The 144,179-nt window shown below is 36.5% G+C and overlaps 1 protein-coding gene across 2 annotated transcripts; it reads right to left on the reverse strand.

Annotated features, from left to right (window-relative positions):
- Nucleotides 1-14,775: 14,775 nt before the first annotated feature.
- Nucleotides 14,776-62,373, reverse strand: LOC131067989 (uncharacterized). 2 transcript variants are annotated; one of them, XM_058003173.1, is made up of 13 exons: nt 58,320-62,372; nt 48,478-48,655; nt 21,927-22,039; nt 21,627-21,731; nt 20,445-20,514; nt 19,814-19,869; nt 19,089-19,139; nt 18,830-18,934; nt 18,588-18,632; nt 18,099-18,207; nt 15,417-15,625; nt 15,263-15,343; nt 14,776-15,173 (listed from the first exon to the last, which is right to left on the reverse strand). In XM_058003173.1, the coding sequence occupies exons 1-13, from the start codon at nt 61,860-61,862 to the stop codon at nt 14,994-14,996; spliced, it is 4,845 nt and encodes a 1,614-aa protein (XP_057859156.1). In that variant the 5' UTR covers nt 61,863-62,372; the 3' UTR covers nt 14,776-14,993. The 2 variants fall into 2 exon arrangements, with proteins under 2 accessions (XP_057859156.1, XP_059063451.1); XM_059207468.1 differs by lacking the exons at nt 14,776-15,173; nt 15,263-15,343; nt 15,417-15,625; ... (1 more) ...; nt 18,588-18,632; nt 19,814-19,869 and having other exon boundaries at nt 58,320-62,373.
- Nucleotides 62,374-144,179: the final 81,806 nt, after the last annotated feature.

The raw sequence follows: 144,179 nt of genomic DNA on the forward strand, positions 1-144,179 counted from the left end.
TGACCAAAAATATTGCAAACTTCTTTATATATTTTGAGTAGACATTTGAGTGTTAAGGCAAATCTTGCAGATATTTGGAGCAACCATTTAAGGCAAATATGTAGCAAATTTAAGGTAGTTATGAAAGAGCTTTATTTTTAAGAAGATCTATTTTTTGTTATGAGAGGTTGGTACCTCTCATTAAAAAAGATTGGTGTCTCTTGTTAGGTTGGTGCTCTATTGTGGGGATTGGTGTCTCTAGCGGGTTGATGTCTATGAATTACCTAAAAGGGATTGGTATCCCCTGTGGATTGGTGCCTACGAAAATTACAAGGAGCTTCTAATACAAAAACAACATTTTGTCATGGTTTTCTCCAGCAAGGGTTCCCACATAAATCATCTATTCTTCTTGTGTTCTTAATTGCTTGATATTGCATTTATGTTACTACTAAGGATAATTAGATGTTGAAATATTGCAATTATGATTCATTCACCTACAAAGTAAAAGGTTGTTATACTAATTCACCTACAAGTTGTTAACAAGTTTCATCTACAAGTTGTGTGTAGAAAAAGAAGAAGATCAATATATGAGCATTTTATGTTATTTTGCATTTTTAGTTTGATGAGGTTGTTGGTGCTTTACTCTTAGAATAAATGCAAAAAAAATAATAAGAGCATATCTAAATCTTCTAGAAGATTTTATGTCCCTAAGTAAAAATTTCAAGGCAAAATGATGAAACTATAGAATGATAGGTCATTGCAAAAGATACTACAAGGAGTACAATAAGAACAAAGATACAAGTGAACTTATTGATGGTTTTGACAAAGTTCAAGAAAATGTCAATGCTTTTGTTGCAACCTTGGGCACACATCTATGTTAGAATACATTGTTGATCAAATGTAGAGCATCTTTCCACAGCTACCTTTTGGAAGTCATTCTCAAGATATAAGACTTTTATGGTGGGAATGTGTATATCAACAATAATTCTACTATCAATATTATTGGCTATGGGGGTGTCTAAGATTTGATTATCTACTAGGAGGATCAAGGATATTTCTAAAGTTCCACACATCCTTGGTTTGACATGAAAACTTATTTGTCAACAAAATGAAGGGTGTGAGAGTGCAAGTTGTCTTTGGTAATGAAGGGTGTTAGATGATTTGTATGGCTAGATTTGATCTTTTTTCTACCTTGATGTGAGCATGTATGCATAATGTAATAATTCTAAAGTTTAGGAGAATCTTTTGTAATAAGATCTATAGCATATATTACCACTTCTACAACCACTTTTGTTGTACCTAGACATGTATGGTTATCTAAGCTAACTCTTTACCTCAAAAAGCAAGTTACATACTAAGAATACAATGTTATGTCATGTGTGCATCGACCATATATAAGGACCCTGAAAAGTGAAGATCATGTATAAGGACTTGTTCATTATTCTCTTAAATTTTATGTTTGTGAACATTACATAATAGAAAGAAAAACTTGTAATTTTACTTTTTTTCATAAGCCCTTTGGAATTCTGCTTCTCACTCATTCTGATATATGTGACCCCATATATAAGGTAGTTAAAGTAGCAAGACAAAATCGTGATAATCATGAGGGGCATTCTACAAATAACTTCCTTGTGCCAAGACCTCCCTTGTTGTGGTTTGTGGCCAAGATGTGGTAGAAAATGTTGCTTTCTACCAACGTTGTGGGATGGTGTGCATATTTATTGGGATTTGGCCTTCTCTCCCTAATCTACATCGTTCGGTGACTGATTCTTAAAAGCCTTTGGTTGTTAGTAACATTGAGCTTTTCCCTTGTGCTAAGGGTTTTTTCATTGCTTCATTTGCTTCTTTTGATGATTGTGACTTGGTGTTGGGCAAGTTGTGGGCTTGGGGAGTTAAATCTCTCTCAATCAAACCCTGGACGGCTTCTTTTAACCCTCTTACTGAACCACACAATGTGCATCCCATGTGTGTTCACCTTCTCAATCATCCTCTTCATTTTTGGGAGCATTCTTGTTACAAGACCATTGACAACTCTATCAGCCAATTCTTGAAGGTTGATCATTCCATGTCCTTCATGGATCATTCTACTTTTTCTCACATTTTAATCAACGTCAGCATCTTTGTGCTTCTCCCTAGGGATGTGGTTCTTATGGTTGGAGATAGGCCATGAACACAATCGTTGGATTATGAAGGCCTCCCCTTTCACTATCGTAGATGCTTCTCAATTGGTCACTTAGCTTTGAATTGTTCTCACTCACGCCATAAATGTGGTGCTACTTGGTGGAAAGACACTAATGCTAATCATTTGACTACCAAGGCTCTTGATTCTAATGACTCTTCACATGCTAATGGTGACTCCTCTCGTAATGAGGTTGTGCCTCTTACTGCTATTGTGGCCTCAGCTGCCCTCTAGATCCTACTAATGTGGCCACCTTAGGCCTTGAGGTTTTTTATCTTGTGGCTCTTGTTCTACAGCAACAGTCTGCTCCTGGTGAGTCTGCCCCAGGTGTTGTTCTGCAACAACAGTCTACTCCAGGTGCTAACACACTCTGAGGGGATTTCCATGCTTGATCCCCCTTGCAATGATGTTCCTAATAATAATAGTATTGTCTAGACTAATGTTTTTTGTTGGCAAAAAAAGTAAGCTTCTACCCCCCCAACTCTTCCATGTTGAGTTATGGGTGATTCTTCCCACTCTTGAGTTGGGATCCTAGCTTTCTATTATTGTGTTGTTGATGGTTTGGTAGGCCTTTTAATAGTGGTCTTCTGACTTCTTGTTAATGGTTTGTTTGAACTGAGCTTGTATAGAGTCGACACCCTTGTTTTTTTGCCTTTCTTTTATGTTGCCTACCGGTTGCTTGTATACATTGTCAACACCCTTGTTTTGTTGCTTTTAATAATAAAAAAAAATTTTAAAAATCAAAAAAAATTACAAGAGAAACACACTCACAAACAGAAAAACGATATAACCATGACATGATAATTTGTATGGGAAAAAAAAACTTTCAAAAAGAAAAACCACTCAAAAATATGCACAACATATTTTCAAGAGTATTTCACCAACTTCCAAATAAAGAAATTTCAACAGTACTCCAACAACACAAGTATCTCTAAATTCATTTATACAACTTACCCCTTAGGTGCCAATTTATGATCTTTTTACACCCTAGAAACTATATGTAGTTTTCAAAACCATGAGCAAATGCCCCAGAGGCATGGTGCCCAATTTGAGCTTGTAAGAGAATCTGCCACACCAAATAAAAATAGCATATTCCCTTCCTCTTAAAACTATTATGACTTACTAACTTATGCACCCAACATGGGCATCTAGGTTTGGCATGATTCCAAGACCAAAATGAGCAGTTATTAAATTTACATCATGCATGGTCAAGATTTTAATTTACCTCATTATTCATCTCTTATGTGTCATCTATATCTATCATAAGGTTGTAAACTTCCACTAAGATAAGAAGCCCAAAATAGCCAAAATGAATCCTCTTACAGCACCTTACAATACACCAACACATGGCAAATAATGTGCACAAAATTCTACACCACATTTCCAACTCCGATTGGTTTAAGTATTATAAAACATCAAAATACAACTAACTTCCAAAAAACTTAAATGATAACTAATTAATCTGGGCAATAGAGTCGACAAGATGGAACTAATCGTGAAGGGGATAGCTGAACAAAATTTCCAAATTCTTAAAGCCTCTATGGACAATATGAACATTCTGATTAACAGATTTGATAACATTAAAGACAAAGAAGGCGACAAGGACCAGATGGAGAAAAGAGGTCATGAAAAGAGAACTAGAGCCAACACCAGGAATCAGGGTGACATCAAGGAACGAGAGTTGAATGATTTGAAGACCTCTGCGGACAACATGAAGCAGATGGTGGTTCATGCATAAAATATTATGAAAAATATCTAGTTGTCTCGATCTCTGTCTTTGACTTTGTGCTGTCCTTTTGCTATCTTTTAATTGTCTTAGTGCGGCCCTTTGTGTTTTGAGATCCCTTTTTGGTTTGGATGGGATCTGTTTTTTTGTTGGGGTGATCAAGCACGGATCTTTCCTGCTTTAATGCTTCATCTATTTCCTGTTATGTAAAAGGTTCAAGTTCCTTTCAAAAACCTGTTTTTATTTAATCAAAACATTCTCCCACTTGTTGAAAACATTGCAAGAGTAAAAGGGAAAGACCAACACTAAAATTTAATTGTTAGGGGCCAAGAGGTCCATACTCTAAACACCATCTCATCTTCTTTATACTCGCAAACTTGGTAAATGCATTTGCAACATTCGTCAAAGTTTGTACCTTCCATACTTCTACCATTGCATCTTCGCCCATGTCTCTCAAAATGACACTACACATTTATGTGTTTGGTCCTCACATAAAATGTTGGGTTGAGAGAACATAACTGATGTTCTTGGTATGGGCTTCTAAATTTATAAAGATGTCATAATGAGCTGCATCATTTGGAGATAAATTGTCCACATTTATTTCTTAAATGTACATTTAGAAGTCCAACTCCAAAATGGTATTTTTATGTACCATTTGGAATTAATTACAACAGATGGAACCAATGCACCAAAGTGGGTGGAGCAGTAGAGATTGTTTGTTGCGCAAAATATATACAAGTTCAATTTGCAGCAAATCTGAGATTCCTTTAACTAAGTGGGAATAAGAGAAGTAGATCTCCTAACACATTAAAACAGTATATTGACAAAAGGCTAACACCTTTCCATGGTACACCATACATGCCAAACATTCCCCAATTCTATTTAATAAATCAATTTAACCAAAAATAAGCTCAAGGCTAAGCCCATGGTTGAAAACAAGCTATTTTAAAAAGAATTAAGTGTTGATTAAACAAATTTGAAGTAAACTTTACTGTTCATTAAACAGTGTCTAGAATTGGACACCTTTCAAATGATATTCTACAGATTGAGGTAACCATAAGATCTAAATGGTCATCATATGTGTCTACAACACCCCCTTGATGACCTATTATCTACCCGTGGATAATCCTCATTGTTGAAATCTAACAAAGTACATACAGCTTTGAATAAATCTTTTCCAAAACGTTTTATGAATATGGAGTATCATTATACTTTCTACAATTTTGTCTTGTGGTCTATAAGATATGGATTAAATCTTGCCAATTCTGTGATTTATTTTACAATCATATAAGTCTAGCCATTTGATCTTATTGTTTGAACTTCAAGAAAAACTGAAAACATATACAAATTTCATGTACATACTTTCCCAATTGTTACTTGCAACTGGAGTTGAGACACGTTGGATTTTATTCACTTCTAGCTCTTGAAATCATACACCTGCAAGGCCCTTTTCCATATTTTTTTAGTACATGTTGTGGTAACCTTCATTGTAAAATTAATCTGGCCCATATAATTGGAAAATGGGCTATCATGCAAGTCATGCAGATCTGTAGAGTCCAAGGTAGTTATAACAGGAATAAGAGTGCTATCACTATACTGCTCAATATATTTTCCTGTATGGAACTCAATTTAGAGATTATCTGTCTATGTTCAGTCAGTGGAGCCTACTGAGCAAAAACATAGGGATTCAAATGATGTCGAACTGTAATCCGTTGAACTTGTACAATTGCCCTAAAGCATTGCTAGAATAATGAGATGAAGAAAACTAAGATCTTCACTCAATTCTTTCTTAATTGTTTAATTGAAATGAAGATATGTAACATTTCTATACAATATTTTAGATTCTATGAGCAAGCTTCTTTTATGTACTAATCATAAATTAAGAAATGAGGTGTCAATGATTCTCTTCACTTTTGAATTCTTAACAATTTGTTTTGATCCCTATTGTTAGGTTTTATCGATAGTTGTGTTGTCTTTTCTTTGCACCTGAATCCATAGTTTGACCTGAAAGCTATTCAAATTATAAGCAAAAACTCTAATTTAAAGACACATTGTACGATGATTGAGCGCCTTTGAACAAACAAATTTGTAACTTCCAAGAAAAATCTTGTTACACCTCAGTTTTAGCTGGTGACATCCTATAAAATTCAAAACCAGTGAATTTATTTTCATGTCTTCTAAAATCCTTTGATTCTATTTTTGGAAACATCCATATCCTTTAAATAACTATAAATTTGAGTAATATTGTTAACCAATAAGATTTGAAGCCTATATTTCAGTCAAATGAATATCCCTTACAACCTAGCTCCAAATTATACAAAACATATCAAAACTTGAAAATCTGTAACATGTAGAATAGTTTCTCTCCGCAAATCTCATGTAGGTCAACATCCTAATCGTTTTATATGCTCTATCTCCACGTTAAAAATTGATAAGGTGTAAAATTATTTGAACCTTCTGTTCCTAATGGAGCTAGTACCTAACATTTCCCTATGTTATGCAGTAAATTATCACAATTATCATGACTTCCATACTTTTTTGTTCTTCATTAGAGGAATTTCAACTCAGTTGAATCATGAATGATGAACTTCAAAACACTGTTTACAAGGTACTGCTGCTACAGTTCTGTGGGATCATTTCCTTCAGTTGCACAATAACTCCATCATCTTTAGATCACAGAGTAGATGTATAACCTGAAATCTAATTGAAAGATTTTGGTAATGGGTATGAAGATTTTAAAATAAACAAAATGCAGCCAGTAAATGATCCCAAATTGATGCCCTGCAACAAAATTGCTGCAGGAAAAAAAGACAAAAACAGAGAAGATTAAAGCAAAAAAGAAGAAATACTTGGAATCCAAAGCATGATTGAGATCCTCCGAGAATGAAAAGTCAAAGAATATGCGAAATTCAAGTTGTGACAGTGGAAAACCCCCAAAAGTGTGCAAATGATAGCCTTGGTGTATTTGTCCATGACATCAGTCTGCTCCTGAATCTCCAGCACAAATCATTGCAGAGTCTTGACACTCATCAGCCCGTTCTTGGAATACGCCACAAATAAATTCTCAACATCATCCACTATTTTTACAAGCAGAGATTGGGCTAACTACTGGTGTGCAATTTTCAGCTTCCCACAATGTAAAACACCTGCCACCGCTATAGCACCCACAACTTTACCGGCAACGGTATCTTTTCCAGCATCAGAAACAATTGCCCAGCATAAGAATTGTGGAATCTGGCGGGGAGTTCCCCACCCGAAATAGCATATTGGCTAAAAAGGCATCGTCTCAATTAACCCAAAAAAAAGTAATTTAATCTTCAATTTCCAGAATGTGTATAACAAAATTCTTTCCAAGTTATAAGGCCCATATTGTTTAATGGCTTGTAATAATGATTTCCGTTTTTTTGTCCTATCTAATCAAAGGCAAAATGTATATGAAATTAGTGTAAGGCTATTTTACATGAATGTTTAATATTTTGAGTATACAGTACAGTTACCAAATCCATCTCACACCCAGGCATAGGTAGTGCTTACATCACCATATATGGCAGCCTCATACTAGATCATATCATTTTCTTTGAGCAATGCCTAAAAATTAAATTCATACATTTTAATTTTCAATGAATGAGATTCTCATTTCAATCATGTATGATTGAAGCATTTTGTTTTTAATTGTATATTTGAAGTTTCTATTCGTAAACAAATCCCATTTTTCTACATTTAAGTACCACATTGTTCCTGATATGGCTCCAGATAAAACCTCAGGTTTACCAATTACTAAGCTGTTATTCTCGATTCCTATATCCGAAAAAACATTACAAAACAAATTCCTGATCTCGACATTTAAGTAACATAACCAACCTGCATCTACTCTTCCTATAGACTCAGCTATAAATACCAGTGTGCTTTCTGAAGAACACAAATAGACACTGAAAGGGGGAGTGCATCAGTGTATTTTAAAACTTTTAACTATAAATATCAGTCTGCTTTCTGAAGAACACAAATGGACACTAAAAGGGGGGTGAATCAGTGTATTTTAAAACTTTTAACTAAGTGTGCAAGTACTGAAACTGCAAATTAATTAAGAACACATACACACACAAATCAAACCACAACACAGAATATACAAAGAAAACCCAATGTGGGAAAAACCTCGGTGAGAATATCTGCTGGAGTCTACTCCTCCAATCCAACCTCACAGTTAATAACAGTTTACAATGTTTAGGGCACCAACCCAAGAAGCACCTACCCTGCTCTAAGCACCCACTCAGAGATTTACAATGAAATGATAAAGCCTTGTTACAAATGAGTTTTGTAACACTTACAAATTTCTCATAACTTGAGAATGAATTTCTCTGTCTGTAGAAGTTCTTCCTCTGTTTTCTTCCTCTTCCTCTATCTAGTTGTCTTCTTCTCTCTGCTACAGCTTCACCTTGCAGTATACTCTCTTCTTGCTCTGTACTCACTCTCTCCACTTCTAAAGATTTTTCCCACAACAGCGAGACCACACAATTCAACACTTACCCTTCACAGTCGACTAGTTGAGATATTTCTATTTCCACCTCTATCTCTGTCTCAACAGCCACACCTACTCATGTCAAATCTCATCAAATCTTCTACTTGATTCAATCAACTCTATACACATCAGAAATTACCTCTACTGCAAACTTGAATATTTTATTCAAGTCAACCGTCTTGGAGATCTGCAACTCTAAAGATTTTATTCTTTGTCCTGAATATGATCTCATATTTGCCGCCTGTAGTAAATGCATCCTATCTTTTCTTCAAATCATTCTCTATACTTAGATTACTAAGTTAGCTTAGTAATCTTTCTCTACCCAAAGAGATCAGGAATTCTTCCTCGAGCCACACAACCAGCTTGCATCTCAGTCGCCATTTGTGCATTCTACATCTTTTGTCGACCTACCCTAAAAAGATCGATAACTACCTCCATCGTCACCGACTTCTGCATATCTAATTTGTTCTTTGTCCATCAAGGAGCCTTATATCTTCATATTCTTCGTCCAAATCACACGGTCAAGGTTTGTTAGCCTCCACGTAAACCTTGTGTCTATCGGCATGCATAGATGTCATCAAAAGTCTTCTTTATTGACATCCAAGTCACCTAGTCAACCATGGTCAACTGCCATGTGGACTATCGGCTCCAACCGGGCTACCTCTTCTTTCCCTTTATTATCATCCCACGTCATTATTTACAAGCCCTCTTTACCCATGCTGGCTGGCAAGACAATTATTCAATTTCTCTTGCCCCGCGAGAGTTCTAACTTGTGGTCTTTTGACATCGCGGGACAGCGGGGGACATGTCTCCCTTCACCTTTTGTTAGCCCGCACAACATTCGGCATGACCTCTTAACCCATGCGGGATAAGAGACTTCGATATTCTCTTCGTTCTCTTTTACCTCGCAGGGTCCTCTTTTCATCCCTTTGCATTTTGCGAGATAGCGGGATCCTTCTCTCACTTCACTATCTTGTCCCGCAGGAACATCGCACACCCATCTTGAATGGTGCAGGATAGCGGGAACTAATTATCGTTATCTACATGTTGCCCCGCACGACCATCATCTCATCCTTCTTAGCACTGCGGAATAGCGAGATGCATCTCTCGCTTCTTTTTGTGTTACCCCGCACAACCATCGCTTCTCTCATTTTGATGATGCAGGATAGTGTTGTGACCTTTTTCACACATCGCCCCATTGCAAATGGGGACCCTCTCTTTTCCTGCTTTCTAGGGTTTTGTTAGTGTCCCATGGCCTTCCGCCTCAGTTTTGCCAAGCCTTGCTCAGTTTTGAACGATTCGAGTCCTAGAGATTGAAAGCTAGTTTTTGCAAGCCAAGTGATAACAGAGCCTGGATACCGTCAAAATGCCTAGAAAGGCCAAAGGACGAAGATCACAATTGATTTGGACGAATTTGAACAACTTTCTATTTTTAGAAAGTTTGCTTTTTTGTTTTTTCCTATTTTTTAGGAAGTTTTGTTTTTGGCATCATTAGCCCAATCCGCGATATGGCTATTTTTAGAAAGTTTTCCCTATTTTTTAGGGATGTCTGCTTTTTGCTTTTTCAGAGTGGGGACCTAGGGTTTGCACTGAAACCACAGACCTGCTTCGATCGCAATCCAAAATTTTCAAGTTTTGACCCAAAAAGCTAAGTCCTATATTTTAGGGGGTCATGGCGCATTCAAGGGGTAATCAGCTCGAAAAATCATCTAAGTTTGGAATGTCATCCTGATCCTGAAATTTGACTAAGTATGGAAAATTGAAGAATCCTCCAAAAACTAGATTTTGCATTATAACTCCTGGAGGTCCGAAACCACTCTCAAACATCCTGACAATATATATGAAATATAACTTAAAAGTATAGGAAAGAGAAAAGACATATTTCATATATAGTCCGCCCTCTTGGTGGCCTTCCAAAAGTCCGCCCTGGCAAAGAGTCATGATGTCTATGAAATACCGCCCTATCCAAGCAAGATGATGGTGATCTCCCAAAAGTCTGCCATGAAGTTGGAGGCTCAAAAGTTTGCCCTCATGAGAAGTGAAGAAAGTCCACCATGTTGGAGGGAACACCAAAGTCCGCCATGCATGAGGAAGTAGTCAAAAGTCCGCATTGAAGAGGGAGCACAAAACTCCGCCTTCCTTGATGCTCTAAAACTCCGCCATGTTGGAGAGGTGTCTAAAGTCCGCCATGGAGAGGTGCTCAAAGTCTGCCATGTTTGAAGAGGTCTTCCAAAAGTCCGCCCTAGGAGTGATCTCTAAACTCTGCCATCCTTGTTGGAGGGATGTTAAAAGTCCGCCCATGATGGTGTGCATGCCCCTCAAAGCCTCTCTAAACTCCGCCCATGGAGAGAGCCTTCAAAAGTCCACCCCCTTGGTGATGTCTTTAAACTCCGCCTAGCCAAGGTATGAAGATAGCCATGTCATCTAAAACTCCGCCCTATGATGGAGAGTCCCCAAAGTCTGCCTTGGTTGAGGTTCACCCAAAAGTCCGCCATATTGAGAGGTGCCTAGAGTCCGCCATGTTGGAGAGGTATCTAAAGTCCGCCTTGAGAAGGTAGCCTCAAACTCCGCCCTCCAAACAAGTGATGATGCCTTCAAAAGCCCGCCCTAGAAAGAAGGCATATGAAATGAACCCCAAAGTCCGCCTTGAAGCCTAAGCTAAAAAGTTTGCCTTCATGTGCAAAAGGTATCAAGTTGAACAAGGTCCGCCCTATGAGATGATGGTTGAGTGGTGTGCAAGCCTCTCAAAAGTCCGCCTAAGGTGATGAAGGAAGAAGCATATCTATCAAACTCTACCTTTAAGGTGTTAAGGGTAGCAAGAGGTAAGTCTAAGGCAAGCAAAGTCCGCCTTCGAAGACATGAAAGATGGTTTCAAAATGAGTGAAGTCCACCCAAGACGAAAGATGATGCCTATGTTGAAAAAGTCCTCAATAGGTGAGCTCAAAAGTCCGCCCTCCTAACATCATGTCCAACTAGAAGTCCGCCCTATGCTGGGATATAGTTCCAATACTTGTGCCAACACTCCAAATAAGTCCGCCATGTGATTAAGGAGTCAAGCAAAGTCAACAACAAGTTCGAAAATAAGTTTAAAATGCAAGTGATGTCATCAAATCCATGAAAGAATTCGAATTGCTAACTGAATTAGAAAGTTTTTGGAATGGAAATCATAAAGAATCTTGCAGACTTGAGAAACAATTCGAACTTAAAATCCAAAATAGAAAGTTTTCAAAGAGGAAATATTGGAAGATTGACAAAGAATTCAAACTTGTAGCCAATATAGAAAGTTTTTTAAGGATGTAATCTTGAGGATTCAGTTCGAATCAGAACTCAGAATCAATTTAGAAACTTGCACAAGAAGAAGATTTTTGAACTTAAAGAGATGACAAGCCAACTAAAGTCTAAAATAGAAACTTCCTCCATGAATATTCAGGACTGAAGCTGATTTAGAAACATGAATTGGAAGGATATTTGCGTGTTTCTAATTGTGAAAACCAACTCTAATACAAATAAGACATTCCTCCTTTCAATATTACACAACAAAGTTCGAACTTTCTGAGCAAGTTGAGAGCAAATTTCAGAGTTATCTTGCATGTTGGAGAAAACGAAATAAAATCTCCAAACACTTAGCCAGTCACAGCCTCGATTTTCTTTAATCCAAGATAGATTTTTTTTAACTTAATTTCCTTTGGTTTTGCAGGTCGCAGATGGAAATAGAAGCGGGATCATCATAGAGATCGTAGCTGGAGTTCCAAGCCAAAAGAAGGATTGAGGACAAGTTCACGGGCAAGGTTCATCCGAGAGTGAAGATAGCCAAAATTTGGCTAAGTATGGGAAATGTTTCACAAAGAAAATTCCAATTTCCTCAATTATGATGAAGGCATGGAGAAATTCTTCTCCAAATTTCAGGGTATCAAGAAGGAGGGCATGATCACAGCAAATGTCTGAACAGCTTGATCCTATCATTTCATATTTGCAAGGGGTTATCTAGAGCTTTTACCCTCCTCCCACGCAACATAAATTGGCAGTTGAAGGTAGGATCATCATAGAAAACACAAATGGAGTTTCAAGCCAAATTTAGAATTGAAGAAAGGACCACGAGCAAGGTTCGTCCAAGCATAGAGAGGGCCAAAATTTGGCTAAGTATGAGAAATACTTCACGAAGGGATTTCTTCTCCAAATTCGAGGCACTTGAAAGAATCTCATGGCATCAAGAAAGAAAAGTTCTCAAACTTGGTGAAAATATGGAAAAGTTAAATAAATTTCCAACCTCTTGAAGGGTTTCATCTCCTGAAGAAATTAAAAAAGACAACCTCCCAAGCAGAATCAAATGGTGACAAGAAGGAATCAAATTTCCATAATTAGACAATTTCTTGACACAAATTGGAGAATTCAAGGAAGACATCCAACACGTTGAGGTGGCACCTCGTCATCTTCCAACCAATCAGATTGTTCCAAGTCAGCATGTCCAGGTTCGACGAACCTAACTTATCCAGAAGCTTCTAGGAGGGCACACTTCACAATGCAACAACCTTCTATTTTCATTGATGGTTCATATTTAGCAAGAAGGACAAGTGTCCCAAATGTAATTTTCTCATTGGTCGAGGGTAGTTAGTTTTGGGAAACCCTAATTAGGGTTTGTAGCTTTCAATTTGGGCCCTTGATCACTGTTTGATCTCGGTTGTTCATTGATTTCTGAAAAACTATATAAGGCTACCTCCTCTCATTTGGAGAGTGGGAGGTTTTTGATGTATTGTTGCGTAAGGTCATTTCCAGATAATATATTGCATGTCTGCTTTCTCTTAAGGCTTTGCAATCCCTATTGTTTAAATGATTTGCATGGTTTCAATTTCCTCAACACTTAGTTAAAGTTAATTTAGATTTGCTTTCATTGTTGTTAATTTGAATGAAGGATTTGATACGTGTTACTTGATTGTGTATCTCCACTCATACTTTTGGTGAATGGATGATTTCCATTTTACCGTGCAAAGTTAGTATGAGCCCATCCTCTATGCATCCCAAAATCTTAATCATAAGCACAATCCATCGAAGATTGCACCGGCTTTGTGTAGTTGTCCCTAGTGTGGCGAAGCAAGGTTTGGTTTCTCGAGAGCACCCAATTGAATACCGTCTCCAGAGTTCGTAGGATTAGGTTAGCCTTCTCAAACCCTGTCTCTTTTCTCCTTTTTGAAAGTCTAAAACCCAGAAAATCCCAAAAAAAGAGAGCCTAAAATTGCTAAATCTGTCTAAGTCCAGCAGTTCAATAGATAGTTGTTAACGAAAGTCCCCCTTGAGATTTTCAGCATACACTACCCAAGAAGCTATTTCACTAAAGTCGCTTGTTCGCATATAAAGACCTTGGAATCGGTAGTGATTTTTCAGGAGAGGATAGAATACCTTCGGGTATCCTATTCTAATGTTTGGTAGATGATAAAACAGACACCAACAGATAGCAAGGAGCCCCTATCCTTTCATCTATTTCATATCCCGCAGGACCAATTTTCTATGGTCATCAGTGGTGTGGGATGGCGGGGAATACATTTCCCTTAACTCTTTCTTGTCCAGCACGGTCACAAAACTCTTGTTCATCACGTCGTGAGACCCACCGACAAACGTAAACCAAGCAACTGCTGCCACGTGGAAATCACGGCTCACCATACCCAACTCGAGACTCAGTCAAACACTGAAGACTTCCTAGCCGAGCGTCGAGTGCAACAACTGACGCACCAAAGAGGCCTCACATGTACAAATCACAAACACGTAAATCCAGACCGCTGCCGACACGTGGAGTCAATGAGCTCGGCCGAAACCCCTGTAGCATAACACTACATGCTATGTGCAATTTCATGCATGACTGCATAACCTGCTTGTTATGTGCTTCACATGTCTTCTCCTGTCTTCGTATTATGCACAGCTGCTGCCTGCTTCTCTGCAACCTCTTGACTTCCCTTGACATCAATGACAATAATACCAACACTTTCCTTCTAGGTTCCTATATTGGAGAAAACATTACATAACTTCATATCCAGATCTCTTTAATTCATACCATTACTCCATGCGATTCAAAATGATTTCCCACATCAAAGCTCATTCAGTTACATGAATTATGAAACAGGTTTCTCTATTTCATTAAAACATTGGATTTTTTCTAATTTGTGTAGCAGTTTCTAAATTAGTGTCCTACAAATACTTCTAAAACACTTTAGCAATATATCGACAAGATTTATAGCAAGTGAAATTAACATCTAACAGAACAGCAGTTATGGAATCAGAAAATTGGTATGTTTTGCTGTTTCCAACATCGCCAATTTCATCGCTATCATTTACAAACATAAATTTCAAAAAATGTCAAAATATTGATTAGAGAGTGGACCAATATCACAGAAATTCCAGCTGATATCAAGGAAGTAAAATTTCATACAAAATTAAAATATGTTACCCTTCTAGAACTGGCACTTGAGTCATAAAACCCTGCATCTCCACTAAGTGAAATGCAAATAATTGGTTTATAAGAAAGCAAATCAACCACATTTAACAATGATATTAAAGCATAACATTACACAAACACATAAAAGTGTCAATACATCAATTGAATGTTACTCATCATCCTCATCCACTACAGCAATGCGGTGACGTCTTCTATCAAATACAGCTCGGAATGTCTCTTGCTCAGCACGAAGCTGTTCCAAAATTTTTGTGTTTCTCTTAGATTGACCTCCAGTACTGCTACCATACTCTAGATCATTCTTCTCTTCATCTGGTAATGGATTTGATGCCTATATAATCAAGTTATAAACATCTTAGAGAGCTGCAAACCATACCTGCAACAGAAAACCAGAAGAACAGACCAAAGACAAAATATTACCTCATTGTATCCCACACCAGGCCCAATAATCAGAGAGCACTTATTCTGCGGAACACGCCCTATTGAGAACCCACTACTAGCCTGCAATTTGGAAACAATCTTAGAATGCTAAATAACCACAAAGAGTAATCGGTTACACATCTATCCTACGCACCTGGTCAGCCCAATGGACACGTCTGTCTCCTTTGCCATAAGCTTGCATTAGACCAGATAGTGCATTACCATCAACATTTTCGACTTCCTTGGCATTTGTGTTGCAGGTGTCTTCATGATCATCAGACCACTTACTTCTTGTCAAATCCTTACCTTCATTTCTAGCATTCAATTTTTCCAATCCCCATCTGTCTCCAGGACTAATTACTCCTAAAAGGAGGCCAAACCATAAAAGATATCAGTCTCTGAAGCCCCAGCTTAATAAATATATTATAATTCAGTCGAAATAAATGTTCGAAATTAGTGTTCGCATGGTTATTTAAATTGGTATTATATGTGTAATAAATATTAAGTTGATGAGAAACAACTTAATATTATTGTTAGTATGGTTGGTTAGAATATTATCTGTAGGATAATTTATGAGAGATTGTAGGGATATGAGTTGTTAGAACAACTCATATTATTAGGGAGTGCTTCCTAAAATGTAGGAAATCAAACTCCTATATAAATGTGTAATGTGTTGAATGGATGTGGCATAAAAGAATATTATTTTGTGTATAATATCTGCTATCATATCTCTGGCCATATTTTTCTTATATGGTATCAGAGCGGGGAGAATATCGTGATATTTATTTCTTCTTTTATAGTTGAAATTGCTATTATCAAAGCATGCTGACTCGTACCTTCTACAGCAGCGCACCTTGAGTGGAGTTGTGCAAACATGCTTATCAGGGCAGAGAAGACAACTAAAATTCATCTTCACTGGTTGAGTCGTACTAGCCAGTATTGGAGCATTTGAAGGCTTGGACTTTTTCTTTAAAGCAGCAGGTTTTATTACCAATTTGAAGTTACTTTGATTCTACTGGCCTGCGTTGGAACCTTCAATCCCAGCATCTGTGACATCTGTAGGAGGCGGTTTGCACAAATGTGAAAACAGTGTTTGTTCCATTGAAGGACGATGCATAATCAAATGCCTAGCGCCTCACACTAAAATAACATTGACCGCAATTTAGCATTCTGTTATTTGCTGAGTTATTTGTCTTGATCTGATATCTTGATTGGCGAGTTCGTTTCCTATTTTTGAAGGTGATTCATCCTCTTTGGTCAGTTTTATTACTCTCTGGCCTGCAATTTTAGCTTTGCCAACATGTGCCATTAACACTGGCACCTTCTCAGCACATATTGCCTTGGTCTGAGGATGAAAGGACTGGCAATTTCTTGTAAGACACATTATTGATCTTCATTGGCTTATGTGGAGAGTTTATTTTGTTGATAGATTGAGAAAATAGGAGAGAGAGAGTGTGCATGCTAAAGAAAGTAATTAAACAAGCAACTTCTCAGCATAGAAAGTTCAAGAGAATCAAACGTCATGTGTTGATGATTTGTGAATGCGGAGGACGATCTGAGTTATTTCAAGGGCGCGTTGTTTGCTATGGATCTTAAATCTGTGTGTCAAAGGGCCAATTTCATGTAGAGAATCTCTAAAAATCTAGCCTTGGGACAAATCTGCTGGTGACCATTCTCTGGACAAATCTTGCAGATCATGCACTGATGATCAGAGAAAATCTCAGGTGTCTCAAAATATTTTATTGGTTTTGCATACAAATATTTGTGTTATAATCTAGAAGGTCAAGTCATTATTAGTTAGTATTTTTAGTGTCTCCAATTGTTATCGAGTCAATTAATTCAGTAATTTAGTTTTATTTAGTTAAGTTTTCTAAAATTATTTGTTTCTTGTATGTATTCACTGGAAGTGAAACTGAGATAAGTTCTCGTATGTAGATGATCATGTGCAGCAAGATCCAGATAGCAGTATGTAGACCTAAAAGTATGCATAGACATACGATTCTGTTTCCAAATTGTGTGGTATTCTTTCTCCCCATGTTCGCACTAAGAGGGGGTGTTAGAAATTAGTGTTCACATGGTTATTTAAATTGGCATTATAAGTGTAATAAATATTAAGTTGTTGAGAAACAACTTAATATTATTATTAGTATGGTTGGTTAGAATATTATGTGTAGCATAATTTACAAAAGATTGTACATATATGAGTTGTTACAAAAACTCATCTTATTAGGGAGTGGTTCCTAAAATGTAGGAAATCAAACTCCTATATAAATGTGTAATATATGTGTTGAATGGATGTGGAATAAAAGAATATCATTTTGTGTATAATATCTGCTATCATATCTCTGGCCATATGTTTCTTATAATAAAAACAGAGGTACAATATAACAAAAAGGCAATTGTTTTTGGGAGTGTGCCAAGAACCAAATCAAAGGCCAACGAGCTATGATTTTATTTTACAGTAATGACTCCAACCATTCTAAATAAAACCCAACTATGAATTCACATGCAACTTTACTAAATGAACAAAACACTTGCAAGTATCATGGGACATGTCTACCCTGCAAGCATTTATTGTTTTATACGAATGGAGTCATGGGTAAACACAATGCTGATATTAGTTATATTTCCCAAAGCACTTTGTAATTGTATATTCAACCAAAGAAGCTACAAGAATAGAAAGGTGAGATTCCATGTAGCATGTAATCATGTCAACCTGTATGCTATAGTATTTGATAAAATGATATAGACTGTGGAAGAGTGGAAATAAAGTAGTGTGAAATACATACATATAAAAGAGCATGTTTAAAATTTAAAAATCACATCTAGCACTGACCATTTTGCTGTGAAAACTCAGAAGGTGAATCTGTCTTCCCTGATTCTGTTCTGGTTAGTCCATCTTGATCTTCCGCATCATGTCCTGTATCATCTGTATCCATCTCCACCTAATAGTATCGGGGATATTAGCAATTCACAAACAAAGCAAATACAATGAGGTACGCCATAGCTCAAAGGTTAGAAACAAGTTAATAGACTCTAAAGTTTAATCTTCAGAATACTAAATCAGATTCCAAACATAACACTAAGGCCAATGTCAGTAGAGCTGTCTTATAAATCTCAGAACAAATAAGTAATAAAAAAAATTGAATGGATTGAAAGTTAAACCATCATCTTTACAACTTAGACAACACATGATTAAGATATTGCACAACAATATTTCAGATCTGAGAATTCTCGATAATTCACTCATGAAAAATGTATTATAAATTTATAAGCATACACAATTGAAAAAAATACATTGTAGTTTTGAACTAACTAAATTTACCTCAGTGATATTTTGTGCATTTAAATCATCGCCATGGAATAAAGCCTGCAAATGAACAAGTTGAAATTGTAAAAATTTACAGAAAGCATTAAAAAATGATAGAAAACAAATAAAAATAGATCCTTGCCCCTATAGTACTGCCAAAATTTTCATACAATCACGTGCCAAGTTTCAGAAAAATCAGCCTCTCAAGCCATTTATCAACACAATAGTCAGTTCAGACATAATGAAACAGAACAAACCGATATATCAAGCTGTAAGTATAGAGGAGGGGCGGGTTCCCAACACTTTGCCATTTCTTGCACTTTATCAGCAGTAAAGTTGTGCACATTCCGAGCTGCACATCCCTAGTTTCATCACAAAAATATATATATATAATTGTGTGTAAAGAGTAAACACTGACTTTATTGTCCATCAAACATTTTTAACTCAAAAGACTTCTTCAATAAAATATAATTTTCAAATAGTGACATAAGGCAAAGATGAAAGATGTCTACATACTGCAGGATCTTTGTAAGGAGCATCCAACAGGTAAACTTCATAGCCCGATCTCTGTTTGCAATTAAAACATATTCATCAGAACAGCTATAAACATCATTGGTCAAGGAATTCGTTATTCCACATGTAGAGCATTTAGATTTCCTTTTCCAACAAACAAATGATACAACAACCTTTTCCTAGCGCATCCAACAGACCATGCTAAATCAAGAAGTATTCTGAAATCTACAATCGTACTTAAAATAATTCCCCAACCAAAAATTATACAAAGAAAATAAATTAAAGAAAGCAGCTGATTCTATTAATAACAAAAACTAAATCCCACAAAACATTTTTTTAACTATAATAAAATCAGTTTGTTTAGAACTTAAATGAAACTCACATTGTCTGGCTAGAAAATTTAAAAATTAATTCTGTTTCTGAATATTCTAAAACATTCTTCAAAATCATTCTAAACAGATATAAACAAAAATATAGACAATGTTACAACCTAACATACAAAAATACAATCAATCACAATCTCCAGAACCTATGAATCATGTTCCATTGAAGTACACATCAAACTACCAAATGATTAAAAAGATGCAATCAGTATAGATATTATAAGAATTTGGGAAAAATTATTTAAGGTTTAAATTCGCAGATAAATCTTATGTCAACAAATCCAGTTATGAACAAGCAAGCAGTAATTACTCAGCTAGATTCTAAAATCAGAGAAGAGGGTATACCTTTGCAACTGCCCAAAATTGAGTAAAATCAGCTACCCGCAGATTGCGGTCATCCACTAAGATGAGGCACACATGCCAGCAACAAAAAGGTTAATTGTCCGAGCAGCACTGCATCTGTGGTTAGCGAAAATGAAAGTAGTGCATAGGCACTAGATCCTTCTAACACTAATCACAATATTAAACTAACACACTTGAACTCAGGCTCACTAAAAAATTGGGGACCTCTACCTAGCCATTTTACAGCGCTCTTTTCTCAAACAATACTCATGTTTGCCACATGAAGCATGCACAAAAATTATTTCCCTTCCCTCGTCATAAATATATTCAAAATAAAAGCAAACAAAAAGCATACAGCAGGGAGAACAAGGATATTAACAAAACATAACAAAAGCAACATCGCAATTCATTTTTATCAATCAGGTAGGAAGAATCATACCACCTAAAAGGGATGTTAAGATGATTGGAAGGTTTAAGTTGTATGACTGATATTCTGAAATTAAGGCTTTAGGTTATTGGCATGCATCAATGATTCTCAATTTGAGTAGATCACTTCTGTACTTGAGCATTTAAAGTTCAATACTAGTTTAAACCCTAGATAGCTAGAGAAAACAATTCATATATAGATCCCTACCAATGATAAAGGTGAAAACGCCTTCTTCTAGAGTCTTCTTGAATGCTTTCAACATGCTTGCTCTGTACGCCTGACATACAAAGTATAACCCCATTATTCATTCATTAATTGATGAATCCAAAATTTTCTACTTCAATCAAATATTTCAAACAGGAAAAATCCAAATAGCTCACTAATATTAGATCTCATTTAGAGAGAAAAAGATCTAGATCTAGGCCTATAAAGAAAGAAAAAATCATCAAACATTAATAAACTTGTAGAAGATCGGTTCTTGGCCAAAATTACACCACTTCACCATATGAATTACCTAAATATGAATAATGTTGAGTGAAAGCACAGTGAGTTTCTGCATTTTAACTTTGACCCCTGTAAAGCCACACCGTGTTAAACACAGCAAAATGGTGGTGACAGTTTCAAGAGCTTTAAACTTTAGGTAAATTCGTGGAAATGGTCCTGTAGATTCTGTTTTAGGATTTCTCCATGGGCACAATCCAAAAAATTTCTGAAACATCAGGATATTACAAGGAGTTCAGAAACTTCCGGACTTCCTTCAAAAATATCCTGCCATTTCCAGTATTCTTTGGAGATATTACAGGACCCCTCCTTGTCCTCAAAAGGAAAAGAAAAAACAAAATAAAACCTACATGGTACTACTAACTTTAACAAGGGCGTCCCTGGAAATTAACATAATTTAGGATGATGCAAAAAACAAAATCCTCATTCACAGAGTGATTGAATTCTCAATAAATGTAATCATATATTTATAAAGTACAAAAACTAATTATTATATCAAATCATATCAAAATGGCATGACTTCCCAAGATCTCAGAAAGCATTTCAGAAGACTGCTAAAAATACAAGACATGGCATGGCATTTTATAGGTTTCAGTTCATATATCAGTAGCAAAGGCCTCTACAGCTTGATATGATGGCAATTGTCTATGATTTTCTTTTGTAAGAAATCATTTTTCTTATTATCATATTAATTAGTAAACTTTCTCAAATGTTTGTTTCAATATATGGAAGCAAATCATTTCCTTTGTAAAAAAGGATGTAAATGTGCTATGTTAACAGTTATTTTTTGACAGAAAAGGAATAAATACTTTAAACACTGAGCAGAATGGGCATACATAATAACCGTCAACAAAGAAATTAATTCAAAAAACAGCAAAGGTCTCTCACCTCCTCCATTTCAGGTTCATAACAGTATTCCATCACCTTTTTGGTCACTCGCTTCTTATTTCTTAACAATGAACTTGTTGCACAGCCATTATCATTGTCGTCATCCTTCATGCAAAATATCTATTATATAACATATTGAATCTGATCTAAACTTTCGTTTGCTAAAATATGTCTTTTATAGTTTGTGCATGCTGGTCATCAAATATTCAGTGGAAAGCTGCTTTGAAATGGTAAAATGGATAAAATATGCATCCAAAAAAATGAGAAAAAGTTAGAACTGAATATGATGCTCTATCAAACCTTCTCCACTTCTGTCATAAAGTAGTCATCCATTGAATGAATTCTAGGAGCACTGCCACCATTCATGACCTCAAGATCACGCAATGCCTTAGCCAGATAGCTCTTTCCACTTCCTACAAAAATCAATAAAGGATGATGACAGCATGGACATCCATTTTCATTGCAACAACAAAAACAAGATAATTATGACACCCACATCTATAACACAGTCATTCCCTAATTTGATTTCTGCATTCAATATGTTCACACTAATGTTGAGCTGGATAAAACAGTGTAGTCGATAATAGATAGAGCTTATCTTCAACCATTAATTACCTTGGATCAGGTCCCTCTCATATATGTTATTAATCTAAAGCATCTCTCAATATTCTACTCAAGTCAAAATTGTAGCAAAGACACTGTACATGATAGCAAAATTGAGCAACAATAATACTTCCAATTTTTTGAGATATAACATTAATATCCAAGAGACCAAATGGGACAGACTCAAGTGGTACATAACCGGAACTTTCATAGTGGAGATTCATGTTAAAATACCCAGGAGACACATTACATGCGTAAATGTACAAATGTTAAATGATCATTTCACTAAACTGCCTCATCCAATTGTGGGTGTAGCATGTATCAAGTTTCAACAGATGAGGCCAAGTGCACGAGTCGTAGGAGAATTTGAGTAAAGAGATAATCAACGGGTCATGGCATCTAGGCTAAACAACATCCCACAAGAGGAATTGACCAATCAAAATAAAAAACATTAATGTCCAAGAATGAGCAAATTAGATCAAAAGGTACTCAAGAGAATGGAAAGATAGAATCAATAATCAGAGGTGCTAAAAAGAATTCCCAACAATAAAATATGAAGTATATAAATCCAGAAAGAATGATACCAAATAGAGAGAAACCCAAACAGAGAAGGTACTCAAGAATGGAAAGATAGGATCAATAACCAGAGGTGGTAAACAGAATTCTCGACAATAAAATATGAAGTATATAAATCTAGAAAGAATGATACCAAATAGAGAGAAACCCAAACACGGAAACCTTAGATAAATCACCATAAATAAGATAATTTGGAGATGGAAAACTCTAGTCTCTAGTCTACAACAGACCATATTTTGACAAAAAAAAATTACTCAAGCTGACTATAATTAATGTTCGAATGATCAAATTACATATAAGTCTAGCAAGTTCCAGTTGATAACAAGAGAGGCTTAAAACAACTCCAACAATTTTAGAGTTCCAGGATACGCCTCCTCACTCCACCACATATACATATTACCGTACTAGTATGGGTAAAAGTAGGATATAGGTCAAGTGCTGCACCTGCACGTACCCAAAACCGAGGTTTACATACTCACCTGTGGGTTCTTCAATTGATGAGAGAGCACACAAGGTTTGCAACTAATTTTCTAAATTTTGCAAAGCATTACTAGTTTATTGACTCCCTTAAAGTAGATGTTTGAGAGTCAAAGGCTGATGGAGAAAAGATTGTAAAAATAATTGATTGTGAATTTGCAAATGGAGCATTGGAGATTGTCAAGGTAACTTCAACTTATTAAGTTTTCAAATTGAGTCCTTTATTTTTAATTTTAAAAGTTAAGTATTTTATTTAATTGTAAGTTGTAATTTAAACTTGTAAGGTGACTAAGCCATTGATGAGGGTCTTGCAATTGGTGGATGGTGAGAAAAGTGTGTGTGTGTGTGTGAGTGAGTATCCAACACTATTACATTGGGGATGTGTGTGTGTGTGTGTGTGTGTGTGAGTGAAACCAAAGAGGCCATCCAACACTATTACATTGGGGGTGTGTGAGTGTGAGTGTGAGTGTGAGTGTGTGTGAGTGAAACCAAAGAGACCATCCAACACTATTACATTGGGGGTGTGTGTGTGTGTGTGTGTGTGTGTGTGAGAGAGAGAGAGAGAGAGAAACCAAAGAGGCCATCCCACACTATTACACTAAGTTACCGGTTCGGGTTCGGATTCGGGTTCGGGTTCGGATTCGGGTACGGATTTGCGGATTCGGCAAAAAAAAAAAACTTGGGTACGGGTTCGTCCGTACATATATATATATATATATATATATATATATATATATATATACCCATATATTATATATATGTTCAATATATACAATCCATACAAAAATAATTTAATAAAATATACAATGTGACTTTCCATACATAAATGATAAATCCATAATTATTAATTGCCGATGCCAATAAATATTCATATATCGCAAATGTAATCAGTAAACTAATAACTAAAGTCTAATATCCTATGTTACCCCAAGTTTCCGGGACAGGGACGGCAGGGGACGGGGGTACGCATTTCCGGGACGGTGATTTTTTTTGCCAATTTTGGGGACGGCTAGGGGACGGCTATATAAAAGTAGGGAAAATTAAAATAAATAGGGAAATTTAAAATATTCATATGAAAACATGGATAAAACATGCACATATCCATTATAGAACCTTAAAATATAAGAACTAGTAGAATTCTTATGGCAAATTTGTGTTAAATTGAGAGTCAAAGTCAAATTGCTTATAGAATTCATTGTCAAAATTCATTGTCTATATGCAGAATTTATGGGGACGTCCCCTAGGAGTCCCCTGTCCCCGGGACGTCCCTGGGATGGGGACGGCTGAAAAAAATACTAGGGACGCGTCCTCCGGTAACATAGCTAATATCATATTCATAATTTGCAAAAAAGATAATATTCAAGTTTCAAGACTTTTTTAAAAAGTCATAAAGGGGCGAATTAGAGTTTTATTATTAAAAAACTATTTTAAAAAGTCTTTTTTTTATAGTTTTTTATTGTTTTTTTGACCCGTGGCCTTGTTTTTTGGAAACCACGAGTCTGGGTTCACGCAGGTTCTCCTGGGTTCACCTGGGTCCTCCTGGGTTCGACCTGGGTTCCACCCGGGTTCCCTGTGGGTCCTGCCATAAAGGGGCGAATTAGAGTTTTACTATAAAAAAACTATTTTAAAAAGTCTTTTTTTTATTGTTTTTTTGACCCGTGGCCCTATTTTTTGGAAACCACGGGCTTGGGTTCACGCAGGTTCTCCTGGGTTCACCTGGGTCCTCCCGGGTTCTCCTTGGGTTCCTCCCGGGTCCTTCCCAGGTGGCCGGGTTCCCTGTGGGTCTTGCGTCGGACCCACAGGGAACCCGGCCACCTGGGAAGGACCTGGGAAGGACCCGGGAGGAACCCAAGGAGAACCCGGGGAGAACCAGGACCGGGCAAGAACCAGAACCCGAACCCACGCCAAAAGGGGAAGAACCAGTAACTTAGCTATTACATTGTGTGTGTTTGTGTGTGTGTGTGTGTGTGAGAGACCAAAGAGGCCATCCAACACTATTGCATTGGGGATGCAAATAGATTTGCCCTTATTTGGGACATCATTGATCAGAGGTGGATACTTTCTCAACCCCAAATTCTACTTCTTTGATAGCTTCACAGATGCTAATGGGAAGATTATGGAGGCCTATTCACATGTATTGAGAGGAGAACACCTACAAGTGCAATAAAAGACCTCATCCTTTTAGAGTTGCATAATTATAAGGCAACTAGGGGGTCATTGTGTTCTTCCAAAATATGTATACGAGAAAGAAAGATCCAAATACCAAGTAAGAAAAAGTGAAACCTTATAATATCTTGCAAATTATGAATTACAGTTATTAATCTAAGTTACCAGATTCTTCTACAAAATCCCTGAGTCCTGGTTCCATTCTCTCCAAATTCTGGTTTGCACAAAATCCTCTGAAAATTCTTCCAGGGTTCGTATTTTGCCCTATGGGTTCGTTGAGAAGGACCCAGGGCGAATTTTGCCAAATTTCAAGTGAATTTTGATTCCACCGGCAGAACCCAGGCCTGGGTGATTTGACACATTTTTTAAATTTTTTTCAAGTTGTCTTTTTACCAATTTTTGTCAACTTGACCCTCCAGCCCTAAAATAGGCTGAGATTGCTAGTGATCATGAAGCTGCTCCTGAGGTTGAGATTGCTCGTACCACTGCCAGTGTCACTGTTTGTGCTTCTAATTTGCCACAGGAGGAGGAGGATGATATGTTTGATGACTTATGATGATATTTGATCAGTGATGGCTGATTGTTAATGTTGACATTATATTTTTGAACTTAAACATATTGATATGTTGGTGTATTTTGGCATTCTGCTATGTTATTTGCCATTTGGACTAAAATATTTAATATATATGGTGGTGTATTTTGCTATGTTACTTTACTATTAGTCTATTAGCATAGTTGACACTTGACACTTGACAGTGGTGTATTATGAGTTTATCTGCTGCTGCATATATGCATATATTTTTTATTTTTTATGTTTATATGTTTTTGTATGGATGAACCCAAAGCAAACCCAAACCCATCCCAAAAAAAATTGAACGAATTTGTGAACCTGAATCTCGAACCAAAATCCAAACCACGACCGGTGACTTAGTTATTAATAGAATATTGTTTATTTACAAAAATTTGAATATCTTATTTGCAGGTTCTTGGTGGGAAGAGTTTGGTGGAGATACCCCAAATTTGAAAAGTCTAGCCCTCCGAATTTTGTCTCAAACTTATAGTGCTTCTCACTATGTGCGCAATTGGAGTTCGTTTGCTGCCATTCACATGAAGCAGCATAACAAGTCGACTCAAAAACACCTCAATGATCTTCGTTTTGTGCAATATAACCTTCGGCTTCGCACAAGAAATGTGCAGGACTAGCCACACGAACTCATTGATTTGGATGACATTGATCCCTACAGTGATTGGACACTGCAGGATGATGAGACCTCCTTGTTTACAGAGGATGAGATTGCTGATTTCGAGAGGTAAGCTATGGAGGATTTAGCTGCAGCAGAAGCTGAGGAGATTGGATTCGACGACATTGATATGGTGGAGGAGCCACTGCCACCAAGCAAGGAGCCAGATTCGAGTGTGAGGACCATGCCCACATACTATTCAATAAAGGCATATATTATCCCATATCCTAATAATTTATCATATAATATAATAACTGAAGTCAAATTCAAGAAAATCATATACTTGTCTGGTTTATAGCATTGGAATTAAGGTTATAAGACTCCCTTTAAGCATTCTTCTAGATGACTTCACATAGTCCAAAGTCCAGACAATTACTGCAAAGTGCTTCTAGTTAATAGATTGGCATTTTTCAGAATATTATTTGTATTCAACCAAGCATTCCTAAATTTTCAAACAACACAGAACTGAACACCCACCACCATTGAGGCCAGTACATGCATTAAAAGTAAAATTTGAGAAAATCTACGTACAGACCAACATACTATGGCATCATAAGCACCAGTGCACTGAAATTATATTTGTTTGCAGACTACTTCAGGAACCTGCTTCTAGTTAAAACTCATGAATAAATACATTGCATATCTCAGAAGACAGAAATGTTTACACATGTATCAAACTATTTGTATGCTCACATCAATCATATGCCAGTAATTAGAACGAACCCTTAATCCAACTTTGCAACAGTACTAAAAACAAGGTAAGAGTTTACAAACAAAAGTTTGCTCTTAAAATTCCATGAGAGTGATGATAAACTTAGCTACAAAGAAATCCAAGTTATATAAAGAGCATTTACATATCTCCCATCTGTATTAGTGTATCTGGCAGCATTTCATGATGAGATAAGAAAAATATTGTATTGGGCATTACCTTATGTAAATTGGGATAAAATCAACATATAAGTTTGAATAAACCCAACCTGATGTCAGTTTAGCTTGCAATTTACAGACATCAGAAGTTAGCAGAAACTTGCAGACAAAACGAAGATTATCTATCTTAACATGAGGGGCTGTGTTGTTGAAGGCTGTTATGAGTCATGACCACCTATGAATAGTTTGGAAGTTTTGTTTGTTTATTATACATATGCATGCATAACTGCTGCTAAGACCGTATATTTTTTATGCATCTAAAACAATAAAGTTAATTTTTCATGAACTATTATAATCCTGCTTTTTCAACTTATGTAAGACAGACTATCTTAACTTCAAGAAATGCGCGGTTAAAGACAATTGCAACCAACAAAGCCTAGTATTGGAAGAATTGTTCTTGTGTCAAATGCAGAGGGATATATACAGCTGAAGCCATGTAACTGGAAAGTTTTAAAATGATATAGTCAGGTTTTTCATGGTGCAGTGTTTAGTGGATGTCTCTGGTGTAACTCTTCTAAAGGTCTACCATATGTTTTTCCACACTGCAGTTATTCTCTTTTATTATTTCACTAATTTTACTATCCAATTTGCTACAGATAGAAACATTGTATTTACTTGATTTGTTTCAATTAAAGCCTTGTCTGGGCTACTTGGGCTTGTGAGCACATTCAAAGACCAAGTGAAGGGCTCAGAAGCTCTAAATAATCTAGAAAATAAGGCAATTTTATGAAAATAATTTAATTGATAGTTTCGCAGTTGGCCATGTTATTAAGAAATTGGGGACGTTTTTGAAGAGTTGTCCAGTTAATCTAAACATTTCCTGTAGATTAAAAACGTAGAGAGGGTTGCCACCATTGTTTGAATGATGATAAATAAGATCCCTTTATTATCTTTAAAATACATGAACATGGAATAGCACAAAGGAACAAAATGTAAGCAGTCGAAGAGAGGAACCAGCAGAGAAGCAGGCAAGTTTCCCCCTAAAGGTAGCAGCTACATGCCTGGATAGCTATCATAATTCAGATAGCTTGATGTCCTTGGCAAATACATTAGATCTCAGATGGAAAAAGTTCAGTTAGCTTGATCTCCTTCAAAAATACATCAGATCTGAGATGGAAAACAAGTCTAACTAGCCCTCAAAGGTGAGAAGAAAAATAATTATTCCCAATTATAGTACAGAGAACTACTAAGGATCCACAAACTCGAAAGTGTTCTTATTAATCAATTCTGATGAAGCCAAAATTCATTATTTTTATCATCGAACAAGACATACCATAGTTAATGGAGGGTAAATGTGAATTTGGATTTTAAAATTATGGGACGGTCTCAATGTTTAAGTATGCTACCATGCCACCAAGCATGCTGATATTGTTGAAGATAACACAGCTGCAAGTCATTTTTGTCCCTTAAAGAAACTTGAATAGGTTAAAAAAGTTTAGGCATCTCGACGGGAATTCCTTAAGGCATGACTTCTTGTACAATATCAAATAGTATAACAGTAGCTCTACTTGTAGATGGGGCTTTTAGACTAAATCAAACAAAAAAATTATGGTTCTGAATACAATAACCTACAAACAGAAAAAAATTGCCTCCATCCAATGAACAGGAGATTGTGAAACAGGCAGAAGTTCATGAAAAAGTACCAACTCAGTCCACAATGAACGAAAAAAGATGTATGATTATAACAAAGTAGTTAAAAGAGTTGCCAAAGATGTTATACAGGAATCAGATCAAACCCAATGAATTAGTGCACATAAAGCTGTTGGGATTAGGTGGCATACACCCTGCAATTCCTAATATTAAATTTATTTATTATTTGTATTTTTAATATGCCCTCATGGAAAGGGTGTCCACTTGAGTTGGAACTTTATGCCATGTGTAATTTGTATTATGACATCATGTAAGAATATTATGACATGTAACATGTGTAAAAGCATCTATGATATTTGTATTATTAAATAAGTCTCCATGGAAAAGGGCATCCCCCTTGAGGTGGAACTTTGTGCCATGTGTAATTTGGTATTATGATGCCACGTAAGAATATATAATGTCATGTATGATGTGTAAGAGGCATCTATGATGCATGTAAAAGCATGTAAGAGGAAGTTACAAAATGAACTTGAAAAGTCATGAATACTTTTGACCAACTACTGACACATGAATCATCTTACTAAAAGAATAATGAATCCAAAATGCAGTGCCCTTTTCTAGTGGGTGTGTATGACATTGAGTTGGACTCTATCTTGGAATATTTGACCCATCTAGATTTTGGCATCAAATTTTGGGTCAAAGATATTGGCATCATATTTGCCCATGGTTTTTTGGCTAAAGGTTTTGAAAAACCAGTTGTAGTTTCAATCTGGTCTTTCCCTATCTATTGGATGCTTGTCTGGAGACATCTAGTGCTTGTATTTTGCAAGTGAATATATGCTGCCAGAATTTCTCCAAACATTGTTAATACTTGGTCAGAGAAGTGGATACTCTTAATCATATTGCAACCATGGTGTTGATTACTAAATAAAACATTGAGACTCCTTTGTTGCTGGGTTTTTCTCAAGATATATCCTATGTCAAGTCTGTTTTTGTGTTATGTGCTATTGCATGTATGATAAATTTTTCTGAAATTGTTTAGATCCTAACATATTTGCATTTCTGTTATCTCAAAATTAGTGTAGGGAGTTGTTCTGTTTTATTTGACTTCATTGCAATTGGTATCTGAGCTTGGCCAGCTCATGATTTCCTTGGTGTGAGGAAAAGTGTTTTTTTCTATTAATCTTAAGCTTCAGTGGGAGTTATGTGTAGGAATGATCGTATTTTAGGAGAAAGATGGCAAGCACATCATAGTTGGTGATGGACAAAGTTAATGACACAAATTTTGGGTTGTGGAAGGTTGTAATGTCCCCTACTAGGAGATTGCCTGTTTCCCAATGAATTATCACACATTACTAAACATTTTTATATTTCAATCCATATTTCTTAATCTTTTGCATGAATTAGCATTCATAACGCATTCGACATTCATTACATTAAGTCCTACCTTAAGTTCTTCTCTAATCCTAATGAGGGATAGGGATTTACTGTCATAGGGCGCTGACACCACCTACAAGGAGGCTCCCTCAAGGCCCAGGACTATGTCCCTACCCATCTTGGGTTCACCGTCACTTGTGATGGGTTTACTCGCCTTTCCCTACACACACCAACCTATCCACTCATAGAGCATAGTAGATGAATTAAGATTAGGCCACTAATATAATAGCCTGTCATACATTATGAATGCCCAAGTACATAAATTAAATTATATATACATTTGATATTTCTAAAATGTAAGTCTTATTTAAATACTCCCTTTAGAAATTGTTTTTATATCATATTAATTAATATATATATATATATATATATATATATATATATATATATTAATTAATATATATATATAATTCATCAATTATTATTATTATTAATAATGTTTCTGGTAAATATTATTTATTATAGCATTTCAGATTATAAACAGTCGTTCTCTATCCATATGAATTCCAAATAATTACTTGGCATTAAGTGAGATATGTTCATACCAACTATGACCACTGCAGTGAGGGTCGAACCTTCTTTGACCTTAAGTTTTACGCAATATTCTATTTCTTGTTCGCTGCCCTTGGACTGAGTATTGATCCCTTATTAATATCTTATGGGAACGAAGGGTTGTATCCTTTGATTGGGAATGGACATACATTTCCCTAAATTATATCTCTTCCTTTATTCCTAATCGCATCCTTTAATAAGGATTAATTAATCCTTTAGTGATTACCTCTTTAGGACAAATTTGGTCTGCCACTAATATCTGTTTATTGTTTTATGAATTATTAATCCAATTTACCTTTCACATGGGTTGATTTAAATATTAAATACTATGATTGTTTATCAATGATGCTGGGACGGACAACTTAAGAAGTCTGTAATTTAATAAATGTGAGTTTTATTCATTTAATTAATTAATATAAAATTGGGGGGCATGACAAAGGTTAAAATGGAGGAAATACTAATAGAACAAGACCTATGAGTTACAATTTTTGTAAATAGACCTGTGTCTATGAAGCATGAAAGCTGGGTGAAGTTATATCGTAAAGATTGAAACCTATCTGGGCTTTTCTTGGCAAATTTAATGCTCCTGAATGTGTCTAGAGATCTCACTACTGAGAGTCCCTACAAGAAGTTGGGTAAACAAAACCAGGTTAAATCCTTGGTAATTATTATTTTGTAAGAATTGATGATGGGGATTCAGCTGCAGAGCATCTGAATCCATTCAATATCATTGTGACGTAGTTACAATCCATAGGCCTAAGATCAATGTATGACCATGTTGTCTTCTTCATCAAATTCGTGGAATAGCCTAGTAATAGCAATCATCAGTCTTACCACTAAGCTGAAACTTGTAAATGAAATAGTGATTGATTATTTACAAAGGAGTGGAAGACTTCTTAAATAGAGATTACAAACGATGTTTCTAAAACAAAAACAATCAAGAACGAAAGACATAACAGAAAGTTTCTAAATACTAACTAACAAACATGACCACTATAGCAAGATTAATTTAATACCCTCCCTTAATGATCATTCTTCTAACTACACCAAGTTTGTCCCGAAATCTTACAAATTTGTATGGACTCAAGGACTTGGCAATAATGTTTGCAGTCTGATCCTCAGTTGGAACATGCTGCAACATCATGGATCCATCTTCAACAAGCTGTCATATGAAGTGACAATGGAGCTCTACATGCTTTGTACACTCATGGAAGACTAGATTCTTAACAAGCTTTAGCAACCCTTGATTGTCAAAAAACAAGGGTGAAAGCCCTACTTGAGACATTTTAATGTAAAAAAGCATCCTCTGAAGCCATACTACCTCACATGCTTCTTTAACAGTTCCACGATACTCAGCTTATGTTGAGCAAAGAGCTACTAGCTGCTACTTCTTATTGGTCCATGTGACCAAAGAAACGGGACTCAGACTCGGCTCGGACTCGGCAAGGCCGACTCAAACTCGGACTCGGGACTCGGCTCCAGACTCGGGATAGTGAAAAACTCAAGAAATTTAGAGATTTTTAAAGATTTAAAACTTGTTTCAGGCACCCTTTATTGAATACACCTTAAAGACACAATAACATCATCAAACTCGGCTCATTTGATTACATACACAAGTATACATCAATCACATAAGCATAAATGCAAATTGTAGCTGAAGGAAATAACAAACATAGATATATAAATATTGTCAAATGTATACAATATTACAAAACTCATGGAATAAAAAATCCATGTCATCATATGATCATCATCAAATGTTTCATACAAATACCAAAGGTAAATACAACTGCAAGCCTATGGCTCAGAGGAGCCTGCACCCTCCGGCCCCGGCCCCCTGCGAAGGCGTCTAAGGTAGGTCCTAGATGATTCGATAGCCATAGCCACTCCCCGTGACACCATGCCATGCTCACCAGCATCAGGAACATCTGTGTCACTATCTGCCTCTGAATCTCCTGTCTGTGCTCGTGCTCTCCGCTCCTCTGCCATGGCTACAATCTCAGCCTCTATATCTACTTGGTCGATCCAATCAGTGTCAGACTCGGAGCTTAAATTTTCCCTACTTCTATCGACGCAGTTTCCCCCCATATTTTTCGACAGGGGTTTGGGGGCAGCGCCCCCAAGGTGGGGTCAAGGGGCATTGCCCCTTGCGAGGTCAAGGGGCAGCGCCCCTTGAGCGCTCCCTATTGCGATATAGGGTGGGGTCGAGGGGCAGTGCCCCATGAGGCCAAAAAAACTTATTATTTAATAAAGGTGTCGGGTGTTATTTTTCTATTGGCTGACATGTTGTAACCCTATTTTTTCTCATTCTCAGGCGAAGGTTGTAGTGAACAAAGATGATACCATTCATTTAAAAGAAACTTTTTAAAATGTATTTTTTTTGTCATTTTACTAACCCAGCCAATAGCCAAGTTTGGGGCTCGAGACTCTCTGAGTTTGGTGAGTTTGAGCCAAACTCGCCAACTCGGCGAGTATGGCGAGTTTGCTCGCCAGACTCGGACGAGTCCGAGTCCGAGTCCCAGAGACTCAGCGAGCATGACTCGGACTCAGACTCACCGAGTTTAGGCGAGTTCGGGCAAGTCCCGTTTCTATGCATGTGACTCACCCGTACCAAAATTGAAAACATATTCAGAAGTAGACTTCCTATTATCAATAGAACCTGCACAAATCTAAATATGTGAAACCAATCAATCAAGGATCTTTGCTTCCACTATACAGAATACCAAAGTCAAGTATCCCTTTCACATATCTCAGTACTCACTTTACTACAAACCAATGTTCAGCCTTAAGGGTAGTCATGAAACGAGAGATGTAACTCACAGCATAACTTAGATCAAGTCTAGTGGCTGTAAGATAGATGAGGTTGCCAACTAGATGCCTGAAAGCTGACTCATTAACCACTAGTGAGTCTGATTTAGCTGAAAGTTTCAGCCCCTTCTCCATAGAGGTAGACGAGATTTTGCAATTTGTCATCCTGAACTTGTCCAACAAACTCTTGGCATATTTAGACTGAGAAATGAAAACACTGCCACCTGTCTACCAAACTTCTACACCGAGACAATAATGCAAAAGGCCCAAATCTATCATATCAAACGCCTAACACAAATTAAATTTGATTTGCTCAAGCAAATGTGTCCCACTACCAGCAATGATGATATAATCCACATAGATGACAAGAAGAATGATGTCACTACCAATGTTCTTGACATATAAATTAGGATCTGAAGGACTCCTCTGAAAGAACTTTATCAAGTGTTCCATCAAACTTTGCACTAGACCTTGTACAGCCATTTGCAGCCAATGGGTTTCTTCCCTGGTGGAACATCCGAAAGAACCCAAGTATTGTTCTTCAAAAGACTGATGTTCAAATTCCATAGCCTTTTCCCATTCGGATTTACCTTTCACCTCGAAATAGTCCTAGGGCTCATAGATATTCTGAATAGTGGCCATAAGAGCAAAGCTCACAGTACTCTTCTTACTTTTGCCTCTGTATGATGTACCCTCGATAAGCTCACCATCCCAAACATCACCAATGAGCTTTTCCCACCAATTAGGCCATAGGGTAGAAGCATCTTCTTCCAAATTAGGACGATCATCATGACTTGGGCTGCTTGGAATGAAATCATCTGGATGCTGATCCAAGATGTCATGAGGAAAATCTGCTAGTATAGGTTTGTGCCTAGGAGATTCCACAAGTTTGGAATCATCAAAATCCCTCCCTTCAAGACAAGCTAATGGAAGCCTAACACCCAAATCTTTAGCCTGCAAAGGCTAATCTTCAAGACTCCTGACGAGAGAAGAAAGCTAAAAGGGCCCACCTTCTTCATCAAATACAACATCTCAAGATGAAATCCAATTTATGACATACACGTTCAAGAAGAAATCCAATCTCGGGAAGTTCATGGAAGAAGAATTCTAGTTCTGAACATGAAGGACATTCAAACTCCAAACATTCAAGCTTCAAGGCAACCTAGTTCTAGACCCCAATGATCCAAAGTTCAATTGCAAGTGAGAAGAAGAATTTACGTTGTCTTGAATTTCCTCCAAAAAATCCAAGATCAAAAGTCAGAAGGAAAAGACTCAATGAATGATAGTCGTCAACAAGGAAAAATATTCCAAAAAGGTAAATTCTGAAACCCAATACGTGGAAAGAAGAAAATGATCAAGGAAGGATAATTTCAGAAGAGTTGATCAGAGTTAGAACCTTGGTCCAGATGATGTGATTTGGGAATATACTCCATCACAATCAGTCAAAATGGAATATTCTTCACAATGAGTTACTGGGTCTACATGGCATCCAACATGTGAATATTCTTCGCAATGAGTTACTAGGTCTACATGGCATCCAAAATGTTGAGGTAGCACCCCATCACCTTCTCCGACCAATTAAATGTCTCCAAGTCGACGTGACCAGATTCAATGAACCCGACTTATCCAAGAGAGCTTCTAGAAGGTGCTGATAATATTTTATTATTGGTTTATATTCGGAAGGACAAGTGTCCCCAAGTGTAATTTTATCATTGGTCGACTTGGCCCCACTTTTCTGTGCCACAGAAGCTCTTTTTAGTAAAACCCTAATTAGTGTTCCATCTTGTAATCTCGGCCCTCAATTTCAAATCAATCTTGGTCGTTCATTTGTGGAAGAATCTCTATAAAAGGCCCATGCCTTCTCATTTGTAAATTATTAGATAGCTCATTAGAAATAGAGAGCTCTTGCTCCTTGGACTAGAAGTAGAGTAGGAGAAAGAGAAGAAATTGTAGTAAGACTTGGAGAAATAAAATTTGATTTCATTGAAGATATGGTGGATTCAAGTTTATTTCAACTTGTTGCATGGTGTTCCTTCGATTTCTCAAGTTGTTAGAAGTGCATTGACGTTAATGGAGAATGTGACAATGTTTGATGAATTTCAATGGTTCATACTTTTTGCACTTATATGATTTCTATTTGAAGTGTAAAGTTAGCCTGAGCCTTTTCTATATGGATGCTTAACTTCTATCATGGAATGTACATCGTTTGTTATGATGGTGTTCATTGTGATATGAAAACTCTTACAATAATCCTTGGAAGATTGCACCAGTTCTCATGGAATTGTTGTTGAGCATGGCAAAGGAGGACTTGGTTATTGAGAATTTGTCCATTGGAGCATGATCCATTACCCTCATTATCCCTAGGAGTAGATTAGAATTTCTTAACCTTTTCCCTTTTGTCCTTTTTTCAATTCCAATTAAGTTTGTTTGAGGAAGAAGCATCACAATCCTGCAATATCCGATGATGAAGTTCCAGCCATAGCATCAAGAGAAGTGAAGAACAACAAAAGCGTAAGTCCCCCTTGGATTACCAGCAAACATCATGCCAAATGAGCTATATCAATCATAAAGTCGCAAGTTCGCATAGGAACCTTGGAATCACTTTTATGAACTTTTACAATCTAAGCATAAAAAGTGATTTTGCTCAAGAGAGGATAAAGGGTCTTTGACATTTATATTCTGTGTTATTGTGGTCATAAAACACCCATCAACAGGTTGAAAATAAAAAATTTGAATCCTATCAAGAATGCATTGGTTGTTAGAGGTAGATCAAAGGAGGAGAAGCCAACAAGAAAAAAGAGAAGACCCAAATCTAAAGAGAGATCTAAGTCTCTTGGTAAATCCAATGCTGAATGTTGTGGAAATACAGCAAGTCAAACCACATAAAGGAGTGCAAGGAGAAGAAGAAGAAAAACGAAGAAGGATCAGATGAGGATTTAGATTCAAGAGCTTCTCAAGAAGACAATAGTGACATATTTGTTGCAGCCTTGACTATACATACATGTGAGGATGCATGGACGATCGACTCTAGAGCCTCCTTCCACATGGATCCACAATAAAAGTGATTTTATGATTATGAGAGCACTGATGGTGGAAAGGTTTAACTAGGTGGCAAAATATTCCTCAATATTCTCAAATGTAGCAAAGTCAAGATCAAATTCAACTATGGAAGGATTAATGACCTCTCAAGAGTTTTGCACATCCAGGTTTGGCAAGGAATCTATCATCTATCAATAAAATGAACAACAATGATGTGCAAGCAGTCTTTGGAAAATTAAAGCGTAAAATGGTTTGTGGAGCTATGGTGCTTGCTAGGGGAGTTCATGTTGGAACTCTATTTTGCCTTGAGGAGAAAACTTACATTCAATGTTACATTTCCAAATTTCAGGGGAATCTTTAGCAATAATGTGTGATTTTGACAGCTAGTTTTTAGCAGAAATCGGGGAGCTTCAACAACAAGATGGAACTTCCACAACAATGTCACTTTGCCAGCAAGATGGAGCTTTGGAAACACCCAAGAGATCTTCACAAATAGTTGTACATATTTGACAGCATGCTCCTACAATTGAGAGCCATAAGCATCCAGCTGAAAAGTTTGTTGTGGAATGAGTGCATGGGCCACATTGGTGAGAACAGTTTGGACCAAAAATTCTCAGTAGAAGCAGTTAGAACATCTTGTTATCCATTTAAAAGATTTCCAACATCAATTCTTGTTAACAAAATCTCCAAGGACTCCAAGGAGGTTTAGACAGATAAAAACCCTCACTTCAGCATATCAAAGTTTTTAGTTGTGAGGCATATGTGTACGTGCATAAGGAGTAGAGATCAAAGTTGGAATTCAAAGCAATAGTGTATCTTCATCAATTAAATAATGGAGTAAATAGATACAAGCTTTGGCATCTTGTGACCAGAAAGACAGTATACAATTGAAATATGATCTTTAGAGCGATTAGGTCTTTTCCTATACTAAAGCAACCAAATGATGATGTCAAGTCAATTGTGCAACTATAGCTAATGATCGAGGAGGTTAAGGCTACGCCAAAGATTTAGGTTGGTCCCAATGAGGAAGATGATACAGTGTGTTTTGAGAGCTCAAGGGAGGAAGAACCTCCCACCTCTACTTGTGATGAGGTTCACTTGATAAAGGAGGCAACCAAATAGGTATGGTCAATCTAATTTTAGATGTATAATTGCTTTGTCTAATAATATTGACAACCTAGAACTGTGAAGAAGGAAATGGAGATGAATGACAATGATCCTAGAGGATGGTCATAGATGAAGAGATGGTAATTCTAAAGAAGAACAGCACATGGGAGCTACTACAATTGCCTAAAGGAAGGAAACCTGTTGGTAGCACAAGGGTTTTCAAGAAAAAATTCAATTAGGAAAGCAAGGTAAACGAGAGCAACGAAAGTTGGTTGCCAAGGGTTACTCTAGGTAGATAGAATAGATTTTGGTGAGATTTTTTCTCCAATTGCAAAGCTTGATCCATTAGATTTATTTTATTTGTTGCTATTGCATTTGACTTTGAGGTTGATTAATTAGATGTGAAGATAGCTTTCTTGCATGGAAACCTTAAGGAAGGGAACTAAATGACATAGCTAATACCCTATGTGTAAAGTGTAGGGACAATTTTGTATGCAAGTTAGAAAAAAAAATAATGGCCTTGAACAATCTCATAGAATGTGATACTAGAATTTTGATTCATATGTTTTGAAGTTTGGATCTGGTAAATCCAAATCAGATAATCGTGCTAAATATAAGCAAGACAGTTATCATTTTGTATGTGGATGAAATGTTGCTTATCAATAATAGTAAGACTATGATAAAGTATTTGAAGTCAGACCTTTCATTATAGTTTGATAAGAAGAAAAATAATTTATTTTGGTGGTGGAGATTAGAAGAGATAGAGCTAATAGAAAATTTTGGTTGCCCAAAGAAGTGTATTGACTTTATTTTGAGATGTTTCAGCATGAAAGATTACAAACCAGTGAGTGCTCCTATTTTTGTGGGACCAAGCATTCAATTGAGCAGTGTCCTTCTACCCCTAGAGAGATGGAGGACAACTCATGTATCTTATGCTAGTGCAGCAAGAAGTGTGATGTCCCCTTTTTGTTGACATCAGATATTCAATGGGATTAGCCTATTACTGACCCTCGTAAGCTAATAAGATTGAATAGAGTCCTTTGAGGGATGCAACTTCTCCAGTGGTCAGAGTTTTGTAGGTTTGGCTTTCATTCGGCTTCATTTGGACTCTGTATGCATTACTTACTATTTATAGTAAGGCAGAGATGTTAGAGATGGACCCCTGCTATTTTTAGTAAAGGGGTATGGTCATATGCAGCTTCATCATGTCAGCTCCCAGTTCAGACGGCGTTCAAAAAGGATGAGTAATAATGGAGATATTAATGTTTATTTAGTTTAAATAAACATTAATGGTTTTGAGCTTATATTATTAAGTTATAATATAAACTTTATATTATAACTTAAGTGAGGGTCAAGGTATCATAAATTGGGGTTATTGGAATTAATTAATTAGACTCTCAAATCAAGGTAATTATTAAATGATAAACTGCATCTAATTTTATTATCATTTAATGAGCAAAGGAGAAATCGAACTTGTGAGGGAAATATATATATTGTCTTGAAGAACTCGAACCTCATTGTGAATTATGCATTTTGATACTTGAAAAATTTTGTGAGAAGAAGGAACCAGGGTTTCGACTTCAGCCGTTGGAGAGCGGAAATTCTTCAATTGTGCAACCATTTGAGGGAGTGTGATATCTCCTGAATTTGGACTTCAGGGAGGGTTTCATTCGAAAGCTCAGTTTGTATGAATTGGTAAAGTTTTGAAGGAATTTTCAGTGCCAAATAATTATCTACTTTTTGCGGATCAGATTCCAACCTTGGGCAAGGGAATTCAACGAATTCCATCAGCATTTGAGGAGTTATTTTAAATCAGTTACAGGCCGTACTGATGCAGGGCCGTACATGCACCTAGGGTTCGAATTAATACCTGCAGGCTGTCAAAAATTTCGGATTTGCTGCAGAAGGGGGCGCTAGGGTTTTTAGAAGATATACGCAACAATTGCTGGTCAATTTGCAGCACCTTCAGACTGGTGCGAATTAATTATGCTGGCTGGACCATAGCAGCAGGATTATAATTGCTGGTCAAATTCCAAGTTGTAGGGAGTTATCAAGCTCAGGTTTGATTGAAAAGTTTACATTAGCAAATATTGGGAAATAGAATATATATATATCTGCTGTATGTCAACCATTTGGTGTGATTTTGCTAAGTTGTACTGAATGATTGAATGCAAATAAGGGAATTGCTTGCTGTTCATATATTGTTGCATATTGACTTTCATGTTTTAATTGCTCTGGGAACCAATACTTACAAGAAACCCTTGGAAAGAACTATACTCTATTTATTTTGAAATCTTGCAAAACAAGGGGTTACAAAATTGAGAAACTAGGGTTTCTACAAGAAGCCTCATGTATGCTATGGTTTGCAAGGCATTGCCCAAGCAACAGAAGTCTTGAAATAGTTTACAGCCATTCATGGAAAGGATCATTGGGCCATAGTGAAGGGGGTCTTTAAATATCTTTGTGGTACTTCAGAGAAATCTATTTACTATCAAGGATCTTCAACAGCCATGTCACTGACAACACTATCTTCAATAGCACAAACTTCAAGAACAAGGAAATTCAATGGTAAGGGAATTTCTATCATATGTCGATGGATATAGAAGGAATTGTAGACTCAAATTGAGCAAAACATGTTGATAGAAGGAGATCTACCAGAGGCTATGTGTTTAGACTATTCAGTCGTGTAGTCAGTTGGATGAGTGATTGACGGTTGTGATCGCTATTTCCACTACAAAGACAAAAGTATACAGCAGCTACTCTGCCAAAAATGAGGTTGTCTGGTGTCAAAGGTTGAGTTTGGATGTTGGTTATTCAAGAAATGAAAATTAACTAAGTGGATCAAAGTGCCATTAACTTGGAAAAGAACCCTACATTTCATGCACAGAAAAAGCACCTTGAAATGCAATACAATTTTGTTTGTGACTTGGAGGCAATACAATTTTGCTTGTGACTTGGAGGCTGGAGGGTTATGCTCAAGAGAGTGTATACTTTCGTAAACACAGCAGATGCTTTGATAAAGAAGATAAGCACATAGAAGTTCAGATGGTGTAGTAGTTATCATTTGTTGGTCTTCCATTTTACTCTATTAAAGTAATATTGTAATATTCAACTTATACTGGTCATTTAAATCATTTAGTTAGCTTTTAGTAACTTTCTAGTATTTAGATTCTTTCTATTCTATCTTTAGTTCTAGATAATTTTTGTTATGGAAAGATCTTCTATAATTGCTTATACAAGGAGTATTCCTCCCCTTTGTTAATATAACAATCAATTATCATTTCATGGTATTAGAGCATAGATTTTTCATTTCATGGTATCAGTGCATAGGTTTTTTTTGACGCATTTTTTTGAATTTGTGGTCTTTACCTGGAAAATTTTAGAAGTTTTTTTGCCCGATTTTTTTTAAACACAATATTGTGGGTTCTATCTGTAGAATTGAGGTTTTTGATTGAAAGTTTTGATCAATCTTTCAAATAAAATTGAGGGTTCTATTTTTGGTGGACAATTTACCTGGAAATTTCATGGCAATTTCTACATATTTTTTTGATCGATTTTTTTAAAAATAAAAATTGTGGGATTTGTATTATCCATAAACCGCAGATTCTTCACTGTGTGAAATCTCGCCGACTAGAGATTTTAGATATTTTTATTAAAGTCGTGGCTATTTTTTTCCCGCTCAGGTCGTGGCCTTCATTGCCTGCACGCCTTAGTCGAAGGTTCTTCTCATTGCAAATCACAACTGGATGTCAAAGGTTTTGCTCGCGTCAAGGATTTTTGCAAGAAATAGTGCTGTTTTGAAGGGTTTTTTGGTGCCGAATCAACCTATTTCCTCTTTTACTTTGTTGTCTACATGAAAGGGTTTGGCCCTAGTTACTTCTGCCCGCAAAGATCAGCAATTTTTGTCCACCTAGGATTTCTAGGGCGAATTGAGTTTTTTGCACAATTTTTTACAAAAAGTGGGTGTTGTTTTTCTCCAAAGCAATGGGAGGGTTTTTGACCTGGTATTTGACAATTTTTTCACAAAATCGTGTTTTATGCACCTTTGGTTTCAAGGGCACATAGGAGTTTTTGCAAATTTTCTGATTTTTTTATCAGACCTGCATTTTCTTCAGCAAGTGTTTTTGGATGATTTTTTTTAAAAACCAAATCATGGGTTTCAATTTTATATCAAACAAAAATCATAGATATTTGAGAAGCTAAGTTTTATCTCATTTTTCATGTCTCTAGATAGCAAAAGGGATGGCTTCATTACCCAACATCATCTGGAAGGCACTTAGAGATTCAACGGCAAGAATTACAATACTTGGAAACAAAGGATGCTCACCATTTTTTTAAACCGGTGCCTAGATCAGATTGTTCATAGTAATTCTGTAAATCCCAAAATAGCAAACAAACACTAGGACTAGTTTGATGAGCGTAACCATGAAGCAATTATCATTTGTTGGTCTTCCATTTTACTCTTACAAGGTATACAAGTGAGAGAATGTTAATATTAAGTTTCATACACCTTACTAATTAAGGTATACAAGGTGTTGCAAGTGCTCCTCCCATGTCTTACTGCATATGAGAATATCATCAAAGAAAATCAACACAAATTTCCTCAGTGGCTTCCTGAAGACCTGGTTCATGCAACTCTGAAAAGTAGCAAGAGCGTTGATTAGCCCAAATGGCATAACCAAAAACTCGAAATGGCCGTAGTGGCATCTGAAATTTGTTTTCTCTATATCTTCTGCTCTCATCCTGATTTGGTGATACCTAGATCTCAAATCTATTTTCGAGAAAAAAAAAGCTTCGTGCAACTCATCAATCAGCTCATCTATGTTAGGGTTTAGGCAGATCCAGAGCAAATACAAATTAACAATTATATGCAGATTCGAATACACAAAAGATGAAGAGAAACACAACACAAAATAACACAGAGATTTAATGTGGTTCACCCAAGATGGGCTACATCCACAGAACATAGACATCCAATCTTTTCTTATTATCCAATAAATCAGTACAACACCATTACAATGTCTTATGCATTCCAGCGGCTTTTAACATGCAATTTTAGGGCAACATACAAAGTCGGCTAACAAAGAATAACCCATCCCTAAAGGAATATTCTCGTAATCTTTTCCTCGTACTCATATTCTCGTACTTGTACACGTATTCTCGTACTCATACACATATTATCCTCGTACCTATGACTGAAACAATGAGAGGAGATAGGAAGACTTCAAGTGGACATCTGGAGCTCAAAGAAGCTTTAAATTGTTGAAACAAAAAGTGACAAAACAACCAGTGTTAGCTTTGCCCGATTTTAACAAAGTATTTCAAGTTGATTGTGATGCTAGTGGAAATGCAATAGGAGTAGGGTTGAATCAGGAAGGAAGACAACTTCTATTGTTCTCGAGGGCCTTTCTTTGTGAAGAACTATTACACCATTCATCTTTCTCCATGCTACTCTAATATCAACACAAGTTATGGAACTTGAACCAAGATATGTCTATGTTTTTATTTCAAAAAGTGGGTTCTCCCAATGGACAAACCTTTTTGCATCCATTCAAAAAGTGAATCACCCACAACTCAATGTAAAAACTGGAAATTAGTTTCTTGTTTCGACCATTCATGTTGGCCTAATTCTAAACAATTGTGTTTTGAATGCTTCATTTTTTATTCCTAGTTAGAGTCAACATTTCCAAATTGTTTCTTGTTCATTGTTGGTATAAAAATTCTCACATACTCAAAACAAAAGATAGCAACTAAAGAAACCTTTTCTTTAGCTTGTGGCTCTAATATATTTGCTTCCTCATTTGTCCAAAAAGAGTTTGTTGAGATACCCTCAACACCTTCAAATTTTGTGACACAAAACTTCCAAATTTGGCTAGTTAAAATGTCTTTCTCAAATGCATATTCATCCTCAATGCTCTTCTAAAAATCAATCAATGGCTCACAATGTGAAAGTTTGAAAGATAGTGCATGATTTGGTGCATCTTCCTTCAATTTGAACCAAAGAAACGGGAATCGCCATGAATCGCCTAAACTCGGCAAGTCCGAGTCCGAGTCATGCTCGCCAAGTCTCTGGGACTCGGACTCAAACTCACCGAGTTGGCGAGTTTGGCTCAAACTCGCCAAACTCGGCAAGTCCCAAGCCCCAAACTCAGCAAGTCCCAAGCTAAGTAAAATGACAAAAAAAACACATTTTAAAAAGTTTTTTTAAAATGAATGGTCTCGTCTTTGTTCACTACAACCTCCGCCTGAGAATGAGAAAAATTAGGGTTACAACATGTCAGCGAATAGAAAAATAACACCCGACACCTTTATTAAATAATAAGTTTTTTGGCCTCGCGAGCCGCTGCCCCTCGACCCCACCCTATATCGCGACAGGAAGCACGCAAGGGGCGCTGCCCCCAAACCCCCATCGAAAAATATGGGGGGAAACTGCATCATTAGAAGTAGGGAAAATTTAACCTCCGAGTCTGACACTGATTGGATTGACCAAGTAAATATAGAGGCTGAGATTGTAGCCATGGCAGAGGAGGAGCGGAGAGCACGAGCACAAACAGGAGATTCAAAGGCAAATAGTGACACGGATGTTCCTGATGTTGGTGAGCATGGCATGGTGTCACAGGGAGCAGTTATGGCTGTCAAATCATCCAGGACCTACCTTAGACGCCTTCGCAGGGGGCCGGGGCCTGAGGGTGCTGCCGTGCAGGCTCCTCTGAGCCATAGGCTTGTAGTTGTATTTACCTTTGGTATTTGTATGAAACATTTGATGATGATCATATGATGACATGGATTTTTTATCCCATGAGTTTTGTAATATTGTATACATTTGACAATATTTATATATCTATGTTTGTTATTTCCTTCAACTACAATTTGCGTTTATGCTTATGTGATTGATGTATACTTGTGTATGTAATCAAATGAGCCGAGTTTGATGATGTTATTGTGTTTTTAAGGTGAATTCAATAAAGGGTGCCTGAAACAAGTTTTAAATCTTTAAAAATCTCTAAATTTCTTGAGTTTTTCACTTTCCCGAGTCCAGCCGAGTCTGACGCCAAGTCCCGAGTCCGAGTCCGATTCGGCCTTGCCGAGTCCGAGTCCCATTTCTTTGATTTGAACTCTTCCCATTCAACAAGTGTAACCCTTCTTGTCTATCTTCATTGATATTTTGGTGATACATGTGTAATGTCCCCACTTTGAATAAGAATTTAATAGTAAATAATAATAATAATAAAATTCAAAATTCAAAAGAATAAAAATAAAAATAAAAATTAAATTAAATTAAATATAATTAAAATTTAATTAAGTTAATGAATGGTCAAAAGACATGGGATGAAAAGTTGTGACTCCCTCAAATGTGAGATATAAAAGGGAAAAGAGAACGTCATTTGGGAGGGGAATGATTTGGGAATCAGAAGTGCAGATCTGACTGTGAAAGGTTGTGTCCCTTTCAAAGGGCAGAAATAATGAAGAATTGCACTCTTTCAAAGGGTGCTAATGGTGAAAGGGTATGTCTCTTGCCAAAGGGCATACATGATGAAGAGGTGTAACCTCTCCCTCTCATTGACAGATATAAAGGAACAGAACCAGATGGATCAGTAATAGATATTGGACATATATACGAAAAGATAACTGTAATTATTGGAAGTAATTAATCACAGAAACACCCATCGTGGAAGTTCCCAGACCTCCACAAAAGTGGTAAGTTGCATTTAGGCCATAAGGAAGGGTCACAGGTATGAGCCATGACACTGAATATTCACAGCATTAACATTAAGATAATAAAGTAATTAAATTCACAGTATTAAGATAATAATTTTAATTAAATTCACAGTATTACCGTATGATTGTATGTTTACAGCATTATGATGATATCTTTAATCACATTTACAGTATCACTGTATGTTCACAGCATTATAATAATAACTCTAGTCTGTAACAGAATTGAATATATGTATATATTGCTGTTTGCTTACAACTATGGAATAAATGGATAATACATTAGATGTATATTTGAGTACCATTAAGAAATGTGAGGATAGTGTTTCAACTCTATCTTGAGGAGAGCACTGGAGAAGGTAACCAGTGGCAACGAGGGGCTGTCATGTGGTCAGAGACCCATGGAGTCAAGGAGCCAGTTAAAATCTCCCTGCCAGTCTTCCCAAAACAGAGAAGATATTTGAGTGTTTGAAAGTATTATGGTTTAGAGGGGAAGCATAGGGAGACTACCCATCTAGCAAGGGGGTTCAAAGCAACCAGCCCTTGGATTTGGTAGACCAACAGGCCCTTGCTCTCCCTTTTTGCCTATGATACTTTTTCTCTATCTGCATGTTAGTACTGATAGTTTAGGCCAACCTATAATATGCATATGCTTGTAGGTATTGTGTGTACATCCTTGTGATTGCAGGGTTATCCATAATCAAGATATCGGTTGCAGGCTTAAGGTATGATCTGACTTATGTTATGAGTCTTCCATTTATTGTAAATCATCCATAATAATCAATTAATGCTAGTCAATGATTAATACGGAATTATATTCTCAGATTTAATCAGAAATGTCTCCTTAAAATAGAATTGATAGATACTATAAACATATTAAACAGAATTATTACTGTTAATCCCTGATTGGGGACATTACAACATGCCATCATTAGAAACGAATAAAACATCTTCTCCTACCAAAGAATTTTTATCTTCGACTTGCTTTTTAGGTTCCTCTTGTTCTTGCTCATTGGTATGTTCATTTTCTTGTGGCTATAACTTTAGCCCACCTTCTTCGAGTATACTATCTTCTTGTGATTTTGATACTGATTCAGACTTCATTTCTTCTATCTAAATTGATTCTTTTGAGTCTTGCTCCTCAATCTCCTCCTTAGTCATTTTCCTTATGTATTCATATAGGCCTCTTTTGTCAAGATAATGGTTCTCGAGTGCCTCCAAGTACTCATCAAAGGAAACACAACCTTTGAAATCATTTAGCAACCTTTGATGTTGGTCAAAGATTTTGGGGGCCTCTAGATTGTATCTTTCTTTGTCCTTCTGTATTTTCATAAATAAGTCTTGAACAAAATCCATGTCCTCTTCTTTTTGTAAGAATCTTTGCTGACACATTATATTGGGCCTCTATAGATTCTTTCATCTCTATCTTCCTTTTAGACTTTCAAGTCTCTATGACTAGAATGCATCCAACACGTTAGCTTTACAGGTTGGCAGGATCACAGCTCTAATACCATTTGTAATGTCTCCTAAAATTCCCTTATTTTCTTAAAAATTAATAAACCCCAACTCATACTACTAATTGCACAATTAATTAGAAGTATGAAATCAACCTAGAGATTGTAGCTTAAAAGTTTATCATATAATTCAGATTTTATTTTTAAAATGTATCTCAAAATATTGAACTTATCCTTTTATCTCTGTTGTAAATCTTCCTTTAATCTGCAGTGATCTTTATTTATTTAAATGTCTTAGAATCTGGCTGAATCAAAGGTTTCTGTCCACTAACTCAACAATGGAAATTAAGGATTTTTCGTCCTTTATTTTCTGCCATGAGAGGTTTCATCCTCAGGTTAATTCAACCATAATTCAAGCTCCACAAGGAGTAAAATCAAATAATAATAAAAAATGTCTCACTTCTTATGGTACACAACGAGTAAAATAAAATAATAAAAAAAATTTCCACATGCCCCTTGACTTTGGATAAAATTAAACTTCAATTTAATATTTTACATATATTTTAATTTATTATTATTATAATCTCATTTGGAAAAGGGGGCATTACAACTCATTAGTCATTACTTATTGTTAATCAAATTTAAATGTATTAATCATAATTGATTTAGGTCTTCATCCATTTCAGATGGTCTAAAAGGGCCTAAAATCCCAGCAAAGTCATCTAACTATATTTAAAGACATATTTTTCTTCAACTAACTATATTCACAGTAGAAAGTAAAATGATTCGTCTTTTAAGCACTATGGTGAGATTTAGCCTTGAACTTCAGAATGTCACTTTGGTATCTAAAATGGAGAAACTCATCCAATTTGAAGACAGGAGTGAATGAAGACATCCTTCAGCAGTTCGTTTCAGTGCTCCATCATGCATGCTAATCAAAAAGTTGTAACCTAACATATTTGACTATCTATATAGTTGTACCCTAACCAATATTGTGGGTATCCTTAGCTCACAAAAATCTAATCCAAACATAAAATCGATCATTATTGTTTGCCTGTTAATTGAAATCTGGGCAATGGCTTATAGGCCAACCATTCAAAATTACAAATTTAAACACTTTAAATCAATTCAAAACTGTAATATAATTTAGTTACTTACCAGGAAGACCCCGGAGAATGACAACAAATCGATCAGGGCGATTTATACGACCTGGTTCCTTAAAGATATGAATAGCATCAACCACTTTTGGTCTGTCATCTTGAGTCGGTTTGGGTGGAAATCGTTGTGCCGGATCTCCAAACTGTTTGAATGGGATGTGATGCACCGCCTGAGATCCCTGCAGATTACATAGGCAACCAAAAGTAAATAGTAATACAAAAGGCATAAATAAGATGCTGGTATCCGTATTTAAATATTATCTAAAATCATATTAATGCTCATCATATACTGAATTTATCATACCCACAGAACTTTAAATTAAAAGTTATTTAAAATTCCATTAAGACATAGATACCAATCCAATGTAATCAACAACAAAATTCAGCGTACACAGACTGTTGATGGTGTTTTTACGCAATATGCAACACAGAATAAAATACTAAGTATTTTGTCCTCTCTTGAACAGAGACTCCCAAATGCTAAGCTTTGTGATCAAGTGGGACGACTCCAAGGTTCTCGAATGTCAAGTCTTGACGTGCTCTTGGATAGACTCAGTTGTATATGATGATATTGCTGGGATCACAAGGTGGACTTACGTTGAATTCTTGAATGCTTGAATGATGCTGGAATGTGGGATTAACTTGATTTTAAAAAAAGGAAAAAGGATAAGGGTTTAGAACGCTATCCTAACTCTAAGAATGTAAGAACAAAGAACGATCTTTGGTGGAATTCAACTAAGTCTTACGTCAACATGCTATGAACATCTCCACAAGGTTAGTGCAATCTCCTAAGGATAGCTTTATGATTTTCAAATCATCACCACAAGCATAGACACCATCAAGTTGATGCATATCAATGAAGGAATGATAATTGGAGTTAAGCTTTAGTTGAATGATTCCAATTGACTACGCAAGGCACTTTACCATTGGCAGGGTGTTAGTAGTATGGACATACGAATTTCACCATTGATCATACACAAAGTCTTCCATTCATCTTAACAACATGAAAATCAAATGAGAAGTAGAGACCATGCAAATTGTTGGATCAACACATAGAATTCACCATGTCTTCAATGAAGTTTACATGCCTTTTACAACAATGTCTTGGCAACAATCTTTGCCTTCTCTTCCTACTCTAACTATTTGCTATTTGCTATTATCTACTCTTGAATTGCTACTATAGACTATTCGCTATTAACTTTTACAAATGAAGAAGTGGAGCCTTATATAGAGCTCGTATTACAATTCAGTGGCTCCGATTGATTCACAATCAATGGCCAAGATCGAAAGATATAAACCCTAATTAAGGTTTGTTAAACCCATTGCAAAGCATTTAATGCTTGACCAATGATAAAATTACATTTGACAAGATACATGTCCTTTAAAAATTCAACCAATGGATGATGGCGGTAGGTACATTGAACTTCGTGTCCATGTGGTAGTTATCTTCTTTATAGGATGAGTCAGGCTCATTGAATCTGGATACCTTCTCATGAAATAATGTGATTGGATGAATGATGACTAGGGGCCACCTCAACTTCGACCTTGTAATTCATCACAAGTTGTAATTGAATGAACGAGGCATATCTCTTGATACATGTCCAAGCTCCTAATGTGATGATGACTTTTTTCAAGTCGATCCTCTAACTTTAATTAACTCTTCTGAAACTATCTTTTGTCTTGATCTTGTGAATTTTTGAGCTCCCATCTGGCTATACTGGCAATGATTCTTGGATTTCCAAAGGAAATTTCAAGATTGGGAAAATTTCCATCCTTGAGTGCTTGATGTTGAAAGTTGCTCTCTTGATGTTGCTTTTGCTGTAGACCTTGTCTTACCTATGCTTGATCTTCATCATGCCTTGGAGTGCATTGATCCTACTTCTCCTTGTGTGTTCTTTGTGAAATCCTTTCCTTCAAGCAGCTTCCTTGTATCCTTCTAAGACTTGAAGTGTTGCAATGAATCATCACGCTGATCACGTCCTTGGTCCCTGTCTTTGCTTAAGACGGATTTCGTTCTAGTCTAGGATGCCTTGTTCTAACCTAGGACAGACTTTTTCTAGTCTAGACCACCTTTTGATGAGAGTTTGTCATGCTCCAGCCATCCTTTACCAGCATTAGAATAAGGTCTGATATAACAGAATTAATCTGTCTCAGACCTGCAAAACCAATTCGAAATGGGCTGGTAATCAATTGTTTGGACAAAATTATCCTTTCTTGAGGGCTCTCTAATGTCCAGTGGAGATTGCTGTATGCAAACAAAGGTGAATTCGTTGGAATGCAAGGCACCGAAATGTCTCCAACTTAGGATATCGCTGTGGCTTATATCGCCATCTAGCAATCTCACTATTGCCGCCTCCAATATCAAGTTCTCTGATCAAAAGGTTGCCAATTCGCTGTGAACAAGGTAGGTTCGCTGTAGTGGATATGTGATCGATCATGAATTATTGGTGGTAGAACTTGCTGTCATCAAAATTACAAAGTCGACACCCTACAGTAAATTCGCCTTGCTTCTAATTGCTGTCCAAATGAGATCACTGGCCTTCAAGATCAGAATCGCTGGTCAGAATGACTATCGCCTGAGATAAGATGAATCGCTGTTAGTGATAATAATCAAACAAAATCACCCATCTCAAAGTCACATCGTTCTCTCTTATTAGCCAGTTCACTGATAAGGTTGAATTGCTGATGATCAATCCAAGAGTTGAATTGCAGGCGTAAAAGCAATGTCGACTATAAACTGAACAAATGAAATGATCAATTTCACCTTATAATCGCCCAGGGGAGTTGATACTTCATCACATCGCTTGGCATATTCTATAAAATGAACAGTATTTAAAATGATGAACATATTGACTGCTGTCATTCAATACCATATAATCGCCATTCTCATCTTTTAAATAAAATTTTGCATTGCAAATTGATGGTGCCTTTCCAATCTCAAACCATGCCTCCCATTAAATGCATACAAGCCATTATATTGAATGCATTACAATTAACCACCAAAAAGTCTTCGAGTTTTGTAACTTTATTACATGAAATCATTTAGTTCTTTTGCCTTTAATTAATTGCATCGTGTGTTGTTCAAGGCTTAGCCACCTTTCCATCATCTCAAATCGAATTGGGCTTGCTAAGCGAGGTTGCTTTATTCATAACTCATTGCGATCAAAGAACGGGTTGTTCCAAGCAATGACAAGGTGTTGGGAGCAATGACAGGGGGGTGTCGAGAGCAATGACAGCCTAGATCATTTTCATGCCTTAGTCAAATTTTTTATTTTTCAATTTTGACGGTGATCAAAGATAAATCGTAGGCTGAGTTTATACTTCTTAACCCAAAGGAAGCGCTGATGTCAGTTTAGTCTCTATGCTGAAGTGGCATTATGAATGCCTTAGAAACATTTTGCTCTCTTCTCTAAAGTTGGTGGGGCCCAAACAATGCCATACACACTCCCTATAAACATTTTCAATTTCTAGGTTCAAAATTTGGTGGGGTCCAGCATGTAAAGTGGCATTGTTAATGTCTTTTAAAAAACTTTTAAAAACCTTCAGCTTAGAATTTGTGGGCCCCAAACATGCTACGTAGGTGGAAAGGGAGAACCAAAGGTGATATGGTGAAAAAGTGGGGGAGCCGGTAGAAAGGGAATAGTCTTGAGGTGATGTCGTGGCAAGGAGGGAGTGAAGGGATGCAGTAAGGAAAAGCCATGAGGTAGGAAAAGGATACAGAGGGGGTATGATAGGTGCGGTGGGCAGTTATAAGGAGATAGAAAGGGGTTGGATGTAGGGTGTAGGGAGTATAAGGGGTACTGAAGGAAGTTGGGATATGTTGGGAGTAAAGGGAGTTGATTGTGGGTAGTATAAGGGTAGGCTAGGGTGGGATGGTGGTTAGGAACTTAGGATAGGTAAGCTTAGGAGAATAAAGGGTGTTAGGTGAGGTGAGGTTAGATGATGTATGGAGTGGTATTTGTGAGAGATATAAGATAGGATGATGGTGGGAGGTATAAAGGGTAATGCCGGAGTTAGGATAGCATAGGGGTAGAGGGTAGGGTGATAAGGGAGTAAGGGTAAGGAAAATGGTATGAGGGTGTGAGATATGGATAGGTAGTTATAAGATAGGTAGGAAGTGAAGGCGAGAGGAAGTTAAGGGAAGGTAGGGTGGATGTAGCTAGGAAGTGGGGAGGGTTAAGATAAAGGGAGGTAGGTTGTGGGGGTGAAGGTAGTGAAGATGATGAATGGTAGGAAATGGTAAGTGGGAGGTAGTAAGGAGTTGAAGGTGGGGAATGAAGGTTAGAGGAAGATAGGTTAAGGGATGGAGAGGTTTAGGGAATGGAAGAAATGAAGGGAAGAAAATGGAAATGAGGGGAGATGGAAGGGAATGGAAGTGGAAGGTGAGAGTGGATGGTGTGAGACGGCAATGGGAAGTGATCAGGTTTGGGCACCCATTGGCAATGCTGGGAGAGGCCGGTCGGCAGCTTGGTTGGGCAAAGGAGGTGCTGTTCTTAACTTCATCCTGAAGAGAGAGACTTATCCTGACTACATCTTAGCCACCTGGGGTACTACACTTCTTCAAGCAAAGGCTAACTGCAAGAGACTCGAAAACTAACTAAGAAAGCAAAAAAACGGTGGGGTCCCCATTTGCAATGAGGCAATGTGTGAAAACGTCACAACACAGACCTCTATGAATTTAAAAACATTCAAATCTACAACGCAGGTACATATATAGATACCAAAATGGAAGCGCACCAAATGCATAAATTGACCTTAGGTCCAATCATCTTTAAAGTTCAAAGACATTTTAATTGAATAAAGATATAAATCAACCTTTACTTGTCAGCTCATTCATAAACATGGGCAGCCTGACACAATGCAGGAATTCATAATTTCTTAAGAACACAAAGTTTTAAAATTTGATCTTAAAAGCTATTTGCTTAAAAGAAGAACAACATTACATTTAAAATGAAAGATTTTGAGATTTGCACAGGTAATAATAATATCGCATTTCCTATATAATTTTGTAATAGTTCTTATTCCAACTTTTCAACTCTCCTTCAAGACCTTTCTTAAGGGATTAAGTAGACCAAAGGTATGATTACCTAACAAGATAATTGTATAAACTTATCACCTTCAAACTATATTTTCGCCCAACAACTAGTATAGACATGCCACTAAAAGGAATAAACTTGGCGAAAAAAAAAAGTTTTTATGAACAAGCCAGAAATTTACTGTCATTTACTTTACATGTAGATCCTTTTTTAGACAAATCCTACGCTAAACAATTTATTTTTTGCTTGAAAACACTAAATATTACTAGTACCAGCACAGTCTGTCAAAAATTCTAACTGAGTCTAAAATGCTAAACAATTTATTTTCTGCCAGATGTAGAAGTGCTAGCTTAATTAATATTCCTTAAAACTAAGAGAGTATATTTACTAGACTTAATTTGTATAGGCCATTATTTTCAATTAATATGCAAGCACAATTTTATGTTCCTATTTTGCAACTGTTGAAATTTACTACATCATCTACTTTACATGTAGATCCCTTTTATTTTTTTCAACAAAACCTATGCTAAACAATTTATTATTTGCTTGAAAACACTAAATATTACTAGCACCAGCATAGTTCGTCAAACATTCTAACTGAGAGTGCCAGATGTACATGCGCTTGCTTAATATTCCTTAAAATTGAGAAGTATATTTACTAGCCTTAACTCATAAGCCCACTATTTTCAATTAATATGCAAGCGCAATTTAGAACTCCTATTTTGCAACTCCTGTGTTGAAAATAGTCAGGTAAGAAATCATCATTTTGATTATTCCTACAGAAATAACCAACAAACCAACTCATTTGCAACAATTTTAACTCCATTGCGTAAATTAGGCTGTTGCAGGATAGTTAGAAATTCAACTATTCAAGCCTCAAGGCATACAGCTACAAGCCGAATTCGAAATGTCCCACACATTAAACTGTCTGGAAAGGAGCTGTCTGATTCATTGAACTAATAACTTTCAATTAATTTACTGCATGTAGCACTGGTAGCACCTCAAAGATTCTCCTGAAGAAGATATGTCTGATGCATTGTTATTAATTGTTATATACTGATTTTGAGACGTACTGCTTGTAGCACTTCCAAGATTCTCTATTTGCCCCATTGTTATATACTGATTTTGAGACTTACTGCTTGTAGCACTTCCAAGATTCTCTATTTGCCCACCTTCACCTTGATGCTAATTTAGATCATAGAGCAACCTGACATTAAGATGCTCAATGTATGCTCTAAATGTGCACTGCATATTTACATATAATAGATATACATATATGTATGTATATATGTACATTATACATATACATATATGTATATATGTATGCATATATGTATATGTAGATGGATATGCATATACATATATATGCATATATATGTATATGTATATGTATATGTATATGTATATATATATATATATATATGCATACACATGTATATCATGTATATATGTACATATACATGTATATGTATATACACATATACATTTATATACATATTCATGTATATGTGTGTATATATATATATGTGTGTGTATATACTGTGTATATATATATTGGTGTGTGTATATATATACACACACAAGTATACATATATACACACGGAGGCTTATCACGGAGCATCTTTCATGGAGAATCGGTAATGGAAGGAAAGCAAGTTTTTGGTGGGACTCCTGGAATGGAGATGTGGCCATCTCAGAACTCATTGTAGATAAGGAGTGGATTCGGTCGGTTGAACAGTCTATAGGAAGGTCAGTAGCAGATTACATGGATCCTACAGTCAAGCGTAATCAACAAGTCCTTTGGAAGAAGGTTGGGTCATGGAATAAGGATAACCAAGCTTTGTTGGAAGAAATTCTTAGTAGCAGAAAATTAATCTTGTCTGATGATGATGACTCATTGATATGGAGTGCAGCCAAGTCAGGTGAATACAAGGCAAATTTGGGATATGCTTCTCAGAGAATTGGTTGATGTGAATTGGCCATCATTACTCTGTTGGAACAAAAAGGATTCTTCCAAAAGCAAGTGCGTTTCTTTTGATCGCTCTCCATGGGAGAATTTTAACTGGGGACAGATTGAGGACCATTGGTATCTCGGGTCCAAGCATATGCATTTTATGTAAAAAGGAAGAGGAATCAGCAGAACATCTGCTATATTGGTGTCCGATTGCTTCAGCATGTTGGGTGTGGCTGATGGACATGCTTCAATGGCAATCAGTCGGGAATCGAAATCTGAAAGACTTCCTTCTCTCATGGCCAATTCATGGTACAAATTCGAAATGGGGTGACCTTTGGATTATAAGGCCATCTATGGTAGTGTGGCACTTATGGAAAGAAAGAAATAGAAGGATTTTTAATGAGGAGCTTAGTTTGGGGGACATCATTTACAGACTGAAAATGGGTATTGTGGAGGTGGTTTTGGTTAAGTTCAAAGCAAAGAAGGTTAAGATGTTTTCAGCCTAGGACACAGACATGGAGAAGATATGGGAGTTGAAGGACGAATTAGGCTACACTATTGCTGACAGAAGGAACAGACGGAATGAGGTTATTTGGGAACCGCCCCCAGATGGTTGGTCTAAGCTGAACTTTGACGGAGCTAGTAGAGGGAACCCAGGGAAAGCTGGGGGACAATTATAAGAAACGAAGCAGGTGTTATGAAATATGCCATCTAAAGAACCCTTCGGGACAGCCTCTAACAATGAGGCAGAATTGAAAGCTCTAGAAGCAGGTTTGAAACTGTGTGGACAAGGGGATTTCAAAAGTGATCATTGAAGGGGATTCGCAGGTGATTATAAATGGGATAAGTCGGTTAAGTTTATCAATTGGAGGCTAGCCTCCTGGATGCCACGAATTACAGAATTGTTGAATAATTTGACAACATTCAAAATTCAGCATACACTTCGAGAAGGGAATAAGTCAGCAGACTGGTTGGCGAATGCAGGCATTGATGATGGAGAAATGAAAACAATTATTGAGGGAGATTATATCCATAACACATTCAAGGAAATTCTTGAGATAGACAGATCAAGAAACAATCGTACAGGAATAGGGTAGTGGATCCATGTAACAGAGGACATATGGAGGCGTGGTCGATATCGGTTGCCCAGGTTTAGCACTTCCCGAAGAAACCTCACGGGTTGGTCAAAATCAGATTTGAAGTTCATCAAGATTTCTACAAAAAAGGACGAGAGGAAAGCTATTTTAGATGGACTTGCTCAGAACGTATGAGCGTGGATGAATAAGCCTGCTAATGATTTGAAAGATCATGTCAGGGGTCTGTTCATGTGCAGAGGAGTACTGAGTGACCAGGATGGTAGAAGAATTCCCCAGAATAATCTAGAATACACTCATGCCTTTTATCCAAGCCGATCCCCCCTATTGTTCATAGCAGAAAATCATACAAGGTGCAGAAGGTCCCAGGTAGGCTTTCGAGTTGTTTCTTCAGTCAACAGAATGGTTAACCATTTTGGAGTGGCCTGCAAGTGTCGAGATGAGACTACCTGGGTTCAATGCAGAAGACTCTTTAATTCTGATGAAAGAACTTTTATTGCCATTTAGAGTGTGGTCGAAACAACTCTGGTAACAGGGGTTCATCTCTGCGATGGTCAAGTGTATGAGACCGTTGTATGCCCGTTGGTCGATATCTTAGACACAAAGGAGGTTTGTATTCAGAGGATAGTCGGCTTCATATGTGCAGGTGATGGACGAGATGTGGCAAATGCTATTCTGGATCTAGAGGATGACTAATGGATTAGTTTCTTGAAATTTTACTTTAACCCAGACAATTTTTTATCCTCTAACTCTGAAGAGGACACAGAGTCTGAGGAGGCCGAGTCTGAGGACAAGGAGTCTGAGCAGGCAAAGGCAGAAAAACAGAGGAAAAGGAATGTCATAGAGTAAGTCTGGTAGATTTATAGGGTGGGAATTCTTAACAGCAACTTGGATCCTTTCCAAAGATTGTTAGAGTCTGAAGATAACTGGCTTTCGAAATTTTCAGCGGAGACAGTGTTGGACTTTGGAAATAACCTGGCTATTATTCTAAAATATATATAGGGTGGAATGTTCTTTTGTAAATGGGTGTTAATCATATGGGCTTATGTTTTTGCAATGGGCTTGTGTGTTTGCATTGGTAGTTTTTAAGGGTGATGATAGGAGTATCAGTGAGTGTATTAGATGTGAATAGGTAGTGTCAGTGTGGTTTAGATAGTGGGTAGGGAGGATTGAGGGGCTGGAGTTTGCTTTGTAATTCACAGTCCGGAAGTATTTGATGACCATGTAATAAGGCTTTTTATCAATATAGGGAGCTATCCCCATAAAGATAGTGCTTGCCATATATATATATATATATATATATTCATTCTAACTTCATCCAGTATAACATATATAAAGTTAGCATATATATATAATTGCATTGTGCCAGTTGCCAATTTTTAAACTTGATACTCAACTTTTTCTCTGCGTCCCAATGCAAGCCCTAGGAACACGTATTCTATTGATAAATCATCTTAAAATAAAGGAAGTGCAAACAAACTATCAGTTTAAAGACGCTTATGTTGTAAGCCAAAATCAAGTAATGAAAGTGATAATAAAATTAAAATATGACAGTCTACGCAGTTCTCTGGTATGGTACAGAACAAGATACAATTATGACAGAAATTCGTATAAAATGTGCATCTTTGAAAGCAATTACCACAATATATACAGTACTACTAAAAATTGAAATATAGCAAGGAAAAACTGAGAACAAGAATAAGCTGAAATTTTTTCATGGCACCAAAAATTTATAATTAACATAGAAGTGAGAAAATACCAATCCAGCAAATCCAGCACCATGATGATTTGGAGCTGGTGGATACTGGTAACCGAGTGCAGATGGCTTCATATCTGGAAATGATCGCATGCTTGTTGGAAGTGAATGTGTTCCTGTAATATCTAAAGAGAAATTGGCAGAAGCAGCTGACTTAGGAGGAGAAACTGGAGGAGGAGGAGGAGGAGGAGGTGGTGGTGGTGGAGCATGGGAAGGGGATGATGGGGGTGATGGAGGGAGTGGTGGAGGTGGAAGTGGAAATGGAGGTACAGGAGGGCAAACAGCATAAGCTTGTGGTTGTTGGTTGAGGCTCTGACCTTTTGGCATTGTTGGTGGTATTTGTATGACAGGAGGCATTCCACCCCCATCAGGCCTCAAGACATAACTGCCATGCATATTAGCATGAGATATCTCAGGGCCTCTCGCTGTGAAAACATATTGTGACTTCAGCTCAGCATGTTCAACTTGAGGCTGTTGCTGATGTCCATTAAGGTGCCAATGCCTCTCAGGCTGCTGTGGAAATTGTGGAGGGTGCTGAATTGAAGTACTAGTTTTCTGATTAAACTGTTGGTGATTTGAATCCTTGACTTCAAATTGATACCTTTGTCCAGATTCCTGATCACCTTCTGGCTGCAGCTGGTATCCCCACTCAGACGGATTTTGTTTCTCATTTATTGGCTGGTTAGATGGAAGATGATGCTGGTCGTGGGACTGAATATGCTGCTGGAACTGCTGTCGTGGCAATTGCAATGGATCATGTTGCTGGAGATTCAATTGATTCTGCTGATTAAGGGACAAATTCTGAGGTTCTTGATTAGGCATTAACTGTGTCTCCTGTTGCTCGGAATGATGCGACCTCTGATCAGATTGATGTGGCCTCTGATGTTGCTCGTGAAGCCTCAAATTGTGTTCCTGAACTATATGATGAGATGGAGGATGCTGAAAATGGTCATAATTATGGACTGGAGCTGAAAGATAATTATTTTTCTTTGAGCTCAAATCTAACTGAGAGTTTGAATGCTGCAATGTCTCGGACCACTGATGATGTGCCCGAAAATTGCTCTGATGTATCCTGTCCCCATATGCTTTTGACGCTGACTCCCCTGCCCTTGTATCATGCTCAATTTGATCTTGAATGATGTTTGACTCGCTAAGATGGGTAGTTGGCAAGTGCTGCACTTGATTGTATGCAGATTGACCTAGACTAGATGTCTTAGCAACCTGTCTTTGTATCTCAATTTGATTTTGACTAAAATCCTGATAACGTTGCTGTCGAGCTTGGGAAAGGACATTTCTTCCTTCGATAGATCCAGATGTTTCTTCTTGGAAGTGAGCTGGTTGCAAGTGCGCTTGATTGTGTATTTTTTGCTGCTGTTGATGCACAAAGTCCATATGAAGCTCTTCAATTGTCTTCAATGACTCTTCTCGTTGCCATTCCCTCGCCGGTTGATGTCTTAGTTCACTGAACTTATGAATGGCACTTCCTACAGAAACATGATGTTCTTCAAACCTTCCTATTTTGCTGGAATCAGGTCGGTGAACTCTATCTACCTCAGTGAGAACAGGAGCTTCTGTTGATTTTTGCATGGGCATCTGAGAACCGTCTCTGGTAACGTGAAACATTTCTCTATTTTCATGAGATCCAAATTTGTCATTGGCTGGAACTGAATACATGTCATTTGGCTTGATGTGCCAAAAGTTTCCAGATTCATCAGACTGACCTTGCAATAAATCCCTCTGTGAACCACGTAAATGTAACGGCACGTCCCTACTCTGGTTCCTTGGCTCCACAAATATACCGCCATTGAAGGTATCATGTGATGGATTAAGTGAATATGCTCTATCCAATGCATTACCATTATAAGAGCCTTCACCTTTGCTTGGTTGAAATTTCTGGATAAAATCTTTTGCCTCGGATGCACTTTGTGGAGGCATGACATTATTCTTGTTTCCCCTCCCAGGTAAGGATAACTCAAACCCATGTCTGCCCTCTTGTGAAAGTGATTTATCATTGAACAGTAATTCAGATTTAAAAGGATCATCATTCTTACTATCTGTGGAATCCTCAAGAAGTCCATGTTCGATGAGCAATTCCTCCTCACGTGACACAACTCGTTGTCTCTTATTGGAATCACCTACCTTTATTTGTTCAAATCCGAAAGCACCACTTCGCTCTCCAGAATTATGATTCAACAACTGCTTACCCTGTTCACATTCAGAAGAAACTGTATAGTGAAAGCTTTCCTTTCCCAAAATCCTTGTATCAGTCTCCTCCATGTTAGTTCCAAAAAAACCACCAACTCTTCGATCATGCACATCATCCCCTCCATCTATCCTGGTCCTCTTCCGTGCTCCCTGTGGAAGTTCTACCTGCCCAGCTTGAAAATCCCTATACCCATCATACCTCTGCATGCCTATGTCATCATCCCTATTCATTGGCCGTGCAATATGTTCTGCAAATTCCACAGTTCCATTTGCTTTTGAAAAAGAAGTGTCTGTTCCTTGAAGCACTCCCTGTGTAGGCTCAAATCCTTCAAAGCGTGCCGATGATTGATGCCATCCTTGTGCAGGCTCAAATCCTTCAAATCGAGCTAAAGATTGATGTCTTCCCTGTCCAGGTTCAAATCCTTCATAATGAATAGATGACTGATGCCCTCCCTGCATGGCCTCAAATCCTTTAAAACGAGCCACTGATTGATGCCCTTCCTGTGCAGCCTCTGATCCTTCAAAAAAAGATGATGGTTGATGCCCTCCCCTTATTGCTCCTGGAAAAACATCATATTCCCTGCCATTATTGTGATGCCTACTCGATACTCCATGTGAACCTCTATAAGAATTGTAATCACCTAGTTCAGCCTGTCCATCGCCTCGCATTCGTAACTCATGCACTTCTCCTATCCCATCATACTTACCACTATGTATTTCGGGCCTCATTAAATTTGTAGGAAGTAACTCTGGAGGGCGTCTATCAGCAACCCCTTGGCCTTGAACACCAAACCTATCCATTTGCTGAGCCAAACCCTTCCTCTGCTGTTCCATCAACCAAATCTCTCTCTCCCTTTCTCTCTGCCGCTCTCTTTCTCTCTCTTCTTCGACAAGCCAATTCTTCCCTGCATCAATCCCGGAGCGCCCCATGTGACCTCCAGCCATAGGCTCAAACCTATCAAGCCCGTGTAGGGGAAACCTTAGCCCTGCCATTAGGTCACCATGATGCATAGAACCATGGGAAACTCGCAAACTAGGCTGCTGATGCTGCTCAAATAAACTCTCATGCCTACCATTTACCGGTGAACCTAAATGCCCTAAAACATTATTATTCCAGGAAGGCACAGGGGGCCGAGTGAATGGATGCCCGAGGGAGCCAGCCATAGGCTGTAAATGATTTGTGGGAGTTATGGGCAGGGGGGGCGGTCCCCGCCCATGAGCATACGGAGGAAAACCAGTCTGACCAATTGCAGGATGGTCTCTGCTACAGAAAGGAAAATGCGAACGGCTGCAGCTCGGGCAGATCATTCCGAGGCCAACAGCGTTCCAGGAAGCTGGCATTTTCTAGGGTTTTTGGATAAACTTTTCAAGTGTTTGTTTCTACATTTCTAGGCATAAAAAGAACAAAAACTAAGTCTTTGTGGAAGGGTGCATCATTTCATCGCTTCTTCGATTCCCAGTAAGATACAAACAGAGTTTTCCATTTTTCCTTTATTTTTTTGGCTTCTCCAGGGTTTACGGGCATCTGAATATGCAACTGCTAGATTGTATTTTTGCTCCAGAAGTCGCTGGTCCGATCCTGAGAAAAAAATAGATTGATTCGATGGTTTAAAGACGAAAAATTTGTAAACTAAATGATTTGACACCTGAAATTTAACCCGCTGCCATTGCTTCCGATGATGCTCCCACAATCTCGATTGGCGGTGGAAGTGAAAACTTCCTCGCTGTCAAAATCAAAGGCTTTGGTTTTTCGAAATCATATGTATCCATATATGCATGTTCTTTACTGGTGGAATTAATTATATTTGAGGGTTGAGCGTTTCTGGTTTGGGAAATGGTGTATGCAGACATCAAAAGGGAGTTAGATTTATAATGTAAGTAGCACTAGTACTAAAAAAACGAGAGGGGCCAGAAGTGTAATAGTTACGTAAAATATACTTTAAATAATATTTTGATGCTTTTATATCAATTTATTTAGAAATTAATTAAGAGAGGATTATGTTTAAAAATAGAGTGAATATTGAACAATTCATGGCAGACCAAAGCGATAAGTCTGCGTTCAGGAAACATGAGGGTTTCCTCTACAGAGGTGGTGCAGGGTCCAGATGGCCTCTGAGCAGGAACTTCAACAATGGTTGGAATAACGGTTTTTGAAAGAAAAACGGCCAAAATAGATGGACATGGAAGGCTTCAGTGACCTCAAAAGGATGGAAGCGTGTTGGTGATGGTGGTGTCAACTAATCAAGGGCACGCAAATCTGGTGATTTTGGTGGTTATCAGGACCTTTACTCAAGCCCGAAGGTGGATTTTCAAACAGTCCAAGAGAATTTTTGGCAACCAAAACCCTTTTCTGAAGCAGCAAAGGTTTTAGAGGTAAACCCTAACGCAAAATACATTAGGGTCCTTTCTTTAGAAATAGTAAATGAAGAATGGAGGGAGTCGATTCGTTTTTTATCTAATAAAGCTCTTTTTGTTAAATGGGGAGGAGCATGGCCAGCCTTTTCTAAGTTTAGGGACTAGTGTAATAAAAACTAGGGAGAAGGGATGGATCTCAAAACCCTAGGAAACGGCTTCTATCAAGTTGTTTGCCCAACAGTTCAAGATCAAGACTGGATTATAGAGAATGGGTTATTTTTTCTGGAAGGGAAAGGGCTCACCATTTTAACCTGGAAACCCAACTTCAACCCCTATGAGGATTTGGTCGACAATGTCCTCAATTTGATTAAACTACCTAGACTTCCTCAGGAATATAAGGATCTAGATACCCTAAAACAAATAGGTAGCAAACTGGGTGAGTTTGTTATGGCAGAGGAATCTACAAATTCCTCTGATTTTAGTATGGTTTCTAGGTTGTGTATTAATTGGCAACCGATCCACAATCTCCCTGACACCATAGAGATCAAAACAGGTTCGGGATTTTGGAAGCAAAAAATACTTCTGGAGGAAGAGATGGAATTTTGTTCCAAATGTATAACCAAAATTCATCCTCTAGGTTCCTGTAAAAAAGATGAAAAAGGCAAAATAGTGATGCAGAATCAACTAGTGGAGGAAATCATTAGGTTGTCAAAAGGTAACATTTGGGAACAACACTGGAATGAAAAGGACTAGGCGATTTAGTCTTCTTCCAAGTGTAGAAATGACTCGGGAAATTTTTTCAAAAAGATTATGATTTTTGAGTCTCAGAAAGGTGTTATAGGTAATTTTTTGTTAAAGATTCAAACTCTTGTTGCTTAACCAAAGGTGATTCCATGAGGCTGGATGATGAGGTGGACTTTTTTATGAATAGATCTGTTTATGCAATAACTCCTCAGGGAAGGAGTGAGAAGGTAGCTTTTTTGGGTCTAGAGGAGGTCAGCTTAGAGGGTAGGGGAAATCTTCAAAGGGAGATCATTGTAGATCAAGAAGCAAAAAATATCCCTACAATCTCGAAGTTTATGGTTTTTGGAAAGGGTGTCTCCCTTATGGCGGGCAAGGATGAACCCCTGACAACATTGGTGATACCTGTAGAGGACCTTCCAGTCATGACTCAAAAGGAGATCCCTATGCTCCCAGACCCAGAAAAGATAAAGATCTTTTCAGAAATGCAGATTGACAATCCTGATTCAAAATTGGAGGAACCTATTTTTAAGGACATTCAAATATCCCTGATAAGAAATTTGGAAAGTTATTTTGAAGGAGTAAAGGACAGTGGAGAGGATTTCCTAGATTCAAACTATGAGGGCGAGTCTTCATTCTGGCAGGATGGAGAGGATGAACTGGGGTTAACGCCCCTTGCAGGAATGCAAGATAAGAGAACACTGAGATGATGCTTTCTCTCCAAACAAAAGCTAAGGTGGGAGAAAAAAATAAGAGGGGAGCGAAATCTAATAAGGCCAAATTGGAGATGGTGGGTAATGCAGTAGGCCAAAGTAAATTGAGATCGGGAAGAGGCTATGCCTGTTCCCGGGAGCAATGAGGACCCTATCGTGGAATGTCAGGGGTTGCAATGCCACTGATAAGATCTGCTTGATCAAAAGGTGTCTTGATCAAGTTAGGACAGATATTGGTTTGTTTTTTTGCAAGAAACAAAAATTAAAGAAGAAGATTTTGGTGGTTTTTCTAGGAAGTTTCAATCATGGAATTATAGTCTTGTTGGAGCTCAAGGTGCTTCTGGACGCCTTGCTGCTCTTTGGCAGGACTCACTTGTTGAGGTGGATGTCATTAGGACAAACAGATTGTGGTAGTGGCTGAAAATCATATCAAAACAACTACACACTAGTTTTTTCTTTATTAATGTTTATGGGCCTAACAATACAAATTTGAAAATGTTGCTATGGTTTGATTTATCTGACATTCTGAGGCATGATAGGGAGAGTTTATTCATTCTTGGCAGAGATTTTAATGCTCTACTACGCCCTTCAGATAAGATGGGTGATGTGGGATGGAATAGACAGAGTCATAGAGATTTTAGTGCATTTGTGATGGATTTTGGGCTTTTTGAAATTCCCTTTAGGATGGGGGATTTCACCTGGACTAATAAGAGGAGTGGATTTTTGAATATCTCTGAATGGCTAGATAGGTTCTTTTTTGTGGAGGATTGGTCAAAAAGTCATTGGAACTATGTTGCTAAAATTCTACCTATAATAGGTTCAGATCATTATCCAATATGCCTCAGAATTCAGGATGACAGTGCTTCGCACGGATGCCTGTTTAAGTTTGAAGCTATGTGGTTAAGGGATAGTAACATCAGAAACTTAGTGGAGTGTTGGTGGCATTATATACCGGAAAAATCAAGTAACAAAGCTTTTATCTTTTTCAAGAAGCTACAGTTCTTAAAGGAGCAATTCAAGAAGTGGAATAGAAAGTCTTTTAGTAATATTTTCAGTGAAAAGTTAAGGATTGAAGACGAGTTAAAAATACTCCATGAACAAATCATCAATCAAGGAATGGATGAAGAGGTGTTTAATAAAGAAAAAGTTTTAAATAAACGCTACTCTGAGGTATTAGCCAGAGAGGAAATCTTTTGGCAACAAAAGTCAAGGGAAATGTGGTTGAAGGATGGAGACAGAAACACAAAATTTTACCACACTTCAGTAAAGGTAAGGAGGACCCAGAACAAGATATTTTCAATTAAGAACAGAGATGGGGTGGTTGTCTCAAATATGAATCAAATTAACTTGGAGGCGGTTAGACATTTTTTTGATATTTTTAATGGTGAAGTTAACCCCAGTGGGAATATTCACCAAATTCTAGAGGTTATTCCTTCATGTGTCAAGGAAGAACATAACAAAATGCTAATGGATCCGATGTCTTTGGAGGAGGTGAAAAGAGTAGTTTTTGGGCTAGGATCAGATAAACCCTCGAGGCTAGATGGCTTCCCTAACCTTTTTTATCAAAAAATTTGGGACATTCTTGCAAATGATATATTGGATGTGGTGGAGGAATCAAGGAAAGGGGACTTTGTTTTAAAGGATTTCAATGACACTTTTTTTGCCTTGATTTCAAAGAAGTGGACTACACATCTTTTGATGATTTTCGCCCAATTTCATTATGTAACACCATAGACAAGGTGATATCCAAAGTAATGGCAAATAGATTAAAACTTGTTCTAGAATTTGTGATATCAAGTGAATAAAGTGGATTTGCCCCTAGTAGATCAATTTATGAAGGTATAATTCTTGCACATGAAGTTGTTCACTCTATTCGGATGGCAAGGACAGAAAAGATGATGGTTAAGGTGGATATAAGGAAAGCTTATGACGAGGTAAATAGGAACTTTCTTGTACAAGTCCTTTCGAAATTTGGATTTAGTAAGGAATGGTTCGCTTGGGTCCATAGTTGTATTTGTTCCCCTCATTATTTCTGTTATTATAAATGATAGCCCTCGAGGTTTTTTTGAGTCCAAGAAAGGTATTCGGCAAGGAGACCCTCTTGCCCCCTTTCTTTTCATCATAATGGCATAGGTTCTAGGGAGACTAATATCTAAGAAGTGGAGTGAAGGTTTATGGAAAGGTGTTCAAATTGCAGAAGGTGTGAACCCCCTTACCCACCTACAATTTGCAGATGACACCTTCTTAGCGGGTGATGCATCAGTTGGGGAAGCCCGAATTATCAAGGGAACTTTGGATGTTTATGAAAAAGCTTCAGGACAACGCATTAATTGGTTTAGATCTGAAATTTTCTTTTTTAACACCAAACCGTGTAAACAGAGGGATATTTGTAGAATTTTGGGCATGAAGTTGGGAATCCTTCCCAATAAATATTTAGGCATCCCTTTCTTTGGTGGTGCGAACAAGTCTGATTTATGGAAAAATCTAATTGATAGTTGTCTTAATAAAATGGATGGATGGAAAAGTAGATGCCTTACTTCGGCTAGAAGAATGTTAATGTCAAGATCAGTTGTATCTGCAATACCAATCTTCTCAATGATGTGTCTAAAGAGTCTGAAAAAGGTGATTAGTGTGATCCAACAAATAATGAGATTTTTTTTTTGAATGGGGCAAATGATCAAGATAAAATCCCTTTATTGGCATGGGATAAAGTTTGTCAAGCAAAGTTTAAGGGTGGTGCAGGTTTGAGAGATTGACACAAGATGAATATAGCTCTAGGGGCTAAGCTGGTTTGGAATATCTATACTACTCCAAACCAAATGTGGGCAAAAGTTTTGTGAGCTAAATATTTGGACTCCTCAGAAGATCATAGAATTTTCACTATTTGTAACCCTCCCAAAGGTTCGACTATATGGAATTTCATCGTAAGTTGCAAAGGGGTGGTCATTGATCATTTATCTTGGCAAGTTGGTAAAGGATCAAAAGATAAGTTCTGGGATGACTCTTAGGCAGGGTTTTCAGCCATCAAAGACAGCGAAGATTTTTCTGCCATTAAGGATCATTTGGTGCCCATTTGGGGTGATCGTGTAAAAGACCATATGGTAGCTGTAGAAGGGGACTTTGGAAAGGAATGGGTGTGGAAATATTTATCGTCAACAGGTCTCTCAGATCATTCTTAGCAGTGTCTCATGGAAGTTTTGGATCAGAAAAAGATTTTTCTCACAGGATCAAAGGACAAAGCGATTTGGTGTGGAGCTCGGGATGAGAATTACTCAATAAAACTAGGTTATCAATTATTGGAAGGCAGGGAGGAGGTTCATTCAAGGTGTTGGGATCTGTTTTGGAGCAAAGATTGCCTTCTGAAAGCTGGTGCTTTTGCATGGTTAGCAGTGAAGGGCAGAATTCTTAGTGGGGAGAGAAGGAAACGACTTGGATTTATGGGCCCTTCCAAATGTGTGATGTGTAGCAATTCAGAGGAATCGGTGGATCATTTATTACTAGGTTGTGATGTGGATTTGAGGTGCTGGTTAGATCTTCAAGAGAAACTAAACTGGCAAGGTCCTCTTTAGTCCACCCTTAAAGATGTCTTTGAAAGTTGGCGAAGACAATCAAGCAAGTTGACTCTTTCAAGTGTGTGGCGTATTAGCCCCTCTTTAGTCATATGGGAGATTTGGAAAAAGTGTAACCATATAATTTTTTAGGATAAAGCATAGGATGTTAGAAGGTTACTAGGCAAAATCAATCGGGCTATTGAAGAAGTTGTTGGTGTGGCAACCTCACAATCCCTAACACTGACAACCCCTTTTACTTTAATGGATAGCAAAATACATAGAGCTTGGCCTAGAATAAAAATAAGACATGATTCATGGTCTAGTAATAGGGCAAGCAATAAGAAGGTCTCGGGTGTGTGTTGGAATCCTCCTAATAAGGGTTGGTTCAAGGCAAATTTTGATGGGGTAGCACAAACTTCTAGAAATTTAGCAGGGGAAGGGTTTGTTATTAGGGATGAATTTGGGGACTTAATCAAGTGTGGAGCAAAAAGATTAAGGAGGTGCACAAATAATGAGGCAGAAGCTCATGCCGCTTTTTTAGTTGTTTGAATGGCTAGAAGTCAAGGTGTTTGTAATCGTTATCTAGAAGGGGATTCTCTTATTATAATTCAGGCCATAATGAATGGGGCAATTAGAGCTTGGCATTTACAAGGGTTTATTGCTTTGATCATTGAAGATTTAATTTTTTTAATAATTTTAAAATAAGTCACATTCGCAGAGATGGAAACCAAAATGCAGATAGACTTTCTAAATGGACTTTGTCCTTTGAGCAGGAAGGTGAATCAAGAATTGAAGATTTTCAAGGGGATTTTATTTTAGATGATGTGTTTGTGCAATGATTAATAGCTGGATGGTGGTTGTGTGGTGATCGACAGATGATGTCATCCTATAATGGTTAATCGTGCGATCTTTTTGTGAATGATGGTGGTGATGTTTTCTAAATGATTTGGAAAGGATGACTCGCTCTCGATTGGACCTTAAAGTTGGGAATGGCAACATTTTGGTTTTTCCCATCTTTTTAATGATGGTGAATGCATATTTTTTCTCGGGACACCTCATTCCAAATCCTCACAAAGGATTTGCGAGCATGTAAAGGTGGTTGGCAATGTTGAAGTTAAGTCTCCAAGGGCGATGGGAAATGAGATGGCACGTTTCACAGGGTGGTTTGTCAGATTCGTAATCCTAGTTGCGGATGGCATTTAAGGTGATGAAATTCGCTTGGCTCATGATATAAAGAGTTTAGTAGTGTCATCTATTTGTAAAAACTGGTTTGAGAGGTGGAAAACTAGAAGTGTGTTGCCTGGTTTAAATATCATGGAAATGAATTTCACAGTGAGCACAAAAAAACAACAGAAGGGGTTCAAGGGACCTGTAAGTAAAGAAAGAATGCAAGGCTTGCTGCATTTCAAGGAAGATGAGTCTATCAATGCTTCCTTAGGGGTCTTGGGGCCTTGTTTTATGGAGAACAAAATGCGATGGAAAGTTAATTTGGATAAATATCCATGATCATCGCCTAGGGACTGGAGATTGGGGACGACACAGAGATGGTTAAATGGGTTGTCACTTCAATTTTTGAAGAAGAGATGTTAGAAGGCTTGGATTCCATTTTGGAGTGGATCTAGATTATTCAGAAGGTTTTGAGGATGTAAGGGATGCAGATGAATTTGGCATTGTTTCTTTTGTCAGGTGGGTTAGGAAGGTGGACAAGGAGGCTTATGAGCAGGAAAGAGCGCGGGCTTGGGAGAGACTCAAGGAGATCATTATGCACCATGAGAGAGAAGACAATGATTTGACACGAGCTTGGTCGAGGGAGATTCCCAGATGTAGGCAAACCAAGATCGGGAGAAGGTGGGTGACTGATGCAAGATTTGTTGGAGGTGTCGGAACTGTTTAGGCAGTGTAGTAAAATTTTCATATTTTATAGGTTTTATGTCGATAAGAGATCCCCTCTTGTTATAATAGTTTCACAATAGGAATAGGTCTTTTTTGTAAGATGATGGTTTATAGTGGGAAGGTTTTACTGCAGACGGCTGGGTTTTGTGGCTTTCCCAACTTTAAGGGGTTTCTCTTGTTTTTATACAGTATTATAAGTCTGTTGGCTTTCCCAACTTTAAGGGGTTTCTTTTGTTTTTATACAGTATTATAAGTCTGTTTATACATATGTTCATAAGTCTATTTAGGTGAAGAGGTTTCTTTCAATGATGATGATTGTATGGTTTATTTCCAAAGATGGTTGTTTTGAAAGCTAGAAATCCCATAAATATACTTTATGTAATCCTTTATCTTATTATGATGCAATAAAAATACAAACTATTACCGACCAAAAAAATTTAATAAAATAGAGTGAATATCATATTTAATGCTATTTAATTATTTCATTATGTTGAGCGGCATATTGTACTCATAAAAATGAAAGTCATTTGCGTTCACATGCATTTGGCCATCAACCAATTTGTCAATTAAAAAAAAACATTATCTGTATTATTTAAATTATTTTGTTTAAATTCAAATTTTGCTTTAAAATTGATTTTACAATATTATTTAATCAAAATATAATATTAAATTTTTTAAAATAATTGAAAAAAAACTTATAATAATTTTTAAATGAAATATATATTTTTTAAATTATAAATTAGATTTTATAATTTTTGAATGGGAAGAAGTTTATTTTAAAAAGCATAATATATATTATTTAAATTATTTTATTTTATTTTATTTAAATTCAAATTTTGCTTTAAAATTGGTTTTACAATATTATCATATTAAAAAAAAACTAGTAACCAAAATATAATATTAAAAATAATAATTGAAAAAAAACTTATAATAATTATTTTGTTAAAACTATTATTAGCTTGATAATTGAAAAAAAACATAATAATTTTTATTTTTTTGCTCGGTAAAAGGCCAAAGCCATATTTTATTAATAAATAAATTTACAATCTCCGCTCAGTGCGGGCGCCGGTAGGAAAGAGCGGAGAGGAGAAAACCTCTGGCCTTGCCCAGTACCATAGGTCTAGTCAGTTTCTAATATCATTTATTGAGTTACATATATTCCTTTACAATTTCTTCATTCTGGGCCCCTTCATAGGTAGCATCTATAATTTTCCATGAGTTAACTTGCTTTTATCAGACTTCGTTGTGCACTGTTGCCACTTTTGCCATATTTCTTACCTTTTGTTTTTCCTGCAAAACAGATTCTCAAGGCAATCCTCTTGTAAACCACTTCATGAAGTGTTAGTGCAAAAAAAAAAAGAACTAGTATTATCTCTGCATACTTTTTCTTTTCTATATTTTCCATTGTTGTTATTATAGCCCAGGCTTCTTTCATATTAAGTCAGCACCAGGAATTGTTGGCTATACTATGAAAGATTACCCAAGCTACAATAATAATAGATGTATAAACATTGGTCAATAAGAGACTGATAATAACACAACCCATCTATCATGTAGTTCATGATATTGCCTTGATATTTTGTTCTTATGGATGTCTAAATGCAAATGTTGAATTAAACCAATATGCAAGAGTTACGAGAGTACTTCCTCTTACTGCATTTTGCAGATGAATGAATGTGGGTGTCCTCAGGTTGAGCCAACATAAGAGTATATACCTAACTCAAAGAAAAATACGAATTCTAAACTTCACTTATTTTAGTATACACACACACACACACGTATATATGTATATATGTATGTATACATATATATATGTGTGTATATATATATATATATATATATATATATATATATATATATATATATGTATATATGTATGTATACATATATATATGTGTATATATATATATATATATATATATATATATATATATACAGATATATATATACATATAAATGCAGATATATATACATATATATATATATATATGTATACATGTATACATGTATACATATGTATATATCTATATATGTATATATGTATAGATGTATATATACACATATTGTATACACACACACACATATGTGTGTGTGTACATATATACATATACACATATATATATATGTGTGTATATGTGTATATATACATATATACATATATATACATATATGTATATATATGTATATATATGTCTTGTAAATGTCATCAAGTAATTATCTTACCCTTCGCTATCTATGCTAAAACAGAGTCATATATTTCTAATATCACACTTCGATATGTGCCTTATACTAACTATAGATCCTACATCCCTGTGTATTAGAGTAGTTATATTAGTATACTCCAAACAGAACTATGTTATGAAAACTTATCATCTACGGCTTCCATGCAAGAGGCTTATGTTTCCTCAACCTCCATATCACTGGGATTACCAACTTGGAACAGGGTCCAAACCTCCTCTACCATATAACTTACCCACCATTCAACTTTTGGCTCTTCTACCACACCAAGCTATTGTTTAAGGAATGCAATACTCCTTGTTATCTCTGATTGTTGTTGGCAGCATAGTTTCTGATCTTTGCTACTAAGAATAGGCCTCTTAAAATCTATATTGAGTGTTTCTTCCTTGTCTACGACTTCCACAACTTTGGTGTAATCTTTTGGATAAGGTATATATAGTTTACCATCCACGCATTTGACAGTCGTTTCCAGGTTAACCAGATATTCTTTCTTGAATATTAACCTGCATTGTGAGACTGTGATTGCCTTATCTTCTTCCATTGTGAGTAATATTGTTGTAAACCCCACAAGGACGTTGCTATTGACTCGTTTCCTATGTTCTAAGAATATAATCTAATTGCCCAAAATCCTCTTGGTCACATGTATGACCAGATCATCTTCCGATCTCAAAATAACCGACCAACGTTTACTAGATATCTCTCAGACAAAGGACATCTCATGCTTCTCAAGGCACAGACAAATACCAAAGTCCATCATTTTACAGAGATAAATGGTGAGTGCCTCTACTTAGATATATTGGTTTTGTTAACCGATATTATTGGTAAATCAAGTTGTAACCTCGGTTGTGATAGGCTTTTCTCGTGATGGTTTCTCATTCACCTCCTGTTAAATATTATGATTATTCTTTAATAAATCTGATAGATTTCCATCCCCATATTGCCTTGCTATATCGACTATAGGAGTGCTGATTGTTTTTTCATGATTGTCTGTTAGCCTTACTCCCTAGCCTCTCCAATGTATGATTGCTTTAAGCAGTCGAGCAGTGCCTTTATGATGGTGTCTGACATATGATGTATAAGCATATGTATATGTTTTAAATATATATATGTATATGTTTTAAATATATACATACATATATACATATATGTGTGTGTGTGTGTATTATACACATATATATACATATACATATGTACATATACATATATATGTATATGTATGTATATGTATGTATATGTGTATATATATACATATATATAAATATATATACACATATACATACGTATACATACATATACATATACATACATATACATTTATACATATATATACACATATATATACATATACATACATATACATATACATACACATACATATATACATATACATATACATATACATACACATATGTATGTGTATACATATGTGTGTGTGTGTGCATATATATATATATATATATATATATATATATATACATATATATATATACACACACACATATACATATATATATATACACACACATATAAATATATATATCTATATATATACATATACATACATATACATACATATATACATATACATATATATATACACATATGTATGTGTTTGTGTGTATACACACACACACACACACACACACACACACACACACATATATATATATATACTCCTAACATGGTACTACCTTTAACTGGGTATAGCTCCTAACAGGGCATTGGGATCTTTAATAGGATTCTCTCCTAGCAGAGCACTTTGATAATTCAATGATGAACGGATAGTACTAACCCAGTATTGAGAGGGGGGGGGAGGGGGTGAATCAGTACAGACAAAAATACAGTCCTAAACCGGTTTGACAACAGACATTTCAAATGACTGGCAAACAGTGACACCAGTTTGAAATAGAGTGCAACCGGTAAAGCTAAGAATGACTAAGACAAGCATTAACCGGTTACTCACTTAGCTTTTCACTCAACTCAAGACTACACTACCATTTCACCCTTATGCATAAATAGGTAATCTATCATCAGATCATAATAACAGCTAGTTCAACATGTTTTATTGATAGGCATAAAACACAGAACCATCATATGCTTGACAGACAATAGGAAAGCATCACACATCACACACATATTTTTCATGTGGCAACCCAACTAGGAAAAACCACGGTGGGGATGAATACCCACAAGCTATTTTTGAACTCTTTAGAAGTTCGCTCTGTTAGGAGCCTTGTCCGATTAGAGACATTACAATAGGTTCTGCTAGGAACCGATCTTGTTAGAGATCACTCGGTTAAGGGATGGCTACAATACCCGGTTAAGGGTTAAACCCTGTTAAAGGTTGCCTTGTTAGAGGATTTCAAGAACTCGATAGCTAAAGGATTTCAAACTCAATAGCTTTGAATTACCCTGTTAAAGGATTTACAACAAGTTGGTTAAGGCTACCCTGTTAAGGGATTTTCCAACTGTTGAGGTGGTTAGAGATCAACAGGTATTACAATGATCTAGTAACAACACTCAATGCCAATGCAGATCCGCTTAAGCTCCTCTTCACCTTCTGAACTTACACTCTGCAGGTATCACTTCTCTCCTTTTGGTCTGGCAAGAATCACGTATCCCTTCTCTTGGATACACACACAACTTTTGCCAACAACCTTAGAAAGAGACACAACATCGACCTTATAGTAAAACAGATAGGTCAATAGCATAAACCCTAAACCTGTTAGGTTAAGGAATTCAAACGGTTCAATCATGACCATTGAACACACTATATTAAATGTAGTAGTTCTTGATCCAATCTCAAGACATTCTCCATCGTCCATTTCCACCGATTTTATGGCGGCTGATAACCCATCACACGTTATCACCATTTTACAGACTTCTCACATTCCCGAGGTAGATAGGAACAATCTCCTTCATGCAAGATCCTTCACGTGCACAAGGCTTACATGGCAACACGATCTGTTCATTTGTTATCATGCTAACTCATCACACAAAGTCACCGGTTGAGCCACACAGGATTGAAGCACTTCAAATGGAAACCCTAAAGTTGAGACTACCAACCGGTAGTCATACAACACTTCCATGTGCCGGTTCCCATAACCATATGTCAGTTCACCTTGAACAAGCACACCGCTTCACTTGGGCACAAATGTCGGTTCACAATGTTATACTGGTTCTCTCATATGTCGGTTCTCACCTCTTCAACATATTGACATCAATGACAACATACAATGTCATTATGTCCTCATACCGGTTCACATAATACCAACAATCTCCCCCTTTGGCATTGATGGCAATATACAAAGATATCTCTTCACTTCACATCTTCTCCCCCAATTTCTACAGATATCTTCTCCGCTTCACATCTTCTCCCCCTTTGACAACAATGCCAAAGTGGAGGCACAAGCTTCCCTGTTCCATTATGCTACTCCCCCTGAGGAGTAGCATCCTTCAACACATCAATCCAAAATAAATTTGACTATGCAATACCTGATTGATGTGGAGCATATGCTTTTAGTTTACCTCCTGAAGAGGCAACACCCCTAATTCACCTCTTAAGTACATAAATGTAGTCTTTGGGAGAGGCTTGGTGAATATGTCTGCTAACTGCTCCTTACTGGAAACATGTTCCAGTGCAATCTCTTTGTTCTGAACCTTTTCCCTTAAGAAATGATACTTAAGCTCAAAGTGCTTGGTTCTAGAATGTAAAACCGGATTCTTGGAGATATTAATTGCACTAGTATTGTCACAAAATATACTTACCGGTTCAGATACAGGAACTTTGAAGCCATTTAATACATGCTTCATTCAAATTGTCCGAGTGAAGTTCATGAAAGCTGCAACATACTCTACTTCTATTGTAGACTGAGAGATACAACTCTGCATCTTACTCATCCATGAGACTAGTCTACCACCGAGAAAGAATGCACCACCTATTGTGCTTTTTTGGTCATCTATATTGCCTGCCCAATCAACATCTGTGTATGCTTTCAAGTTGAAATCCTTGCTATAAGGATACCATAATCCATAGTCAACAGTTCCCTTCAGATACCTAAGAATCCGCTTGACTGCAACCAAGTGAGATTCTCTTGGGCTTTTCTGGAATCTTGCAATAATGCCAACTGCATGTGCAATATCCGGTCTGCTATGCACTACATAATGCAATTTACCAATCATTGATCGGTATTCCTTCTCATCAACCAATTCTAAGTCATCTTCTTTAGATAGTTTACAATCAGTCACCATCGGAGTACCAACCGGTTTGCTATCTTCCATGACAAAGGTCTTCAACACTTCTTTGACAGACTTGGACTGTGTGATAAAGATTCCATCCTTCATCTGCTGGATTTGCAATCCAATGAAGAATTTAATCTCCCCTATGAGTGACATTTCAAACTCTTTCTTCATCTCATCTGCAAACTCATGACTCATCTTGTCATCTCCACCAAAGATAATGTCATCAACCAATACCTCACAGATTAGGATCTGATCTCCTTCAGACTTCAAGTAGATATTACTATCTTCACTTGTTCTCTCAAATCCAATCTTCACAAGATGAGAATGCAGATGTTCATATCATGCCCTAGGTGCTTGCTTTAGTCCATATAAGGCTTTATGTAGCCTACATACCATGTCACTATCTTCGGATAGGGCAAACCCATCTGGTTGCTCAATATAAACCTCCTCTTCAAGTACACCATTTAGGAATCCAGATTTTACATCCATTTGATATACTTTGAAACCTTTAAAAGTTTCATATGCAAGAAGCATACAGACTCCTTCCAATATGGATATAGGAGCAAAGGTTTCTCCATAGTCTTCTCCTTCTTCTTGAGCATATCCTTTGCACACTAGTCTGACTTTGTTCCTAATCGCTATGCCATCCTCATTCAGCTTATTTCTGAAAACCCATTTAGTACCAATGACATTTTTGTGCTCTAGTCTGGGTACCAAAGACCATGTACCATTTTTGTCTATCTGGTCAAGTTCATCTTCCATTGCCTTGATCTAGTCTTCATCCTTATGTGCCTCTTTGAATGATTTAGGCTCAAATTCAGAGATCATACAAGAGTTTTCTCTGACCTTTCTTCTTGTAAGGATTCCTGCATCCTTATCTCCTATGATCTGCTTAGGATCATGATTCAGCTTGACATATCGAGGAATGGTCTTGATAGATTCCTCTTGCTTTTCTTCTTCATCCTCATCTCCATCAATATCAACATCTACATTTGTCGGTGTAGGAACATTGTTACTGGTACTCGGTTGGCTGTCAACCAGTTCCCAGAAGGTTGCAACTGGTTCGTTTACCGCTTGCTCACTGCCGGTTTCCTCAGTTTTCTCAGAGGTTTCATCAAGTCTTACATTGATGCTTTCCATAATTCTCCAAGTCCTATTGTTGAAACACTCTAGAGCTTTGGTCTTGGTGGAATATCCTAGGAATATTCCCTCATCACATTTTGCATCAAATTTGCTCTGGTGTTCACTCTTCTTGATGTAACATTTGCTACCAAACACTCTAAAGTAGCTGACCACAGGTGTCTTACCGGTCCAATACTCATAAGGAGTTTTATCCTTACCTTTCTTGATGAGTACCTGGTTCATTGTGTAGACTGCAGTGCTCACCGCTTCTCTCCAAAAGGTGTGAGCTACCTTTCCTTGAATCAACATGGTTCTAGCTGCTTCAACCACAGTCCAGTTATTCCTCTCTGCTAGGCCATTCTGCTGCGCAGTCCAGGGGGCAGACAATTGCCTCTTGATGCCATGTTCTTCACAGTACTTGTTGAATTCACCGGAAGTGAATTCCCCTCCTTGATCAGTTCTCAGGCACTTGATCCTTTTACCGCTTTCCTTCTCCACTAATGCTTTGAAAGCTTTGAACTTTACAAAGGCTTTAGACTTGTCTTTCAAGAATGTGACCCACATCATTCTTGAGTAGTAGCGAGAACCATGAAGTACCTATCACCCTGCTCACTTCTAGTTTTCATAGGACCACACAAATCAATATGCACAAGATCAAGCAAGTTGTCAGCAGTGAAAGATTTACCTTTAAATGTTGAGGAAGACATTTTCTCCAATTGACACTCTCTGCACAAGGTATTATCCGGTTTGCTTAGCACTGGCAACCCTCTAACTACCTTGATCTTACCAGCCTTCACAATGTTATCAAAGTTTACATGGCAGAGTCTCCTATGCCATATCCAACTATCATCAAATTTAGCCATAAGACATGTACTTATATTTACATTCAACTGAAATAGGTTACCTTTGGTCTGCATGCCGGTGGCCACCAATTCACCATTCTTTCCTTTGATTCTGCAAACTCCATTCTTGAATTCCAGAGTGAGGCCACTGTCATTCAGTTGGGCAACACTCAGAAGGTTGTGTCTAAGACCATCAACCCAATACACATTATCAGCACTACTCTTTCCATTCAGAGAGATGGACCTTCTGCCTTTGACCATGCATGGTGCATCATTGCCAAAGCAAACCACACCACCATCATACTCCTCAAAGGATAGAAACTTGCTCCAATCACCAGTCATATGGTGAGAACAACCATTGTCAATGATCCACTCATTGGAATTATCAAACTGGGAGACAAGAGCCTTCTTGTCTGACACATCTTCCTTGATAGCAACAAACACAATATCTTCATTTTCTTCATCCTCTGATTCTTCATCTGTGACACCTTCATCAACTGCCACAAAACAGTTTCTTTGGTTTCCTCCTTTGAATTTCTTGAACCTTTCCTATTTGTCCTTGTTGTTGCCATTAGGATAGTTTACAACAATATGTCCTATCCGGTTACAAGAAAAGCATTTCAAAGGTAGCTTACCTTTGTATTTGTCAGTTCCTTTAGGAAGTTTCCTCGAAAGGAGAGCTTCAAATGCCATCAGAATCTCCTCATCATCTATTTCTCTGCCCTGTCTTGGTTCACCACTAGTGCTAGCTTCTTTTCCTTTTCTGGATGGTACTGTAGAAGATTTAAAAGTTGATTTAGTCTTTTAAACACTACCATCGAAACTATTTAGCTCATAGGCTGTCAACTTTGCAATGATGGAGTCTAGGGATACCTTAGTCTTGTCTATTGATCTTAGCTCTTGAATAGCAACAACCTTTATTGCATAGATCAGCAATAAGGATATCAGAACTTTGCTTACCACAGTGGAATCTTCTATTTTACCACCTACACTCTTGATATCTCCAACAATTGTTTTGATTCTTATTCCATACTGTTGAATGGTCTCACCTTCAACCATCCGCATATCTTCAAACTTCCCTCTAAGGATTTCTTCATTAGCCTGTTTTACATGCTCATCACCGCCATAGATATTTTCAAGAGTATCCCATACCTCTTTGGGATTTACCTTATCCTGAACATCAATAAACTCAATGTCAGATAAACTACTAATTAGGGCTTCCATGACTTGCCCATTCTCCTGCATCTCTCTCTTTTGGTCATCGGTAAGGGTACTGGTAGGAGCAACATAGGCAGTCTCAACATAGCTCCAGTGTTGAGCACACATGCTTCTGATGTATATCTTCATTCTGTCTTTCCATATAGTGAAATTTTCTCTATTAAACTTTGGACTTTCCCTCTTCATCATTAAACTGGGATCTTTACCTCAAGCGGTTAAGCTTATAGCACAGAGGACCTGGAGGACGCTTTGATACCAATTGATAACTCAATGATGAACGAATAGTACTAACCCAGTACCGAGAGGGGGGGTGAATCAGTACAGACAAAAATAGAGTCCTAAACTGGTTTGACAGCAGACATTTCAAATGACTGGCAAACAGTGACACCGGTTTGAAACAAAGTGCAACCGATAAAGCTAAGAATGACTAAGACAAGCTTTAACTGGTTACTCACTTAGCTTTTCACTCAACTCAAGACTACACTACCATTTCACCCTTATGCATAAACAGGTAATCTATCATCAAATCATAATAACAACTAGTTCAACATGTTTTATTGATAGGTATAAAACACAGAACCATCATATGCTTGACAGACAATAGGAAAGCATCACACATCACACACATATTTTTCACGTGGAAACCCAATTGGGAAAAACCACGGTGGGGATGAATATCCACAAGCTGTTTTTGAACTCTTTAGAAGTCCGCTCTGTTAGGAGCCTTGTCCGGTTAGAGACATTACAATAGGTTATGCTAGGAACCAATCCTGTTAGAGATCACCCGGTTAAGGGATGGCTACAATACCTGGTTAAGGGTTAAACCCTGTTAAAGGTTACCTTGTTAGAGGATTTCAAGAACTCAATAGCTAAAGGATTTTGAACTCAATAGCTTTGAATTACCCTGTTAAAGGATTTACAACAAGCCGGTTAGGGCTACCCTGTTAAGGGATTTTCCAACTGTTGAGGTGGTTAGAGATCAATAGGTATTACAATGATCTGGTAACAACACTCAATGCCAATGCAGATCCGCTTAAGCTCCTCTTCACCTTCTGCACTTACACTCTGTAGGTATCACTTCTCTCCTTTTGGTCTGGCAAGAATCACATATCCCTTCTCTTGGATACATACACAACTTTTGCAAACAACCTCAGAAAGAGACACAACATCGACCTTATAGGAAAGCAGATAGGTCGGTAGCATAAACCCTAAACCCTAAACCTATTAGGTTAAGGAATTCAAACGGTTCAATCCTGATCGTTGAGCACACTGTATTAAATGCAGCAGTTCTTGATCCAATCTCAAGACATTCTCCATCGTCCATTTACACCGATTTTATGGCGGCTGATAACCCATCACACGTTATCACCATTTTACAGACTTCTCACATTCCTGAGGTAGATAGGAACAATCTCTTTCATGCAAGATCCTTCACGTGCACAAGGCTTACGTGGAAACAGATCATGTTCTTTGTTACCATGCTAACTCATCACACAAAGTCACCGGTTGAGCCACACAGGCTTGAAGCACTTCAACCAGAAACCCTAAAGTTGAAACTACCAACCGGTAGTCATACAACGCTTCCATGTGCCGAATCCCATAACCATATGCCGGTTCACCTTGAACAAGCACACCGCTTCACTTTGGCACAAATGTCAGTTCATAGTGTTATACCGGTTCTCACCTCTTCAGCATGCTGACATCAATGACAACATACAATGTCATTATATCCTCATACCGGTTCACATAATGCCAACACACTTTGTAGACCTTAATCAGTCAGTTACCTATTTCTGTAGATAGTTAACTTGTGAGTCCCATCTCACCATGGTTTTTCCCAGTTGGGTTTTCCACGTATAAACACTTGTGTTATGGTGGATGTTTCAGTTGTTGTGGATGCTTTAATATCACTTTCGATTGAATGCATAGTATTTAGTAAACAGGTTAACTACTTTTACAGGTTTGTGTTTAAAGTGGTATTGTTTTTGTTATCACCGATTCAACATTGCACGGGCATGGTAGGATTCTGGGATCGAAATTAGTACTGCAAGTTCGAAAAAAAGTTAATGATTTGTTAGTGCTTTTGGACCATGAACATCCTGATGTTCCACCATAGCCTAGATTCCTAGATTTAAATAATTTGCCAGGTCAAGTTGAAGCAGAGGATAATGGTAGCTCAAATAATAGGCCACAATAAGAGGAACCTTGGGATGATATCCTGGAGCGTCAAGGTGATATCGAGCTCCTACTAGTGGCTATGGAGGAGTAAGTCTAAAATTTAAGCCCCATTTTGATTAAAATAGGGAGTTTTTGGGTGATTATGCAAAGGAAACATCTAGCTTTCAAGAGCCATTTTATGAATTTCATATTTTGCACCACCAAATTTGATACATGGGGTAGGTTGTCATACATAGGGGTCTGATTATGGCATAAAATGCCAATTTTGTTCGGTTTAGCATAGATCATATCTGGCTTTCATGAGCCATATTTTGAATTACATATTTTGTATACCGACACTTTTATATTATTAACATATAACAAGCTCGTAGCCTTTTGTCCAAAAAAAAAAAAGATCACAGACTACAAAATTTTTCACAGGTACGAGAAGTGTTCACCTTCAAAATGGCCCATTGGCTAAAAGATAAACAAACGTGTCAATAATTTCATTTTTAGATGATTAAAAAAAGTTAAAAGTTGTTATCAACCAAAAAAATGATTAAAGATAGATGCTCTGAGTTTCCCTTACCTTGTGATTATTATTGACATAAATATCAGGGTAGTAACTGTAAGTCAATTGACAACAGTTAAATTATGACCAAAATTGTCTATAATAAGCCCTCGGTTAAATAAATGTTCTAATTTTTACTCTAATTTTTAAACTATGGTCTAAATATAAGAAGAGTAGAGGGTTTCAAGAGCATACCACAACCTTTACAGTCACCAGTGAAAACTGGTAATTAACATTGCACTTTTGGCATGAATATCTCATAATAGTACCCTGAATTTTTCCAAAAAAATATGCAACCAAATGTTAAACTATTAACAAAATTCCCAAAGATGAAAAATAAATTAAAATATAGTTTCACTGAGTAAAAACTCTTACACTAAAGGGCAAGAATTGCAGTGACCTTGCTGCCATTGCCATCAACCTAGATTAATATTTTTCAATTTTTAGTTGTATATGATAAAAGGCATGCCATCACATCTTTCTCTAAATCATCGGTTATTTAGATTACCTTTGTGCATCTCACACAAACTAAACTTTGTCATTTTCAACCCTTAGATCTCACTCCATGGTCTTGACAAATATCTCTAATAATTCCTCGATTTTATTAATGTTGAAATTTCAACCAAATCTTGCTTGAATATTCCTCTGAGCTACAATTAGTTTAAATCTGGCAAACTTTGAATGTTGAGTTAGCATTGGTATTGAAATTTTTGTAGCTTTAAATACTATGATACATCAATCAAACTATGCTTATTAAATCGTCTATAGCTTTAAATCTGGTCAACTTTGTAGCCTAAGTTATTTTTCTTGTGTATTAGGCAATGGTGTAGCGGTATATGTCGTATAATAACTGCAGGTCTCTAAATATTTAAATTTTTAACCTAGGCCTAACCCTTGATCTAACTTTGCTCAAACTAGAAAAAATAATAAGAAAATTACAACTAGCTTTTTACAGATTTTTGTTTTCTACAAGTAAACATGATCTCTCTGTCTTTTTTCTTGCATTCCATTAGATTGACATTGAAATAGTGTCGAGATCATTTGCAGACAGGGAATGTGCAAAATGAAAATGAGTGCTACTACCCGCTAATTATGAAATCTGATGGCGTAATGGGCTTTTTTTTCAATTAGCTAATCTGTGAAAGGTTGCCAATGCTATCAAGAAGTTTATTTAAATTTGTACATCCTGTCAAGTCTAAATGATGGAGCTATGATAGGTTGCCAATGCTATCAAAGAGGTTGTTTGATTTCTTACACACTGCAATATCTAAATACTACAACTGTGATAGGGTGTCAATGGTCTTAAGAAGATTATTTACATTTTCACACAATCTTAAATCTAAATACCGCAGCTCTGATAAGTTGCCAATGTTATCAAGAATCTTATTTAATTCCTTACACTCTTTCAAATATAAATACTGCAGATGTGATAGGTTGCCAATGGTTTGAGGGAGCTTATTTATTTTTGTACACCCTTCCAAATCTAAATATTGCAACTTTGACAGATTGCCAATGCTATGAGGGAGCTTATATAATTTTCTATAGTATCTCAACTTTAAATGTTGTAACTGTGACAAAGTGCCAATAATACTAGAAATTTTTTCCTTCCACACCCTTCTAAATCTAAACATTGCAGCATTGACAAAATTCCAATGCTATGAGGGAGCTTATATAATTTTCTATAGTATCTCAACTCTAAATGTTGTAACTATTTCAAGTTGCCCACAATATTAGAAAATGAATATTGGAAGTTGTAAATATCGCCATGTACTTGCATTATCCTCAAATCCCAAATCTTAATTTCAATCCATAATAAAATAGTAATCTTCCATAGATTCCAATACAAGGCACAAATTTGTCTCAGACCTATTGGTAGGTCTTTGCATCATATTGATCCAATCAAGCTTGAATATTACTTACTGCTAGACCTTGTGGTTGATATATCTAGAAATGATGGTAGAGTTCCAGATGGTATAGTTCCAAATGGTATAGTTCCAGTTGCAGCCTTCTTAGTATGGTATATTTTGATGTTGTCAAAGACAAACATCAAAATATTCTGATCTGATTGTGTCAGCCTCCCTATTTAACTTGATTTGTCCCTAAGTCTAGATGTGGCTGACCTCTCCTGGTTTATGATGAATATGGGCAATGATATTAATTATAATATGCAACTCCAAATATGTTATTTCACACCTTTGGAAGATTGCTTGATTGGCGCCTAGGTCACCTTTGGTTCTTCTTTTTCTAGCCGTGTATATTGCCTTAACCATCTCTGTTGTGAGTTCTTGTTATGAAATAGATTGAATCAGAAATAGTGAATTTTATTAAATGCTTAGAAATATGAAAGCAAGAGCAAGGGTTTCGTCCCTCTTTGTAGACCTCTGATATCTTGGACTAAATTATAAAAACTTGAATGTTTCGTGGAAATAGCTTGCAATATTCTAAACAATTTTATTTATTTTTATTGGTAATATTGTGATTTTTATTAATTAGTAATAGAAAGTTTACATTTCAATATGTCAAGAAACTTGCAATTCCAAACCACTCTTTAAAAAGCCATCATTACAAAACCACCCTCCAAACTACCTTGAAACCCCAACCAGTAACCCATCACTGTATCAACATACAAAAAATAAACAGTTCGAGCACCCCAAAATGACTCGTTACAGTATCAACCCAGAGAATGTTCAATGAAACAGTTCAAACTACCATAACAAAACATAGAAAAAACCCAAGCCAAAAACACAGTAAAAAGACTCCATTAATAGAGCTAACTGAAGGAGGAGCTAGGCTCCACACACCTTTGTTTCCTTGCTTGGCCTCCTGCATCTGCACTCGTTCCTACTTCTTCAAGGGCTCTCTCCTCCTCAATTTCATGTTGTAGCTCCTTGTCAACCTCCATCATGTCCACAAATAGCTTCAAGGCCTCCCACCCAATTTGTGCCTCCTCTTTGAAATGAGCATACATCTAGTTATCCTGCCACCTCAAGAAAGGAATGAATTTATGTCCTGAGAAGCGATGAAGTTTAAAATACCTTCAAACATATCTAACCCTCTACCAGGGATCGCCCATTCAATGATGGATTCCAGACCCATACTATAATCTTTTGGAATAATTACACTCACAACCATTTTAACCAACTCCAACAAAAGCTCCAATTCCAACCCCCATGCAACAATTAGGGATTATGCATCCATATACATTTTGTAACGATGCTCTACAAACCCAATGATTTCTCTCATCAATCTCTGAATGCATTTCACCAGCATTTCATCTTTTTGTAAAAACATCCCATTCAATCTTCTTTCCACGAATAGCCCAAGAAACAGGCAAAGCTGCTTTTTGGTCTTCAATGTGAAATTAGCCTCCATCATTGAAAAAACCGCCACACTCACCACCAAGAACCAAAAAAAATAACTTTAAACACAACCACTAAAAAAAACCATTTAAGGCACCACTGGAATGTTCCTAGACTGTCGCATTTCAAGCCCATTGTGGAAGTATACATGCTTCCCAATGAGTTGAAAAGAGCCTGCATTAATGGCTCGTACATCTCCAAGAATGAAAATATCATAACAGACCACTTTCACACATTCTCATTAATGCAACATCCTTAATGAGTAAATGAGAATTCAAAACATGCTACAACTATGGTACCTCTACTAACCACTAAAATATTTAGTCCAAGTGTGCCTCTTCATTTGCAGCCCCCCACCACTTGGTTACAAAAAGATCCAATTCACAAGCCACATTGGACAGGTAATCCGCCACCCCATTCACAACCCATTTAATGTGTGAAATTTGAAAGTCTTGGAAGGTTCTTAATTTTGAACAAATGATAGATACAAACTTACGGATGCGCTAACATGGAGAAGATCCCTTAGCAATTGCATCCATGACTACTTGGGAGTCACCTTCTAAATAGACCTTTGGAGCCTTCAAGTTACCTGCTAGTTCTATTGCTAGTAAAGTTGCTAGCACTTCCGCTTCATTATTTGTTCCATCCTGTAGACGTTGAGCTCCTTTAAACAGATTTGACCATCCTCATTACAAGCAACACACCCTGCACCTGAGATGCCCATATTACCTTTTGAAGCACCATCAAAATTAATTTTGATCCACCTCACTCCAGTTTAGTCCAAACACAATCCACACCCCTCACAACATTAAGATTAACCTTAGACTGCCCATGAACGGGCCTAAACTTCAAAAGGGGCCAACTTGCCTTAATCAACTTATCTGCCATATTAAAGGGTGGTAGTATTAACCAGTGACTAAGAGGGGGGTGAATCAGTCAAAACCGTTTATACACAATTCAAACTTTCAAACTAACCAGTCTGCAACTATCCTAATTAACTTAAAATATTTCATTTATCATGAAAGTAGAGAACATCAAAGAAAAGAGATTTGCATGCACAAATAAGCATCACATAACACTAGCAATTATACATGGAAACCCTCGGTTAGAGGGAGAAAACCATGGTGGGAATAACCCACAATCTCTTTTACTGCAGTGAAAAAGAGTGCCTTGTTAAGAGCTTACAACCAGTTCTTTCTGAGAACATCACCCTGTTAGAAGTGATTGGTGTCTAGTTAAGAATACCTTAGAACCTGTTAAAGTTCACCTCGCTAGAGGATTTTACAACTTCATATCTAAAGTGACTCGGTTAAGAGATTTTACATAAAGAAACGGTTAAGGTTCACCCTGTTAAGGGATTTACAATGTTGCAATTGTTAGAAGGCAACAAAGATGATTGATTTGTCTGATAACACTACCTCTGTCTCATAGATCCACTCTACATGCTCTATTCTTTTGATCTATGTCGATTTCATTGATTCATACCTCTATCTACTGTACTCTATTTTGTTTGCCCTGTTAACATTCACACATATCTTTTTCTCATACTCCCAATCATAATAATCATAATGAAAGATGTGAATATATTACCCCTTGGTTATGGCACCAACTTTCCCTCCAAAAATCAAATTCAAAAAATTTGTTATCGCGCCTCAAATTGCTCTCCAAAAATCATTTTGGGAATATCGGTCAAGACAACTGTTCATGCCGAAAAGCTTGTCAGTTGAATAGGGAAGACTACCTATTCAATTGGAACATTCTAAGTCTATCAGTTGAGACTCTTGTATTGTCGGTTGTCGCCTATGTACCAGTCTAATTTAGCCTAACTGGTTACCTCCTGTATACCGGTCTACTTTCTACTTAGCCGATGAACCCCTGTATACCGGTCTACTCATTGCTTAGTTGGTTAACCCCTGTATACCGGTCTACTCACTGCTTAGCCGGTTAACCCCTATATACTAGTCTACTCACTGCTGATAGGAATAAGGACTCTTGTTCTTCACTGGTTACCCTTTACTCCTTTACCGATGGACTGTAGAGACTTAGAAGCTGATGTTGCCAACAATGACAACCATTTCACCGGTCATACAAAATGCATCATAATGCCAACAAACCCCCCCTTTGGCATTGGTGGAAAATAGTGCAAAATAGTCATGTATGTGTCAATTCTGATCCCCTATTTATGTGCCTCTTGTATATGCAAACTCCCCCTTTTGACATCAATGGCAAAGAATATACAAAAGAATTTAGGAAAGTAAAGCAAAAATGTCTTTGAAATTTTCCTTAGCAGCTTGCAAAGAGGAATCCCATGAAGGCTTCACCTGTTTCATGGTGTTGAAGTGTCCATGCAAAACTATAACAAAATTCTCCATATCATCTACTATCTTACAGTCAGATGCACTTATGAGGCTTTCTGCTTCTTTGACATTCCTTTGCTTGAAATCAATGATCGATGCAAGGTAGCATTGTATCTCCAACATATTAAGAGCTCGTTTATCCTCTTCCTATTTTAACTTTTTGATTTCATGAGTTAACTGTTTGACCTTTCCACTAAAGGTCGCTACAGAGCTTATAAGAGGATCAAAAGAACCTATCAGATCTTGGATTTCCCTTTGAGTCTAAGCTCTTTTATCTTCAAGATCTTTGATTAAATCAGTGAATATTGATGACTTCACCAATAATTAGCCAACTTCCTGTAGTATAGATTTGACCTCTTCAATGCTGGTGGAGAGAGCAACTTTGACCATTAATTTTTTACCTCTCCTTGTTTCATATCGTCTACTTGCACCCTTCTCCAGATTGGTTGCATCTGAACCGATTGCTTTGACAAGAGTGCCCAACTGATCAATGATGGGTGCATTGTTATCAACAACAATGTCAGGAATGAGATCAGACAGAGTGGCCTTTGCAGTATTAATAATTTTGGTCTTCTTTTTCTTTGCTCTAAGTTTTGCCTTTTTAGCTTGAAGTTTCAATTTTTCAGAAACTTCCATTAATTATTTGGGGGTCATCTTCTTTATGTCGATTACAGAGTCTTCCTCTTCTTCCTCCTTTGTTTTTTCTTCCTTTTCTTCAGTCTTAACCTTAGAGCTGGCTGCGGTGGTGAGTTTAGCTTTCTTCTTTTCACTCTCCTTTTCTAAATCTAACTTCCTCTTTACTAGAGGAGTGTCCACCACTGTTTTCTTACCATCTTCAAGTTGTCCGGATGAAGAATCCTCTTTCTTCTTGTGCTGTTTTGATTCTTTGGTCTCCTTTGTTTCCTTCATCTCTTCTTCCTTCTATTTTTCTTCCTTCTCCTTGGTTTCCTTCTTCTCTGATTCTTCAACAGGTGGTGTTGAAGAATTTATCACCTCTAGATTTCCTTCCGCTACACCTTTTTATGACAAAAGAGGTTCATTGTCAGTAGGATTTATTGTTAGTAAAGTTCTATGAGGTTTATCTTCATAAGGTATATCTTCAATTATGACTTCATCTTCACCGGGATGCTTAGTTTTATTGGATCCCTTTACTAGTGTAACATCAATATCAAAAGTTTCAGCAGTTGATTTGTGTTTGACCGGTTGCTCAACATCCTTTGTCAGATTAGGAATATCTGACACAACATTACCTATGATATCATCAACTGTGAAAACATCAAAACCTTCAGTAGAGTCTTTGTCTTTACCTTTCCCTTTGTCAAGGGTAGTTGCACCTTGGTCCTGTTTTGTTCCCTTTGCTATTTCTTCTTCAGCTTCCTTTTGCTGGCTCAAGATTGTTTTCTATAAGGCAACGCCCTCATCATGCACACCTTGGACATCTCCTATGGCTACTCTCCTTGTCCCGTTCCTTATTTTGAAGCGTTGAACACATGCTCCTACCACTATTGAAGCTTGGTTGAAATCTAAATCATGTTCCACTTCCATGAGTGATTTTATCCTCTGATCTTTCTCAATTGCTAGGCTTGTTTTCCATCTCCCTTCAATTTGATTTTGCAAGTCTAATGGAATTATTCCATATAGTTCAATGTGTTAGGATTCCCAAAGATACAGAGAGGCGGGGGGGGTGAATCAGTATCTAACCGGTTAATGGATTTTCCAAACTTATTAAATGAATTGTGTCGTGCTCTGTGAAGTGTACCTGTATCTGCAAACACAAAACACTCAATAGATCATTACAAGCATGGTTAATGAATTTAAATAAAAAAAAGATAAAACCATAACTAAGCGATCTATCGCCTCCTAGTAAATGTGAGTATGAATTTTGCTCTCAGATCTTGTTATGAAAATTCTAGTGACTTGACTACACTTAGATGGAGGATTTAAATGATGAAGATGCATGATCTAGCAATGATAGCATGCTTAAGCTACATGATTTCATGATAATTCTAGAAAATAGGCTAGAATGAAGATGCAATTAAGCTAAGATTTGAACATGATAACAATGCTTGAAATGATAAACTAGAAGCTATATGACTAAAGTAACAATGCTTGAATGCAAATGATATGAATCAATCGATATGCAAAAATGATACGAAATTGGGACGCAAACATGATATGAATTTTGGTACCCTTTGTGCTCCAAAATGAGGTCTATTTATAGGATTTCCCAAGGCTAAGGGTGAGGTGGCAGGGATCAACGATCAAGATTGATTTAAAGATATCAATGGTTAAATTGGAGGAAGTTGGCAAAGGGGTTGGATTAAAGGGAACATTGTCATCTCCATGGTGACAAGTGTCAAGAAGCTTCTAGAAGAAGTTGGATGAAAGGGAACATGGTGACAAGTGTCACAAAGCTTCTAGAAGAGGTTGGATGAAAGGGAACATGGTGGTTAGAATGGGTTAGGTTTAGGAGTGGTAGAAGTTAGGAGAATTTGAATTTAAAAATTCAAATAATAAGAAAAGGCTAATTAATCTCAACAACTTATGAATTTGATTTGTTTTAATTAAATATAGGATTTAGAATAAATGATTTTGGTGGAGGGAATTAATTAATCAAAGGGTTGAAATGAACCTATTAAATAAATCCTTAGATTTATTAATAAGTAGATGAAAGGGGAAATTTAATCAAATTGCTGATGAATTCAATTAAATTGGGAAGGAGGATAAATTAAATAATTGCTTATTTAATTAATTATCTTCAGACCATTTTTAGGTGTATACATTTTGCCGCTCTTTGAAGCGAGGTGTGATGACGCGTTGATTCAAAGAATAATCTCATTTTGATGCTGATATTGATTTGATAAGATGCCCCAGCTCTTGACTGCTAAATTCAGTATGATGATGCCCCCTCAGGAGATCAATTGAGATAATTGATCTTTGGAGTTTTTGCGAGATTGATATCTCGATAGATTTGATTTGATTTCTGCAACTATGTTTTGATGAAAATGCAAGTTCTTTTATTAGCTTGATTGATTAGATTGATAAGATCGAGATTCAGTCTGGTTTCAGGAAGGATTCATCCTGTATAAAACATGATCAGAACGTCTGGTTTCAAGAAGGATACATCCTGTATAAGACATGAATCAGAATCAGATCATCTGGTTTCAGGAAGGATACATCCCGTATAAGACATGATCAAACTCGATTAGGTTTGATTGATTGATTTGATTTGATAAGGTTGATTAGATAAAGAACTGACAGTTTCTTGATATCAAGTTGCATAAATTTTTGAATATGCTGATGTTGATTATGTTGAGAGAGATAGCATAAGATTTTTGTTGGGTCGACAATATCATGAGAGAGAAGAGTCATCATTCTGATTGTGTATACACTTGTGATGATACTTTGATGATTCCTGTGATAGATTTAACCTTGGATAAAAAGAGCTTGTGGGATCCCATGCAAGAATGAAATGCAAGCTAAAATGCAAAGCTCCGACAAGACCAGTCATTGGATTATTGTGTTTTTGTCATCATTGAGCTTTTGAAATGTGGGAAGTGAGTGCAAACATTGATGGTATAATTAAACCATGATGACTTGAGCACTTCTTTCCTAGATTTTGATATAGCAAGTTAACACAAGCATCAAGGTATAATTGAACCGAGATGACTTGAGTGTTGCTTGCGTAAAACATGCAGTATTAACCATTTCAATATGCAAATTGGAAATGTCTTCAATGATACTCCGATGATCATGTCCTGAGAAAAATTTGCACATATTAATGATTAATTTTTAGATAGCAGACAAGAAAAATATTATGTTCCTTCCTTGTTCCTCTAGTCAAAGACATCCCAGAGTCACTTAGAAATCATGATAGCGAAAATCAATATAGAAAAGTTGAGCAATCATGTTAAAATCATTATCCAAAAGATATTATCCACTGAAAAGTGTGTGATGTGCTTAGATTGATTTTGTGATAGCTTGATAGTTGATAGTTTGGTCTCGTGTTCAACGTTGGATGTGTCTCAGTTTTTGCTTGATAAGAGTTGTCTAACTCTTATCTTGCTTGTTTGATTTAGCTCTAAATGATCCAGAGTTTTGCCCCCAGATAGGTGTAGGATTTTTCCCCAAGCCTAGAAACAAAATCGTTATGATATATCCAATGATCCAAACCACGGTGAGAGAGCAGTTGCGATGCTTGAGTATGTACAAAAGCTTCATTATGTTGGTCAACACTAATGGAGGATGAATGGATGCAAGTGAAAAAATGCATGAACTAATAGATGTAAGAGCTAGCTGACAGATAGTGCCTATTTGCCAGGTTTTCACCGTTTGTTTTTATTGCACTTTTTCTGATATTTGATTTTTTTGGATTTTTTGCTTTTTCACTTTTTTTGATTTTTTTGATTTTTCACTGTTTTTTATTTTTCTAATTTTTCACTGTTTTTGATTTTTTCTGATTTTTCTCTATTTTTTTATTTTTCAGACATAAAACTTTTTCAGATGTATGCTATTGATGGGTTCTTCGAGCTGATCTTCATCCTGTGTTGATAGCTGATATGCTCCTGATCCAAATATTTTTGTGACCACAAATGGACCTAACCAGTTTGGTTCAAACTTGCCTTTCTTTTCTCGATCTGCTTGGTTGCGTGGATTTTCCTTTAGCACTAGTTCCCCAACTTGAAATATTTGTGGTTTAACCTTATGATTATAGCTCTAACACATTCTTTGCTGATATACCTTTAAATGATCAAAGGCATTTTGTCATCGTTCATGGATCGGTTGTAACTCTTGCAGTCTAGATACTCGTTGTTCTTCATCTAGGATGAGACCTTTTAGTGATACACATAGAGAGGGTATCTCTACTTCGATTGGTAATATGGCTTCTGATCCATATACAAGAGAGAAAGGTGTGGCACCTATCAGTGTGCGGATATTGGTGTGGTAGGCCCATAGAGAAGGGTTTAGTTGAATATGCCAATCTTTCCCAGCATCATTCACTGTCTTTTTGAGGATTTTCAGAATAGTTTTGTTAGATGCTTATGCCTGCCCATTTCCCTATGGATAATATGGTGTGGAGAATCTATGTTGGATTTTGAACTTCTCATATAGCTCTTGTACATCTTGATTCTTGAATGGTCACCCATTATTAGTGATAATGGTCATTGATATTCCATAGCGACAGATGATGTAATTCAAGATAAATGCAGCAATTTGTTTTCCTATGATATTGATGAGAGGTATAACTTCAATCCATTTTGTGAAATATTCTATAGCTACAAGGATGAATTTGTGTCCATTAGATGAAGAAGGATTTATCTTTTTGACTAGATCAAGACCCCATTAACAAAAAGGCCAAGATGTTGGTAAAGCATGAAGTTCTTGTGCTGGTGCATGAATCAAGTTCCCATGGATTTGACATTGTTTGCATGTTCTAGCTATCTGAAAAGAATCCCGTTCCATGGTCGGCCAATAATAGCCCAAGCGTATGAGTTTCTTCAAAAGGGTAAGACCACTTGAATGAGTGCCACAAATGCCATTATGGACTTCATGTAAGGCCTTCTTAGATTCTTCTTGTTTGAGACATCTTAAGAGAGTACCGTCTATACCTCGTTTAAGCAGGGTATCCGTGACTAGAGTATAATGGGAGGATTGGCGAATAAAGTTTCTCTTTTGATTCTTTGATAAGTCAGGAGTTAAGATGTTATCTTTCAGGTATATGTAAGTTTGGCCATAGCGGGAGGAATCATGTCCAATAAGTTGACAGATGGTTTGGGAATCAGGACAATTAAAGGCAGGATGAAACAACTCTTCAACCAGGAATTCGTAGCGATGTTGATTTTCCTATGTCTGCAATAGAGAAGCAAGTGTAGCCATGGCATTTGCTGCTTTATTATCATTTCTTGGAATCCATTCAAAAGTTATTTCTACAAAGTACTTCTTGAAATCATCCACCATCTTTTTGTAAGGCATGAGTTTGTCATCTTTTGTTTAATAGTCATCATTGATTTGATTGATGACGAGCTGAGAGTCTCCAAAGACCTGAAGTTGTTTAATGCTCCATTCTACAACCATTTTAATACCGGTTACCAATGATTCATACTCTGCTATATTGTTTGTGCGCGAAAAGCTTAATTTGTATGCTTTTGGGATTGTATGACCTTGTGGTGTGATGAATAAAATTCCTGCTCCTGATCTGTGTTGTGTATATGAACCATCAAAGTATAGTTGCCATGTTTTTGTTATGACTATTAGGATATCAGCATCAGGAAACTCAATTTGTAGAGGATGATCATCTTGAAGTGGTGAATCTGCTAGTTGATCTACGATGACTTATCCCTTGATAGCTTTTCTGTCAACATATTTGATATCAAACTTGCTTAGAATCATGATCCATTTTGCTAGTCGTCCTGTCAATGTGGCTTTGCTGAGAAAATATTTTAGAGGATTGATTTTAGCTATCAACTTGATGGAGTGAGATAGTAGATAGTGTCATAATTTTTGAGAAGCAAAAACTACTGCCAAGCATGCTTTTTCTGTTGATGAATAGTTGATCTCATATCCTGCTAGTGTTCTGCTGATGTAGTAGATGGCTCGTTCTTTTCCTTCCTTATCTTGTTGTGCGAGCAAAACTCCCAATGATGTTTCGGTTGTTGATACATAAGACTAATAATGGCTTTCCTGGAATTGGTGACATTAGAACAGGTGGTTGCATGAGATATGCCTTGATCTTGTTGAATGCTTCTTGACATTGATGGTCCCATTTGAAATGAACATTTTTGTGCAATAGGTGAGTAAATGGTTGACATTTATCTGCTAATTGAGCCACAAATCTTCTGATTGATGGGAGTCTTCCTTGTAGTGATCTCAGTTGACTGATATTCTTGGGAGATGCCATTTCCATGATTTCTTTTACCTTAGTTGGATCCACTTCGATACCTCTTGCTGAAACAATGTATCCTAATAGCTTTCTTGAAGTAACACCAAAGGCACATTTCTTAGGGTTTAGCCTTAGCTTGTATTGTACTAACCTGTCAAAGATCTTTTCCAGTATCTCTATATGTTCTTCTCTGTTGTGGGATTTAGCTAATATGTCATCCACATAGTCTTCCATGAATGTATGCATCATGTCATGAAATATAGTTGTCATAGCTCTTTGATATGTAGCACCGATGTTCTTTAGTCCAAAAGGCATGACGTTCCAGCAGAAAGTACCCCAAGGACATGTGAAAGCTGTCTTTTCTTGGTCTTTGGGTGCTATTTTGATCTTATTGTATCCGGAGAAACCATCCATTAGAGAAAACATGGAGTGTCCAATAGTTAAATCTACAATGATGTCGATGTTAGGCAAAGGAAAGTTATCCTTTGGGCATGCGTTATTAAGATCTTTGAAGTATGTGCATATTTTGATGCTTTTATCTGATTTTGAAACAGGAACGATGTTGGATACCCATTGAGGATATGCCACTGGTCTGATGAATCCGACATCCAGTAATTTCTTTAGTTTTGCTTTGACTAGGAGAGCGATATGTGGATGCATTTTCCTTAACTTTTGTTTGACTGGTTTGGCTCCTGGACTAACATTCAAGTGATGCATAATAAGCTCTGGATCTAACCCTGGCATGTCTGCATATGACCAAGCAAAATTGATTTGCCATTGTTTGAAGAATTCCACATATTGTTGCATTTCTTGCTTCGATAAAGATGTTGCTGGATGAAGAATCTTTGGTTGCTCTATTGTGCCAATGTTAATTGCCTCAATCAAAATGGATGATATTTCTTGATAGTGCTCAGGTAAAGTGTCAAATCTCCCATCTTCCGGCGCCTCAGAGAGGTTTTCATCTTTAGATTTGTCCTTTGTTTTTACTTTTTTTTGGTCTAATGTTGCCAAGAAATGGTTTTCAGTATTAGACTTGATATTGTTTTCTTTATTTTTACTTTTGCGACTAGGAGATTTGGCACCCACTTGACTGGAAGATGCGTTGCTGGAATTCCTGGTGAAAGTTGTTACGGGTTTGATTGCATTAAGATATACAGACATGGCATGGTCATTTGTAAAGGTATCAATGGCAGTATGTCCTTCATTTTCCCAATCAATAAGTTTAGGGTCGATTAAAGGTAGGGGATCTTCAGGTTGGTATGTTTTGAGGGTTTCAAGGGTCATGATGGATGTATCAAAGTTTTCAATACGTATGTCGATGTCTAGAATGGTACTCTCATTAGAATGATCTCACGTAAGAAGTTCCTGATTGCCCTCGGTTAAGTCCAAGCCAACTAAATGTGATTCTAATTCAAGTGAACTAGTTCCTAACATTTGTCCTGCATACGTGTGAACTATATCAACTTCTACATCTCCTTCAAAGCATTTTTATTCAATTGATTCTTCAGAGTGATATGAATCCCATTCCCATTCATTAGAATCTGTATCACTTGCAGCCTGCAATCTACAGATTTGGTCATATAGCATTTCTTCTGCTTTTCTGGCTATACTTTTCCTTCTTTCATATTCAACTTCTTCAGGACTGAGATTGAGTTTTGTCAACTTTTCTATGAGTTCTCCTGGACTTATATTATCTTCTTTCTTGTTTTGATTAAGATTTAATGCTTCTTCAGAGATGCTTTTAGTTTGTTTCTCTTGTTGATTTGAAGCTTGCTTCTTTTGCCATTTTGTGTTTGCTTGTGCTTGTTGCTTAGCTAATTTTTCTTGCCTTTCAATCGCCAGTTGTTCTTGTTTGTTTTCATATTCCTCTTGTCGTTGATTAAAAGATGTGTCTTCCGGTAGAGTGACTTGTCCATACCCTAAGCCTGTTTTGTCATTGGTCTGCTGAGTGTAAGGTTGAATAGGTTCTGAAATACCTTCTTTTCTTTTTCCTATAGGGTCTGTCCCAGTGTATCCCATCCTTCGAAGAATGTTGAATCCTTTTCCATATTTTTTTGTAGTTATTTTGACATTGTTGATCTTTTGTTGAACTTCTTCATCTTTGTAGAGCCACTGTAACACATCTTTGTCTTCTGTCTCCTCTGATAAGGTTCCAGCACTAATGAATGCTCCGTCAAATATTAGAAGATGTTTCACAATTGGTTGTTGTTTAGAATTTGATGGTTTTCCCAAGGATTTAGGTGAAAGTGGTAATTATGATATTGAGTATTCTCCATTCCCTTGATCTCTTAGCTGCATTTGTTTTTCCATACTTGATAGAATAGAGGCAAAATTATTATTCCTTGGATTGTGTGTTCGAAGATGATAACTCTTTGTTATGTGGAACAATGACTTCTTGGGTCATTTTTTAGATTGCTACAATATTGAAATTGATTCTCATCTGCAGAGATTGTAATTTCTTGTCCATTATATGGAAATTTTACACACTGGTGGTATGTTGATGGGACATCTTGTAGGTCATGTATCCATGGTCTTCCCAAGAGTACATTATATGATAAATCCAAGTCTAGAACTTGGCATGCTGTATCTTTTTGTAGAGGTCCCACTCTGATGGGTAGTATCACAATTCCCTTGGAGGAATGTTCTTCTTCATCATAGGCCTTAATGGTGATTCTTTTTCAGACATCAACTGCATCTTCTGAATATCCTAAGGCATGAACAAGACTCAATGAGCAAATATTTAGGCCAGCTCCACCATCTATTAGAACACGCTTAACTCGCGTTTTGTGAATGAGGACTTCAATATGCAAGGGAGCGTTGTGAGGGTGTTGCAAGGACATGTCATCTTCTTCAGTGAATGATAAGAAATGAGAGGTTGTGAGGTGTCCCACCATGGTTTGGAATTGATCAATATCAAGATCTTTGGATACTGTGGTATCTACTAATGCTCGTTCAAGAATTTCTTTATGTGCAGGTGAAAGCTTTAACAATTCTAAGATGGATATTTGAGCGGGTGTTTTCTGCAATTGCTTCACTAGATTGTATTGTTTGGTAGTGGATGATGTGTTTGTTGTAGGACCCGACAAAACAACTTTGGCTTTACTTCTTGTGATAGCATGAGCATGTTCTTGATTTTGTTTTTCCTTAACTACAATCACATTCACCACATTGTCATATGTAGGAGCATAGTTTACCTTTGCTTTACCCTTACCATTGTTTGTTGTTGATGATTCACCTTTTTCATAGTTTGGAAGTGGAGTTTTAAAAGATGTATGAGATTCATTTGTTGTATGTCCATCCACTGTTATTAATCCATTATCAATCATATCTTGTATGATATGTTTCAACTTCTGACAACTATCTGTGTGATGTCCCTTGTTTCGATGGAAACCGCAATATTGATTATCATTCCACCAAGGTGGTTTGATTTGAGGTTCATAGTTCCTTTCTTCTGGTAAAGTGATCAATTTGTTTGTGAGAAGTGTTTTTAGTGCTGATCTGAGGGGTTCACCAATGTCTGTAAATTGTCTTCGAAATAAATTTTTAATAGTTTCTCTTTGGTGATTGTTGTTTTGTTGAGCCACTGATGAGTGAGTTGATAAATTAAAAATCGGTTGTTTTGGTTTCACATTGTTGTTATCCACTATTCCATCGTTGATGACATTTCAATTTATATTCCAAAACTTTGGCTTGTCATTGTGATTGTTGTTATTATTGTTGTTGGGAGGATGGACTCCTTCTTTGTATATTTTCAACTCACCTTTCTCTATCATGGCTTCCTCCATTCTGATTCTATTATCGACCATTTTTCTGAAGCTTTGATTTCCTTTCATTTTTAAGTGATAACTCATTTGATCATTTAAGTTGTCAATGAATATGTCCATTTTTTCGTATTCTGGCACTGTACGAGGATAGCGCGAGGCTAACCGTCTCCATCATTATAAAAATGTCATGAAAGGTTCTCTAACGTTTTGTTTGGCGTTACATAGGTCTAGCATTGTTACTTCATGTTGTATGTTGTAAGAGTATTGTGAAACGAACTTATCCATCAATTCTGAAAAATGATCTGATTCCCAGTGGAAGTTTGGAGAACCATTCCATAACTAGTCCAGTTAAGCTTTTCGGGAATAATCTCATCAAGTAGGTATCCTCATGTGCAAACTCCATAATCATTGTGAAAAATTCTCATATATGATCTTGAGGATCAGTGCTTCCATCATATTTTTCGTATCTAGGAGTTTCGAAAGCTATAGGAAATGGTATCATGTTTAGATTTCTGTCAAATGGATAAAGACAGATTTCTTGTAGTGAGTATCTTTTAACATTTCCTCTTTGCATATCTTGAATTTGTGTTTGCATTGCTTGTAGTTGTTGTGTGAGAATTGTGATAGGATTATCAACATGATTTTCTCTTGCGTGACCATGATTTTGTATTCTAGGAGGATCTGGATCTCTTCTTGTTTCATCTCTAGTCCTTCTTGTATCTTCATTGGATTGGATGTTATTCAGGATTCCTACTTCATCTCTTCTAGGTATGTAAGTTTCTTCATTGGTTCTGGTGTTATTGGGAATTGATGTGTCATTCATGCGGAGGCCAAAGATGTCCTCATATTGTTCATTATTAGGGGGAGGATCACTTTTCTTTTGTTTCAATTTTTTTACATCAAAATCTTGGGGGAGTGTAGCACCAGATTTGGCTAACATTAGGAAATATTTTTCTTTTTCTTCCTCTAATAATTTCTGCATGAATTTGTCGAATTGAGGATCTTTCTTGATGTCTCTGATGTTTTGTTATGTTATTTCTTCTTCAACTTGTATTTCATCTTCATGTTCCATGGTTATATGCTCTTCGGTTATTTTAATGTTTCGATTTTAGTCTCTGCAATTCTTCATCTCTGAGCTCTAGTTAAAAGGGGCATACACGTGTGTTAGATATTGTGCTCGAATTCGATTGTCCAAAAGGTTTTTTTGATAAGTGATCAACTGCCAAGGTAAGTGTGATAGCACGATACTAAAAGATGGTTCAAGTGTTTAAAGGTTTGCAAGTTTTTCAATCTTTGGTTTAGGAGTGCAATGATGGTGATTTGATAAGAACCAAGTCCAGTAGGAATGATCTATCCTATGATGTGGGACAAGATTGTCTTGACCAAACGTTTCAGTTTCGTGATAAAGGATGATTGATCTTGATGAGAAACTATGTTTGAGTGATCAGTTTATCAAAGAGGGTGATAATGCACTTTGAGATGTTTAGATTTTGAACTTGTTGAGGGTAAGCACTTGAAAATCTTAAGGTGTATATATTCCAGAGTCTGATTTTGATGGATGATAACTTGACCAAGTGAACCAAGATGACAATCTAAGCATAAATTGACAGATAACAGGTGTTTATGTTTATTGCAGATTGATCAGGCATAGATGACAAATCTGGAACAGGCATGTAAGACATAGCTTTGAACTGACAAATGCAGAGTTTCGTATGACAAATTATAAAGCCTGAAACGACAAGAGATACATGACAGAATGATAGAATAGTGACTTCATGTGGAAAGTAGTGTTTCGTACGACATAGAATCTTGATCCATATGACAGAAGATCAAGTAGTTCGACAGAGAATCTTGACTCATACGACAAATAACCGGATAGAGATAAAAAGTGTTTGCTTGTTTGAGTTTTGATCACTGAATTTTGATATTTTACTTTGGTTATCCAGTTTTAAGTGTTTGATTTTTCAATTTAGGGATGAATACACAACAAACACATGATGTGATACGTGACTCTCAATCAAGGTAAACCCTAAGGAAGCTGGCTGAGAATGAAAACCTTTGCTTGCTGACTTAGGTACACACCCAATAGCTAATCAGAATATGGCCGCCGAGTCTCACACAATGGATTCTCAATGCTGTATTATCTGACTCCAAATGATAATGGGGGAACAATATGGCAAGTGTCTTGGGAGAGTTATCATCTCTCTTGCACAAAGATTATCACCCTTTCAGAGGTGAATCAGGTAGCTTATATTTTAAATAGAACTAGTAAGGGATCTGTTCGGTGCGTCGGGGTATAAACTCAATTAAGAGGTCTCCTATCCTTGAAAACCAAGGTTTGATATACCCGAAGGTACGAAGGAGAGATATTCCCGAGCACTGCTGTTGCTTTGATTTTCATCAAAAACACATTTATTTTATAGTGGGTTGGATTACTTGGCGTTAGCCGTTCCCACATCGGTTGTTCCCCTCTCACTGGCCTTAATGGCTAAGAGTTATTACTCCTTGGGAGGGTAGGCCTACTAAAGAAATGCACTAATGAAAGCAAAAGATGAGTCTAGCTTTCTGATCACCTAAGAAAGGTGAGAGCATACTCGCCTATCATCAAAGACATGAAATACATGATTGTTCATTTCCTTTAGCAAAATTCAAGTGTGCCTAGAAAACTTTAATGAATACACAAAGTTTAGTCAGATTCATAGGCAACCTGCAAAATAGATCCATTAGTAGTCATTGATTGGTTTTTGAATTATGTCTTTGACAAGCATATCTTCGTCAATCATCCTGCAGAAAAGAGTTAGGCTGCCAAAAATCTCACAAACCAGTCAGGGTTAGCATTAGTGAAGTTTGGATTAAAATCAGAAAACCCTAACATGCAGTTTATAAAAAATCACAGATGTAGAGACTCGTACGACATGATTTATAAGGTCAAACGACACATCTTTAAACTTCAGACATAAACCAAAATATACTCATATGAAATAGAATTTAGTAACCAAAAATTCATACAACATGCATTTGTATCTCGTACGATAGTGAAAATGAACTCGTACGATATAAGATTTAACTAGCCAGAAATTCGTACGACGTGAATTTATACCTTATACGACAGGGAAATTGAGCTCATACGACATAAGATTAGGAGTCGTCCCAGTATGAGGTAGAAAATCAACTCGTATGACTTTCTGAACCAAAGCTGGACAAAGATGAAGTTTGCTGAAGATTAAGAGGCCAAAAGTGATGATTCCGACCCCACGGTGGGTGCCAAAATATTGTGCTCTATGAAGTGTACCTGTATCTGCAAACACAAAACACTCAATAGATCATTACAAGCATGGTTAATGAATTTAAATAAAAAAAAGATAAAACCATAACTAAGCGATCTATCACCTCCTAGTAAATGCGAGTATGAATTTTGCTCTCAGATCTTGTTATGCAAATTCCAGTGACTTGACTACACTTAGATGGAGGATTTAAACGATGAAGATGCATGATCTAGAAATGATAGCATGATTAAGCTACATGATTTCATGATAATTCTAAAAAATAGGCTAGAATGAAGATGCAATTAAGCTAATATTTCAACATGATAACAATGCTTGGAATGATAAACTAGAAGCTATATGACTAAAGTAACAATGCTTGAATGCAAATGATATGAATCAATCGATATGCAAAAATGATATGAAATTGGGATGCAAACATGATATGAATTTTGGTACCCTTTTTGCTCCAAAATGAGGTCTATTTATAGGATTTCCCAAGGCTAAGGGTGAGGTGGCAGGAATCAACGGTCAAGATTGATTTAAAGATATCAATGGTTAAATTGAAGGAAGTTGGAAAAGGGGTTGGATTAAAGGGAACATTGTCATCTCCATGGTGACAAGTGTCAAGAAGCTTCTAGAAGAAGTTGGATGAAAGGGAACATGGTGACAAGTGTCACAAAGCTTCTAGAAGAGGTTGGATGAAAGGGAACATGGTGGTTAGGATGGAATGGGTTAGGTTTAGGAGTGGTAGAAGTTAGGAGAATTTGAATTTAAAAGTTCAAATAATAAGAAAAGGCTAATTAATCTCAACAACTCATGAATTTGATTTGTTTTAATTAATTATAGGATTTAGAAGAAATGATTTTGATGGAGGGAATTAATTAATTTGAATTAATTAATCAAAGGGTTGAAATGAACCTATTAAATTAATCCTTAGATTTATTAATAAGTAGATGAAAGGGGAAATTTAATCAAATTGCTGATGAATTGAATTAAACTGGGAAGGAGGATTAATTAAATAATTGCTTATTTAATTAATTATCTTCAGACCATTTTTAGGTGTATATGAATTGCATGCCAAAATAGTGTACCGGTAAACAAGAAATAATGTAGTAATTAAGATCAGTAAACGCAACATAGAAAGCACACCATAACACAATATTTTTAACAAGGAAACCTGGTGTGGGAAAAACCTCGGTGGGATTTGTGACCCACAATATTCGCTCACTGCTTAAATACAAATAGGGAAGTCTCATTGACTTACAAAAGTGGATTATGTAAATCCAATGTCATGTACTGCTTCAGTTCAGCATCTGCTATGCCAAGTTTAGTGTCGGTTTAAGCTCATACAACTTCCAAAACCCAATTCTAAAGTCTGCCTTAATATTCGTATCTTACTTATGTCATAATCTAACCATATCCACATCCTAAATGATCTACAAGATCTCATACTTATATGAGTCTTATTACAATTCGCCTTGTCGGCTTACAAAAATATTTTATAATTAAATACAAAATACAATAAACAAAATCTTATCGGCCAGGGTGTCGGTAAACATCTTTGTCGGTGTCGGTGTCTGTGCCTATGCCGGTGTCTGCCGGTGCCGGTGCCATAGGATTGTAAGGTTTCCATCAATGACAATACCTTCAATCACCTACAATTTCTCATTGGAGTGTGCATTTGCCAACAATTTCCCCCTTTGGCATTAATGGCAACACTCATGAGAAAAAGCCAAAATTGTATCCAAAAGGTGTTTGTCCAAAAGTCTTACCAAAACTGTAAAAACTGTGTAACCCAAAATTGTGTACTCCAAAACTATGTGCTCCCCCTGAGCAGATGATCTCTTATGTCTTACTCCTTTTTCTCATCCTCTACTACTCCCCCTTTGGCATCAATGACAAAGGATGTCATTCAATGTCAATTGAGTGTAGGTCGTGTCTGGATCCTTGTAACCAGTGGGTTACAATCTGATAAAGATCCACTAAAGCAACATTCAGACTGTTGTAGAATCTTTCACTGTCCTTTAGTGTTGCTTCAGTCCTCTAGATTGTACCGGTGAGTAAGTGCATTTTCTCTTTCAGTGTCTTAAGTCCTGGAACAAGAGCCTCAGAAATCTCTTTTCTCAAAGAGATGAGGATATCTAGTTTTGGACCTAGTCCGCACTTTAGTTCCTTTGCCTTAAATTTTAGCCTTTCCTTATCTTTTTCAATTTTCTCTTCAAATCCTGCAATTTCTTGTTCTACTATCGATAATGAATCTGATGAACCTATTAAATTGTCAGCAATATTATTGATTTCCTTCTGTGCTTTGCTGATCTCATTATCTATATCTTCTGTTAAAATGTTTGTTTTACATGTATCTCTGTACAAATTTTTGAAATCCAAAATTGTCTTGCCTAGTACCGGTAATAATGTATCCATATGTTCCTTATTCTTCTTGACTGTCTCCTCAAAGAATTTTTCCTTCTCTTTATTCATTTTCTCTCTGAAAGTCTCTTCATTGATTTGATCAATTGTTAGAAGATTGCTGGTTATGTATTTAGACAATGTGTCTAATTTGCCTAAAGAATCTTTATTCTCTATGTTACACTTAGGTGCAATCATCCTAAAAATTGGTATGATGTCATCAATTGCTTTATATGCAAGTGCATTGCAATTAGTTATTTTCTTAATTGAATCTAGCAATACCTCTGTCATATTAGTTGGTCTAAATTCAGTCATGGAGGTTCAGGATGACTATCCAACTACCTTCACAATTTGTAATCCGCCGGTGGTAGTAATAGCTTTGCTTTCCTCTTTCTCTGGAGGGTCAGTTTGTGTTTGCATTTCAATAACCAAAGTTTAGTTTTTTTAGTTGTAGCTGGTGGGACTGTCTCTGTATGTACTTGTGAATGAACCCGTTCCTCTGTATGTGTCTCTGCCGGTTTCTCTGTGCTCTCTACTGATGGTTTCTTTATGCTCTCTAGTGATGGTTTCTCTGTGCTCTCTACTGATGGTTTCTCTATGCTCTCTACTGATTTTACAGTGGTATCCACTGCCGGTTTTTCTGTTTGCACCTTAGTACTGTCCACTGCTGGTGACTCCGTAGGCTTTTTTGTAGCCGGTATCCCATATGTTGGTTTTTCAAAGTTGGCATCAATGGTATTAGTCACCATTCCAGTAACCAAGGGATCAACTGATTTTTCAGTTTGTTGCTCTGCCCCAATTTCAATATTTCTAACTGTGTCCTCAATATTTGTCTCAACTGTAGTGTCTTCTACCGGTGGCTCAGTTGCCATATCTCTCTTCTCAGTTGTTTCCTTATCCACCATAATGTTCACTTCCTGTGTGTCGATATTCATTGTGTACAACACCTCTGAGTCAGGATTTGTGTCCTCATGTGGTGTTTCCATACTCTCTGTTGCCGGTGGTGTATCAACATTTTGTATCGGTGGAGTATCAGAAGGAGGTGGGGTTAAGTTATCTGTCACCTTTATACTCGAAGGTCCACCTACCTTACCTTTACCTTTATCCTTTTCTTTTTGATAGACTCTAAAAGTCTTTGGTCTCTTAAGCTCTTCTTATTTCTCTTTTTTAACAAAGAATATATCCCACTTGTCTGCAGTTTCTTCTGATATCTCATTTACTCTGCCTGCCATTAGTGCTACATGTCGGTGATCGGTTGAAAATACCAGATAGACCTCCATACTCTTTGATCCCATGGATCAATTCATCAATAGTTGGAACTACATTTCTACCACTTCTTCTGACTTCTTTTATTTCCACATCAGATTGTGTATCAGTGTTATCACCCTCCTTTTCATCCTTCTTGGGCTTCCTTTTAGCCTTTGTGTCAACTGTCCCTTCACTCTTTTTCTTTCTTGCATATGTCACTCCTACCAGTCCTCCTTTACTTAGGGAAGATGCAGGAGTATTTGAGTCCTTTTCTTTTGTGTATGTTGTCGGCTTGTTGGATGCAGTACCCTTGGGTTTTGCCTTCGACATTTTCTTCTTTTCTCTTGTTTGTTCAATTGTACTGGTGGAAGCACTGGGACCAAAGTCTTCTCCTCCATACTTTTTTTCTAGGGTATCAATCATTTTTCTTACTCTCTTTTGTATGATAGGCTCCTTAAGTTCCTTTTTTATTTTGGAGCTTGCCTCCTCACAAGTTCCAAATCTCTTTGCTTTTTTGTCTATCGATTTAAACAGTAACATGTTTGCATATACTTTAGTAATGTCTACCTTGACCTCATAACCCATAGCAGGTGCCCAAAAGGTTCTAGGTTGAACCGCTTGAATAATGCAACAATCAGTGTCAACAAGAAAACAAATGTTGTCCTTGTACTTTTGAACTATACCGGTTGGGATTTTCTCTCTTTTGTGCATTCTGGTTTGGAATTCTTTAAAATAACTCCACATTGTTTCTCCAAACTTATTACCTAAATCTCTAATCATTTCACCTATCTGAACCATGATAGGTTTATCTTCAGACCACACTACATTGCCCTTACAAGGAAATAAATTTTGCACATAGAAGAATATACACACCAGTAATGAACCATACTTGAATGATTGCTTCTTGTCCTTCTTAATTCGATCCATGTTCACTAGGAATTGACCTCTAATCATCTCACAGATATCGTATGTAGCATCCTCCTTGATGATTCGATAGGCTACATGGATAGCACCGCTCGGCACACTGTTCATGCAACTTGATTGATAGACCTTATAACCCAGCATTGCAGAAGAAAACCTCACTTCTGTGTCCTCAATAGGAATGATTGCCATTGCTCTCTTTTCATATCAGGATTGAGTCAACTGAGTGACTTCAGTCGATGATATTGTTCTTAGGGTTAGTGCTTCACCGATTGCGCTAAACCCTGCTACTCTTTGGATCACATCTTTTGTGATTTTGATTGGTTCTTCAGCTTCCAGCCATAGAAATTGATCATGCACTCTGCTAAGCACATACCTAACCCAATCGACATGAAATTCATTGGGAAAATCAACAACATTCGACAAACCCTTAGTCTTCAAATGCAAATGTTCTACCTTCAACAGATCATGATCACAAAACCCTTTGAATTCATTTCAAATGAATTTATCTCCAAGTTCTTCAAGCTTGCAATGGATGAAGAAGTGAATATCTTCAACTAGTAACACACAGAGGGGCATAGATGATAGGGCACCGGTCATGTCAATCTCTCCAGCCTTCATAGGATGCAGCTTGAACTTGGGTTGTGGTTCTTTAATTGCTTCAACCAACACATGAGTCAAGACAAAAGCTGCCATGATGAACTTCAGACATTTTTTTTCAAAAAAAGGGTTTGAATACCTTCTCCTCTAGGGTTGCCAATCACCACTATCACACTGCTTGATCACTTCATACAAATAACGCTAGCAAGATTTCGATTGCTTAGGTCACACGAGAGCTCAAGAATGTTCACAAGAAAGAAAGGTAAATGAAATGTATTGTCGTTTCTTTATTTATTCGTTAAGGTTTATCGATGCTTCAATACAATGGCTAGTTTTGACCATTTACAACTTAAGGTACACCGATTTACTTCTTACCGATTTCTTGTTTTTGATACCGGTACACAAACAACATTTACACTAACCCTCAAAACATTTACCAAATAAGAGCTTTAAACAAACTTTTATGCATCTAAACTATGCAAATAGACATAACCTCATATCGGTCGAGGGGATTCAATAATGATCTTACCATATGTGCTCCCCCTGAGCATCGGTATGCTTAGTTTGAAGAGGAACTGTCATCACCAGTGGATGATGACTTAGTTTCAGAATGATTCTCTCCTTCTTTTCTTTCTTCCTTCTTAGTCCATGTCTTTTTCATTTCATTCCTCACCTCTTCAATTGTCTTCTTTTCTTTCAAGTCATTTTGCCCTTTCTTCTTGCCAAATTGGTTCCTGTCTTCAGACCGCTTATAGGATCGGTTCTTGCATTCTTCTGCTAAGTGACCGATCTTATGGCAATTGAAACATGCCATACCAATTGTCTTCCATGGTCCTACATTATTTCTCTAACCCATTCTCAATCTACAATTTGCTGCACCATGACCAAAATTGCCACAAGTGGAATAGGTGGCATTGAACTGATTCCTCTTTCTACTAGGGCTAACCAGTTTGGATGGTGATCTTGATGCATTTTTATTGAACATGCATTCTTCAGCTTTGTATCCATATTTATTGCATGCAAATCAATATCCATTAAAGCTTCTTCAGTTAGACATGCTGCTAGATCAAGATCTACACTCATAAGCAGTGTGTCCATACTTGTGATAGTTACAACAATAACCATCAAAGGTGAAATAATTCTTTTGACTGACCAGTTGATTTCTATAGACATCATACTTATGACCCAGTTTACCACAATAATTTCAAGAAGATTTAGAAAACTTCATACCTTTCAAAACTGATTTGTTCCTTTTATCATCCTTCATCCTTTTGGATTTAGATGATTCTCTAGTTTCCATAGGACCTGTATTGGAGTAACCAAGACCGGTTGTTGTTGGCATATGCACACTTCAATGAGACATTGTACGTGATTGAAGGTTTTGTCATTGATGGCAACCTTACAATCCTATGGCACCGGCAAGGCATTACACCGGCAAGATAGTTCACCAGCATCAACAGATCACACTCTACACCGACACAGAGAAAGGAAGCATACTGGCACAGAGGCCGACAGGATTTTTGTTATATTACATTTTGTTTATTATTGTAAAAACCTTGTAAGCCGACTTGGCAAGTTGTAAAATGACTCTTATATATAAAAGAGATAATTGTAGACACTTTGTAAGTAAGTGATGTAAACAAAAAGGAAGACATTAGGCAGACCTACTATGCGAAATATAAGTTAAAGGTTTTATGTAAAGAACAGAGTAGAAACCGGTACTGGATCAAGCATTATAGATGCTATTGTAAAGCAGTACAAGATATTGGATTTGTATAATCCACATTGTAAGTCAGTGAGACTTCCCATTTGAGCAATGAGCTCTAGGCAGTTGGCCTTCCTGCATGTGCAGGCCCCCTTTTGTAAGTAATATTCTCTTATTGGCCAGTAAGTGGATATTGTGGGTCACAAATCCCATTGAGGTTTTTCCCACACCGGGTTTCCTCATTAAATCCTTGTGTTATGGTGTGCTTTTCATGTGGATGTTTTTAATTCTGTTTATTTCATTATTTCTTGCATACCGGTACACTATTATAATATGTTCTGCATGTTTTAAGTTGAGAAATTCTAATTACCGGTTAGATAATGATTCACCCCCCTCTCAATATCTGTGAGTTTCCTAGCAATTGGTATCAGAGCTTGGTCCTCTATTTTTAGAAGCCTAACAACTTGAGGAAGATCTTGACACCGGTAAAGATGGAAAATTTGATGAAGCAACTTGAAGCAGCTCTCTTAGACTATGATATAGAAAAATTGAAAAATATCAAACTAGAAGATGATCTAAAAGCAGCTCAGGATATCATTCAGGCACTTCAAGAGAATCTTACTATTGCAAGAAATAAGAGAAGAGAACTTTGTGAAAAGATGCAAAATGAGAATGATGAAAAGGAATCACTTAATGATATGTTAAGTAAGCTGAAACTGGAGAACATAACTACAAAGATTGAGATGTAGGATATGACTATGAGATTTTGTAAAGAGATTGAAGATAGGAAGAAGAATGAAGAAGAATTGACCAGAAGACTAAGTGATGCAGCAAATGAGAACACAAGACTTAGCTATGAAAATGATCTATTAAAGACAGATCTAATGCACACTCAAAATGACTCCAATGAACTGATGAGACAGAAAGAAGTCTTAGAAAGAGAACTAGAAACTGCAAATCAACATAAAGAAAAATTCAAGAAAAGCTCAAAGGAACTTGGCAACTTACTAAAGAATCAAAAACCTAAAGGTGACACTTTTGGAATTGGCTTTGAAGTTGGTGAAAGCTTCGGTACTGCAAACACACAGGATCACAACAAACCGATAAGGCAACCTAATGCTTATTAATTCAATGGAAAATTCTTTAACTGTAATAAGTATGGTCATAGAGCAAATGAATGTAGATCTAGAAATTATCAGAATATCAATACACCCACCAATCAATGTTATAAATGCAACAAAGTTGGTCACAATTCTGAGAATTGCAGAATGAATGTGAGATGTTATGTTTGTGGAAGATTTGGACATTTATCTAATCAATGCATAACACAAACCGCCATAGGTTATGGGAAATCTATTCAGAAGAATAATGTAACTTGTTATGCATGTAACAAGATTGGGCATATTGCAAAATTATGTAGAAGTAAAGGATCGCCGACAGACAACAAAAGTTCTAGCTTGAAAGGTAAAGAAAAAGTTGAAGATGTTAAGCAAGAATTCTCAAAACAATGGATTAGAAAAGCTGATCTAAATATTGGGAATACTCCTCCATCGGTAGAACTAGTCAATGCTTCACCGGCAGGATAGAGTGATGCTCCACCAACAGGAAGTTCTTCATCGAATTGAAGAAAGTTTCCTTGAGGGTTTGGCGATCTAATAACACATGTGCTATTATTCCCTCGGTTAGAGATGAGAAGTTGGAAATTACTTCATTACCGACAAACAATGTTAAGTGAATACTTAACCAACATGCATTTAATGTGGTAGATGGCAAATTAACACTATAAATTTGTGGTTTTGGCTCCATTTCATTTCACCGTGATTTCAAACATTCGTAGAGCATGAAATTTGCAGAGCTAAGGGATTTCGAGCAAAGAGGCGAAGCACTTCAAGCAATCAATCCATCCAAAGGCAGAAAAAGGTATTTATCATCATGGCATCCACCTCTGCACTTGAATATATAGAAAACCCTATTGTAGTAGAGGTCATAAAATTCCCTAGGCCCGTGTTTCAACTAGTTCCTGAAGTAGCAACGAAAGATGACAATGTAGGTGCTTTCTCACAAATTCCAAAAGGAGTTGTTTTTGCTGAAGACCCCAGAATTTACATTCACTGCAACATAGAGGAATTGGGAGATGAAGAGATCAAAACTATGTATAAAACTATCATATGTGATAACTCCGAAAATGTGAAACCGGAACATAAAATCATTTAAACCCTAGGATTTACTGAAATCCTCTGCATTCCTAAATTTCCCAAGGATGTGATCAGGATAGTCTTAAGAAGGGTACATGGTGAATTTTTTTGGTTAGATGCAATTCACAAAATCACCAAGGAAGCTGTGAAAGCTATCATAGGGTTACCGACCATCGGTAAAAGGCTAGACAAAACTAAGAAGGTCTCCAATGACCTAGTTATGAACCTAACTGGTGCAACATCCGACAGAAGGTCCTTGAGGGTAAATGATGTAACAGATATAAATGCGAGATTTGTTAGCATGATTTTAGGGTATAAAGCTACTCATGCAAATAGACTCAACTCAGTTTCAAGTTTATGCATCAAGAGTGCTTATGATATGGTTACAAATAATGCAAAAATTGATATATGTGAGTGGTTGAAGGATGAGTTAATTGACAACCTAGGCAAGATTAAGAAGGATAAGAAAGGAACTTTTAGGTTTGGAAATCTGCTAGTATGTTTGATGCTACATATAACCAAACAAGTTCCCAGTATAGGTTACAAAGAACTTGGATTTGATATACCGGTAGGTAAACAACTAACAAAATTATTCAACAATATGGGAGAAGATAAGGAAAACAATATCCATGATTTCTTTCAAGCACTTAAGGCCAAAATGAAGAAGAGAATCAGATTATCACAAAATATTGTTGACAAATATAAGGATGAAATATGTTTTGTAATAAAAAAGGATGAAATCTGGATGGAAGCAGTCATCCCAAGAACAATTTGGGTAACAGAGATGGGCTACGAAACAGATGATCATATAAGTGAGACTTATGCTAAAGCACTTCCGGAAGCACCAAACGAACCAAAGGAAGAAGTATTTGGTAGTGCTGAGACTATAGAAAAACAAATACAATCTAAGAAGAGAGTGAAAAAGGTTGAGGCAGTTGTGAGAAGAGACTCTAGACAGGCAAAGGCTATTAAAGAAGATGTGTTAAAACAAACCGGTATCACTGAGGATGAGATAGGAACTCTACAACCTGAGACTCATCTATCACCGGTAGGAACTTCTTCGGAGAGTGACATGCCTGCAACTTTCAAAAGAGTTGTAAGGAAAAGAGATCCCTCACCGGAAACCACACCCTCACCTAGGAGGACAAGACAAAAACAACAAGTAGTAAGGTATCCTATTAAGAAGACTACACCAAAGAAGAAATTGACACCCAAGAGGAAGAAGAGAACAAAACAAAACCTGGCCCCTCTTGATATACTATTGAATGAAATTACAGAGGAAGGGAAATTGAAGAGTATAGAGAAACTGTATGACACTCTGACAACAGATGAAAAAGAACAAGTAGAAAATAATATTATATTGCATATGGACATGTATAAGAAATTTTTGATGGAAGTTGTAGATGAAGTACCAGATGAACTGTTCAAAAGACTGGAAGCAAGGAGACAAGCAGTAATAGAACTTGACAAGAAAATCAAGATAGAAAAACTACTTGCTGTGTACCCAGTGAACTCACCTAAAGAAATTGATGATTTAATTGCTGAAGCCAACTGGTCAGTATTCTCTACTGCACACCAACACATTGCATTAATGGTTGGAAGAGTCAATGAGGTGATTGAAGAAATAGAAAATGCATGGGATATATTCCTAGTTGAAAAAGAAAAACAGGAAGAATACCGGAACCCCAAACCAATAAAGGTATATCAGAAAGAAAGAGACAAGGGAAAAGGAAAGGTTGGTGGACCTCCGAGTATTAAAGTAAAAGACAACTTATCCCCACCTTCTTTTACATCACCGGTAACAACAACTACAGAAGATCAACCAATAGTTGAAAGTATGGAGGATGTCAATCCTAATCCTGAAGTCTTATACACAATAGATGTTGATACACAAAAGATCAACATTGTGGTAGACAAAGATACAACTGGTAATACTGAAATGGCTAGTGAGCCACTGGTAGTTGAGCAAACCGTTAAAACACAGGAGAAACCAACAGATGACAAAGAACGACAGACAGAAGCTCAGACGAGACAATGCAACAAGAAAAGCAACAGAAACAGGAACAGGTTCATGAGGAAACAATGCCACTGGCAACTGGAGAAGTACACAAACCATTGCTTAAAGAAATGCAAACACAAACAGACCTACCAGAGGTCACAACAAGCTTGGTTACTTCTTCCACCGACGGAATTCAGAATGTTGGTTCTTTCTCAACAGGCCACAAACCAACAAATGTAATTGAAGTACTTTTGGATTCAATCAAAAGGATAACAGATTGTAGTTCACAGGCTTACAAAGCTATAGATGACACAATCCCAATTTTGAAGGTAATTGCTCCTAACTATAATATAGACAATAAAGATTCTTTAGGAAAACTTGATACTTTGTGTAAATATATCACAGAGAACATTGAGAAAATAAAGGAAGAAACATTGAAGGACAAAGTAGAAATTGAAAAGCAAAAATTCTTTGAAGATCAAATAAAGAAGTGTACTAGGGATTTTGACACACTTCTACCAGAATTGTGTAACTTATTGAAAGAGTACAAAACTCTGTACAAAGACACCTGTAAGACAAACTTTTGGACTGTAGACATAGATAAGAAAATAAGCAAGGTACAAGATGAAATCAATAAACTTGCTGATAATTTTGTTAACTCACCTGATACATTATCAGTTTTTGAGCAAAAGATAACAAATTTTGAGGAAGAATTACTTAAATTAGAAAGAGAAAAGGAGAGAATAGTGAATAAGGCAAAGCATCTGAGATTAAAACTAAGTCCAAGATTGGACTATCTAGCATCATTGCGGAAGGAAATATTTGAGGCACTGATACAGGGACAAAAAACACTGGCAGAGCATTTGCAGCACCTCACCGATATAGCTAAAAGAACAAAGACATCAATAAGAGACAGTAAAAAGTTTATGGAGAGTATAAACTTGATTTTGGTAGATCTATTTCAAATTGTAACTATCCAGTTACAAGGTTGAAACTACAAACTCTACTGACATCTTGACAACCTTTGTTATTGATGCCAAAGGGGGAGTAGTGGTATGAGAAAATTCAATATCACATAAATCATATGCTCAGGGGGAGCACACATTTTTGGTAACATTTTTGGACTTCATATTTTTGGATACACTTTTGAAATTTCTCATGAGTGTTGCCATCAATGCCAAAGGGGGAGATTATTGACATATGCACACTTCAATGAGATATTGTAGGTGATTGAAGGTTTTGTCATTCATGGCAACCTTACAATCCTATGGCACCGGCAAGGCATTACACCATCAAGATAGTTCATTGGCATCAACAGATCACACTCTACACCAACACAGAGAAAGGAAGCATACCGACATAGAGAACGACAGGATTTTTGTTATATTACATTTTGTTTATTATTGTAAAAACCTTGTAAGCCGACTTGTCAAGTTGTAAAATGACTCTTATTTATAAAAGAGATCATTGTAGACATTTTGTAAGTAAGTGATGTAAGCGAAAAGGAAGACATTAGGCAAACCTACTATGTGAAATATAAGTTAAAGGTTTTATGTAAAGAACAAAGCAGAAACCGGTACTGGATTAGGCATTATAGATGCTATTGTAAAGCAATACAAGATATTGGATTTGTATAATCCACATTGTAAGTTAGTGAGACTTCCCATTTGAGCAGTGAGCTCTAGGTAGTTGGCCTTCCTACATGTGCAGGCCCCCTTTTGTAAGTAATATTCTCTTATTGGCCAGTAAGTGGATATTGTGGGTCACAAATCCCATTGAGGTTTTTCCCACACCGGGTTTCCTCGTTAAATCCTTGTGTTATGGTGTGCTTTTCATGTGGATGCTTTTAATTCTATTTATTTCATTATTTCTTGCATACCGGTACACTGTTATAATATGTTCTGCATGTTTTAAGTTGAGAAATTCTAATTACCGGTTAGATACTGATTCACCCCCCCTCTCATTATCTATGAGTTTCCTAACACTTGTCTCCTTTGTTCTCCTCTAATATTTTAATTGCTCATCTATCTTCTCAGAGATTTCATTAAATTTTCTCAGTTTTTCATTTCTCTCATTTGCAGCTTTCAACTCATTTTTGAGTTGTTCAATCTCTTTCATCATCTTCTCCTTTTCCTCTGCTTTGTCATGTAGATGCTCATGCATGGCTTCATTCTCCTGAGTGAGAATTTGGATTTCTTCATCTTTTTCAATGATGATTGCATCATTTTCTCTTAGGGCTTCTTCAACAAGCCTTTTGGCTTTTTCAGCTTTTGACAAAACTTTTTCTGCATCTCTTTTTCTTTCATCTGCTATCTTGCTAGCTTCTAGTATTTTAATCATTCTAAGGGCTTGAATTTCATGCTCTCTTTTTAGATATGTGATTTATTCAGTCAGCTTCTTGTTCTTTTCCATCAGTTCTGAGACTGCTTCTTCTACTTCTTCAAATCCACTTTGTTCAAAGAGTTAATCTATGATATCCTGAATCTCATTTAGTTGTAGAGATAGTTCCTTCCTTTTAGCAAGTGATTTTCTCAGTCTTTCTTTCAGCTGAGCAATCATTTCATTAGCTTCATCAATCTGCTTCTGATACTGGTATTCTTCCATGATATTTTTCCTCAAGCTGTCAAACTTTTCTTCAGAGGACCTAATCTCTGATAGCAATTGTTAGTATTAACTGGTGACTAAGAGGGGGGGTGAATCAGTCAAAACAGTTTATACACAATTCAATTTTTCAAACTAACCAGTCTGCAACTATCCTAATTAATTTAAAACATTTCATTTATCATGAAAGTAGAGAACATCAAAGAAAAGGGATTTGCATGCACAAATAAGCATCACATAACACTAACAATTATATGTGAAAACCCTCAGTTAGAGGGAGAAAACCACATAGGAGATAACCCACAATCTCTTTTACTGCAGTGAAAAAGAGTGCCTTGTTAAGAGATTACAACTAGTTCTTTCTGAGAATATCACCCTGTTAGAAGTGACTGGTATCCGGTTAAGAATACCTTAGAACCTGTTAAAGTTCACATTGCTAGAGGATTTTACAACTTCATATCTGAAGTGACTCAGTTAAGAGATTTTACATAAAGAACTGGTTAAGGTTCACCTTGTTAAGGGATTTACAATGCTGCAATTGTTAGAAGGCAACAAAGATGATTGACCTATCTGATAACACTACCTCTATCTCACAGATCCACTTTGCATGCTCTGTTCTTCCAATCTGTGTTGGCTTCACCGATTCATACCTCTATCTACTGCACTTTATTTTGTTTGCCATGTTAACATTCACACAGATCTTTTTTTCATACTCCCAATCATATTAATCAGAATGAAAGATGTGAATATATTAGCTTTTAGTTCTGGTGCCAACTTTCCCTCCAAAAATCAAATTCAAAAAATTTGTTATCACACCTCAAATTTCTCTCCAAAAATCATTCTGGGAATATTGGTCAAGACAACCGTTCATGCTGAAAATCTCGTCGGTTGAATAGGGAAGACTACCTATTCAACTGGATGTTTCTAAGTCTATTGGTTGAGACTCCTGTATTGTTGGTTGTCGCTTATGTACCAGTCCAATTTTGCCTAATCGGTTACCTCCTGTATACCAATCTACTTTATACTTAGCCGGTGAACCCCTGTATACCGGTCTACTCACTGCTTAGCCAGTTAACCCTTGTATATTGGTCTACTCACTGCTTAGTCAGTTAACCCCTGTATATCGGTCTACTCACTGCCGATAGGAATAAAGACTCTTGTTCTTCACCGGTTACCCTTTACTCCTTTATCGATGGACTATAGAGACTTAGAAGCTGATGTTGCCAACAATGACAACCATTTCACCGGTCATACAAAATGCATCATAATGCCAACAAAGGGGTGCTTAGAGTAATTGTGAATACTTGTAGACATAGAAATGACTTCTGAAATTGCCCTTTCAAATCTATCATATAACTTTTCCACTGATTCTTCTTTGTCTTGAAACACTTGTCTATTTCTCTCTTTCCAAATCTCCCACACAACCACTCAGGGAGAAACAAACCAAATACATGAATAGACTAATTTGACCTTCTCCTCAAACCAAGTTTTGAACAAATCAATTACTTTAGCAAGCAACCCATGAAATTTTTTGGAGTAAAAATTTCCAAATGTTCTGCGCCAACCTACAATGCAGTAGTAAGTGGTTTAGTGATTCACTCTCCTCCTTACGCATCACACACTGAAAAAGGCCATTAAATCCCAATCTACTAAGTCTATCACCTATTAAGATGCACTCTTTCAAAGCCAACCATGCAAAAACCCTCACTTTTGGTACGCCTTTCAGGTTCCAACACAATCTAGATGGCCAGTCCTCAACTATTTCTATTTCACGAACCAACTTGTAGCCTAAATTGACTGAGTACATCCCTGATTTTGAACCAACCCATCTTAAAAAATCTTCCTTATCTAAAAGATATGGTCTATATTGATTCAGGACACTTTCAAACCTGATAAGTTGGTTGGGGGATAGTGGAAGTGTTCTAGCATCCTTCCATTTTCATTCATCCACGCCATTCCTTCTGAAGTACTCCATGTAATTGCAAACCTTAGAGCCCTAATGTTGCTCCACCACCTGCTTAATATCTTCAACATCTTCTTGCAAAAAACGTGTAGGCTTACCTTCCCAATAATCTCTCAAAAAATTAACTTTTTCACCATTCCCCAATTGCCAAGTTAGATGATCAGTGATCACTTTCCCATAGAAGACCGAGAAGTTCCAGATGGCTGATCCTCTAGGGGGATCCCAGACGGTGAGAATTTTTTCCCTGTGTTGGGAATCCAGATATTTATGAGTGAGAATTTGGACCCACCTTTGTTCTGGATTCAGATACATCTACCAAATAAGTTTCGCACCCATAGCTTCATTTAGAAGGCTCCAAATACGCAAGCCCGCACCCCCAGACTCTTTTGGCTGGCAAATCTTATCCCAGGCCACTAAAGGAATTTTATCCTGCTCACTTTTACCATTCCAAAAGAATTTCCTCATACATTGATTTATAATCCTGACAAATTTCTCAAGGATTTTCAAACACATCATTGAAAAAATGTGAATGACAGTTAATACCGATTTAAGCATTAGTAACCCACCAGCCTACGAGAGCCACATACTCTTCCATCCCTCTAACTTATTTACACAACAATCCACCAACCTATACCACAAATCAGTTTTATTAATACCTCCAAAAAGAGGAGTGCCAAGGAATCTACCCGGAAGACTACTTGCTTTAACCCCAAGAATCCTCACAATCTCTCTTTGTCGTTCCAAAGGTGTGTTAAAGATAAATATATTAGATTTAACTCAATTGATCTGTTTCCTTGAAGCATCACAAAAAGAGGCCAATGCCTTCTTAATTGTACAAGATTCACTAACTGAAGCATCCCCAAAGAGAATAGTATCATCTGTGAACTGTTGATGAGTAGTAAGTGTCACCCCAACGACAATGTTTATACCCTTCCAATTACCACTACTTCTCAGGCTTTGAATAAGTCTTTCCAAGGCCTCCACTAGGATAATGAAAAGGAAAGGAGACAACAGATCCCCCTGCCTTAGCCCTCGCGAGGACTAAAAAAAACCTTGAGGACTACCATTGACTAAAATTGAAAACCAAGGTCCTTCAATGCAAGCATTCACCCAATTCAATAGAGGTTCAACAAACCTGAAACTTTTCATTACCTGAAGCAAAAAAGATCTATCAACCATATCATAAGATTTCCTGATATCTAATTTAATCACCATGCGGTCCACCTTTGCTTTCCTCATTGTATGAATAACTTCATGAGCAATGATAATACCCTCCATAATTGATCTACCCAAAACAAAACCACTTTGTTCTTCCAAGATAATAAACTTCAAAACTAGTTTCATCCTATTCATGATTACCTTAGTAATCACTTTGTATAGTGTATTACAAAGGGATATAGGCCCAAAATCACCAAAGGTCTCAACTTTCTCAACTTTAGGAATGAGAGAAATGAAAGTGTATTTTAACTCCTTGGCCACACAAGCACTCACCCTAAACTCCTCCACAATTTGTAGAACTTCCTGGCCCACCACATCCCAAAAATATTGAAAAAAGAAAGCAGGGAACCCATCCAGACCTGGAGATTTATCTCCAAGCATTGAGAAAATAGCCTCCTTAACCTCCTCCAAACTGATCAGTCAACATAAGGCTCAATTTTGACTTTCAGTTATAAGCCGAGGAATATGAGATAACAACACCTCCTATTGTTGAATATTCACCTCCTTGTTCTACATCAATAGTTATTGGAAGAAGTCAACCACCTCTTTATTGATATCTTCGCCTTGTCCAACATTATGTTATTATTTCCCCTAATAGTCGTTATCTTATTTCAAGATCTTCACACTTTGACTAAATTGTGAAAAAAATTGGTGTTATGATCCCCTTCTTTCAACCAACACTCCCATGACTTCTTCTTCCAAAACATCTCTTCCCTAACTAGAATTTTATCATATTTGCTCTTCAGTAACTTTTCCTTAACAAAGGTTTCTTCTGTCATACCTTGATTCATAATGGTCTCCTGAACTCTACCTAGTTCTAACTCCAAGTAAATTTATCAGAAAAGATGTTACCAAATTTAACCCTATTCCATTCTTTCAACTTCTCTTTCACAAACTGTAACTTTTAAAAAAAATTAAAAGCTCGAGTTCCCACAATCCATGGGGCCTCAACCCACCACTGCTTCACAAGATCTGGGAGGCCTCTGTCCCATAGCCACATCTTCTCAAACTTAAATGGACATCTGATAGGGGCACTATCCAACACCACAAGAAGATCCATTGGAAACTTGTTAGAGGAAACAATTGGCTTAATAACAACTTCAAACAATAAAGATCTCTAAGTCCATTTGCTCCCTCAGAAAGAATCTGTCCAATTTCTCAGCGATGTGCTCTCGCCCCCAACTTATGTTTGTCCAAGTAAAGACACCATCCCCAGTTTTGATTTCTGTCAAACCATTAGACACAATAAAATTATGGAACTCTACCTGTGAGCTTCTAAACTCACCCTTCCACCAACCTTATCTACCAATTCTAAAGTTGCATTAAAATCCCCCCCTAAGATGATCATCTCATCTGCCAAATTTTGCAGTATCAGAGATAATTATCGCCAAACTTCTGGTTGGAGAAGAGCCTTAGTAGGGCTATAGACGTTTAAGACAAAGTAAACACAATTTAATCTAAAAGAATTCACCTTACAAAGTTGCCAAAATTGAGCATTAATTAGTTCTTTCACATTTAAGGAGATCGGGTTCCAAAGGATACCGAGAACACCGACATAGCCATTTGCTTTCGAAAAAAATCATGCCCATGACTGCCAATACCTTATCCAAGAGCCCGCTTCTTCCAAACTCTACTTCATTTCTTGTAAGAATACCAACTCAGACTTCATTTGATCAAAACCACGTTTGATTAAATGACACTAGTCAGGGGCATTACATCTAATGACATTCCAACTTATAATTTTCATTTCCCTTCAGGAAGGGTGGCCCCCTTCCCTACTGGTAGTTTATGTTGACCCTTGGCACTGCCTGCCATTGCCAGTTGAACTCTGTTGGTCTTCCACCCCCTGGATTTCTTTTCCCCCAAATAAGATTTCGAGATCTATGAATTTGTTTGATTAATCATGCAAACTCCCACTATTCTCTCCTCCTACATTCCCCAGTCATCCTCATCATCCTAGCAGGACATACCATCTGAGTCATTGTTGGACTCACTTGGGACTCTCTCCTCCTCTTCCTTCTTCCCACCAGCCTCTTCATGGTCATCCTTACCTTTATAAGGAAGTTAAGTAGGGAAACAACTTCCTACACTAACTTTGCGAGGAGGGTTATGCAAAATTTTTACAGATCATCACAATAGTTACAAAACCATAACATAAATACTCATAAACAACATTATACCACAACACAATGATTTGCATGGGGAAAACCCTTTCAAGAGAAAAACCCCACACTTCAAAAGTAGCTCAATATATTATTCAATAATTAATTATAGATTACAATATAATTGCAAAGCAAGCTCTTCATAGGAGTACCACTAATCAAAGATTCAAAGGTAACCCAATAACCATAAGACTCTTACACACAACCTCTATCTCACGCACCTCATATATAGGAGATGCAATACAAGAAATTGCCAAATGGCATTACAAAACCATGGGCTAAAACCACCCAATAAATTATAGTCGACCTTATGTCCAATCTAGATGCCTTATGATGTGTTAAAACACACATCAACACGTGTCCCTTCCTTTTACAACTCATTTATGTGTCCAATGCATTTTATATTTCCTATTTCAGGAGTCCAAACTTCTAGAGGCCATAACTTGTGAATCATGTGTCTGATTGATGTTGGTATTTTGGATATGTTGATATGGTTTTTTCATTGATGTCAACACTTGTCAACACTTGCCAACCTTATCAGCACTTGGAGATCTTTGGTTATGTTCACCGGAAAGTCAGTGACTTATGCACAGTCACCGATATTTGGTTCACCGATATTTGGTTATATTATTCATCGACACTTGGAATAACTTGGAGACTACCTGGTTACATCAAAGACATTATTTGATCACTTGGTTTTGGGGATTTGGTTATTGGTCTATTCGGGTTTGCATATTTACTGTTACCGGCAAATAGGTCTAGGTTATGCACTGACAAGCATATCTATTCCAGATCAGCACGACACGTTATGGAGATGATTTGTTATTATTGTAAATGCATTGAGCCAACATGATGCATCACTTATTGATTCATTTGTAATTGATTTTATTGTAATATCTTTTAGTGAGCCGACCTATTCAATTAGTCTTAGGTAATTGTATAAATGTAAGATCTCATTTGTGAGATTAAGATGCGATTGAAAAAAAGATTGTAATAGGATATATGTGAAAATAAGCAGAGCTATACACACAGACATCATTTGAAGGTTGAAGGAAGGTTTTTGTGAAGACAATCATAACTTAACTGGTACTGAATCTAACATATGAAGATGCTATTTTATGTAGTACATTATCATTGGATTTAACCATCCAATTGTAGTCAGTGTGACTCCCATTTTGTGATTGAGCAGTGAGCTCTAGGAAGCTGGCCTTTCTGCATGTGCAAAATCCATATTGTATACACATACTATATGCAGTAGTATCATTTGATTGTGGGTAAGGCTTCCCACCATGGGTTTTCCCCTTACAGGGTTTCCACGTACAAATATTTGTGTTATGTGTTGTGGATGTTATTGTCTTTCTGTTTCATGCATTAATCTTTACCGATACTACAATTAACTGATAAAACTGTCTACCGGCATAAAGTTTGGTTTACCAGCATTAAGCATCAAGTTTTGGTTAAGTTAATTTTGGTTGAATTTATTGGACAACTGATTCACCCCCCCTCTCAGTTGTCTCCGGGATCTAACAATTGACGAACTGTTCGAAGCACCAGAAAGCTCACGAAGTGCTATATCACCTCAAAAACTACAACGCTATTTACACCCACTTTTTAGGATGTTTCAGAGGGTCTAAAGTCACCAAAATTAAGTTTAAACCTTTAATTGCACCACTCCAAAATGAAAACTTTAATATCTTCAAAACTAGTCGTGATCTTGCAACGAAACTTTACTGACATGCTTATCTAACCAACCAAAAACTTCTTGGAGAATTTTGTACCATTCTGTGCTTAAATGAAAACTTACTATAAATAGTAACCTCATGTAAATGCAAGGTTGAGACACCATTTTCCCAACAACCTTCAGTGTGATCTTTTTATTGATCTTTCTTAGACAGTTCCAATGCTACCATGACTTTTTCCACCAGGTATCGAGGGCTTCCTCCTCCAGATGAGCCACTTCAGCCTTACTTATGATAAGACTAGCCCCATGTTTCAATATTCCTTCACCATTTGGGTCTAATTGGTTCCCCCCGATAATCGTGTTCTCTTGGACAGGACTAGATGCAACTGTGGCCCCATCCGCCATTTTATTTCTCTAACTAGTATTAACCTCCTCATGCATAGCCTGATCTACAACCCTGTCCTCAATATCATTGACAACCTTACCTTGTGACTGACCAAACACATATTAGCTGAATGTCCATTTCTCTTACAAAGTTTGCAATGTTCCATCTTTTCCTCAATCTCAATATGTTGACTCTAGCAACCCTCATTAGTGTTAATCTTGCTGATAGATGGTAAAGGAAAATGTGGTTTCCATCTAATACAGATGCAAGCATACATGCTGAAATCCTTCTCTTCGATGACTTCATCCGATTTAATGTAGAACCCTAGCTTATTACCAATAGTGTTAAATGTCTCCTCGTTCTAATATGCCCTTGGGAGATTGTAAAGTCTCAACCAGATCGAAACTTCTTCTAGATGGGATTTCAATGGATTAAAGTTCAGTTCTCATTCCTTCACAAAAAACCCTTGCCTCCCATAAAAAGAAGGCCATTATTAAAAACCTAGTTTTTACTAGGTCAATCCTCCACAATGCCTAAGAAGAAGCCATTAGGCATAGTTTTAATCTCCAGCTTGAAGGGCCAGTTATATGCACACCACTGCTTGACTCGACTAAGAATAGGGCAATCCCCAACCCATTTCATAAAAAATGCTCTCACTTTCAAAAAAGAGACTGAAACACTCCAACTATTGTTGTCCAGGAAAAAGGATAATTTCTTGACTTCATGATAGGACTGTAGATCCTTCTCTGTTTCCTTTTCCACTTTGGGTATCTTCTTCGGTCGCCACTCCTTATCGCGGACCTGCTTCCGGTCTGAATTTGAGCCATTGGGATACCCATTTAAATCCTTGAAGGCCTCAAAAGGATAATTTCTACGCTAGTTAAAATCCTTGTTTCTACCATGACTGCTGTCAAAATGCATTTGGGAGGGAAATTGGAACCTGTTCTGATCCTCCCAAACCCACTTAGGTTTCGACCACATCTTGAAAGTCGAATGACCATAGTATCTAGGTTGTTCCTTTTGCCTGTAATCCTTGGAATCCCTTGGTTGCAGATCGAGCCTTCTCCTAGACGCCATTTCCTTCCTCATGCTTCTATTTTTTCTTATTATAATTTTAAAAACTTCGTTTCTAAACAAATTGGATTTAATTAAGAATTTGAAAATTAAGAGGAATAGTTTGTGATTTTGTCTAGGGAACAAATTGTTAAAATTTTGAAGCTTGAAAATTAAGAGAAATGGTGAGCAATTTTTAGAACAGATTGTATTTAATTGAAAACATTAAATATTAAGAGAAACAAAATACAAATTTTGGAGAAATTGGATTCAATTGTAGAAGACTTGAAATTTAAAAGAAACATCTCAAAATTTTGAAACAAAATGGATTTTTTTTGTTTTAAATGTTGCAAATTCTAGAGAAATAGCTTCCAATTTTCTAATCAAATTGGATTATTTAGTTGAAAGTAAAGCTTTATTAGATTCAATAGCTAATTTCTAAGTTTTATTTCATTAAATTGATCCAATGTATATCTTGTTAACTAGGTTTTCAAACATTTCAAATAACTCATTGGATATGTCTAATTTAGTTGATTTGATTTCTTCACGATTGATCAATGCAACAGACCCTTTACATTAATTGTTTTTAATAGTAAATGTGATTATGTATTCAAATTTATGAATGTTTAATATCACATAAGATGTATCACTCTTCCACTATTTTTTAAACAATGTGCAATGCCAAAAGTTTGCTTTCATGGTGTAACTTCCATAATAGTAATTGATGTTTGTTCTTCAACATTTCTAATTTTCAAATTTAAAATTTATTCATGTCAATTTTTTATATCTATTAATTCATTTTCGAATATCCTATAATCTCATCTTGCCCTTCGAGGAATCTTGATGATCAAAAAGTGCTAGATACAAAGGAAACCAAGTCTATTTAGTTTTATAGCTTTATATTTCATGTATACATCATCAAATTTATTATATTACAAATTTTATATTGGTCTTTGATAGTAATCTAAATTAACTTCTATTTCGAATCTTCCTTTTTGTAATTTTCTTGTATGCAAAATGCAATTGCTATCAAATATAAATAGGTTTACCATTCTTCCACTTTAATTTTCCAAGTCCAAACTTCTTCACTAAAACAATGCTCTAAAAACAATATATTTAATTTATCTCAAACATTATTTTTGTTATAGCTATGGTGCATCTATTACAAATGTTATCTTGGTCTTTGATAGTAATCTAAATTAACTTCTATTTTGAATCTTCTTTTTTGCAATTTTTTTGTATGCAAAATACAATTGCTATCAAATATAAATAGGTTTACCATTCTTCCACTTTAATTTTGTAAGTCCAAACTTCTTCACTACAATAATGCTCTAGAAACAATATATTTAATTTATGTCATAAAAGATTTTTGTCATAGCTATGGTGCACCCAAGATTGAATTTTGAATTAGAAGATCAAAGGAGACAATATAATTGACAATACAAAAGAGAATATCAAAGGAAGTATCGAAGACGACAAAGGGAACAAATGACTAGAGTTGAAATGGAAGAACAAAGAATAAGAGAAAATGAAGCTCAAAGACAAAGATATGCTAGAAGAAGGGCAAAAGTAACAATACAAGAATTATAATTTTAAAATAGAGAAGAACAAAATATAATTAGAAATAGCCTTGAAGAACTCTCTCATTTTGAAAAAGAAGGAATCCATTAAAGTAATCTACAATCAAGTGAGAGCTCCAATCAACCTTCTGATGTAAATATTGAAAATGAAAATTCAAGATCAAAAGAACCTATACAAGAAACACCTCAACATGCAACTATAGTTGGCATCAATTTAACTATAGAAAGAAATAAAGAAAACATGTAAAACCCAAATGGAATGCTTCAATTTGATTTCAAAAGATTCTAGTTGCAGTTTCGCCATCAATTGAACAACTTTACAATGATATACATATGTTATATTTGTCAAGAATGTTACTTAAGAATCAAATAAAATGCTTCAAGCTGATTTTAAAAGATTCTAGCTACAATTTCACCATCAATTGGACAAATTTACAATGAGAGACATATGTTATATTTGTCAAGAATGTTACTTAAGAATCAGACTACATTGCACACCTAAAGGTTTGATATGTTATAGATGTCGAAAAGAGAAAGATGTTCATAGAATTTCAACTTCAAATAATATGGATCCCTGACCACAACCAGAGGAGCTCACAAACTTGACTCGAGTAGAAGAAATGTTGATTGCACGTGTCAACCCAATACTACAAGTAACACATGTAATAGATGGCCAATATAAATACAAATGACACATGATAAGTTTCCCACAAAATATTGAACAGGTTTCAAAATTTTTGCTACATACAATAAATCAATTGTCAATCATTATTGTTCGAAGAAGGGATCAACGTGACACCAATTATAACTTTACAGTCAATAGAGATCGTGTGTATAAAGCGCTTAAGTACACAACAGACCATGACAAATTTTACTTCGATGTTAGAATTGATGAAAATGCTCTCGACAATCTATCAAGAAATTATGATGAAAATGTTTTCCACAAATTGAAAACAATGCACATGAAATTAAATTATAATGCAAATGAAATGATATTTGTGGGTCTAACAATGAACATAGATGAAACTAATATAATTTACCACCTCAAGATAAATGGCTTCCAAACTTCCTAATACTGAAAGAGAGATGGAATTGATTCATGCATGGGTTAATAACCATGTGATGTGACCATAAATTGTCTCATATTTAACCCATTAAAATCATCTATTTCTTCTAGTGCATTGTTGTAAAAGTGGATTTGAGTAATAATTAAAAGTTCTTTAGCTTGTTTAAGGTAGAATATAAAGTAGATATTTGGTTTATTTTAGATAAATAAATGTGATCCAAATTTCTTCTAATATGTCTCTATGAGTGTGAAAGATATTACAATGTAAATTAATGAGTTATTACATAACTCATGACAAGAAGAAGCTTCAAACACACTTACAGTAAAGAGCTCTAGATATTACCTCCAACAACTCTTGATAAGAATTTGAAATAATTAAGAGAAGATTGATAAAAATCTTGAAGACTCCTATCACACTCCAAAAATATTGCAAAATCATGAAGCATCATTCATTCATAAATCAATGGGCAAAGTATCTATTTCCTACAAGTTGTAGTTGCACACTACATTGTGTTATCTTTCTCCAACAAAGACAACAAAGACAAAGAGAACTCTAATGTAATTGAATTATTATAGAAACTTATTCACTATGATTAACAATGATTTGGTCAAATGAGTTGATGATTAATTCATTCATTCACGTTGAGAACTTGAAGACTTCCTGAAAAATCAAGTGCCTAGAAATTGTGAAAATCGCAATCTCAGTAAAATGATGATATCTCCCTTGTTTCTTAACAAAATTCAAAAATTCAAAATGATCCAGAAACTAGACTTAAAGGGATAAAAACCCTTTTGAGAATTTGGCATGATTTACAACAGGAAGTGAGCAGTAATTGACTGAAGATGACTGAGACAAAGATGGCGGGATGAAGTACTGCAAGTTCAGTTTTCTCAATGTTTTGTAAACACCCCCTTCAAAAGTGGATCTTGGATCCACATTCTTAGTGAATTGGATGGGTAGATATGGAATGATAATTTTATAAATCCATTGTAATAATTTGAGAAAAGGAGGGGATTAGAAAGGCTTATTTTAGCTTGAGGAAATAGGATAGACTAGTTTCATTTCCAGCAATGTATTTTCCAGATTTTCCTAGAGTAAATTCAATTTCAAGAAAGTTTTTCATTTACAACAAGTGTGAATTAGTTTATCCTTTTCAATTTATGCAAGTGTCTCTTATATTATTTTTTCCTTTCATGCAAGTGTGCTTTAGATTAACTTTCATTTCCTGCAAGTTAGAATAGATTGTCAAACCAATTTTCTTCATTCTCTTTTTGCATACAACCATGGACATCGCCTTGAATTGATAAATTAAATGATGAGGATTACAATGAACCCATCATTTTTGACATCATTGCTGGGGATAAGTGTCATTAGGGAATCAAGAAAATCAGTTTGTTAGCCTTTTAGGTTTAGAAGTTCCTCAAGAAAGATTTGTTTATCAAACCCCCCCCAGAACACCAAATCAAAACCCCCAAACACCAGTTCTAAAGAGAAACGGTGCTAATTTTTTTCAAAATATCCTTAGTTGGAGGACCATCATTCCAATTCCTAGAAAAGGATATTTCTTTAAAGAAAGAATTGATGGATTATTGCTTGAAAGAGATGGAGAATACAATGAAGAGGTCTTATCTTGGCTACAGAAGCTCGCAAAAGAGAGACTTATTTGGATACTTTCAAAGTCCAAGAATATCTACCCAAGTAGATTTTTGAAATCAAAGGAGGGCTTCCCAATCAGAGATTTGAAGAACAAGGAGCTTATTCTAGTCATGCATGCACCAAATCAGAAGGAAGGATTGCAATATCTCTCCAATCAGCCCATGCATTTTCTAGAATTAGAAATCATGGAGAAGGTTTCCACTTCAAAGGAAGGTGAAGCATTGGATTTGAAAAAGTTTTGTCATCTTCTTTTTATTATCTTCTCTTAAAAATTTGAATGCATGGAAACATATTGTGGGAAAGGGAAGATATTTTTCAAAACTAGTTAATGGTTATGTGTAACCTCTCTACATCATTCAGTAGAGTAGGTTAGGATAGGTTTGCTTTGTGCAAATAAGTGCTTTGCACATGCTATTTCCTCTTCTCAAAGGTTGTAAACATGTACTTCTATACAAGTTGCTACGCTCAAAACTTGTTGAAAATATTTTGGCATCATGGATGATTGGTTGTTGTAGCCTTGGGCTCTAGTCCTAGCCTAAATCTTCAAAAGCATGGAAGAAAAAATAATGATGAAGAAATCAGAGTTGTTAGTCAGTGTTAGAGTGTCGTAACCCTCTTTTTAGACCTTCATTAGACTTGCTATTATTATTATTATTATTATTATTATTATTATTATTATTATTATTATTATTATTATTATTATTATTATTATTATTATTATTATTATTACTAATTTTATGAGCAATGTTAGTTAGAGATAAAAAATTTGAAGAAGAGTGGAATTAGTTTAAAAAGAAGAATTAATAAGTGGTGGCTTGCATGTGAGGTCATAATTAATTTGGAAATTATTTTTTTCCTCAATATTCTAATTGAGCACATGATGTAAGAGAAATAAGAATATTCTAGAAATAAATTCAAATTCAGATTTAAAATGCATGATCAAATGTAACTACCACTATGACAAGTTGTAAGGAATATGTCTTGCAAGAAAATATCTTTTGGGAAGGAATCTCAAATTCAAATTTCAAATGCATGGTCAAGTGTAACCCCCGCTATGACAACAATAATTTTGCATGAAAGTAATTTTGAAATTTCTTATTTTCTCAATATGTTAATTCAACATATGTCGTAGGAGGAAATAGAAGCTTCAAGAGGTGAAATTCAAATTCCATATTCTTGCATGTAACTCCTCCACTAAGTGATCAATCAATTTTGCTTGAAACCAATTTTGAAAAAAATAATCTCCATTTTTAATTAATTATCTTGATAGTGGAATTGGTGCATCTTTTCTATATAATGTATGCAAAGCTTTCAAAAAGGGAGTTCATAGTTTGGGAATGAAAATAAATTTTCTAGAGTTCTTATTCTTGTTGGTAGAAGTAGAATTTGGTAGTCACTTGTACAGTAGGTTTCTTTTAAGTTTGGTTGAAGAGTTTTTCATGAAGTTACAAGGAAGGATCTAAGAAGGATAACTGGAAGATTGAAGAAGATTCAACATCAAGCTTCGACAATTCAGGTTCTCCTCTCTTGCACTCTCTCATTTACATGTGTAAAACTTGTATTTTTAATATATAGCTTTTATTTCTCTGGAATTTTCATTTATATAAAAAAATTGCTCATCTTAATTGTTTAGAAAGATTAATCAAAAGAAAATCTATTTTCATTAAAAATAAATGGAAAAAAATAAAAAATAAAAAAATAAAAATTCATTGATAAAGTTCTTTTCAAAAAATGCATATGAAGATTTCTTTTTATATATTTAATTTGTTTTAGAGAAAAAGAAAGAAAAATCAGATCTTTGCTTTTGCTTTCTTGAATTTTAAAATCTAGATAAAGGATCTATGTAAAAAAAAATCTTATTTTCCATATGTAATAATTTCCATGTGAATAAACTTATCTTTTTGTGAATATATGTTGATCATCTGTATATAAATCTTTATTTATTTTATTTTATTTATTTATTTATTTAATTACTTTCATGTGAATAAACTTATTTCTGTGAGCATATGATCACCTGTGTATAAATCTTACTTCTTTTATTTATTATTTTTCCATGAATAAATATTCTCTTTGTGAATATAAATTTATTCATCTGTGTATAGATCTTATTTTACTCTTTTTGTGAGCATAAAATTGTTCCTCTATGTAAGCATCTGTGAATATAATTTTTCCTTCCATGTAAATAAATTTTACTCTCTATGTGAATTAATTTAATTTGAACATATACTTTTTTTTTGATCGGTGACTGCTTTTGACTGGAGCTTGAACTAGTGGGGCCACAGAGGGGGACCCCATCCTCAAGTACATTATACTGAGTATCAAAACCTCCTAACAATTCTCCTTATCACTTCGTTCTCCCCTTATCTCTCCATTTTCTCTCCTTATCACTCCATACTCCTTATCGCTCCGCTCTCTCCTTATCACTCCTAACTCCTTATCGCTCCGCTTTCTCCTTATCACTTTGCTCTCTTTGCACCCACTGTTGCCTGTCTGCATGCATGGACAACCATCCAATACCCGCATCTGTATTTAGAGGGGTATTAACACCCCCTAATTAGCACTACCATCTCGGCCACAAGAGATGTCACGGGAACATCCACTGCAACAAGCAAGGTTCGAGAGTTTCAAACTTGGAACCTCCATATTAACACAAAGTTGAAACAACCGTTGCACTGCGGGGTCATCCCCCTGTGAACATATACTTGTTCATCTATTCAAGAAAACTTTTATCTCCCTGGGAACATGTGATTTTCTTTCTCCCTGAATAATATCACTTCTCTGAGAATAAAAAAATAAATTACCCATCCCAGAATGCATCAGTGATAAATTTAATTTAAATTTAATTAATTAATTTATTATTATTTTTTCTTTCACTTATTCTTCTTTGTGAATTAATTATATCTTTCAGTGAATACATTATTTAATTCCTAAGTTTGTCTCTGTTTATTTATTTATTTATAAACTCATATCAAATTAATATATATACATAAATACATTAAAAAAATAAATAAATATAGGGGGGCTTTATTAAAAGTAAAATACAATTAGGATTTACAATTAAAATTTATTTCTATATATATTCTAAGGGGTTTATTTAGTTAAAATTTATTCATTAGAATTTGGTAATTGAAATTTATTTATGTCAATATAATTAATTTATAGTTGAAATTTAATTTATAAGAAGGGATTTATTCATTAGTGTATAATAAAATTTGTTTATTAAAGAAAAATTTAAGAGGTGATTAATCCTTTAGGGAAAATCATAGAAACTAAAGAATTTATTATCTCCTTAGTGATGGGAAAAGAGTCCCTTTGGGTTTGAAAGGATAAATATTGCATGAGGCAAAAAGGGTCAATCAACACTTGTGGAATTTAGATAGATAATCGAACATTAAGAGAACTATTATCTTGAATTGATCTTTCTTAGGATATAGATATAACAGTTAAACCTCCTTATTAAATAAATTTGTTTGACTTAAGGAAACAAAAGAAAGAGAAAATTATATTTTACCAATGATACACTTATTCTATAGTATTGGTTCTTTTTCTTCAAGTGTCTCTTTTTAGTCTCAAATAGTACCTAGTAGTAAGTATATTTTCCCAAGACATTTAATATATTTCAAATATTTTATTTATTTATTTATTTTTTTGGACTTCAAACTACCTTTTTGTAAATTTTAAATTAGTGCACGTATTAAAGGTCAAAAGAATTTACCTACCAACTAAATGAGTTTAGACTCATGGTTACCCCTTTTATGTATTTCAAGCAAAATGAATTAATGTTTTGTAAAAAAATTCCCCAATTTAAGAAGTTGAACATTTGAACATACCATTGGGGGAAGCTACCATTCTGGAAGCTAAAAATATGAAGAATGTCCTGAATACTTATGAATCTGCCTCTGGTCAAAAAATTAACTAGGATAAAAGTTCTCTGTTCTTCATCAATACCCCGGTCCAAAGGCAACTAAGGATTGAAAGAATTCTTGGCTGCAAAATTTATGAGCTTCCCTCTACTTATCTGGGGCTTCCTCTATGTTTCAAGTCCGAGGATTCCTTCTGGAATAAGCTGGTGGACAGACTTAACTTGAAACTTGCTGGTTGGAAAGGGGTTGTCCTTAGTCAAGCGGGCAAAATTACTCTGCTTAAAGCTACTCTCCAAAACCTTCCTATTTATGCTCTTAGTTTGTTCAAAATCCCCACAAAGTTCGCGGAAGCCGTTGAAAGAATCCAAAAAAAGTTTCTTTGGTCAGGGGTGGAAGTCAAAAATAGAATTCCCCTTATTGCCTGGAATAAAATATGTTCCCCTAAGGCCTCAGGTGGGTTGGGCTTAAGGAATATTGGTACTATGAATAAAGCTTTATTAGCCAAACAAATATGGAGAATGAAAGGGGAGGAAATAGAATGGAACTCAATCTGCAAAAACAAATATCTCTATATGCAACCTTCTGAGGAAGAATTCCTAGATGATTCTTTTATTGTTGAAGGTTTGGCTATATGGAATGCTGTTCAATCTGCTAAAAGCTGGGCTGCTGCTGGTCGAACTTGGAACCTTGGGGATGGGAGGAGAATAAGATTTTGGGAAGATAGATGGATTTTGGACAAACCCCTGGAGGAAGTTCCAATCCTTAAAGATTGGAAAGATTGGTTCAAAAGCAGGTTTGGTGAGCTAGTCAGAGATTACTAGAGAAATGGGAACTAGATCGATTTTAGCCAGCAGTGTCTGGGGCTCAAGTTCCTTTAGATTGCTCTCTCATCTAAAGTTCCTAGAGACAACAAAGATGACAGATTGATATGGAGGGAAACCCCAGATGGGAAATATTCTGTTTCCTCAGCTGTGGCTATTCATAATGATTCTGTGGAAGAAACTCCTATCTGGGCTAAAGTCTGGAACAGGAAGTTAGTTCCTAAGGTTAATATCTTCTTCTAGATTTTCATCCAAAACAAGGTTTTAACCCTAGACAACCTCCAAAAGAGAGGTTTTGTTTTTCCTAACAGGTGTTCTCTTTGTTGCAGGGAAGAAGAGATGGCTTGCCATATTCTTAATTAGTGTACTTTTAGTCAGGATATTTGGAAAATCATCTTAAGCAGGTGGAACTTGAGTTGGGTTTTCCCGAACTCCCTAGGGGAATCCTGGCAGCAATGGCAATTCCCTAATTCTAATCCTAAGATTGTGGAGACTTGGAGACTTACTCTACCGATTGTTATCTGGAATATCTAGAAAGAGCGTAATGATAGGATTTTTAGGGATAAGAGGCCTATTCCTAAAGTGGTGGTAGATAAAATTTATAGGAGTACATTTGAATGCATCTATGGCACTGATTATGGACCACCTGCTAAAGAAGACTTCAAAGATAGGTGGAACCTTTCTACCACTTCTACTAGCAAGGAGAAAGGAAGAGAAGGTCTCATTTGGTGTTTTCCTCCTCAGGGGTGGATTAAGCCTAACTTTGATGGGGCCTCTAAGGGGAATTTGAGTAAAGCTGGATACAGGGGCATTGTCAGGAATTTTGCTGGAAGTTGCTTGATGGCGGTGGCTGGTCCTTTGGGGAATCAAACAAGTCATTTGCTGAAGCCTCAGCTGCCCTGAACACCTTAATTATAGCCAAAAGTCTTAATTATGATAAATTATGGCTCGAGGGAGATTCACTTAATATTATTAAGTGTTTGAAGGGGGAGTCAGAACCATCATGGTCAATTGAAAATATTATCATAAAAGCTAGGGAGATCATTGCAAGTTTCAAAGAAATAATTATTCAACATGCCTTTAGAGAGCAAAATAGTGTGGCGGACTATCTAGCAAACATAGGGGTTAATTCTGACTCCCAAACGATCTGGCACGGGGAAGATCTCAATTTAAACACTAAAGAGCTCCTTACAAAGGACCGATATATGGGGAGAGAAGGACCACATAATCATGACAAGGAATATGAATATTTTATGCCTTGATGGAAAGATAATTATTACTTGGCAAAGCGGCAGATCCCCATCAATCTTTAATAATTCACCGCACGCTTTGTGGGTTACCCAGTTCAAAATCTCGAGTAACAACAGGAAAGAAGGGCTTAGTTTGTAGAGAAATAGAGCTGATAATCTAAATCCGAAGATGGGAGGAGACTTAAGGAGGGAGGAACCTGACAATACGTCGACTTGGAAAGCGATGTCGAAAGTGTGGGCGAAACTGGAAAAAGGATCTCTCACAAGCTTTATGGAGAAGCTCATGGACTATGATAAAGGTAGGGTAAATCTCGTCGTTTCCAAGATTTCTGAAAATTGGTCTAATGGGTCCTTTAAAATCTATGGGGTTAAGTTCAAGTTGGATGCTAGGCTCATAGCTATAGTGACTGGCATGTCCCACATTGGGCTTAATTTCTTTCAAGACCTCAAAGTCTCCAACAACGCGGTTAATCCATTCCCGCGGAAAGAGAAAGACAGGGTCAGAATTGGCAAAGCCACGTGGGGTTACTATGAAGCTGCTAATATCAAGAAACTCTGGAGCTGGGTTCTGAATGTAATAATGGAATACATCACGGTTGAGGGCCGTTTCTCCAGGGCCCACACCTACCACTTCATTCTTTTAAACCATTTCAGACATGACAAAAAGGTATCCCTGCCCTACTACCTTTTTAGGTCCCTTTCCAGGTCCCTCAATAAACACAGTAAAAATCCATCTAGTCCGGTTCTCCATTGTGAGCTTTTGCTGCTCATTTATGAGCACTGTAAAACCCTCGCCCTGTTGGAAAATAAGAGGATATCCACCTCTCTGGGAAAGAGAAAGATGGAGGGAGGCGACTCTAGCAAGGAGAAGGTGTCCTCTAGCAAAAAAAGAAAAAGTGCCCCTGGGATGGAAACAAAGGAAATTGAAAAGGAAAGTAGCAAAATGGAGATGGATGACTCCAATAGTGAAGACAACTGGAACGATGAGGAGCTGGGTAATGAGGAAGAAAGTGGTGATAATGAGTCTGGTAAAGAAAGCCATATCCACAGTGATTGCCTTAGTAAGGACAACAACCATCCTATGGAGGATGTGGATTTCAAGGATAATGAGGAAACTGATGTGAATTCCGAGAGGGAAATGAACAAGGATTATGAGAAGGACTTGACTAAGGATAGGGTAAGCGAGGATAAGGAAAGTGCGGGTAAAGGGTTATTCTTGGATAACCTCAAAAAACTCACTGAGGCAACTGGATTATGACAGATGGACCTACGAACTCCTGAATAACCTAGAAAAAAAGGGGAAAAATATGGATGAGAAGAGGGAGGATGACGATAGAGATCAGATAAAATGGAAGAAGAATATGGAGGAGAAGGTTAATTCACTAGAAGGGAGAGAGGCAATGAAAAATCTGTTGGGCATTATCCCGAGTATCCTATTAGCTGTCACTAAAAACTTGGAGGATATTGCTAAGGTCTTTGATCATACCAGCTCTCCTAAATGGGTAGTGGAACTTGACATGGATGAAGAGACTATCCAGACTAGTAACGATGAAGCTACTCCAGTTGGTGGCGCTACGAAGAGGACCAGGGCTAGTGTTAAGAAAGCTATGGATGCTTCTACCAAGGATCTCCCTAATCTCAGGGATAACATTAAAGAGCTGCATGGAATTAGCAACACCCTGGTGAACGCCCTGGAAAAAATCAACTAGTTTCTCTTCTGGAGTCTGGCTGGCTTTGCTGGCTTGCTGGGGCATTTGCCGGTTTTCTTTGGTTTTCTGTTGGCTTTTCGATGGTCTATTCCTTTTTGTTTCTTGTCACTTTTTCTGATTAAGTTCCACTTGTAAGGGCTTTCAGGGCCCCTTCAAAACCTATTTTTACCTTAATCAAAAACATTTGAACATACCTTTACGTGAGTTAGTTTTCATGATACAAAGTATACAAGGCTATTGAGCATAGACAAGATTTAGAAGCACTTATGACTAGTAAAAAGAAGTAATCACATTTATATTGCAAAGCAATGAATTTATTAACATTTAAACTTAGAGGAGAATTTCACAGTTAAATCTTCATATAACCCGAATGGTATAATCTATTTGGAAAAACACTTGTATTAATTAAGATATAAAGAAACCTTATTTGAATAAAATAGTTTTTAGCAAATGGAAATGGAACCAGAATTGTTATTGTTTTGCAAGATATTTCTAAACTTGACCTTATCTTTTGAAATCTCAAATTCAGTACTCATCCTTTGTGAATGTCTAGTGAAACTTAGCTATGAAGATGAAATAAGTTATAATTTGTTATTATTGGATTCTTACCTTGACATGATTTTTTGAGAAACCTTTTCCACGATCGCTTAAAAAATTAAATGACAATTTTAATTGAGGAAAAATCTAGGAGAAAACCTTAGATGCCTTCTAAGAATTCAAAATTTATAAGGTTATTATTTGAAGAAATATCCAAGGGTAAAGTTAACGTTGCTTCAAGTGGAATTAATACTTAATTATCTTTGTATATTCTTGTGAAGGATTTGACATTAGTTCAAAGGTAACTAGAAGAAGATTGATTAGAATTATTTAGGAGCTTTACTTATATTGGTTAATTAGCAAGTAATTAGACTCTCTTCTAATCTTATGTTCAAACCTTTGTAATTAAAAGTAATGTGGTTATTTGAAGCTTATTATTAAATAATTTTTCCCTTCAACAAGTAAATGTTAATTTCTTTTCCAAAGTCTTGTTATTTAATCATTTAATTTTCTTTCAAGCAATTTAGTACCTTCAAGGTATTAGGATTTATGCTTAAAGTGTAATGGACATTTTTATAAGCTATCTTCTATAAGTATCATAGTTTTCAAACAAATAGTACTTTCAAGCATTTAGTTCAAGTTTTAGAATTTTAATTATCATCATAGTTTTATTTCAAGGAAATACCATTCCAAAGTAGATGATTTGATTGTGTTACTTTCAATCACGCAAAAATTTATATCTTAGTTTAAATTTCAAGCAATATTTCCTTGTATATTATAGTTTCATTTTCATGGTTGTATTAGTATATTGCTTTACTTAAGATTCATAAATTCAAAGTTAAAATTCCTAGTTAGGCAACTAAACAAGAGGAGTTCAAACCAAAAACCTTAGCAACGTTCGATATCTATGGTGCCTCTGGGTCATGCTTACGGGTAATGCCATCATGTTGAAATACTGCACTTAATGCCTAATAAAGCTACAACAATGATGTCTGTGGTGTCGCCCCTCTAAATTACCAGAGATAAGTAAGGGTCATTTGGAAGTTAAATCCAAGGGGCGGGTAATCTCTCTTGGATCGATAATCTAAAAAAGATAAAATCTAAAATGAATTTACATCCGCTCAATTAAACCTCAGAAAACCCCATTAGGGTTTGGTTGTGTGTTATGATTTTGGAAATTTATTTTATCTTGGTGATTTCAATGGTTGATAACAGATTAAGGGTGACATATTTAATAGAAAATAGGACTTAGTTATCTTAGGCCACAAGCGAAAGGCCACCTTGAGCCTTTTTGCTATAGAGCTACCATCGTGGGTAGCAACCGTAGAGAAACTATCTGGGACATTGACCCTAGAAAGGGTTGTGTACCCACCAAACAATTTACATTAAACCATAGTTAGAAACTAGAACTACATACTTTACGCCTTGATCCCGTGTTGAAACGGGTATGTAAGCAGTCTAGGGACAGAGTTGTCCCTAGTACTCAGGCATTTAGTGATGGGGATTAGGATTTGGTTATGGGTGGGTAGTTGGCTCTCGAAGCTCCTTGGTCTTTTAATATAATGGTACAAATACTAATTGAAAGGTTAAAATTAATTCAATGCATACTTAGAAGGAATCCCGTAAGGATTCGGTTGACTTCTCGAGGCTTTAGGTCGAATTCCGAGGTGGAACTCAAGCTTGTTTATGTAATTATTTTTATACTCCTAAGGACAACGACCTCGATGCACTCCTAGTAGGGGAGTGTAGTCTTTAGAGAGTGGCTCAGGACCCAGGATGGTCCCGATGAGTCTAAAGTCTTTGGCCAGAGCATATCCTATTCTTATGAATAGATGCCTACCCCGTTTGGGTAGATGCCTATCTCAGATTGGATAGATGAAACCTCCTATCCCGTATGGATAGATGCCTAACCCGTATGGTTAGATGCCTAGTCTCGTATGGTTAGATGCGTAACTCGTATGGTTAGATGCCTAACCCATATGGTTAGATGCGTAACCCGTATGGTTAGATGCCTAACCCATATGGTTAGATGCCCAACCCATATGGTTAGATGCCCATCTTGATTGGATGGATGCCTATCCCATTTGGATAGATGTACCTGAGTATGTGATTGAATCAAATAAGTAAGAAAAGTAATCAATATTTATTAATTAATAATAATAAAAAAAATCAGTTGAGATTTTTGGATTAAGTAATAGTGGGTTATTACATAGAGTAAAAGTATTAGTTTACTCGATTAATTAAATCATATTGATTTAATAATTAAGTCACCTTTTCTCTTTTTCACTTAAGCTAAATTTGGAACCTAAAATTAGGAATATTAATAATTAATTTATTATTAATTATTAATTGCTTTTAGGGTTTATGTTTCTTAGGTTTTGATCTCCTTTTATAAGGATAGATCCCTTTGTAATCCTTAACCAATATGATTATCATTATTGCATTCTTTTTCTCTAGGTTTTCAAAGCAATCTTTGTATTTTGTGAATCTTCCATTGTCGTGATAGGTTATTTGTTTACAGGTGTTCACTAGGTTATGTGAGGTTGTATTCTACAACTTTTACATGGTATTAGAGCTTAAGACTTGAGGCTTTCCTATTCTTCAAATTGGGATATTCTACCTATATCAGGTCTTCTGTGCAATTTGGGTTGATTTGGACCTCACCTTTGAATCCAACACGTGTCAAATAGTCAAGATTGACCTTTTGTTTGTCAATTTTTGATTCATGAGGCCAGATCTGTGAGGGTTTAAAAATTCAGCCTTTTTTGTGATCTAGGGGGCACCTATTTTTTGGAGAAATTTGGGCCCAAAAGGACCTCATTATTGGATTCAGAAGGTCGATTCCATGAATTTTGATATATAATTTCCTTATTTTCGGTGACAGGGGCATTTGGGACATGATTTTTTATTGGCACATTTTTCGAGACACAAAAATCCATACAACTGTACCTGCACTAGAAATATTAAAAAAAAAAAATCAACTTGCTGGTAAAAAAATAAAAAATTTGATTGCTGGGTTTTTAATTTTTTTGTAAAAAAAATAAAAAAAAAGTTGGTGCATGTTGTTAAAAGATTTTTTTTAACTACAAAAAAAAAGTCAACCCTTTGCAGCAAAAGTACATTGCATCAGTGTTGACATCAGCATGATGTCATGCTGACGTTAGCGGTATAGTTAGCAGTACAAACAACTTGCATGGCCTTTGTGACCTTCTTTGTGTCATAAAAGAGGGTTTTTTTTTCTTTTGGCCATAACTTGGGCATACAATATCGTTTTTTGAAAAACATGATATTGTCAGAAAGCTAGTTTCCTCTACTATACGTGGGTTTCATCACCTAGTTTTGCTGCTAGTGTATTCTATAGCCATTTGAAGTCAGAGGTGCTGTTTTCAATCCCAAGCTCATAACTTTTCACCAGTTTCTCCGATTTTTGTGATTCCAACGGCATTGGGACGGTGTTTTGGAGCTCTTCACAACCATCCATGCACCTTTTCCAGATTTTACTCCAGGTACATTTTATTCAGTTTTTTGTGTTTTTACACTCTAGTGAATTACTTGGACATATGAGCTCGTGGAAACTTCTAGTTTATGTGGTATGACTCTTTTTTGGTTGTTCTTCATGTATTTCTAGTATTATGTCTTTTTTTTTTGACATTTTGAGCTTTCATTGTAAGCACTTATGATTTTGTAATCGCACTGAGATAAAGTGCCTATGTATTGCACATATATTATGGGATCTTGCACATGTATTATGGGATCTTGCACATTAGTTTTGTGCCTTATTGTACTCACACTATGATATAAAGTGCCATGGGGGTTTGATGTTTGCCTTTGTTTGCCTTCATACCTTTCTCATGCGTGTATGCCTTGGTTTGCACACCTTTTGTATTTGCTTGTACTTTCATGTTTGCACGGTCAGATGTCCTTGGTTCTTCTTCATGCACTACATTATGGCTTTTAGATTTAGTGTACCTGCCAAACCTCTCCCTTGTCATCATTATGGGGGCGTTTCTACTGTTGGTGCTAATGCTTCCTTGGTTTCGTATCGGAGTGAGCTATGTATTCAGTATTTGTTCCTATGTACTAGGTGGATGCAGTGGCTAGTTACCCATGCATTTCGATGAGATGGAATACTTACCATATGGACACTCTTGCATTCCTATTTTCTAGAGGCGACCTTTTATTTTTCATTTGATCAGTTCTTCAGACTGTTGGTACTTGTGCCATCTGTATCTTCAGATTCTAGATGTTTTGCCTGTGTTTGCCATTTGATTTGGATTCGAGTATTGTCATTGAGGGAACTCATGCAAATTCATGTCTTATTGATCCTGATCATCTTTTGTTTCAACGAAGGTTCTTATTTTATCATCATAGCAATCATTCGATGACACTGTTTGTAGGTTCTTCACGCTTCAGTGATTCTTCATGCTCTTCTTTTGTTCCTATCTTCTAGAACATTCTTGTTTGGAGGCTTCTTAGTCCTTCACTTCAACTTTCATATCTTCTTGGAGAGGTTTTTTGTTCCACTGGGTTTTCTCCTTCTCCAATTTATAGAGATTTCATTTTACTTGGATACTTCATCAGGCCTTGTTGCCGGGACCCATTTTTTGGCTTTCATGCATCTAGTCAGTAGTTGTTTTTTAGCTTCTCCCTATCTTCATCTTAAGGGGGGTGTTAGAGTAAAGGTATTATTTTACTTGATTAATTAAATCATATTGAATTAATAATTAAGTCACCTTTTCTCTATTTCACTTATGCGAGATTTAGGAAGCTAAACTTGGGAATATTAATAATTAATTTATTATTAATTATTAATTGCTTTTAGGGTTTATGTTTTTAGGTTTTAATCTCCTTTTATAAGGATTTATCCCTTTGTAATCCTTGACCAATCCGATTATCATTATTGCATTCTTTTTCTCTAGGTTTTCAAAGCAATCTTTGTATTTTGTAAATCTTCCATTGTCGTGACAGGTTATTTGTATACAGGTGTTCACTGGGTTTTGTGAGGTTGTATTCTACAACTTTAACAGTCAACATAAAGGATCAAGTTGCAACTCTAAAAATTTGAAGAAACTCTTTGCATGCATCATGGGGAAGCAAACTACAACTCATGCATGATGATTGCATAAAAACTAAGGTAAAATTAGGTATTTTCTTTATTATTTTACTCTTATTCAACTTAAAGTTCTTTCATTCTACTCAATCCAATCAAAAATAAGAAGAAAAAGTGCCTAAATACTTATTCCAAGATTTATGGAGCTGTCAAGAGCTAAATTTTTATTTTAAATGCCATCGGGAGCCATCAGGAGCTACCTAGAGCAGCTGTTACAAAACTAAATTTATTCAATTTGAAGGCTCATTCTAAGTTGCAAAGGGACCTGCAACATTTTAGGTGTGGGAGAGATGATGAGACTATAAATTGTCTCATATTCAACCCATTAAAATCATATTATTCTTCTTAGTGCATTGTTGTAAACGTGGATTTGGGTAATAATTGAAAGTTCTTTAGCTTGTTTAAGGTAGAATTTTGGTTTATTTTAGATAAATAAATGTGATCCAAATTGCATCTAATATGTCTCCATGAGTGTGCAAGATATTATAATGTAAATGAATGAGTTATTAAATAACTCATGACAAGAAGAAGCTTCAAACACACTTGCAACAAAGAGCTCTAGACATTAACTCCAAACAACTCTTGACAAGGCTTTGAAAGAATCAAGAGAAGATAGATAAGAATCTTGAAGACTCCTAACACACTCCAACAATCTTGCAAAATCACGGAGCATCAATTATTCCTAAATCAATGGGCAAAGTATCTATTTCCTACAAGTTGCAGCCGCACACTACATTGTGTTATCTTTCTCCAACAAAGATAACTCAAGTTACCAAAGAACTACAATGTAATTGCATTATTTTATAATCTTCTTCATGATGATTAACAATGATTTGGTCCACTTCTGGTAGAAGATGTTAAGGGTTTTGATGGAATTCTTAATAGTTGATGGTAGGTTTATGAAGGTTTATAATTATTCCTTTGCTATTCTAAACCATTTCCACCATGGTTTTAAGATCTCTTTGCCTTTCTATTTAGCTTCATCCCTGAATGAAAGCTTGGCAAACCATGCAAAAAAACCCAAATCCTATCCCATAGCTCACCAAGGTCTCATTCTGCTTATTTATGAGCATTTGAAGAAAAAAGATAGGGTTAATAAGGAAGATCCTTTAGTGGCAAATGCCCATATTTTAGATGGTCATGATGGTTATGAGTCTGATGATTATTCATCTAACATTCCTCTTCATAAGAAAGGGAGGGTTGATGATGGGGATAAAGAGGACACGGATGTGAATGCTGGTTCAGAGGAGAAACAGGGGAAGGCGACTGATGATGAAGCAGAGAGTGAGAAGAAAGAGGCTGCAGGAGAGGAGGAGGAGGTGCAGAGAAAAGAGTATGTTGAAGAGCCTAATTCAAACCCCATTGTTTCAGATAACAAGAATGTTTCTCAGCATACCACAAAGGAAGTTAACCCTAAGTCTATGAGCTTTGCATAGGGTATGGAAATGACAGACTCCATTTTGAACGCTGCCAGAAATAGCACTCTGGAATTTTTCAATTTCCAGAAATGGGTAATTGAAAATATCTCCAGTATTCAAAACAAACAGAGAGATTTGGATTATAAGATTCAAAATTTGATTAAGGATACCAATACTGGGAAAGAGGATGCAGAGGTGGAAACCAGTGAGGTAGGTGATGAAATTGAAATGCAGGACTAGACGAAAAAAGAAATGATTAAGGGAGACTTGAATCATCTTGAAGATGTGTTCATAATCGTCAAAGATAATGTTGAGGTTGATAATGAAATTATTATCAACCAGATTACTAAGACCAAGAAGGCCTTGAAGAAATTTATGAATCACAGCCTTGAGGTTTTGAAGGTCTCGTCTGAAAATATGAACAGTTGAATGTCTGGAGAAGAACCAACAGAAAAAAGAGATGGTGATCATTGACGATGTGCCGACCTCTAGCTCTGCTCCTCAATCCTCCAGACAAAGAACAAGGCAGACTACCAGTGACCTGGAGATGAAGACTAAAGATACCCATCAGAAGTAGGAGAACAAAGACCTGAGAAAAGCTGCTAAGGCTATGATGATGCTGGTTAAGGATGCGGAAGAGTCTATAAATTTTTTTATCTGAAATGCAATATTGGTCTTTGTTTGCCAGTCTCTCGCTGGCTTTTTGCTGTCCTTTTCCTTAGCTGTTGTTTTCTCTATTGGTCTTTTGCAGCTTTTCTTTCTATGTCCTATTTTCTCTAGTTTCTTTCATGCTTATCTTCTCGTTATGTAAGCGGGTTTCAGGTCCCTTAAAACCTGATTTTCCTTAATAAAAAATAATGATTTGGTCCATTGAATTGATGATTAATTCATTTATTCATGTTGAACTTGAAGACTTCCTAAAAACCAAGCACCTAGAAATTGTGAAAATCGCAGTCTTAGTAAAATGGTGATATCTCCCTCGTTTCTCAACGAAATTCAAAAATTCAAAATGATCTGGAAACTATACTTCAAGGGATAAAAAATCTTTTGAAAGTTTGGCATGATTTACAATAGGGAGAGATTAGTAATTGACTGAATATCACTGACACAAAGATGGCGGGATGAAGGACAACAAGTTCAGTTTTCTCAATGTTTTGTAAACACCCCCTTCAAAAGTGGATATTGCATCCATATTCTTAGTGAATTAGTTGGGCAGATATGGAATGATAATTATATAAATC

This window comes from Cryptomeria japonica, chromosome 6 (assembly GCF_030272615.1).
Source record: "Cryptomeria japonica chromosome 6, Sugi_1.0, whole genome shotgun sequence".
NCBI classification, from domain to species: Eukaryota; Viridiplantae; Streptophyta; class Pinopsida; order Cupressales; family Cupressaceae; genus Cryptomeria; species Cryptomeria japonica.

What these genes read in the sequence shown, in the direction of transcription:
- LOC131067989 (XM_058003173.1), bottom strand. Translation starts at nt 61,862, where the DNA reads ATGCCAGCTTCCTGGAACGCTGTTGGCCTCGGAATGATCTGCCCGAGC. An exon ending in CATTCTCCGGGGTCTTCCTG is followed by an intron (nt 22,040 to 48,477) that starts GTAAGTAACTAA and finishes TGATTTTTGTAG; the next exon opens with GAAGTGGAAAGAGCTATCTG. An exon ending in CTCCTTACAAAGATCCTGCA is followed by an intron (nt 18,935 to 19,088) that starts GTATGTAGACAT and finishes TGATGAAACTAG; the next exon opens with GGATGTGCAGCTCGGAATGT.